The 143154-nt window shown below is 38.7% G+C and overlaps 9 protein-coding genes across 12 annotated transcripts; 6 read left to right on the top strand and 3 right to left on the bottom strand.

Moving 5' to 3' along the window:
- The first annotated feature begins 34438 nt into the window (after positions 1-34438).
- Positions 34439-38093, top strand: cdcp2 (CUB domain containing protein 2). Its single transcript, XM_026149976.2, has 6 exons — positions 34439-34645; positions 34855-35202; positions 35617-35958; positions 36946-37299; positions 37415-37593; positions 37724-38093. Exons 1-6 carry the CDS (start codon positions 34579-34581, stop codon positions 38027-38029), a joined length of 1596 nt encoding a protein of 531 aa, XP_026005761.1. The 5' UTR covers positions 34439-34578; the 3' UTR covers positions 38030-38093.
- A 50-nt stretch (positions 38094-38143) lies between these two features.
- On the bottom strand, positions 38144-40100 carry tceanc2 (transcription elongation factor A (SII) N-terminal and central domain containing 2). Its single transcript, XM_026149645.2, has 4 exons — positions 39667-40100; positions 39449-39590; positions 38986-39179; positions 38144-38670 (listed from the first exon to the last, which is right to left on the bottom strand). The coding sequence occupies exons 1-4, from the start codon at positions 39763-39765 to the stop codon at positions 38482-38484; spliced, it is 624 nt and encodes a 207-aa protein (XP_026005430.2). The 5' UTR covers positions 39766-40100; the 3' UTR covers positions 38144-38481.
- A 527-nt stretch (positions 40101-40627) lies between these two features.
- Positions 40628-44645, top strand: tmem59 (transmembrane protein 59). The gene is made up of 8 exons (XM_026150254.2): positions 40628-40850; positions 41073-41178; positions 41412-41506; positions 41798-41950; positions 42084-42156; positions 42295-42418; positions 42549-42666; positions 43898-44645. Exons 1-8 carry the CDS (start codon positions 40695-40697, stop codon positions 44048-44050), a joined length of 978 nt encoding a protein of 325 aa, XP_026006039.2. The 5' UTR covers positions 40628-40694; the 3' UTR covers positions 44051-44645.
- A 1205-nt stretch (positions 44646-45850) lies between these two features.
- Positions 45851-49085, bottom strand: lrrc42 (leucine rich repeat containing 42). The gene is made up of 7 exons (XM_026150253.2): positions 48420-49085; positions 48197-48328; positions 48002-48123; positions 47792-47877; positions 47598-47711; positions 46394-46478; positions 45851-46316 (listed from the first exon to the last, which is right to left on the bottom strand). Exons 1-7 carry the CDS (start codon positions 48806-48808, stop codon positions 46027-46029), a joined length of 1218 nt encoding a protein of 405 aa, XP_026006038.1. The 5' UTR covers positions 48809-49085; the 3' UTR covers positions 45851-46026.
- Positions 49086-49238: 153 nt separating this feature from the next.
- yipf1 (Yip1 domain family, member 1) lies at positions 49239-53530 on the top strand. Its single transcript, XM_026148725.2, has 10 exons — positions 49239-49377; positions 49556-49701; positions 49817-49971; positions 50055-50135; positions 50226-50313; positions 50473-50589; positions 51384-51550; positions 51729-51911; positions 52525-52604; positions 52901-53530. Exons 2-9 carry the CDS (start codon positions 49668-49670, stop codon positions 52582-52584), a joined length of 885 nt encoding a protein of 294 aa, XP_026004510.1. The 5' UTR covers positions 49239-49377; positions 49556-49667; the 3' UTR covers positions 52585-52604; positions 52901-53530.
- A 969-nt stretch (positions 53531-54499) lies between these two features.
- Positions 54500-55534, top strand: LOC113009989 (uncharacterized). The gene has a single exon (XM_026148726.2). It carries the CDS (start codon positions 54636-54638, stop codon positions 55392-55394), a length of 759 nt encoding a protein of 252 aa, XP_026004511.2. The 5' UTR covers positions 54500-54635; the 3' UTR covers positions 55395-55534.
- A 231-nt stretch (positions 55535-55765) lies between these two features.
- ndc1 (NDC1 transmembrane nucleoporin) lies at positions 55766-67245 on the top strand. The gene is made up of 18 exons (XM_026148722.2): positions 55766-55923; positions 58360-58480; positions 58564-58665; positions 59188-59362; positions 59452-59578; positions 60110-60218; positions 62264-62315; positions 62435-62567; positions 63136-63228; positions 63327-63408; positions 63693-63854; positions 63977-64228; positions 64480-64592; positions 64996-65046; positions 65632-65695; positions 65787-65887; positions 66119-66279; positions 66384-67245. The coding sequence occupies exons 1-18, from the start codon at positions 55885-55887 to the stop codon at positions 66445-66447; spliced, it is 2001 nt and encodes a 666-aa protein (XP_026004507.2). The 5' UTR covers positions 55766-55884; the 3' UTR covers positions 66448-67245.
- Positions 67246-70878: 3633 nt separating this feature from the next.
- dcaf8 (DDB1 and CUL4 associated factor 8) lies at positions 70879-79445 on the bottom strand. Of its 2 annotated transcripts, none has more exons than XM_026148723.2 (13): positions 79193-79445; positions 78619-78692; positions 78424-78519; positions 77605-78260; positions 76935-77075; positions 76747-76841; positions 75003-75113; positions 74728-74858; positions 74181-74288; positions 73925-74055; positions 73269-73388; positions 72378-72494; positions 70879-71396 (listed from the first exon to the last, which is right to left on the bottom strand). In XM_026148723.2, the coding sequence occupies exons 2-13, from the start codon at positions 78653-78655 to the stop codon at positions 71289-71291; spliced, it is 1851 nt and encodes a 616-aa protein (XP_026004508.1). In that variant the 5' UTR covers positions 78656-78692; positions 79193-79445; the 3' UTR covers positions 70879-71288. The 2 variants fall into 2 exon arrangements, with proteins under 2 accessions (XP_026004508.1, XP_080149355.1); XM_080293229.1 differs by having other exon boundaries at positions 71255-71396; positions 78610-78692; positions 79193-79416.
- A 1883-nt stretch (positions 79446-81328) lies between these two features.
- LOC113011120 (guanine nucleotide exchange factor VAV3-like) lies at positions 81329-131369 on the top strand. Of its 3 annotated transcripts, none has more exons than XM_080292432.1 (28): positions 81329-81678; positions 84929-85045; positions 93183-93241; positions 93856-93921; positions 94452-94569; positions 95547-95639; positions 96004-96072; positions 96162-96265; positions 96630-96729; positions 97018-97113; positions 101148-101216; positions 101691-101777; positions 103002-103087; positions 103574-103706; positions 107110-107219; positions 109095-109196; positions 109687-109778; positions 111161-111204; positions 112185-112209; positions 113591-113721; positions 117348-117413; positions 117644-117678; positions 117820-117936; positions 122847-122934; positions 123438-123567; positions 127929-127982; positions 129471-129619; positions 130234-131369. In XM_080292432.1, exons 1-28 carry the CDS (start codon positions 81475-81477, stop codon positions 130273-130275), a joined length of 2586 nt encoding a protein of 861 aa, XP_080148558.1. In that variant the 5' UTR covers positions 81329-81474; the 3' UTR covers positions 130276-131369. The 3 variants fall into 3 exon arrangements, with proteins under 3 accessions (XP_080148558.1, XP_080148557.1, XP_026006295.1); XM_080292431.1 differs by having other exon boundaries at positions 127929-127988; XM_026150510.2 differs by lacking the exon at positions 127929-127982.
- The last annotated feature ends 11785 nt before the right edge of the window (positions 131370-143154 follow it).

The following is a 143154-nucleotide window of genomic DNA, read 5'->3' as shown; positions in this document are numbered from 1 at the left end:
AGCGATGCTTTGTTCAATAATTGTATTTATTTCATCTTTACTTACCTACTTACCTGCATACTTTGAAACATTGAATTTACTCTTGGTCCATTGAATCTACAAATATTTATGCTTTATAAAATGAATGCATGGAATTGGACTAACAAAGTAAAAGTTTTACAGCATTACATTCATATCTGAAGAGCCTAAGCAACAACATTCTCACTGGACACTGTTGGAAACATCCTATGAAGAACATTCGTTATATTGTGATACTTCTCAGTATATCAGTAGACTGAACATGATATAGGGAACTGTGTGCAAGACTCTTACTTGATTCTGTTCCAGTGCTTTTCATAAATGCTGATCAGCCACAACATTAAAACCACTGAACGGTGAGCAACCTTGGTTATCATTATCATTGTGATACAATGTTCTGCCAGGAAACCTTGAGCCCTTGGATTTATGGGACATACCATCTACCCAAACACTGTTGCAAACCAAGCACACCACCAATGGGAAAAGTATTCCACAATCACACTTAGGAGATATCTGAGGACACTCGGAGATTACAGAGCACTCCCAGAGGTATCATGTTGATACTTTGCAGGGTTAGAGCTGCCTTGGCGTCATGAGAGGAACCTACCCAACAGTAAACAACTAGTTTTAATCTTGTAGGTTTCAATATATGTTAACACATTATTGCAGAAGACCAATGTCCATCCATCCATCCATTCGCTTGCACTTATCCTTTTCAGGGTCGCAGCTGTCATAGGGCGAGAGGCGGGGTACACCCTGGACAGGTCGCCAGTCTGTCGCAGGGCCAGACAACCATTTGCACTCACATTCACTCCCGCATCCACACCTATGGGCAATTTAGATTAATTCAATTAACCTATCCATACAAAGCGCATGTCTTTGGACTGGGAAGAGTACCACGCAAACACGGGGAGAACATGCAAACTCCACACAGAAAGACCCTGGCCTGATGGTGGAATTGAACTCAGTTGCTATGAGGTAACAGTGCTAACCACCGTGCCACCATGCTGCCCCATGCCCAATGTCATGTTTGTTTAACAAAACAAAACATGGGATGGCGAGAGAGCCTTACAACAGATCCTTTTTCTTACTTGCCAGGTTGATATAAAAACCCATCTTGTAAGGACATGTAGAACACAGTGAAAATTTTTAATATCCTCAAAGCCACAAAGGCACACACAATTATCTCTTTTTCAGTGCTTCTGAATAGGAAATTGCAGACAGCAAACTGATCCAGTGATGTCCACAGACCTACATGGCACAGGAGAATAGTGATTCATGGTGTTATATTTGTCTGAAGGGAGATGAGCCCATGGTAATGAATGAGCCTTAAGGAGGGCTTGGCCCCCATCATTAATCTTACAAGAGTGGGCCACAGAGAAATGCAGAGTCACTCTATTAACACAAAAGAAGACATTCTTTCTGTTACGCTTCGCTGAACTCACCTAAAAAATACGCAGACGGCTTTGGAGCAATTACACGATTCCAGTCTGCCATTATCTGGTCCTTTAGTAACAAATGAAAAAAAAACAACTCAAAGAATCTGAAAGATGAATAACAGGCTGGGGACACCTCCCAATGGGAAAAGTAGCCACAATCACAAGCACAATACTGCATTCAATTAGAATTCAAAGCATTTTCTGTTGTATCAGAAAACTAAAGGAAAACTCCTAGAAACTTGGATAAGAGTAAACGGTGTCACTACTGAAAATATTTGACTAGGCACCGAGTTGTTTCAGCTACTAAACAATGGTGCTTATGGTTTATATCCAGTGTTGGGGAGTAACGGAATACATGTACCGCCGTTACGTATTTAAAATACAAAATATGAGTAACTGTATTCCGTTAAAGTTACCGTTTAAAAAGGTGGTATTCAGAATACAGTTACTTTGTTGAAATAAATGGATTACACTGCGGTACTTTCCTGTTACATATTGTCGCGGGTCAGGACTGTTTGGGTTTTGTTTGACAGCTACGTTCTGTCATTGAGTAACGTAACGGAATACGTTACAATATACATTTTGGGGCATGTATTCTGCAATGGAATACATTTTAAAAGTAACCTTCCCAACACTGTTTATATCGCAAGGTGATGGATACCACCATCACTGCACACCTAAGGTTCTTGAGATAAAACAGCTATCTTGGAAAATGCGCCTTCAACCTCGCGCACTGTGCTGGCGTTTTTGTGGCACCCCACACTGAGGGTGATGAGAAAACACAGACAAGGCAGTGACTACTTTCTTAACACTATGAGACAAGTACATCAGTCGCATTTCCCCCCCGCATTCAGGTTTTTACAGAGAAACGCTTGAAAACTTTGAAAACTATCCAAGGGATTCCTGAGGTATTGCAGAGAAAGCTTCATTTTTCAGGAACGCCTGAATATTCTTCATAATTCCCAATCCTCTCCGCCAGCTGTTATCAGTTTTTCAATTCGTTCATTTCAATTTTTCTGTCTAGGCTGCAATCCCATGATAGGCCTCAGACTGTGAAGTGCTACAAACACTTTAAAAAGTCATCAAGTGTTGTGATTTAGACAAATCAGAGGGCAAAGTATTGTTGGATGTTTCTTTTCAAATTTAAAAATACAGTATATGAGTCTTTGATGTGCTACCTACAGACCTGATACAGCTCTCATTTTATTCAGTAGCAGCTCCTCTCAGTTAATCCATGCAAGCATGTTTGACTGAAAGGCTGCTTTTGCTATAAACCTTGGATGGTACATTTATTAGATAGATAGCATATCATTTGCTTGTATTGTACTGGAGCCATAGCACATAACACAAACATGTGTTCAAAACATAATTTTCTAGTAGAATTTGTTGATGTTGTGCTTTTGGCTGTAATTTTTTTCTGTTAAATCTTATCAATATGAAAACACATTCCACAAAACGCACAAAAGAAAATGCCATTTTAAATATATTCTTATTTTGTTTTTGCTAAATGAGTGCAAAACAACAATTGAAAAGTTTCACATTAGCTTAGACACAAAAATTCTAAAATACAAAAGTAAATATGATTCTGTGACCAGTGACCATCCAAAATGTTGCTTCATAAATTTCTCCTTAGTCTCTCAGTCCCAGTTTGTCGATTATAGCTTTCAGCTGCTCCCTTAGGTCATCACAGTAGACAGCTTCTAGCTTTGACTAACACAAGGGGGATTTTTGCCTCCTTCTAGGATAAAACCAGGGAAATTTCAGCTGTTAGGGGAACATGTAAACCACCACACTACGGAACAACTTATATTTTGTTTTAACTTGACCAGGCTGTCTTGAGCATGTCAACATAACTAAATGCACAGAGCTGCCGTCATGGGATTGGCTGATTATTTGGGTTAGTGAACAGTAATAACGTGGCAAGTGAGATTGAGCACTAGTAAATTTACTGAATTAGCCCTAATACTGTTATAAAAACAAAAACATAATTAAAAACAAGCTAAACACTGATACACAATCCACTGTACACACACCCAGATGTTGACCAAACTAATCCAAGTTTGTGTGAATGATGCTACTTGGTAAAGATCAGCAAAAAAAGACTTTGTATTCTGAAAGGCTTGCATTAATTATTTGTTACAAAGGAGTCCTTGATGCCTTGAGACATCAACAGCCAACATTTTGTTCAATAAATGCCCTGATCATTCTTGTCTGAAATTGCCATTTCAGGACTGTGGACTTGAGTTTAATACACTCAACAAAAATATAAACGCAACACCTTTGTTACTGCTCCCATTCCCCATGGGATGGACGTAGAGACCTAAAATTCATTCCAGATACACAATATAACCATCCCTCCCAAACAGTGGTCACAAATCAGTCCAAATGTGTGGTAGTGGGCACATCTGCTATATTGAGATAATCCATCCCACCTCACAGGTGTGCCACATCAGGATGCTGATCTGACATCATGAGTAGTGCACAGGTGTACCTCAGACTGCCCACAACAAAAGGCCACCCTGGAATGTGCAGTTTTTTGCGCTATTGGGGGTCTGGGGACCCAGAACCGGTCAGTATCTGGTGTGACCACCATTTGCCTCATGCAGTGCAACACATCGTCGCATGGAGTCTATCAGATTGTCAATTGTGGCCTGTGGAATGTTGGTCCACTCCACTTCAATGGCTGTGCGAGGTTGTTGGATATTTGTGGGAACTGGTACACGCTGTCGTATACGCCGGTCAAGCACATCCCGAACATGCTCAATGGGTGACATGTCCGGTGAGTATGCTGGCCATGCAAGAACTGGGACATTCTCAGCTGCCATCTGCCCTGAACAATGTGAACCATGATTCATCCGTGAAGCGCACACCTCTCCAACGTGCCAGACGCCATCGAATGTGAGCATTTGCCCACACAAGTCTGTTACGGCGACGAGCTGGAGTCAGGTCAAGACCCCGATGAGGACGACGGGCATGCAGTTGAGCGTCCCTGAGACGGTTTCTGACAGTTTGTGCAGAAATTGTTTGGTTGTGCAAACTAATTGTTCCAGCAGCTGTCTGGGTGGCTGGTCTCAGACAATCTTGGAGGTGAACCTGCTGGATGTGGAGGTCCTGGGCTGGTGTGCTTATACGAGGTCTGCGGTTGTGAGGCCGGTTGGATGTGCTGCCATATTCTCTGAAACGCCTGTGGAGACGGCTTATGGTTGAGAAATGAACATTCAATGCACGGGCGACAGATCTGGTTGACATTCCTGCTGTCAGCATGCCAATTGCACGCTCCCTCATTGCTTGTGGCATCTGTGGCATTTTGCTGTGAGACAAAACTGCACATTCCAGGGTGGCCTTTTGTTGTGGGCAGTCTGAGGTACACCTGTGCACTACTCATGATGTCAGATCAGCATCCTGATGTGGCACACCTGTGAGGTGGGATGGATTATCTCAATATAGCAGATGTGCCCACTACCACACATTTGGACTGATTTGTGACCACTGTTTGGGAGGGATGGTTATATTGTGTATCTGGAATGAATTTTAGGTCTCTACGTCCATCCCATGGGGAATGGGAGTGGTAACAAAGGTGTTGCGTTTATATTTTTGTTGAATGTACATTTTAAGAATTCTAACTTCAGCAACTCCAGCTTCCTTTTTCCGCTTAGCAGAGGTACAGTATTTCTGTCTCTAGCTTTGCGCAGTAATTCTGCACCAGGGACAGTGAATTGGGGTGGAGAGAGACAAGCTCAGGCTGGGAATTGTTACAATTACTTTCACTGTGAAAGGTGGTCCCTGTGGAATTAATCACCCCAGGGTTCCAGCATCTTACCTGTTTAATAACCAGTTTAATCCCTTCCTCCGACGGTTCACCACTCCTAAAAAGATACGAGCAGCTGATTTTTATTAACACACACTGGTTCCATTAAAGGCCAATTAGAAGCCATGAATCAGTTGTGTGTTTGTGTGCGTGAACGCATCTGTTGTAAATCATTTGTTTGTAAACAAGAGATAAGGCTATTGAGAGCGACTTAACATAAAATATTTGCATTAGCAGTATAATTTATTTAAAAGAAACAGACACAGTAGCGTGCAGCTCAATTATCATATGTTAGTTATGTATAATATCTGTCGTCTTGCATCTCTACATTTCTTCACTTGCTGTGTATGCTTCACAAACTATTTATCCTCAAGTGACTTGAAAGGCTTAACATTCAAACCAGGAACTATGCTTAAAAAAAGGGCCCTTCTCAAGGTCACTGGCACACTTACAACAAGACTAATTGAGAATTTGATCTAGTCGCTCCAGGGGGTGGACCGAGTGCTGCTGTGAATGTTAAAGATGAGCTATCAGCATTTGATCAGAAGTAATCAAATGCTGGCCTACTTTAGGTCACTACCTTCTTTACCAGCAAACTGTGCAGCAGACATGCATTTCTGTAACGTCTGTATTTAAGCACAGTAAAAATACAGATAGATTCTTGATCATCAACAAAGAAATAAATGAATAAATCACAAAATACACTCTTAGATGACTGGACAACAGAATAATTATGTAGCAACAATTTTCTAACAAAAGAAGATAGTTGATTACAGCTGCAGCGGGACGCCCCAGTGGGAACACTGTCATGTTATCATGATGTATACATGTGTGACTACAAATTCAGTTTGTGAACAATGATTTAGCAACAGTTAGCAAACAATACTTGTTTGCTAACTGTTGCTAAGTGAATATTTGGGGAGAGTGCTCACCTGAGCTTTGAGACGAGAATAATCATAACTGCAAAAGCCTGAGTGGCGGCGACCATCTGTTTGCTACACTAAATTTCATAATAATTCATCTAAATGTTGTTGTTCAGTCAAATATCGGTAATTTACTAACCAACTACAGACTGTCATTGCCAGGCCTAGAGCCACGGCATTAGCACAGTGAATTGCATGAAGCCTTATATAAGTTGAAGACCATTTACCTGTGTATAATTGTTTGAACTGATGATCTTGGAATCTACAGGTTTTTTTTTATTTTTTTAGCTCCAATAGATCTTCACGGTTTGTGTAAATCTCAGTCTTTTCCATTGTTCCGAGTATTGGTGGATCCATTGAGAGCTGTCACAGAGAAACTAGCAGTTCTAGTCAATCATGATCACTAATGACGAGTTAATAGGTCTTGGGTTTGTGAGATTAATTGACACCGTAGAACCATCAAGGCCACTAATTTGAGTGTATGTATACTGTTGAGCCTCTATGTATATTCTGACCTTGTGTGGATTAGAGAAAATCCTAATTAAATTCAAACTTGTGCACCCGGTTCATCAAAGATATATTCTGTGCAATCATTCCACCCAGGAAAAAGAAAAGTTTTTAAAAAAATCATCAAAAGCCCAAAATTACCATGACATTCATGCTCAAGATGAATCCATGTAAACCTCTGACCATACCTGTACATATTTAAGCATAAATATAGAATATAATGTTAATTCCTCCTAATATTACATTAGATAGAGGGCGTGTGCACAAACTCACATACATGAAAAAAAAAATCTATTAGCGAAATGCAGCTTGTTTTCAGGTAAACAAGCTATGCAGCAAAAAGTGCTGTTGTGCTCTGATTAAAGGGAGAGAGCATTGAATCTTTCATTGCAGCTTCAAAATGAACTTGAGCGGCTTTGATGTAAACTTGCTGTTTCAACCAGTGGTGGCTTGTTTGACAGGCAGCAGCCACACAGACAAAAACAGCCCAAAGTTGTGCAGAAGAAATGTGCCCCGCTTCTACAAGCTGGCAGAGTGGTAATGATTAGCTCTCTAGCAGTATTCTCCTAAGGCGAGTGATTACGACATGCTCTGCAAACTATGACACCTCTTACCTCGGAGCCCAAACAAAAAAGAGCATCCCGAAATATTTTAGAGCGCTGCTTAGAAGAGTTTGATCTGAATCGTTGTTTCTCGCCCTCTCCCTGCAAGAGTTTGTGTTTATTATTCATGTTGAGGACTTGAGGGGAAATTGGTTTTCTTAATGAAAATTACTTCCTGGGAAACAAATGAACTGTAAATGCCAGTGACAAAGAGCTGCATACCTGCCTTATGCCTTACAGCTGGGTGATCGAGTTGGATGAGAGCTGTTGAGTATGAATCATTTTTCTCAGTGTTTTCTCTCTTTTGCCCCTTACCCAGGTTACGAGCAGCTCTAAGCCTCCATGAGAGGAATAACCTGAAATGGAGGAACACTTCAATGTCGCCCTTTCCTCCTCTCGTCCACAAGTGATTATACAATTGATTTTTTTCTACCAGTGGTTCCTACTATAGGAGCAGTAATAACAATTTATCTTGGCTCCTTGTAGCATTACTGCAGAGCTGCAGTGAAACCAGAGGAAAAGTGCTGTATTTTATGATTTATGGAGGCTATTTGACCTGTGCTTATTAGAGGGATCTACTGAACGTGATTCAGACTTAGGAAATAGACTATAGGCTTTACCCTGTGATGGAAGTGTGAACAAGATGGAATAGAGGTCCCTGATGATTGAAAAAGAAACATGGTCCAGTATGAACAGTGATGTTTAAATATGTACCAGCTTTGGTTCAGCACTTTAGATGTTACAGTGACCGATTACATTCTTATTACAGGTCAATAAGAAGAAAATCTCTGATGTAATCTCTCCAGTGTAGGACGTCATTGACAAATCACACACTTACAGCCCGGTATAATTTGGCGTGGATGGAGGTAAATCTGTGACTGATACATATGATCATTAACTACTCATTATCCTGATTCCTGCTCGCTATTTTTTCCTCTTTTTTAAGTATTGCTCAGTGCCATGGTTCTTAGGAGCTACTGGCTAGCGCTCATTGATTGGCATTTATGAAGCATTTTAGCACAGCAGCTACCTCCCTGCCGTCCTTCACCAAATTCAGGCCTCTCTCCCATAGCTAGTGATAATATTTAACTGCTAACCTTATCTTCTCTCCCCTACATCTCCTCTCCACCACTAAAGGGGAACATGTTAATGTTTGACACAGCTTCTACATGTAGCATGCTAATCCAACTGTGGCCCAGCTGATTAAAGATGAATATCAGCGGGATTGTAAACAGAGGCATGCCCCAGGCATCTTCAGCAATGACTACATCTGTACAGAGCCATGTAAACGGTTACACCTCAGCCAGCTATATACTAATACAGATCTTGGGGCTAGATGAATAAATCAAAGGTTCCCAAACTGCAAAATGTATTTGAGTCTACTGAAATGTTTAAATAAAAATTATTTTGAGATAAATAGTGATTGATGTGACATATTTGACAGCACAAAAATTCTACTATATGTTGTTATTGGCAAAATTATCTATTAAATTTAAATGATTTAGATGAATTTTTTAATTTAACATCTATTATTTACAAAAATGAAGACATAAAAGTCTTAAAAGACAAAAAAGGGCAGGATATAATCATAAATGCTGGGGCTGAAGTTTTGACTTAAACCGATATAAAGTAAGTAAGTAAGAAACATGTATTCATATAATGCAAAAAAAGCAAGAAAACAGTCACAATCTGCTTTACAGAGGTAACAATAAAAATAATGACAATGTCTAAGGAATGAGACGTACACACAATATAGTAAAATTGCAAAGTATCAGTTAAACTAAAACTTTCTATGATAGTTTTTAAAACAACTCATAATATAAATACGCCATTATATTATAATTTATGTCACCACTAACTGCAGTGTTTCTTTTTTCTCCTTTTTCTGTGAAAGATGTAAAAATGTACAAATATGTGTATGTAGACAGTCTGTACAGCTGCAGTTCTGCACAGAAATGTTCCTATATTGCTTGTCTTGTGCATAAACATAATGCATGTTCAAAAGTCCTCTAGTTAATTATCTGAAGTAAATATCTGAAAGCTTGAGATACTGTTCTCACTTTCAGGAGATAAACGCCTGTGCTCAAACAACATAAACATATTAAGCTTAAGGAATTAAAACTAAAGCACTACAGTTTATGCGCTCTAGTTCACCCATAGGTTTCTCTACATGCTGTTACAAATGCCTGCTCCGACAAAGATAGAATATATGCCGCCTTCAGCTGATCGATCGTGGACCACCTGAGAGTTGTGCCCTTTCTTTGTAGGCAGAGCTGTCACCATTAGCTAGACAAGGAGCACAAAAGTAGGGAAAAAATGTTAATATTGTAGCCAAGTTGTATAAAACGCCTTTGAAATTTCTCGGTCTTTTTACTTTTTACTCTTGTTTTTTTACTGCAAATGATGGTTTGGTTTGTTAATATAATCAGAAGCAGTCATTATCTCTGTAACACCAGAAGGAAGAGCACAGTGCTCAGCATCATATCAGGTGTAGTTCTCTTCTCAAACAAGCCATGGGGTGGCTAGACAGGAGAACCACAGACTTACACAGGCAGACTACTAATGAATGTGAGGAGGTGTTTGCCATCACCAATGTGATCAGTTCTTACTCATGCCACCTTCTTCCAAAACTAAACATAATACTTTGCAGGAATGAGAAAGCAGTCACATGTTTAAGCATCAGAAAGATGCTAATCATGCTCTTACCTGGGGTTTGCAGTGACTGATATAATTGAATCTCCATTTCATTAGGATGAACATAGTGTGATGTATGTAGGCAAGCATGTAAATATGAGCTGGACCAGGGCATTTGTCTGCAAAAATTAAATTCCTGCCATGAGTTTGTACTTGAAATCAAATCCCCCTTTTCTATTCTCTGTTTGCAAATATTACCTTGAATTGAAGAGCAAAGCCTCTTGACTGACATCTGAAAGCATACACAGATGCTGCAGTTTGAGAATTCTCGCAAGTCAGTGTTTAAGTAGGTTTTTCACTGCGAGTTATGGTAAATTTCTCCAGCAGTGTTAGAACCTATACTAAAAGAAAATGGGTTTATTTGCAGAAAATGAATGAATGAATTATTCTGAACATGAGAAATTTGAAATACAAGAAAAACACACCTTATTTGTGTTTCAGTCATGCTTAGAGGGACTGAGGAGTACACGCACAGTTATTTACATTATCTCCCCTTTTTTATTGCCGATAAAATGTCTGCCTTGTGCACATCACAAGAAAATTTAAACTGAGTTTTGCAGCAGAGAGCATCATAATGTTCTGGTGCGTGGGAATATAAAATTCAGTTTGAAAAAATAAATTAAATCTGGGCATTATACATTGAAAATTGAACAAGGCAAAGCTAACCATATCAAATGGCCACTCTTTTGCGTTTAGTTGACACAACATGAAATGAACTGCTGTCATCAAAGTGGCTTTTACACTCCCACAGTGCAGCAGAGGTATTCAGTAGAGAATTAAGTTCAGTATTAACATACACAATTTACAGGAGATGTGAACTGAGCAAAGATGACTCATTCATTGAGGCTTTAATATTACTTCATCAGCAACATAACAGCTTTTCACAAAAAATAGCTGAAAAGGATGTAATCTATTTAATTTTACTTATATGTCATGGAAACTGCGCAGTAATCAACACTGAAATGTAAATGTGCCAGAGTTTACTAATACTCACTCATTTTAATCAGCCTTCATTTCAGAATGATAACTGGCCCTACCTGCAAAGATGAAGAGTCTCATATTGCGTGTTAATGAAACTGCATTGCCTGTCGCCAGGTATGAGTGCAGTTTCACTAAAGCTGTACCAAGTAAGCAACAGATCATTCTCTTTGTAATTAAACTAGCAACTGCAGTGTGATTTTTTTAATACTTCCCAATGGACACTTTTCTTTGGATTAGTCCTATCTTTAACTAAGTTCAGCTACTTCTACAAAGGGTGATGACAGTTCACTTTAGATTATTGTTTTACACAGGGAAGTTAGTTTTGGATGCTAGTTCAGATACAGTACTGTGTAAAAGTCTCGAGTTGCCCTTGATTTGTTTACATTTTGCTGGGAAAATTGGAAATAGGTGCAGTAATTTGTTAAAACAAGTACAAACTTGAAGTACATGAAGCAAAAATAGAGTCTGTACTATTCTAACAAGCTTGAAAGTCAGCATATAGTAGGGCCAACTTTATATTTCAATACAGCTTAACCCCTCTTAAACAAACTTTCTCGTTATTTCTTTAACGAGTCTTCAGAAAAAGTTCTTCTTGAAGGACATTAAAAGTATTTCTTTTGCATGTCGGCTGCCTTTTGCTGCATTCTGTGTCAAGATGATGCCACGCTGCTTCAGTGATGTTGAGGTGCAGGTTCTGGGAAGGCCAATGCATGACTGATAATTCAATTCAGTTTTATTCAATTCAAAGCGCCAAAGCACAACAACAGTTGCCTCAAGGCGCTTTATATTGTAAGGTAGACCCTACAATAACACACATAGAGAAAAACCCAACATCATATGACCCCCTATGAGCAAGCACTGTGGCGACAGTGGGAAGGAAAAACTCCCTTTTAACAGGAAGAAACCTCCAGCAGAGCCAGGCTCAGGGAGGGGCGGGGCCATCTGGAACGATCAGTTGGGTTGAGAGAAAAAAGACAGCCAGAGATTAATAACAAGTATGATTCAGTGAAGAGAGGTCTATTAACACATAGTGAGTGAGAAAGGTGACTGGAGAAGAAATACTCAATGCATCATGGGAATCCCCCCAGCAGCTTACACCTATTGCAGCATAACTAAGGGAGGATTCAGGGATGATAGTGTTCCATTGTCCGTGTATGCTTTTATTGTGTTGGCAGGGTGTTTGGAATCATTGTCATATGCAAAAATGAAGCTGTTATCAATCAGATGCTTTCCCAAGGTATTGCATGGTGGATCAAAACATGACAGGAGTTTTCTGTGTTCATAACAGCTATGGATCCATCAGTACAAGCTGAATGTAAAATACATCAAATGTAGATGTTGCACAGATAATTTCAACTTCAAAATAAAACGTTTGGAACATTATTATCTCCTTAAGTTGTATTTTTTTTTTCTTCTTAGTAAAATTGCTTATTACATGTAGACAGAGGGACAATAATGATAATAATTTGAAACACAGTTAATGTGTGCACAAAGCCTCGGTTTGAACACTGCTTTGATTTCACTGTAATTAATCTGTTTAAAATAAACTGTTTCTTAATGGAGGTGGTGTTGTGGTTGTCACCGAGCCCACAAAAATGTACCTTTAGCATCCCCTCTATGATGTGCTCTCCATTAATTTAAAAGCAGCCACCCTCTAGATACCAGCTGGCATCTGGAACATGACCTTCTGTTGGCGTTGTCAACCAAACGAGCCGGCTTTTGCTGTTAATTAGCCTCTCTACCATTAGGCCAACAAGGAGCATCCATGCCTCAGCGTTTATGCACTCAGCACAACAGATCACACTGCTTCATTTTCAGTTTATATTTCAGACCCTCACTTGTCACAGACTCACACACACACGTCAAAACCAACAGATGCCAATATCTTCAACCGCAGTTTAAGAAGGGGAACAGCATATTAGCATAAATAGAGATTACTATGCATGACTGTCACTTCAAAGATAATCAAACAAATTAGAAAACTGTTCAAGTGTTCACCAGTGTTGGAGTGAGTCACAATTACTACTCTTTTATTACACTTTTTGTTTTTTTGTTTTTTGTTTTTTTCCGTCAAGAGCATTTCATATGTTTATGTAACATAGACCCGGGTGTTTGTAAAGGGCAACAGCTGCAAGATGCATAAGGACACGCATAAAAGATGTGTCCTTAAAAGATATGGACACACACATATATATATATCCATAGGTCCCTCATCCTATTGATGTAGCCCCTTCCGCTGATACTGTAGCTAAGATACTGCGCAGGTCCCTCAAGCTCCCAGGTCTCTGGTAGAGGACCCGAGCTTGAAGGATAAACCGCCCGCAAGGGCGTGCTGGGTGTTGTTTTGTTTTGTTTTGTTTTGTTTTTTATATATAAAATTACACGTTCCAAAAATCCCAGCACTCCTACATTGTACAACAGAGTAAGCCGCTTCACTGTTGCAGCATAGTGCATATGTAGCTATTACCTAGAAATCACAATATGTTACATATGTTTATGTAACATAGATCATATATATATATATATATGGTCTATGTTACATAAACATATGAAATGCTCTTGACGGAAAAAAACAAAACAAAAAACAGTGTAATAAAAGCGTAATTGTGACTCACTCCAACAAGCAGAAAAGGCAAACACAGACAAAAGTCTAGACAAGGTAATAGATATGGGCAAAAGCCGATAATCAATGTACTTCCACTGCCAAGTGATCATTACAACCACAATCACAAGACAGACCTGAGACACAGAGCTGGATTTTTCAGGATACGGAAGGATGAGGATGATGAAAAAGGCAGCAGTGGCCAACATTTACTCCACGATCAACATTACCTCCTGATTTTTACAGTAGCTATTGATTGTCCCATCAACAGCATAAAAACTTTGTAAAAGATTTTGGTGACGTAAAAAACATTAATGCCACATGTTCATCTTTTCTACCTTAGAAAATATGAGAACTTGGTGTACTTTTATTAATATTATTCCATTTTATAATATTGCAGTGGAGTATTTGTGAGTATGGGGACAAAACAAGCTTTTGCTCTCTATTTTTTGTTAAACTTTTTGCCCTGTCTGACATTTTATGGACTAAACCATCAACCATTAAATCAAAACTAAATCTCAACCAACTCTGTATATTTTTTTATATATTTATTGTTTACTCTATTTAATTTGTAAAATATGTATACACACACACACACACACACGTAGAAAAACATATTTAGTACACATCCAGTAATGCATATAGTATTATATATTGTACATATATTTATTAGGCTCAGATTTAGCCATTCTTATATTTTGCTTGTTTTACGTTATTGTATTTTTGCACAACTCTGTTGCTTGTGAAGCTCGCACACAGGAATTTCACTCACATGTACTGTACCAGTGTACCTGCACATGTGATGTGACAATAAAAGTGATTTGATTTGATTTGAAAAGAGGGATCATAAACAAAATACACAAAATAAAACATACTGAGTATGACTAATGTCCAGGAAGGTTAAGTTAGTTCAGTTTCTATTGTGATTTCTAGGTAACAGCTACATATACACTATGCTGCAACAGTGAAGCGGCTTACTCTGTTGTACAATGCAGGTGTGCTGGGATTTTTGGAACGTGTAATTTTAATAGCTAAACTTTCCGCAACAACTTCCCCCAGGCTGATACTGTAGTCTTACTCGATTAAATGTTTACAATATATGAAAATGAAGAACTAAAACATCCCCCAACACTGTAAACTAATCACATTCATATCTGAGAGCCGTGGGCCTCATCAAACAAATATAAAGTTTAATAAAGCCCAATGAAATGTGATTTTCACATGGTGCCATTCATTTCCATAAGTCCTGTCTTTACTACCCTCCCGTGGCGCCTCGAGGTCTCAGTGGGGTTGTAGAAACTGGGGCTCACACAGGAGAGGAACACTTTCACAGCTCCATTTTCATTTAGTGTCATTAGAAATTCAATTCCCAGCAAATGACTTTTTAGAATTTCACAGCAGTCCCTTAAGATGTTCTTGCATGACCCACTTTGTCTCAAGGAGCCGCGGCTTTTCCTCGGTGCCACAGTTCAGAATGTGTACGTACATTCCTAAACACATCCTCTCAGGACTTGCGTTCTCGTTTACGCGTCGTGTTTTTGTTTTTGTTTTGGACTGCTTGCTGAGTCTGCTGGGCTCACTCCAGGGAAAACTGGTCATTTGATTTTAAATTTAAATGATAATTGAGGAATGCCGTAGCAACCAAATGCAAACGTTCAGTGTAAATGTAATACAACTGCTTTGTTTTAAAGTAAATCCTTCGACTGGAGGTCCCTTTTTATTTTTCTAAAAAAAAAGAAATATTACTACTAGTATTTCTAGTAATGCTATCACTACTACTATAATAATAATATGTTGCTAATATATTACTTTATCTAAGAGCAACTTTTAACTGGTAAATCCACATATATTTCTCTCTGGTTTTGCTGATTGCACATGTGCAAATACATTATACATCAACAGCTAAGCATGCTGGGATAATGTTCTGTGATGTGTCCCATCTGTTAAAACTCTCGTGACAAAAACAGCAGATCGATCTTGACTCCTCATTTCGAGATAAGTAGAAAGTGGGCACAGCTGACACTTTAAACTTTGAGCTTAAAATAAACACGCTCACTTTTCTGTCTGCAAACAAGGCTTAATAAAGACGATGGGCTATAAATCTGGTCCTCAACGTTTTTCAATTTCCTGCATCACTGAATATCCCGTGGTAGCGGGGGGCCACCTATCCTTGGGAAATTCCCATACATAGTGATACCATGAGTGTAATAATGTGACACATATAAGACACGCAGAAACAGTGATTTCACATTGGGGAATTTGGGACACTGACCTAAAGCAAATAAGAACCGTCAGCTAAAAAGAAAGTTGACTAGTAGGACCCAAGAGGAAAGACGGGAGACATGAGGACATTAAGTGAATGATGATTCCAACAGAAATCTCTCTATTCAGGTCAATTACATGCTTACCCTTTAAAAGTTTAGGGTTAATAGAGCTAATGAATGCACCACAATGGAGTTTATGGAGCATACAGGATATCCTTGAAGTGAAGTCTGCTGCCCTCAGCTTGATCTTAAGCATCATCAGTTGTGAGCCTGCTGGCTCTGACAGGTGGTCGTGTATAGGAAAGCAGGTGATGCCCCCTTGCTTCCCTCGATGCTGTCAGTCAGTGTGACAAAGGTGACATTAGGTGGAGATCCTGCCATGATGGAAAGGGCACTTGCACAGCATGTACATCTTTTAATAGCCTCCACCCAGATCAGACTTGCAATAGAGACACGCAAATTTACCCACTTTTGAGTGGCTACACACACGGTAAGATACAGATTTTCTTTCTGATCTAAGCACACACACACACACACACACACGCGAACACATAAATATGAACAAACACACACACAATACATGAATTTAAGAAGACAAGGTGCCCTTCCCAGAAAGGAGGACGGTTAATAATAAAAGTACAGTGTGTTCCAGAAAACAATGCGCACAAATAAGTCTTATGTCTAAGAGTTACAAGTCTATTTAAAACTATAACCTTCTTCTAAACTGTAATTTCTTTCACATTGCATTAAAAGATAAATAACTCTTTTCAAAGCCAACAAATTATTTTTTTTTAACATTTTTATGACTTTTTTTCAGCTAAATGATTAATCTGCCAACTCCAACATGTTAAGCAGTCCAGAGTCTGTTATGATATCTTTAAACTGCTACAAATGATTGTTAAGTTAGCCACAAGGTTCATAACATGCGCTGTGAGGGGTGCTCAGGTTATCATTTTTATATCCTCTGCCAGCTCTTATGTAAATATGTTCGGTGGTATGTTGTAATGGGAGGTTTACCTAAATATCCTGTTTTATTGTCTGACATCCTTTTTTGTTTTTATTTATTTTCTAATGAATTAAGGTAGCACAGAGTGGCGCTATTCCTGTTTCTACAGGAATTGTGCAGCAATAGCACACCAGAAAGAGGGTTCTCACTGGGAAAATTAACAGTATTCTTTGAAGAAATGTCAAATGCTGAAAGCTCAGAAAGAGACGCTATAGAAGTTTGCACTAAAGAACAAAATGGTTTGCTCAGAGTAACCACAGTAACCCCTTTATCTACTTCTTCTTCCCATCTAAAACTTCACTTTCACAATCAAAGACCTGCTATGGACTGTAATGTCTTTTGATCGCTGTCTCTGAGCTAATTGAAACAGAATCTGTGTGCAAAGTGGTCCGTTTGGTCAGGCTTGGCTTTTAACTGCAGCTAATGCATCGAGATTTTTGTCTGCGCATATGCTACAGTCAAAAGATAGTCAGTGACACAAGGGGAGTTAGGCAGTAATGGCTCTCCCTGGAAAGGAAAAATAGTAATAGCTATTTCACTTTCTTACAACATCCCCAAAGGAGATAATACATTTTGGAATAAGGATTTTACCCTTTTTTTTAATGGATGTCAGAGTTTGTTCTTTTTAACCTTTTTATTTTAGATTTTTTTTCTTTTTTATTCAAATCTGTAAGACATAGTCTGCAATATGATAACTGAAACCAGTAAGCAAGAGTTACGTTTTTCCTATCATGTACAAAAACACCAAAGGGAATAAGTAAAATATACTGTCATGCCTAACAGATTATTTGTGCATTACACTACATTAATAATTTATTCCAGAAGTGCAATGCTTTTAGCACAAATAAAAAATCCAGATCAATTTTAACAACATTTAAAAGTTGAGATGTGTCATTTATTCTTGTTTTGTAATGACATATTGGCATAAAAGCCTTGTCCGAGCATCCAGTCTTACTTACTGTAGAACCATTTTCCATGGAATTTATTATCAATCTTCTCTTTGGTTACTACCGAACAAAAAGCGGTGTGATAACTTCACTCTCAGAAATGGAGGAAGATGTAAGAAGGAGAGGATGGGGGAGATAGATGACAGGCTATTTTCAAATCTAAGGTCTGTGCAGCAAGTGAAATCTGGAAAATTGGAAACTTAGAGCTTAAATGAAATGTTCTTATTAATTGTAGATTTATTTAATCTGAAATTGGATCTGAACATTATGTCTTAAAGAAGAATATATTATATTTAATATTTAATATTATGAAGTCTTGTTTTATTCAACATTTGTATGAGAATACTTGATAGTTCAGTAGAGGCTGAACTGGTCTGTTTGCAATATTATGGTACAGTTTACAGTAACTGACTGTGTTGGACCGGTGTAGGCAGTCTGTGCAGTTCATTAGCAATGTGCAGATCTAGCTCGTTCCATTTAAGAGCCAAACCAATCCTTTGCTGTTCTGATCCAATGCTCACATGAAATAGACAGCCGATCAACCCTTTTGTCTCAGTATTGGTCATAAATTTTAATTTAAGATGATCATGTGATTTAGTTTGTAAACTGCACCTTCATTCTGTCTTTATACTGGATAGGGGCGGCAGGCAGATATGATACCTCAGCCTACATGCGGTTGGATAAATCTATAAAGACCAGTAAACCTCAGAGTAACACAGGTCAGCTGATCCCAACCTGTAGACAAAGAACAATCTACTGTTGCCATAACAGAATTATTGTGTAACTTATTTCTAAGTGAGTCTTTTCCACCTGCTGCACTGCTACACCAACACTTAAGGTTCCTACAGTGGACAAATCAGACTTTAAACCCTATTTTTAACCTTTCCATTCAATTTTCCATTACTGCTGCTTTTGGCAATTCTACAGGTTAAGTATGACTGCAGCTTCAGGGCTGCATGGAAGCGTACAAACAGCAGTTGATTGACATGTCTCTCACTGTCCAGTTAGTTTTATACCACCAGTTTTGAGTCATATGATTCTGACTGTTAAAAGCACTTACATCATTGTTGTGTATTTGTTTGTATCTCACTGCACAGTTTTGACAGACTGTATACTGACAGCTGTATAACATAGCAAAACATTGTGGAGTGGTCTCTGTTAAGCTGTAAAAACTGTATAAATGCAGCATTAGGTAATAATAACTATACAGTTTTTGCTACACAGAGTTTGGTGGCATCAAAAAGTCTTTTATACAATATGAACCTGATTAGTTGTCTGTTCAGGCAGAATTGAGAGCTGAGATCATCACCTAAACATTGACAGCTCAGCAGTCAAAATGTAATTTGATTGTGGCCACTGAAAACGATATAAAACAGGATTCACATTAGCAGTCATTAGCATTCACATTTGCAGTGAAGAGCTGAGAAAGATGATTTTCTGTAGTACAAGCACCAGCCAGTCAAATGTTCCAGAACAGGCACTGACCAATCAAATTGTGTATTATGAGAGATTTCAGGAAGTGCAGTTGCAGCTTGCAGTTAACACCAAAATGGAAAAGTTGATCATTTTAGAGTAATCACCCCATTTCATGTCATTATACTTAGTCACAGGCAGTTAGCAAAGCTTATGCTACTTGAGGCAATATTAGCCTGCCTGGTTAGTTTTCAAAATGTTACTGATTGCAATGATAATTGAGCCGGCAGAGATAACCCCCAAAAGTTCAGGAATGGTCTAGATCAAGCAATGATCCAACACGTATGCGTGAGTGTTAACTGATTCCATCACATGTGCCAATGTGTCCCTAAAACAGCTCTCAGCAACACTAAATATATGTGCAGAGGTTATTGTTTGAGAGCAGGAAGGCAGAGATGGGAAGGGCATAGAGCTTTCCTTTAATTTTCTAAATACAAAATACAACATCCTACGCAGACCAAATGCTACACTCTTGGAATACTCCTGGATCGCTATAGTGCTTCACACTAGCTGGACTTGGAGCTGAGAGTAACAAATCAGGATAGAAAGCTAAAAAAATATTGATAAACAAGATAAGGCTTTATTGAGTTAACTCTTTTTACTGGATTTGCTTTCATTTAAGAACAGAGAGAAATCCTAGAGATGTTATTTAAAGGATCTGCGTGCACAAACCCAAGCACATAAAACCCAAACAAACAGGACAAAAATCCTCTGGGATTATGTATATATGCACAATCTTATGCTAGGAAAAAAATACTGAGGTTCATGACATCCTTATTTTCTCTTTTCAATACTGTGGTGTTTGGCCCATTTCCCTCTTTGAGTCAGAATGCACACTTTTTGCCACAAAGGACTAGCTGAGAAAACACAGCCAAACCAAGGGAACTCACACAAGCTTTTCTAGTGGGAAGTTGATGAAATGGTTATACAGTAGTGAAACACATCCGCACAAAAGCTTAAACCTATTTCTATATTCCAATTCCTGGAGACAAAACTGATTTGAATGAGGAAGGGACATGTGGGGCATAAGATGTAGAGTAGGGAATGGAATAATCTAAACTCAGTGACCATACAACCTTTTGAAAATAATAAGGTGACTGGAGTTGTCGGTAGGCAGGCAGGGAGACTGGCAAGATTTTATCACATGAGAATAAAGGCATATTAATCATAGTCTAGGCAGATATGAGCACAACAGTAAGGAAAGAGCTTGGAAAAGGTTAATGTGTGGAAACGGATGTAATAACGTGCAGCATTGGAATACTAAAATGGTACGTTCAATATGCAGCAAAGCAATCATTGCACTTTGTCACATGTCATTGTACATAAGGCAATGGTATGCATAAACTGCTGGCAAAAAAAAAATGATGGAAAAAATGTACACCATCTGCCAAACAGCACGAATTTAACAATAAAAAAATAATTTGTGCGTGGGAAGCTCTGCTGGTTGAGGCTGTCAGTTTCAATCCGACTCAGCCTTTACTGCATGTCATCAGCTCTCCCTCATATTTCCTACATCTCTGTATAGAAAACTAATTTCAAAGATAATTTGAATCATCAACAACAACCTACACTTTAGGCAACTATTCCTTAAACACGAATTAAAAACTTTTCAGTTACATACGGAAAACAACAAGATAACTATTTTCATTTCCTACCAATGACTCATTTATGACCTTGATAATGACAACAGAGAGCCACTGTGGAAGGAAGAAAAGCAAAGTTAGCACAAATTAATCTAAACTTGAGTGATTCTGCTAGGCTTCATTTTGACAGTCCAGCGGGCTACAAGTACCACATCTCTGTTTCAAATGGAAAATCAAAGAGACTGTGTACTCATCAGCAGGCTACAGAGCCCCCCATCTCCCTCATTGTCTCGTGGCATGGATATTTTGGCAGCTGGCCCTTGTACTCATGGTGTCATTGCTTTCCACTAAAAAATGCAGACAAGAATTCAAAGGCCATGTTGAGACGTAGCGACATAACTGAAGCATTCACTTTTCTAGACATGCCGTTTTGCTGACACAGACAAGACTTGAGAGAGTGAAAACACCCAGAAGAGCAGGTGAAAGAAAACATGGAAAAAGTATGTTTTTATCAGTGAAACCTCATCAGCAATTGATCTCATAAACAAACCATTTTTGCCTTTCACGGCATTTCATTATAATAGCCAACTATGTCATCTTTATTTGATCAAGGATGTTAAACACAGCTGTTTGGTTCTGTCAGATCAGGAGGGTTTCAGGTTACTTGGTTTCATTTCATACGGGGAAAAAAGAAGAGAGAAGCTATCCAGTTTTATGATGTCTCAGACAGCTCATAAAATGATCCATCAGAGGGCTGGACTTTCTCTGACACAACCCCCAAAACAACTACTTAAATCCTTCCAAACAAGCAGATATTGACAGGTTGTAACCACTTGGCTGCTCTCACCTGAATCACCTGAATTAAGGGAGCTTGTACAGTTTACCAGACACAGTCCAGAGCCATTGTGCATGAAAGAAGTTGTTGTTTAATGAATTCCTAAAGTAGTCCAATATCTCTCTATATATTATATATAAAAGCAAGTCATTTGAGGCATTTGTCGATTTCACCATCATTTCAAATCTGAGCCTCACGACATCAGCATAGCAATTTCCATTTTCTGCGGTGGAAAGGTGTTGTAATAAGCATGTCGCTGGTTCAGAAAAACACTCCTAGCCTTCCGACACAGTACTGTGCAACATCAATCAGGACTGTGGGTACTAATGGAGCTTCAGTGGTCATCGGAGAAGGGCAGCCTACTGATAGATGAGGGAACATGGCACAAACAACCCCATGCACACGCAGAAATACACAAGCACACTCCCATCAGTCTGAATGCAAAGAATAATAATGTCTTATGAGAAGCACTGGCAATCAGCCCACAGCACAGATTCACAAACATGGACAACATAGGAGTAATAAAAATACGAGAAAGAACAAGTAATATCTACTTACAGTTTTATCACACTGAAAACATTACTGGCAATGGCTGGGAGAGAGGCGATTTAATTAGACCCCTATTAATCAAAGTAATTGGTCATTCTGCATCCCAGGAGTGTAACTGGCCAATAGCTGTTAACCTTCTGTCTCTATCACTGCTGTTGTCCCCCAAAACTATTAATATACTGTTGGGCCTCATTTCCAAATGACACCAGGGAAGAATTTTCCTTGGTTCCCAATAAAGAGTTGATCATTTCCAACTGTTCACGCAAGGCGTATTATTCCTTAAGAGCATGAATTGGTTTCTTAGATAAACACTCACAGTTTGTACTGCTATGTCGTACATTGCAATATTTTTGACCACATTGCTTATGCTGTACTGCAATGTTATGCAAACTGTTCAGGTGGAGCACTGCCAGCTTGGCCTTTGACAAGTACTATAACTGGTAAATTTGGTTTTCATATTGTTGACCAATGTAAGACTTGACATTATTTGCAAATAAATATGGTGTGAATGTTGAAAAAAAGGTACATTGAGGGTATTCTGCATGTGCTCAGTCTGTACATACAGCTGGTGCCCCCCACAGACTAGGACATGACTGGTAGCACTTGACCATCTGTCAGGAAGTAAAGAGTAGATTCAGGTCCAAAAAGCCACCAAGGCCAAAAAGGGTCAGCGGTGATATGGAGTAAAAATGTGGCCAAAGACAGGTCGTTATTCTGCTCAGAATAATAAATAACCTTATGCATGGGTTTGTGTGTGTGTGTGTGTGTGTGTGTGTGTGTGTGTGTGTGTGTGTGTGTGTGTGTGTTTGTAACAAACCTAAACTACTTGGTAAATAAGGCAAATCCCTCTGAAATTACTATCAAAATCATAATTATAGCACATTTTGAGCTACTAGTTCTAAAGACGGATCAGTGCATTTTGTTGTGCCTGGCCTCTCTGGAGGAATGGGAACTTAATCTTAAACTCCTTAAACAACAATTCTAGAGTCTTTCTGAAGGTCTTTCAAAGTTTTCCTTTGGACACTGGCTGCTTTTTCCACTCATCTTCACTCCTGTCATGTCTTATTTTTAGAGGAATGGTGTTTGTTTGTTACACCTCTTAACACTGACCTATGAATCATTCAAGAATGAAATGGATGAACTACCTTTTGGTCCTTTCTTATCAGCAGGTTGTCACAAAACACATAATTTATTCCAGCTTCTTGTCATATGCTGTGGGAGTGTCTGGTCGGGTGTGGTCCAGGTTCCTGTTGTCCATCCCCTGGGGTGGAGTTGGCCAGCCCATCACCTGCTTCCAATTTCGGGGGCTCCATCTAGAGGGTTTTTAAGCCAGCACTGCCTGCCACTCCTCGCCAGTTCGTCCTGCTACCACCCGTGGTAAACTTGGACTCCTCTGTGCTCGGACTCTGTGTGCCTGGATCGTGGGTTAATGTGTTCTCCATCTCCTGTGTTCTCCAGATTCATCACCCGTCGTACTCATCAGCAGCGCTGGTTCTGTTTCCATCCCGTTCTCCAGTCTGCCTAGAACCCTAGGACCATACACTCACCTTCTCCTCAGCCTGCCCTCCAGCCCGTACTTCAACTTCCCTGGACACCTTGGAACCTGGACCAGCTTCCCCACACTCTCAACCATCCCTGGGATGCTCCCACGGCAAGTAAAGAGTAGATTCAGGTCCAAAAAGCCACCAAGGCCAAAAAGGGTCAGCGGTGATATGGAGTAAAAATGTGGCCAAAGACAGGTCGTTATTCTGCTCAGAATAATAAATAACCTTATGCATGGGTTTGTGTGTGTGTGTGTGTGTGTGTGTGTGTGTGTGTGTGTGTGTGTGTGTGTGTGTGTGTGTGTTTGTAACAAACCTAAACTACTTGGTAAATAAGGCAAATCCCTCTGAAATTACTATCAAAATCATAATTATAGCACATTTTGAGCTACTAGTTCTAAAGACGGATCAGTGCATTTTGTTGTGCCTGGCCTCTCTGGAGGAATGGGAACTTAATCTTAAACTCCTTAAACAACAATTCTAGAGTCTTTCTGAAGGTCTTTCAAAGTTTTCCTTTGGACACTGGCTGCTTTTTCCACTCATCTTCACTCCTGTCATGTCTTATTTTTAGAGGAATGGTGTTTGTTTGTTACACCTCTTAACACTGACCTATGAATCATTCAAGAATGAAATGGATGAACTACCTTTTGGTCCTTTCTTATCAGCAGGTTGTCACAAAACACATAATTTATTCCAGCTTCTTGTCATATGCTGTGGGAGTGTCTGGTCGGGTGTGGTCCAGGTTCCTGTTGTCCATCCCCTGGGGTGGAGTTGGCCAGCCCATCACCTGCTTCCAATTTCGGGGGCTCCATCTAGAGGGTTTTTAAGCCAGCACTGCCTGCCACTCCTCGCCAGTTCGTCCTGCTACCACCCGTGGTAAACTTGGACTCCTCTGTGCTCGGACTCTGTGTGCCTGGATCGTGGGTTAATGTGTTCTCCATCTCCTGTGTTCTCCAGATTCATCACCCGTCGTACTCATCAGCAGCGCTGGTTCTGTTTCCATCCCGTTCTCCAGTCTGCCTAGAACCCTAGGACCATACACTCACCTTCTCCTCAGCCTGCCCTCCAGCCCGTACTTCAACTTCCCTGGACACCTTGGAACCTGGACCAGCTTCCCCACACTCTCAACCATCCCTGGGATGCTCCCACGGCAACCCCTTCCCCGCCTAAAAGCCGGTGTTTTCAAGTAAGCACAAGACTCTCCACTAGTACCACTCACCTCTGCCCTTTAATTGTTTCCCTTCTCCTGTGTTTGCAGAAGTTCCTGCCCATGTTCTTCTTGTGTTCAACGTCCGTTTCTCTGCCCTCGGGCCTCCCTCAGTTCCTGCGAATGATTTCTGTTAGACCCAGTCTTGTTTAAGTCCCTTTTCCTTTCAATAAATTGTACATAGTTCGAGCAATTGAGTCTGCTCTTGAGTCCACTGCATCCTTGTTTGTGACACTTCTTTTGTTGAATCAGTCTGACAGACAAAATAGCATTTATGTGGCAACAAAGTAATTCCCAAACAGCTATTGCTGAAAACTTGGTATATCTCAGGGAGTACAGTGTGTCCTTAAAAAAATCGGACATTAATGTATTTGGCGATTAGACTCTGATGACCCATAATGGCAGAACAAAATCCCAACATCCAGAGAAGCTTTGAATGTCCTTCAAGAAACCTGGAAAAATATTCCAGAAGACTACTTATAAAGAAATTGCAAGAAAGCTTGTCTAAGAGGGTTCAAATGATCTTACCAAATACTGACTTTCAAGCTCATTAGAATTGGTGGTCATGGTTTCAAATAACGACTGTTAGTAGAGACTTTGTGGTTTTTCTCTTTTGTTCCCTTTGCTCCTGTACCTTGGTATCGATTCCACATATCTCTGGGTGTATTTGGTATTTTGGTCACAGCAGTAGAGTTGTGGTTCACACAGCAGTCCAAAATCTCAGATAGGTGTTTAATAAGTACTTATGCGTTCATACTTATCAGACCATTCAGAGCGGCACAGTGGGCCTCTGATATCTTGAAAGGCACCACCCTGATCCGAATGGAGATGTTTAATCGAAAAATAAAGACAACCACGAAGAGCAATTTCGTGTTGATTTGCAGTTACCAAGCAAATGGACAAAAACCACATGCACAGTGGTTGCTACAACTACAAAAAATCTTCTCCTTGTACTCTTCTTTTGGTGTATGCCACATAGTTTTGGGTCACACAGCGGTAGATGATTGTCATGATCTAGTCATTGTTGTGGCCAGCCTATCAGAATTGTTATTTTGTGAGTCCCACCCCTGTTTGGATCTTTTCCTCTTCTTGTCTTGATACAAATTCAGCATGTCTATAAATAAAATTACTCAATAAAATTACTGGAAGTTGATTGCATAATGTTAATATTCAGTGCACCTCTGTGGAAGCATCTGCATTTGTTGTTTTCACTCATTTATTCAGGTTTTCAAGTATTTGTAATCACTATGAATACAACGGGTTTTGTAACTTGGCTTAGTCATTTCTGGACATTTTATGCTTGCGTTTTTAGGACAGCATCAATACAGTACGTACATCTGAATGAATCCAACATCATTCAACTCAAAAGATTAAAAATGTGTCCTAAGCGATTTAATAATTCACATAACGTCAATGCTCTTACATTTGTCATCAAGTATCTAAGCTTTTTGTATCATTTATTCCCTTGCACATCCACATCATCATTCCATTTGTTCGATTACTTTTTTAAATATCAATGCCAGATCGTAGCGAGAGCTGTTTTATCTTCTGATATAACTGATGCATTATGAGTCAGATATTTAGTACCCAGTGATTAAAGGGCACTAAAACAGCTTAATCAAGTGGTTTTGCTGAGGGCCAAGATTTAAGTCTGTTTGTGTGCCTGGGTGCTCCTCTCCTCCTATGAATTCCTGTTATCTGAAGCATTTACATGGCAGTATCACTATTTGAATGAATAAAAGGCTTTTGCCTTTTGCCCAAAACAACACAGCCGTCTAGAAAGCTCAGTTGGAACTGATACACAGAGCTCTGCTTTTGATGTCATACACTGATGTGTTTGCTGTGATATTTTTAAATACATTAAACAGAAATTTCACTTATTACTGATGGGAGTGCATCATAAATGGTGCCTTTCAAAATAATTTGTTTTTTTTTAGTAAAACTGATATTGAATGGTTTGTGTTTTAGGGGTTATTAATCAATTTAAAAGACTTCCAAACTTGCATTTTGGTAGAGACATTGCCATGCTGTTTACTGCAGACAGTGCTATAGGAGAATGTATTTTTGATTGATGTAAGAGCTTATTCCTTTGATTTATATTTATTTAAACATTTAAAAAGTGTTTTTTGGTATTTGGCACTGAAGATGTGACCTGTTTTACCCCAGCAAGCTTGGATCACAAATTTACTACAACAGAGATGATGAAATTGACTTAAAAACTGACAGAGCTAACTGAACAATACATTCTTCGAAACACGTCGTTAAGAGGGCAAATAGAAAATAGCAAAAAATGGCAGTATATTATAGGCACTGTATACAAATTGCAGATGTAGCCAATAAAATGTCATCCACTGGTTTGTGAACATAAATTTTGAAGCTTTTATTAGTAATATATTGACCATATTTGTTATTTTCATTTTTTGTTCTTTTTGAGATTTTTTTTGTGTCTTGGTGACTTCCAGTTAAAACCACAACAGAACAGATATCACAATTATAGACATTCCATACATTTAAAAAATAGACATCTTTTTATCAACAGTGAGTGAGAAACCTGATATCATCTACATATTGGTTTAACATTATACCTTGTACCTCTGATCTTACAGTAATAACATAATCACCATACAGAAAGTGGACAGCTGATGCTACAGAGCTTGGTTAACAAAGTGTATTCATATGTTGTATTGGTCCAATGTCTAAACACAGATATTATAGTTTCACTTGTACAATTAAGAGCACAACAAACAATTGTGTTGGTCAGAAAACAAAATTAAAACTACTTCAAAATGTACCAGCACCACATAAATGGTGAAGAGTTCAAGTTCAGTGTCTTCATTGTTAAGCCTAGAAGACAAGACTTCAGATACCTGCACTGGCACCACCTGCCAAAAGCTTCTTCTTTTTTTTTTTTTACACCATGCTATAAACATGTTTATTCCCACTCTAAAGTTGTACATTTTAATATGGCAGTCTGTGGACACTGAATTACTATTGATGCCAGCCTTGAGCTGTAATTCCAAAAACTAATCTTTCAGCACTTCTGCTCTGGCTTCAGTTTTCAGTCCAGAAGGTTAATGCTTGCTTGGATATGGACGGGTCTAGCAAACGACAGAGACACACAAAAACTTGAACTTGGCTCATTTGACAACTCACTGGCCATGCAAGAACAGTTTCCTGGCAGATTATTTTGAAGTGGGAATGAGATTTCAACTGATTACTAAAAGCCAAAAACCTTTTAGGGAAACACATAATTATGATTTCTCTGACAGATATTGTAGTATGGAATTCTATTTGTAACATAATGTCAAGAATAATTTCAATATTCACAAAAAATAGATTACTAGCACGTGAAATAGATACCATCATCATTACTCTATTGTAATGGAAGAATAAAAAACGTAAAGGATTGCTTTAAATTCTTCTTTCATTGCAGTTTTCCCCCATCGGCAGTGAATGTGACACAGATTTATTGTTCAGTCCTGCTCTTTGCTTTACATTCCGACAAAAAGAGAAAATGAAATGATTACTTTACATAGCACTATAAATCGTTCTGTGGTGTGACATCTGACATGACTTCAAATGAACATCTGTTGTCTTGAACACATCCATTATGTTGATGCTAAAAGCAATGTTTTTCTTCTCTTGAGGCACATACCACAGGGAAATAATTATGCGAAGAGGCTGCATGGATGAGAACAATCATCCTTACAATAACACAATCTTCATCTCTAATTGAGACCCAAGTGGACAATGACAGAATAAGCCAATGAGACCCACTAAGCATGGTAACGACCTAAAGGGGAACGCGGTATCCAATCCATTCTTCACCTTATGACCTTATAATTTACATGACAAATAAAAATAACACAAAATGAGGCAAAAATGACCAGTTACCAAGAACTTGCAAAGTGCAAACACAGTGACATTGCAAACAAGTGCATATGTGGGAGAGTAACAGTTAAAATCACAAGTGTTACACAGACTTTAGCTCAAGATGCAACTCGAGGCACTTTAGATGTTTATATTCACACAGTAACATTATAGCATGCCATCAACTCAAACAGAGCTCATACTCACCTCACTAGCCCTTAAGCAAAATTCTGGTAATGGGCCCTTCTGTCTGAGCCTCAAGCCATGTAAACCATTTGCCATTACCACCCAGTCACACCGGACACTCTAGGCTCTCAGTACAGTCCTGCCTCCTTTATTTTGCTTTGTGTGCCAGTCGAGGAATAAGAGAATATTCAGAACAAGAGATATACCCACGAGGCGGATGCTTAACCCTTTAATTGTTTGCTAGGCATCACCTCAGCTAATATGAGTCACTAAACTGGATTGTGCTTTTTGGTTTAATGCAACCATCTGCCAACCTTTATAGGAGATATGTGTTTATGTTTTAGGTGAGTGAAATTCTAGGATTTAACTGAAATGTTATTTACTCTTTGTAAGACGCACCCTTGGCCAGGGATACAGCTTATTAACCAAATTTGGTTTCACTGACTGCACCCATTCTACTCACAAGTAGAGGCTTCAAACCACCAATCACTGCATTCATTATTTTTGTGCAGTGTAATAATAAGGTCATTGTGAAAGATGAGATATGTTTTGTGCTTTAAGTACTTCTCACATTTCTGTCAGCACGTTCGCCAACATTCCTCTCTAAACATTTTCTTTAAATTCTTTTTGTTATTATCCTTTTTTTCAGCTGGCATAACATTTCATTTACTGTGACAGACTAATAGTATATCATTTCAGGGCTGTCATTTGGAGTGGAGGTTAAGGTAAATTTGAAATATGTAACTAATATTAATATGTAACTATTAACAATAAGTTTTACTTCTATTTGTTTAAAAACATCTTATCAGTGGTTTAGTGTTCTTATTCTAATCATACTGACATACAGTGGGGCAAAAAAGTATTTAGTCAGCCACCGATTGTGCAAGTTCCCCCACCTAAAATGATGACAGAGGTCAGTAATTTGCACCAGAGGTACACTTCAACTGTGAGAGACAGAATGTGAAAAAAAAAAATCCATGAATCCACATGGTAGGATTTGTAAAGAATTTATTCGTAAATCAGGGTGGAAAATAAGTATTTGGTCAATAACAAAAATACAACTCAATACTTTGTAACATAACCTTTGTTGGCAATAACAGAGGTCAAACGTTTACTATAGGTCTTTACCAGGTTTGCACACACAGTAGCTGGTATTTTGGCCCATTCCTCCATGCAGATCTTCTCGAGAGCAGTGATGTTTTGGGGCTGTCGCCGAGCAACACGGACTTTCAACTCCCGCCACAGATTTTCTATGGGGTTGAGGTCTGGAGACTGGCTAGGCCACTCCAGGACTTTCAAATGCTTCTTACGGAGCCACTCCTTTGTTGCCCGGGCGGTGTGTTTTGGATCATTGTCATGTTGGAAGACCCAGCCTCGTTTCATCTTCAAAGTTCTCACTGATGGAAGGAGGTTTTGGCTCAAAACCTCACGATACATGGCCCCATTCATTCTGTCCTTAACACGGATCAGTCGTCCTGTCCCCTTGGCAGAAAAACAGCCCCATAGCATGATGTTTCCACCCCCATGCTTCACAGTAGGTATGGTGTTCTTGGGATGCAACTCAGTATTCTTCTTCCTCCAAACACGACGAGTTGAGTTTATACCAAAAAGTTCTACTTTGGTTTCATCTGACCACATGACATTCTCCCAATCCTCTGCTGTATCATCCATGTGCTCTCTGGCAAACTTCAGACGGGCCTGGACATGCACTGGCTTCAGCAGCGGAACACGTCTGGCACTGCGGGATTTGATTCCCTGCCGTTGTAGTGTGTTACTGATGGTGACCTTTGTTACTTTGGTCCCAGCTCTCTGCAGGTCATTCACCAGGTCCCCCCGTGTGGTTCTGGGATCTTTGCTCACCGTTCTCATGATCATTTTGACCCCACGGGATGAGATCTTGCGTGGAGCCCCAGATCGAGGGAGATTATCAGTGGTCTTGTATGTCTTCCATTTTCTGATGATTGCTCCCACAGTTGATTTTTTCACACCAAGCTGCTTGCCTATTGTAGATTCACTCTTCCCAGTCTGGTGCAGGTCTACAATACTTTTCCTGGTGTCCTTCGAAAGCTCTTTGGTCTTGGCCATGGCGGAGTTTGGAGTCTGACTGTTTGAGGCTGTGGACAGGTGTCTTTTATACAGATGATGAGTTCAAACAGGTGCCATTCATACAGGTAACGAGTGGGGGACAGAAAAGCGTCTTACAGAAGACGTTACAGGTCTGTGAGAGCCAGAGATTTTCCTTGTTTGAGGTGACCAAATACTTATTTTCCACCCTAATTTACGAATAAATTCTTTACAAATCCTACCATGTGAATTCATGGATTTTTTTTTTCACATTCTGTCTCTCACAGTTGAAGTGTACCTCTGGTGCAAATTACTGACCTCTGTCATCATTTTAAGTGGGGGAACTTGCACAATCGGTGGCTGACTAAATACTTTATTGCCCCACTGTACAAGGTATATATATATATATATATATATATATATATATATATATATATATATATATATATATATATATATATACATATATATATATATATATTGGCTATATATATATATATGGCCAATTTCCATCATATATATCATATTTTCTGTGTAAATTCTCTGTGGTGCGTTTTTCCACTCTTTAATTTTATATCAAAAACTATCACTAGCAAGACAAATCTCATCTCATCTGGTGCAGTTAAGTAATGATAGTATAGCCACAATTGCCAGGAGAATGTTAATCCCTTCTCCTTTCTGTTTCATAACCCGAATAACGGATTTCATTGCCCTCATAACTATAGAGGGAGGCTTAGTTCATTATTGGCCATAATCCAGTCTGAGAGTTCTCCCAATTGGCGGCGCAATAACAAATCAGTATTGTCCTTGGTATAGAGAAGGTGGAGATGTTAACAAAATCATTGCAATGGAGAAAAAAAACAATTTCTGGCTGAAAGGTAACACTGCACAGGACTACAGGGTACAAGGCTGTAGTGGAGTGTCCCTGTTTAAGTCCCTGTTTAATTTTGCTTGATCACCACTGCTTTATCTAAAATATTCATTAAGTCAAGAGGTAAAGCTCTAAGATTTAAATATTATTAATGCACCTTGATCTCACTGTTTCACCAAAAGTTATCATTAGATCTTATCTCTACAAATATACCATGCATTAAATGACATTAAAAGACACATTACGGCAAGAAGTCACTGGATACAGTTGTACATATCATAAAACTGTGGTGATTAACTGTTTCATGTAGTGTCACATGCAGAAATTCAATTTTTCCACAACATAGTCTCTGCAATCTAACTCCTGTCAAGATCTCATACTGAGTACAGAGGTGATGACTTTAAAGGCCATAGCATATGGATTACATCATTTTTATACCCATCAATTATGGTGGCATTGCCATCCTGTAAGAGCCCACTTTAAGTAGGATAGAGATGTTTCATTATGCAATGATCACTTAGAATAACTTTGGAATTACTCTTCCCTTTAAAGAAAAGGCTGGACTCCAATCATCAAATGCCCCACCGCAGCATAACAGAAACACCTGATTCCCACAATGATTGTTAATTTTTCCATTTAACTTTTCACCTGCTTATATAAATTGGATTATGTAAACTATAAAAACCATTCATCACAAACAGCAGTTACCACCATAGTCTTACAGCTGAGTTTGACAGTCTTCATTTGGAAAAACATGTTTAGTAAACAGATTTTTGTAAAACACACACAAATATAGCATTTGCCATTGTGTGGTTTCAATTAAAAGATGCTAGACAGACTGTGGAGTGTGCCCATCAACAACAGCATCCACTCTTCACAACTGCCAAATGTCTAAATAACCACCCACTTCTGATATTTACTAAAATTGCTTCTTTTTTTAAATGTTCCTGAATATAATTTTAACACTCCTTTCATGCATTTCTGGAACTAAATCATTGAATTAAACTCTTCAGTCAAACGTCTGCTTTTGTGCGACTGAAGTTCATTTTTATTCTGCGGGAATTCAGTTTCAACCATTTTGTTTTTTATAGTATTTACTTGCTAATAGGTGATTTAATTGCTCTAAACACTCGGTATCTTTCAGAAACACATTTCACTACTGCCCAGCACCCACATCCTTGAACAATGACAAGCTTTCAGAGAGGACAGAATTAAAATTCAAAGGCAAGGCGGTTCATTTTAGTTCCAGGAACCCCTGTGCAAAAACACTTGACTGATTTTAATCACATTCTTATTTATTTCAGCTTAGAGCTTGACATGACTTTTTAAAACCCAGTGTTGATTTTCACTTTATTTTCACAGTGTAACAGCACCATCTAGCAGGTTTCTTTAGGAATTAGTGTTGCTCACTGAAGCTATTAGACACGCTCAATCTAAAAGCCTTGCCTTCACGGCACTGCTGGAATAGTAAACATTTATTTGAAGAATAGGCTTTTACTAAGAGTACTTTATCTCCCTGTCTGCTGTGCAATCACATTGACTCAGGATTACTGTCTACATGTGTCTCCACCGCTCGGCTATAAGGCTGCAAAAACAGAAGGAATGACTCATGGAATATGATTGGCGTTTGGCAAATACCACAAAATCTCTGTCTGAGAGTCGCCGCATTACTCTTCCCATAAACAGAAATTAGAGTATAAACAGAATTTGCATTAAAAAGGTTTGCATTTTCTGAGGAAAATTACCTTACTCATCAGATACAATGCAGTGGCACAGTCTGTGTTTGTTTGAATTTAAAACAAGCACATTATTACACAAAAAATGAGCCCTTTAACTTATATGAACAGAACTGCCACAAAGCAATTATGAAGCATTTGTTGAGAATAAAAGATTTGATATGATAAAGTTCTCGTCCTCCTGAAACCCATTGTTTTAAAAATTGTGCTTAGGTACAATGAGACTATTCAAACAGAAGCTGCAGGTGTGAACCTCAGTAGTAACAGAAACAATAAACACTATTTCTGCGCTTCACCTCATTATATATACTCAAGTGCATTAAAATGCAAATGCATGCTTAAGCTGCTTTAACAAACACAAAGCCTGCACAGTGCCCTTATTACTTTGTGACTGTGGGATCTTTTCTTTCACGTCACATTAATGAAGCCATTTATATTAGTGACAAATACGATCATCCTTCTCTCCTTCTTACCTCTTTATTAACTCCATTTGCAGCTGGTGTTTAGTGTACTGGGGTGTGTGTGTGTGTGTGTGTGTGTGTGTGTGTGTGTGTGTGTGTGTGTGTGTGTGTGTGTGTGTGTGTGTGTGTGTGTGTGTGACATTAAAAATGTATAACATCTCTCCAAACAGTGTCCTGACAAGCCACTCATGCTCATTGGATATCAGTCATTAAAATTTAGCGGAAAGGCAAAGCATGGCCTAGGCAGCTATCAGGTTACTCATTCAGGCTACGGATGAATTTTTCAAAGTCCTCTTACCTCTACAGGCACCGCTGCTGATGTCTCAAGGCTGTGCGCTCTGACATTGCCGTTGTGCGTTTCTGCCGTTATTGTAGCTGGGGTGTGACAAAAGCCAAATCAGCAATAACAACATGACTCTCAGGGTGACTATACTGATTCATTTAGTACTGCTCTTTGACAAGGCTGATTCTAAAAAAGGTGAGTTGCCATTCTTTATCTTGATGGAGCAATGCTTAAATTTCATGGGAGTGCTTTATCTTGCAGGTACTGTATATAGAGAGAATGGTGGGATCCAATTGTTCAATGTCAGCTTGTAATACACTTTCACGGTGAACCATGACTTCTTTCTCTGAACTGAAATGAAATGTTTTTTCTGTTTTGTTTTGTTTATTTTTTGTCATTATAAGGAGTCAAATGTGGAGGAATCCTCTCTGCTCCATCTGGCAATTTCTCCAGCCCAAACTTCCCAGGCCTATACCCCTACAACACACACTGTTCCTGGCTAATTGTGGTAGCAGAGGGCTCCTCTGTCCTCCTCACTTTCCACTACTTTGAGCTGGAGTACCACGCAAGCTGTGCTTATGATTACATTAAAATATACAATGGCATATCTGAGGATGAAGGGAACCTCCTCGGGACATTTTGTGGGGACATCTCTCCACCTCAATTCACCTCTTCTTGGAATGTCATGTCCATCATCTTTCATTCAGACCGCCATGTGGCCTACAGGGGCTTCACTGTTGGCTACAGAAAAGGTAGCTTGTTACACTTAATGCAATGTGACAGGGATAGTTGGCCAAAACTTGAGTTGATTTTGTCCGGCCATGTTTAGACAGTTTAAGTCGTGTCTTGTAAGTGAAATTTCTTGGTTTTGACCTCACTTAAATATTGTATATTATATTCAATTAGAGCTCATACGGATCCTAGTGGCTGCGTAGATGAGGCAAATTTCACAAAACCATAATGCTCACAGTGAACATATTATCGTGTTTACAATTTAGTTACTGTTTTCTTTTCTAAAAGTTGCAGAACTATTAGCATGACTAGAAATGCCTGAATTGTTGCCTAAACTTTGGACTAACAGTTAGCTATAAAAATGCAGCACACTGAATAGAAAGCGTGCATGTGATTTCCAATGCAAATCTAAATCTGCATTTTTTCTTCTCTAGATATGTGTGGTGGAGTCCTGACTGGACTATCTGGAGTAATTTCTAGCCCAGGCTACCCCCAGGAGTATAGCAACAATGCCGACTGCTCTTGGGCCATCCATGTGTCTAACACAAGTGTGGTCACCTTGGTGTTTTTGGACTTCCAGCTGGAAAACAATGAAGGATGTAACTTTGACTTTGTAGCCCTGTTTGACGGCCCAACAGTCACCCACCGGCATCTGGGTAAATACTGTGGGACAGATAAACCCCCCAACATCATCACTACTTCCAACCAACTTCTCGTAGTCTTCAAGTCTGACTTCAACATTGGGGGACGTGGGTTCAAGGCCTACTATTATTCAGGTAGGTGAATTTGATTTCGGCTTTCTCACATCAATATGCAAAGTCCTTTTGTATTTTTTCTCCTTGAGTGTTCATGTTTTTGGTGTAAATGCAGAAACCTAAAGGTAATTTTTTTTCAATTATCAACAATTTGACATTCGACCTAAAGCAAATTATGTTTAAAAACTTCTGTTCACTCACAGAACAGAAAATCTATCTTGAAACCCACAAAAAAATCTATTTCAAAAAGCTAAAGATCAACAGGGAACATTTTGTGAGAATGTTGGATTTTAAAAAACAGAGAACAATGGATTTTATTATTGGCTAAAGGTATTGCAGCTCGACTGAAACAAGCCACAGGAGATATCAAGAGCATGAAACAATATACCCTAACAATCTGATCAAATAGAAGCATTTCAGTTGCAAAGAAAAAAATCCTCTTTCATAGAAACTGGGTAAACACCACCATCATAAACACAAATGTGAAGGTCCTTGACTGGTCTAGGGACACTCGAGTTCAGTCGAAACTGCAGAGTAACTTTTAGAAAGCTGCTCACAGACTGTGCCCATTTGACCTTGTTGAGCATAAGCCAGCTGGCAAAAAGGATAAAAAAAAAAAAAAAACTTGAAGAGACACCTGTATAAATGCCGTTTATAACCCCCAGCCCATCACAGATCTAACACAGAGAGGCAGACAACCACACACTCTAATAGTCACACACGCAGCCAACTTACAGTCACTGATTAAATCAGTCATATAAACATGTCTTTGGTCTGTGGGAGTTAAACAGAACATCTGGAGGAGGCTCTGGTAATGTCATTTGCCCATTTAAAATTTATTTGCCAGACACAGTGACCAGGATCTTAAACATAAACTTTTAGTCCGAGACTTACATGAGGCTGCATGGAGAGGATGAAGTACAAAAAAAGCCAATCATAAAATGAACGCAGTGCAGCAAGCTAACATCTGCAATCCAAATGACTATCTGATTGGCTGTACTTTAATAGGTGAGTGCCAGCAGGTGCTGTCTCATGTGAGTGGCAACTTTAGCAGCCCAAATTTCCCCAACATCTACCCAAACAACATTAACTGCCACTGGAGCATCACTCTAGCCGCAGGCTACCGCATCAAACTCTTCTTCCCCTTAATGGACTTGGAGGACCGCAACAGTTTATCAGATGAGTGCGACTATGACTCTGTCGCAGTTTATGATGGGAATAGCCAGACGGACGCTCTGATGGGACGCTGGTGTGGCAGGGAGCATCCTTCTTCTCTCGTCTCAAAGGGCAACAAGTTGCTGGTCGTGCTCAGCACAGACAGAAATGAAGCACACAGAGGATTCACCGCTTCTTATCAGGGAGGTAAATATTCCTTGTACAGGCGTATGATTAACTTCTAAAATATCTTTTTGTTAACTTTTTCCATATCATTCTTATGCTGCTCTTAAAAAGTGTGATTTTTTTTCCTCAATCCAAGTGGTGCCTGTAAATGTTAGCTGCACAAGATCAGAATTCACCATTGTGATACCCCAGCAGTCCTTACCTCAGCTGGACCGTGAGAGCATCTACTTAGGAAACCCGACCTGTACAGCGCAGTTAACGACCACTTCATACAAGATAGTGGCTCAGTTTGTCGACTGTGGTACTGCCAGCCAGGTGACTAACATGTTCTCATTTACTGGCACACTATAATAGGCAGCAATTTGCCCTATTTAAACTGCTAAACAATTGTTGCAGACACTTGCGACTTGCTTCTATTAATACTGTATCTAATGATCCCTTACAGAAACATCGGAACATCACCATGCTTGTAAACAAACTCTACATTGATTTCTCTGATGGGAAGCAGGAAAATGTACAAGAATATAAATTGCAGTGCGATGCCCTGCGGAAAATAGCATCAGTGTCCATCATTTCTGCAGAGGAGCGTCGTCTGGAGGAGCAGGCCCAGCAAACTGACAATGGTAGCAGTGGCAGTGAAGGGGATCCAGAAGCTGAGCCTCATGATTTGAGCGATATTGTCTTTATTAGCATTTGTGTTCTGGCTGTTATTCTCATGGTTATAGCTATTGTTTGGCTAGTGCTTCTTTAGATATATATATATATATATATATATATATATATATATATATATATATATATATATATATATATATATATATGTGATTATATTAGCTCTTCTTCATCAAAGACAGGACTCCAGTGCTTAAGTTGTCATGCTTTAAATCATGTTTCGTATAAAAATGTTCATTTACAAGACAAAAAAACAATGCACCTGTTGAAAAAGAATGCCTACATTATTACATTACAAAAAGGAATAGCATTAATATCATCACCTACAGTATTCTTTACAATGATTCATGTGCAGTTGCAAAAAGTGCTAGGCTACTGATGTGCCACAAAAAGATTTTTTTTAAACTTCTTTACAGAAAATCAAGAAAACAATAAAAATAAAATGTAAAAAAATGTGTGCATAAAATCCTTCTCCAATTGTATTAAAACTATTTTCCATATACAGCTGGCTCTACATAGTTTATTATTCTGTTATTTTTTGTATTTAGAGACCAGCTTGTTGACTGCTATTGTGCTGTTCTTCACCTGAGCTCTGACCTCAGGGTTGTGTTTGAAGGCAAACACAAGTGCTCTAACAGTCCGTCTGTATGAAGTGCTGACCAGTCGGGAGCTCTGGTGAAACACTTCCCTCTCGATGTTGTCTATAAGACCAGAATCTTCCTGTAGGTGAAAGATGAACAGAAATATTTCAGGAATGAGTCAGACAGACAACAAGTAGCTGTAAGATGAACAAGCATTCAGATACTTCTTATAAAGAACATGCCAGTGCTGGGAATGGAATATTTTAAATTAATAAATGTGCATAAGTTAAAATACACTCGTAAACAGCGATCAATAAATCATATATGCTGATTTTCAGGCTTACATTCAACATGTAACATGATAAGGAAGGAAACGGGAAGAAACGAAAATAATAAAAAAAATAAATCTTTCTAAAGCCATGTTTCACGATTGCCCTGAGATTCTCCATCTTACCTTGACCTCTAGTGCTTCAGACATGAGCCTTCTAGCGTTGCTCCTGAGTCCTTCAGACTGTTTGTCCGAGCGCACTTCAATGGATGGCTTATTGGAATTCTCCTCGATGAACGTCCTCCAGTCCGTGTAAACCTTTGCTGCCATTGAACTTACTTCGGGATCCAGATGCTTTCGCATTTTGTTGACAGTGTGACCTTAGCAGAGAGATGTTTTGATTACGTATGTGAATATTGTGAATTTGACTGGCCTGGCATTTATGAGGAGAACACTGTTTTAATGAGTGGTTTGCTCTTCAGAGTTATAATTCTCATGTAATAAGAGAGTAAAAGCAAACTCAGCTCACATGTAAGCTGTTATTCATGTTATAAAGGTTGGTTGTGCAATCTTTGAACTAAAATGGAAACTTAAATGACTTTCTAACGACAGCCCATCTGTATAAAGAGTTATTAAAAATTGTGTTTACCTATTTTCGTGGACTTGAGCACCTCCTTGGAAGGGACCTTCTTACTCAGCTCTTTCAGGGCAGTCAGCAGGTTGTCTTTGCTCTGTTCTGGCAGCTCCAGCATTGACTTGTAACGCATGATGTCCTCAATAACAACCACTCGCTTTACGAAACACAAAAGGCAAGCAATTACTACATAAATGCGTTAACACACAATACATGCATGCCTAATGTCTTACCCGTAGAGATTCAATTGTAGTCTGTTTGTACACCTTTTCGTCTGTCTTCGATTTTTTAGGTGCGTCTCCCTTAGGAAACCGCACTACAAACTTGTCCATGTTCAAAGGCAAGCCAGGAAGCTTCTTTGTAGAAAGAATGAGATTGACAAATTTTAATACAACAGTTTGACTAAAAAGAAGCCGATTTCCTACGTGGTTCAGCTAACAGCTACTTTTTGCCTTTCGGGTAACGTTGTCTAACTCAAGCCAAATTTAACTGAATAAATGCTTTGCCAGTGTTAATTATGTAATTCCGCTATAGTCTACTAAAGGATAGCTCCATATTATCGCTACAACTGCGATAAATAATCTCTTTGATAGAGCTAACAGTAGCTGGATGGCTATGGTAAATAATGGCAGTGGCAATGTTGCCTTTACGTACACTCGGAAACAATGAATCTCTTCAGCAGATTAGAAAGATGTGGAAGCCCTCGTGTACAAAATTTCAGTAAATAAATGACCAACGTTTTTGTATAATATGAATATTAATTTTAAAGTAATATAATACTATTATTATATTAGTATCATCGCTGGTATTCTCAGTAAAATGTCTTTTGAATAATTTGGCCTTATCTTCCTCTCTGACTTTTCGGATATCAGTCTTTTTTTTATTTATTATTTTTGCTTCGGAAAACAATACAAATGAACACATTGATTTTTTTCCACTATTTATTGTTTGATTATTGTTACTGTTAGGATTTTAGGTTTTTTTTAGTCAAAATATTATTGTTGAGTATTTGTGGATATAGTTTACAAAGAAAAAAAAGAAGACGGAAAACACAAACTGTTTACATTGAATACAAAACAGAACTTCTCATGTTGGAACATTGTTTTCCAAACAAGATTTTAGGGTTTTTAAACTTAGCAAACCTTAAATTTAGCAAACTCTGAAAAAAGTCTCGCGCGAGATAAAGTTCCCGCGAGAACACAACCCGATAAGGAGAACGAGGAAGAGGATTGTGTTATTTGTTTAGGTTTTGGCAGGCGAAATGGGGTCTCTTTCCTCAATTGTCTGCACTTTGGGACTCGCCGTCCTTTTCGCAGGCACCTTAGTATCTTCAGATGTATTTGACAGCGTCTTGGGAAACACTGCGTCCTGCCATAAATCATGTGAAATGACATACAGTTTGCATACCTATCCTCGGGTAAGTTGTCATATTGAAAAGGAAAGCGACTGCTGCTACCATTAGCTAGCTTTTGCGTTTAATAAATGGACAAGCGTGTGTTTTTTCCTTTTTTGCAATGCATTTTTCTTCAGCGAATATTGTTTGTGAATGACAAGTTTTGAAAGTGCGTCATCTTTCAGCTGGATATCCTTGTTTGTCGAGTCATTCAACTGGTCCTCCCGTTTGTTTTTTATTGTACAGGAGGAAGAACTATATGCCTGTCAGAGAGGCTGCCGCCTGTTCTCCATTTGTCAGTTTGTCCGTGACAGCGAAGATTTAAATCAGACCAAATCCGAGTGTGAATCAAGTAAGCTATGCACTGACCCAGTTAATTCACAGCTGTGCTGTCGAAGAGGTTTGCTAACTAATTACGTGCTATGCTCGTAACAATAAAGTATTTCTTACAATCTGCTTCCGTTTTAATACATCCAGTTCCATGGTGTAAGCTTGCTCTAGAGACTCTTTGTTCTGTATCCACAATCCAGTTTGATCTGTTGGCTCTATCATCTATTATCGCTCACCTCTTTCAAACTTCTGCAGCCTGTCACGAAGCCTACACCCAGTCTGATGAGCAGTATGCATGCAACCTGGGCTGTCAGAATCAGCTCCCCTTCGCTGAGCAGCGAAATAAGCAGGTATGACTGTGTATAACGCATTCACGCAGTGGCTTCCACAGAACCATCTGCAGTATTAGTAGTTTTTTTCATAGTTAGTTCAGATTCAGTGAATGCATTTAACTAAAGTTTAAATGCAGAGACTTGAAATTGCTTTTGCAACTTTACTGTAGGGATGGCTTTGGTACTGGAGCATGCAGCTTTCATTTAGGTCAGCTGTTTGATCTCTCTTGATTCTGTATTTGTTGCACTTCAGCTCCCACTTTTAAAATAATCCTTTGTTCAATATGTTTGTTTGTTTTTTTCCCCCAGTTGGAGAGCATGATGCCTAAGATTCACCTTCTGTACCCATTGACTTTGGTCCGAGGTTTCTGGGATGATGTAATGAGTCAGGCCCACAGCTTCATCACTTCCACATGGACTTTTTACCTCCAGGCTGATGATGGCAAAGTCATCATTTGCCAGGTAAGTAAAAGAAAACCAACCCCCTAATCTACCAGATGCAAAACAATGCACTTCACCCTGGTAATGTGCAAATGTAATGGAGCAAAATGACTAGGAAAAATAAATGAATAAAAATCTGCCCTATATTTAACAGGCTGTACCTGAAATCAAGTTCTTCTCCCAGTTTGAACTGGAAAAATATGTTAAAGAGGAACCTCAGAAGAGCTGTAAGAGTTTCATTCATCCTCTTAAAAAATAAATAAAGTAATTAGTTAAGGACGAAAGTAGTTTTGATCTCAAAGAATGTGTTAGGTTAAGGCAGACATCACTGAATATCTTTCTGAGTTTGGTTTCTTGTTTTCAAGTTCCTGGACTGAGCAGCCCTGTATTTAAGGACTACGAACGCACTTTAATCCAGGAGAGGGACAGAGACATGGCTGGGGACCACACCTATAATGACGAATACAATCTTTTCAGCTCTCTCTCAAGGTTGGTTAGCACATTTCTGTCTACATTGTCCAAGAGGTGCTGTTACTTAACTTGAACAGGATATTAATGGTATTGAGGGTCTTGCCTTTGTGCAGCTACATAACCTTGATACTTATCCTTTACTCCTCAGGAATCCTTGGCTACCGGGGTGGATCCTTACCACAACTCTGGTCCTGTCTGTTTTTGTCCTGATCTGGATCTGCTGTGCCACTGTGGCAACTGCTGTGGATCAGTATGTACCTGCTGAGGTATGATATCTGTTCTTGTTTGTTTAAGTGGTTTACAGCAGTTTGTTTAGCACACAAGCTTAATCTGGGCGTATCTGCTATGTGTGAATTTAGTTGCTGTAGTTCTGTTTTTATACTCCGTATAAATTATTTTTAAATGGATAATTGCTTATTGTGCTGTTGCAAAGTTAAATAAGAAACTTGGTTCCACTTTCCCATCTGCATAGTAATTATGAAGCTACAGCTACGAGGTGACTAGCATATCTTGGCACAAAGGTTGGAAATGCCAGTCTTGTCCAAAATCACCCAACCAGTATTTCTAAAATGAGGATTCTCAAATTATGCCCTTTCCAGAGCCCTCTGCAGAGTAATTGCACAAATCTACATGTCATTCATATGTAATAAATCCCATTATAATGTGGCAGCACAGAATGATACCAAAGGACTATTTCTTTGTTTCCAACTCGTCTTTATGCTTTATATGTGTGCCAGTCCTTTGTGGAGTCTTCAAGGAGCTACGTGGACCTTTATCCTCATGTTATAGCAGTGTACTGTCACCAGGGGGCAGCATCAAAATATTTTGTCTCCAACGACAGCTGGTGGCAGAGCTGCAGAGAACACAGAAATCATAACAGACAAATGGCTTCTTTACAGTGAAGAGAAACACTGTTTAAAAACAAGAAAATATGATATCCACTTCTGCTTAATTCAGTTTCTTATGCATACTTTTTCATACAGTGTATATACACTTCTTCCATTTTGTGCCAAATGCCACTGTTGCTCCCTTCAAGCAGATGTTTCAGCCAGTCAGTATTCTGCCTGCGCGTACCATCATTGTGTGTTTTAGAGAAGTGCATGCAAGCATGTCTGCATTGGTCGCATACTCAAAATGCTTCACTCTGTATCACCAAAGACTGGTCTCAAGAAATGTAATAGCCACCTTACTAGACTAACACGGGCAAAAAAGTGACTGAATGAACAGAATACCAGCAAAAATACCAGACAAAGGGCACCTTACAAATAGCGGGTGGGCTTGGTGTGTGCATTTGGGCTGAAGTTATTTCCTGAACAGTCATTTTGACACTTCTGGTTTATATATAGACCAAACAATATGGAAGCTTTAGAGATCGTGGCTGGCAAAAATGTTTTTTAAAGAATTCCTTGAATAATGAGGTTTGTGTTGACAGAAAAAAAAGAATCATCAAAACGATGTTTAAAAAAAATTTCCTTTTTTTTTTTTTTTTTCTTTCAGAAATTAAGCATCTATGGAGACAGTGAATACATTAAAGAACAGAAACTGATTCCATATCCAGCATCCTCCCTGCTGATCATCACCTCCAATGGATCAGAAGAGGAGGCTGGACCACTCCCTTCCAAAGTGAACCTAGGGCAGTCTAACATCTAGAACCCAAAGGGGGTTATTCTCTTTTATGTATAATCTCAAGTTGATTTTTATCCTTTGGCTTAAGACCTGTCCTGATTGTAGTCTTAAGTCACTACTTTCAGAGTCTCACTACTTGCAGAACTTTTTTTTTCCACCCCTATTTTTTTATTTTTTCTCTTTTTGCCTCCTGTCAATCGTAGCTTTTAAAGTTGGAGTGATAGTTTTTCTGTATATTGGCATAATTGAGGCATTATAGCACAGTGACAGCAGTACAAGTCAACTAGGTTTTGGGGGGTTTATTGCAATTTTGGTGTGCATTAGCTCTCTATTCGTGTGCTTACTTTATTGAATGTTTAAATTAACTCTTTGTGACTTGAAGTGATGCAAGTTTCTTCCAAACCGTTAACTTTTGATAAAATAGGTTGTGGTGGTACTGCAGACTTACCCTGTTTGCTTTTATGTTTCTACTGGGGTGATAACCTAACGATATTGAATTTTACAGCAAAATTCTCTGCTCTTTATATAAATTGATAGTGATGGTACAAACAGTAAGTCCTTCCTGCTTAACTGTTGTCTCTTCTTATCATAAGTCAAATTAAATACAGAGTGAATCTAATGTCTGTTTTTTGTTCTTGAAGTTTAAAATGCCAACGTATGACTCCTATTGCAATAGATAATAGTTTGCAAAAGGAGTCGTAGAACTCTTGCTCAATGCCTTCACACAACTACACAGGTAGATTTTACTTTTTATTATACCACAGTAATTACATTTAACTGCAGTGGTCTAATTTGCATCTCTGACAGTACATTGTAGTGGGCACAATGTTGCCTTTTTATGTAGTGCAAGACATGCAAAACTTTCTTTTGATCGCTTATTGCTACACCTCACTGTTTTCTAGAATGGCTCTATAAAAACTCTGAGGCAAAACTGAGAGTAGCTAACACTTCCTGTGTTAGTGTTTATCTTCAATCTCTGCTATGAGGTTAAAAATTGTATGATGGGCCGCGTGTAAAGTAATGCGCCTTCACACAGCTTTACAACTGCAGAGGGGAAAAAAAAACAGATACCAAGTTTATTTGAACATTTGCTTGTATGACTACTTTACCATTGGCCTCCTAAAGCAATTTTCTAGCTACCTGATGTTATAAACATTATAGAAAGACCTGTCAATAAAATGTCCTAGAAGACATCTCAAGAGACAATTACGTGGTGAATATAAGGGGAAAAATCATGACCAAATTTATCTGCTGCTCCCTCTCTGTGGAACATGTACCATTTTTCTACATTGAAAAATGACCGTGCCTCCAGGTTTTCTGTGTGATAATTTGATTTTAGGGGGGGAACTGCACAGACTTGACACATCAAAGTCTGTTTACACGTCTGGGGCAGTATTTCTGCAGTTACATGAAAAAAGTTGGACAAAACCTTTTGTGGCATTAAAGAAATGTGTGCAACATCAATATAAATCGCCCGAAGTGATTTAAGTTGAATCAGCACCAGTCGCGCATGGACTTCCAAGTTTGAAAATGAAAGAAGAATCTAGGGTTGCTTAATTTGAAAGAAGTGGGTTTCCCAGACCGGTGAAGCCTTCTCATCATCTCTGCTTAAAGCCTGAAGTCATCACCCCCCACTGCCATAACAAACCAGAACCTTTGAGTTGAGTTGCACTGTGTAAAGTCCAGAAAAGTAAAGTTCTTGCTAGGACCCATGAGCAAAAATTTCTTCCAAACACATCCCCAAGATTAGGCCCAGGACAATAATCCACCTTGTCCTGTTTAAAGTTACTGTTGAACAATAAAATGGATAATAAAGAAGACGAATGCAAAAACAATACTTTATTGTTAAAAAATATACAAACCTTATCAATTTAATCCCAAAAGACATTTTTGTATTATAACCAGTGGAAACCATCTTCCTTCCCTTGAGTCTAAAGGCAACCTATTCATTGACATGTTCAAGTAGCTCTTCAACCTGCGTGCTAGTTTGGACGCATGCCTTAATAGCTGTTCAACAAGTCAATGTCCTCTGCAGTAAGAGTTGGTGAGGACGAACATTTTCCCGGAGGGCTTTCATTTGAAGTGTCACACGTTTCCGACTGAAGCCTCCTTTTTCTGGGATCATGGCAGGGATTCTCTAAGTCATTTGTCCTGGAGGGAACCTGTTTTTCTCTTACGTCATTGTTCGCCGGTCTGTAGAAATGGAGTCTCTCACTCTTATTCTCTTCCGTGCTCTTATGAGTCAGAGGTGTTGCATTCAGTACCGTTCTGACAAACTTCTGCCTGCCAACTACAGAAAAAACAAATTTTAAAAGTGTCCAATTATTTATTTAAAAATAGGCCATCGCTGTGTAAATATGAACTTACAAAAACGAAGTGCCGATGTTCTTGAGTCTTCAACTTTTTTCTGTTTTGGCATTTGTGAGCTATTCATTTCCCACTGGTTTACAACCTGAAAACATGCCAAACATTACTTCCTGACACTTGTTATTTAAAAAAACAAAAAAAAAAAACAAAAAACAGTTGTGATCAGAAGTTTAAATCCATTCATCATGGCATGAATTTCAGGTTATTCTGAGCTTTTAATTATTTATCTGAGCTGTAAAACAGAATATGTTTTTATAGCACTCATTGACTTGACCATCAGCAGAACAATGGGAAAGTCAATGAAGATATAAGAAGAATTGTGGATTTACAAAAGTTTCCAAGGTTTCTTGGAGCCATTTCTAAAGAACTGCAGATTCCAAGATCATCAGTTGAAACAATGGTGCTTTGATCAAACTGTCGCCCCCAGATGAAATTAAATTTGTTAAGATATTCAGGAACAACCCAGAAACTACCAATACCCAAGGCTGCCTTGAACTGGAAACGACTGTAACACCAGCATCACGGTCCACACTGAAGGAAGTTTTAAATGGCTATGGACCAAGACGGTGCTGACTAAGAAAGGAGGAGGACTGAATTTTGCTGCTCCCTACATGAACAAAACCAAATGCCATCTGGAGAATTTTTTTATGTTCAGACCACACAAAGATTGAACTATTTCGCCACAATGACAGGAGGTATGTTTGGAAAAATAAAGGTGAGGCTTTCAAACCCAAGAACACTGTATCAACTCTAAAGCATGGCAGTGGTAGCATTATGCTTTGAGTCTGTTTGCTGCCAGTGGTACTAGTACACTGCACAAAGTGGTTTAAATAATGAAGGAGCACTACCTCCAAAAGTCCACCTCAAATCAACAGCTAGACGGTTAAAGCTTGCAAACAACTGTGTTCCAACAGGACAATGTTCCCAAACACAAATCAAAATTGGTTTTGGTTGAGGTGCAACTTGCTAAGGGACATTTAACCAAATGTTGGTGAGGCTGTATGTATGAATGGAATACAGAAATTCCAGAATAAATTCAAACATGTACATGTTTTTTAAAGTTATTAAAGATGTGTACAATACAGTGATTCCACCTTGGGGGGGAAATATTTTACCATCATCATACCCATAATGAGTTTATGTAAACATCTGACCACTACTCTATTCTTCTATCAATGTCAAATCCGCATTTAAACATACTTACCTGTTCAGCCCAACCTTCTGTCTTGCATCTTGAGTGATCAAAGGCAGCCAGTGGTTTCTCAGAATAAATTAGTCCTAACAGGTTCGACATTGTTGCCTTCAATCCTGTGCCAAGCTAGAGGTATACATTACATTTAGATGTCAGTATAACAATGAGCCACAGATAAGTGTTACACACAACTATTGATGTTATACCTTCAAACTGGTTCCAGATACATCAAGATTTGCAAGTTTTGGGAGACATGTGAGGTATTCGAGAGCCCTCTCTGAGATATTGTTGTCTGGAAATGACAGATTATAGCTGATCAACAATTTTATAATGATGTGAGTTTTGAATACTTCAAATCTGGAGGGGATGGTATTTGTGCCATCACCATGAAATCAACTAATAGTTTGGTAACCAACAGGAAATATCCAGAAGCTGAAGACAGTCCAGTCCCTTGTGCATCATACGGATAGGTGCGGTCAGTCGTTGGAGGCCAGCATCTGACAGGCTGTTACTACCGATGAAAAGTTGAATCAGGCTCCTAGAGTGGGAAAAAAAATGTTAGCAACAGCTTTTATTAAATCTTTCATGTAATTTATTTAGGAATGCAATACCTTGCCAGTGAGGTGGATGTTAGATGTTGAAAAAGCTCATGATTGTCACCCAGTTTGCAGCCAAACAAATCCAGAGACTTCAAATTATGAAATGTTTTTATTTCATCCATTCGCTCGTGCAGAAGTGGAAACCTGCAGAAATAAAAGAGGAACAACAAATGCTAGCTGTCCGTGGTAAAGAAGAAAAGGAACCTCGCAGTTTTTTGGTGGCAGTCCGACTCACCTGTTTCGTAAACACAGTGATTCAAGTACCATGCTTCCATATGCATCACTGAATAACTGCAGGGCTTTTGAAGAAATTTCTGGGTTTAAGAATACACGATTTTCCTCAGCTGCTACAAAAAGTTTATCACCTATTTGCTCAGGGAAGCCAATCAGAGAGTCTACATGATGAATATTGTCAACTACAAACAACAAAGTGATGTCAAAGAGAGATTTTGTGGTATATCGCAGACTTCCCTCTTCATTGTAGGTGAATATAAAATGCTCTTTTCTGGGCACAAACGGATTTGTCCTTCTGCACGATAACGCTGGCTTTGGCTGTGCCAGGACTATGTCACTGACACGACGAAGACTTCCTCTTTCTCGGACATAAATGGTGCTATTGTCCATAGTAAGGTCGCACTATTAAGGGCTGCACGTTAAGTCAGCAAAAACTCGAAGTAGCTCACAAGCTAGCTATTAAATAGTATCATGTCCTTGGCTAAAATTAGTATAAAAGGACACCCAAACCCTGCAGTAAAACTCTTTTACTACTTTTTTGCTCCAAATATTTCACATTTTACGGCATTTGCTTTACTACTTGTATGCATTATGACAAATATTCCGGGTTTCCTACGGTAGCCGCGGTTCCTACAGTGCAAGCAAGTTACTGGCAGCTGTGCCTGCTCACTTCAAAGTAAAAGATGGTTAACAACGAATGCTTGTTTTTTTAGGAACTTCTTACCAAATTGCGTATTCTAAGTAACAAGAATGTAATATGAGAAAACGTGTACATACTTTATAATGAACCTCTCAGGATCTCACCAAGTAGTAGTTTAAATGAAAAAAAAATCCAAACCCTTATTTTGAAAATGTTTAGGAAGAAGTCTTGTTTACATCCTTGATCGAGCCTGCTCCCGGAAGTGCCAACGTATACGGCAGAAATTAAGTGATTTTTATGGGTTTGGAAGGATAATTTGGTAATTGATTTTCCAAAGATGATAGCTAAAACATATTTTAAAAAGACTGATACTTTTAATGGTTGTTTTTCTGTCTTAATCAGATTTTACATAGTTGTCAAAGTTGATGATCTGCTAAGTGAGAACTTGGTAGCTAACTCAGCTAACTCATAACGTCTTTTTCCTTTATTGGTTATAGTGTGCGAAGTCTTAAACATTCCCCATATCTTCCTGAGGTTAAGTTGTTGCCCTTGTGTGACAATTAATTTCCTGTGCGTTTGAGACGGACTTCGCTCTTCGAATCTTTATAAATGGCGTCGAAAAATGATCCGTTTCAATTTCAGGGTGAGTGTCAATCTTCCACTGTGTTATGGAAATGTAGTTGTTTATTTTTGTGAAAACTTTAAACTCACAAGAAGCGATCGTTGACATTTTGCATTAATCCATGTCAACTAACTAGAATTTGACGAAGCTGGCGATCTGTTGGAAGCCAACAGAGATGCAACTACCATCAGCATCGATGATGAAGATGTGAAGCCTAAGCAAAGCACTGCGACTGGTTTCTCCACTGAAGCTGATACTGAGGATCCACTTGCCAATGATGACCAGGCAGAGGTTAGGACAAGCCTTTGAATTTAATATATTTTATTAACTTTTAAGATTTAATTTAATTTTTCCACCAAATCCTTGAATTTAAGCTCCTCTCAGGGCAAAAGAAAAGTCCCTCTTTTTGGTCTTTTGAGTACTACCAAAGGTTCTTTGACATCGAGACCCATCATGTAAGTTTTTTTTTTCTAATGACTTTTTGGCACCATTTTTGCTAGGTCTCATCAGATTCCATATTTAGTGGTTTCTAATATTTCTTTCAGGTAAAGGAAAGGATAATTGGATCAATGATGCCATGGCCCAGAAAGAACTTTATTAATGTCTACCTCCGTAGAAATCCTGATCTCTATGGTTAGCTCTTCATAGTTTTAACAGATATGTCTCAATCAGATTTTTTTTGTATGACACTAGGTGTATTGTTCTTTGATGTTGTATTCTATTGGTAAATGCTATTTTCATGGAAACCCCCAATAAGGAAACAACTTACATGTGTGTAACAACTGCTTTTAGGACCGTTCTGGATTTGCACCACTCTTGTGTTTGCCACCGCCATAAGTGGAAACATATCCAACTTTTTGGCCCACCAAGGCGATCGGGACTACAAATATACCCCAGAGTTTCGAAAAGGTTTGCTCCTCTTCACTCTCATATAGGGCTTTTCAATATGACCAAAATCTCATATCCCGATATGAGACATTTATCGTCCCGATATAAATCACAAAAATTTTACATTTTCTGAAAATTCTGTGAATCTTGGGGAGCTTGACTTGCGTGAATTGTTTCCAGCTGGGCGTCCTTTACCTGGAGTCGAGTGTTTTAACCAATGCATGAAACGATACATTTTTAGACATAAGTTGTAACGGCCGCCGTTTTATTTGTGAGTATTTATTACACGGCGTCTTCTAACGTTTGAGTCTGTGGTTTATTTTTTTAGCGCCTGACTCCTCTTTTTTGCTTCTCATCCGTAAACACTCTGCATACTCGTTCACGTGATTCAGTTTATTTTAAAAAGTCTCAACAGGATCTTGAGCTTTACTGTGAAAGGTTTATGTGGAAAATAAAAGAGCGGACAAGCGATGGTTTTATCATCGTTGTTGCTAACGACAACGCATACAAACAGGCCAGTAGTGTGGTTATATTAAATATGAGAGAAAGAGAGAACTTTAAGAAATTAATATAGCCACTATAGTGACCATCAAAACCATCAATGATCAAAGCGATGAAAAAAAATTGCCGTAAACAGTTTATTTTGCGACACCACGAAACAAACGATAGCGTAAAATGAAACGATAGACGTTTTTTTATATCGTCACCCGATATATATCGTTATATCGAACAGCCCTACTCTCATACACGTTTACATTAAATATGGGAGGGAAACAGCCATTTCACACTGAGTTTTGATTCTTTATGTTTTCCAGTAACCATTGCTGCAACAATAATCTTCAGCTATGCTTGGTTAGTGCCTCTTGCCGTCTGGGGTTTTCTGCTATGGAGAAACAATAAAATGGTGAACTTGGTGTCATATGCCTTTATGGAGATTGTCTGTGTGTACGGCTATTCTCTTTCAATATATATACCTGCAGTGGTAAGAAATTTTGTTTTTTTGTTTTGTCTTGTGTTTTGTTTATTCATTTTAAAGTAGTAGTAACAAATGAAGCACTATACTAAATTTTAGGCATTTATATAACCCCCTAAAAGCAGATGCATATTTAATTACATGATTTGCTGGTTTCTAGTTTTTTAACTTTATTTTCTAAATCAAGGTTCTGTGGATTCTCCCCTTTAACTGGCTGAGTTGGTGCACCATTGTGGTGGCACTCTGCCTCTCTGGCTCAGTACTGGTTTTGACTTTCTGGCCTGCAGTCAGAGATGACCACCCCAGAGTTATGATAGCATTCCTGTCTGTGATTGTGTTGCTCAACATCCTGCTGGCTGTTGGTTGTAAGGTAAATATGGCTACTTTTGATATTTAATGACAAAATAGTATTTGTGCTAATCCATCTATTTCATAACGCTTATCCATCTGGATTTAGATAACAATGATTGACTCTTTCTAATTTATCCTCTGTGATGTCAGCATGGCCTAGTTTTGAACCCACCTCTCCATTCGCCATTCACAGATCCGATCACTTACACTGATATTTTGGCATTTGACTCCTTTGTGGGTTTTTGGGAAACAAATATACTTTATAGTGTCAAGTTGAATCCCTCTGGGGAGATGTGTTTCAGCGGAAACTATGACTACATTACTACATGGTGTGAGAAAGGGCTTCTAGTAAACTTCCTATCATGAATACTGTCCGGTCCTCAGGGATATCATATGTCCCACCACATTGAAGTAATTAGTCTTCAAACTAAGCCATGTCTGAACGCTTAACAAGATGAATGGCTTCCAGAAATCCTGTATTCTTTTCTCTACCCCTGAACATTTGCTTCACACCTACTCACAGTTTGGATTTCGTGCTTACCAGTTTCTCATAACATGTCTTTGCCCTGCCAGTACTCCTTTGCACAAGTTCTTTGACACTTTTTTTTACTCATTTGGGTTTTCTTTTGCAGACCTACTTTTTTACTATTCCAGGGAACAAGACGGTAAAGCCAACAAATTCGACGACATGAAAGACTTGCATTGTCTCAAGGTACCAATAGTGACACAGAAGCTTTTTAAGCTTTTACATATACACTGAAAATCTGATATGTATTTATAATATGTATCTACATTGTGTTTATTTCATTTGTTGTTTGCATATTTACACTCAGTAGTGTCACAAAGGAGGACTTTAATACATTATTGACCCATTTTTGGAGCCTTGGCTCACATGTGTGTCATTTTGACCTACTAAATCTGACACAGGACTTCCTGTACATGATTTTGCCATGCCAAGGCAAGTGTTATCCCCTTTTTGTCTTTTTCTTTTTTTCTTTGAAATTGCAGGCTCTCGTGTTGCCTTATTAGAGAGAATCAAGTTGCTGTGCTGATGAAGTCATGCAACGTCTGAATTTCACCTGAACTCGTACATCCGGTCTTAACACCTTAACCCCTGTATCCTGAGTGCGTGTTTGGATCAGCTGTGTGACATCTGAAAATGCACAATAATAGCAAGCGTGTGGGTTTTGTTTTCTTTTTACGGGTGCTGGATTCTAAACTTTATGCATATAAATGGAGTATGGTTTAAAATAACAAAAAAGGTATATTTTAGTATGACCTTTATACTTAAGTTACATTTTTAAATATTTCTATAACAACACATTTCATAACTGGTGACAGCATCGATGGCATGTATTTTTATATTCCTATAATGGGAAATGAATCATTTGTAAACAGAATTTTCTGTGTAAACAATTATAGATATGGTGTGTTAACCAACGACTAGCGTTATTACACTTGGAGCTGTTGTACGTTACTCTTAAGTTTCTACAAGTCCACCCAACTAATGCCAAAGACCTGTGCTAAACTTTTAAATGGTCATGTAAGTGTTTCTGGAATTAATTTGGTAATGTTTTTGATCGGAAGTGTGGAATTTATTGATTCATGGAGAAAATAAAACATGGTTATTGTGGGAAATGCTGTATTTGAATGTCATTGTTTTATATTTCTAGTTCATTGCAGATCTTTAACACAAACTGAGACAGGTTTCCTTATATTATATAACATAAGTAGTTGCCTAATTGTTTCTTGTCATGCCTGCAGAAAATTTATATCCATCTCAGGTGTCATAGGTCAAAAGTTAATATTAATTAAATACTAAATCTTATATAGTGCTTTTCTACTCAACTTGAGCACTCAGAGCACTTTATGCAACATATCTAATTCACCCATTCACACATTCATACAAGCACTTTTTTGTATGTCTAAGTGCTTTCTATCTAACAGTCATACTCTGAACTCTGGGTGGTTGCATTGGATGAGTGCTTAAAATACTTCATGTGATTCTTCATTTTAGGCAGCCTTGAGTCACCCCGGCTTTCACGTCCATGTGCAACGTGACTCATTTCTTTGGGTTTCTAACTACTTTGTTTTCCAATACATGTCAACAATTGGAAATTTTAAATATTTAAAGAAGAGATTGTAACTAATAGGTATAAGATGAACATTTCAAAGAGATTAACTTTAAAAGTGAGCTGCTGCTACCGTTTTCCAGCTCAACCATCTAAACTGTCACGTGGTCGAGCAAACCGATAGAATCTATTGTATCACCGTTTGGATTCGCAGATCACCCGCAGTGGAAAATCTCACAGTATATATCCAAAGCTGACCACATGCAGGCACACGGTGTGTGGTCAGCACTTTACATTCAGTGAACCTACGTAAAGACTATGCTTAATATTTCCACTAATTAAGTAGAGCTACTTTTTTTTTTTGATTAATTAACAAAACAGAAAAAAGTGTCACTTGAACCTTTGTCAAAGGGATGGTGGCGTCCTAATTAATGGTCATTCTAGCCCCAGCTTTGAGTTACACAGGAGCTGCCTGTCAAACAGGTAACCCTATTGGAGGAATGTCACCTGCCTCAGTCTCAGAAGTCTAGACAGCTGCACATACTTGTAGATTTATCAGCACAACACAGGAGGACTTGATTTGCTATTTGTTCTCATTTTTGGGGAATGCCTTTTAATTATTTTTTATAGCTATAGACATATATATTGTGACTTGAAGACCTTTCCATAGGATGGCCACTTCAAATGGCAAAGGTGAAAAAGTGTCCAAATTTGAGATGCTGAAACTTTTGGAGAAATGCAGGAAAGAAAGGGACGATGCCATGCACAAAGAAAGCGTTCTCAGAGAGAAGCTCAGGCAGTATGAGTCAAGGATGCGTTCAACAGAGGCTATGAAACAGAAACTGAAGACTCTGGCTCTGGACAACAGGGAGCTGAGGAAACAGGTGAAGGCTCTTCGTACTGAAATTGGACTTGAGTGCAGCCCTAAGTTCAATGGAAAGACCACCAAGGACATAATCAATGACTTGCATGAAAAAGAACGTGAGTGCAACTCCCTGGTGGAAAAGGCTGGAAAACTGAGTCTGACCATTGATGGCTTGACCTCAGAGTTGGCAAATACAGTCACCTCTAAAACACTTTTAGAGGATCAAGTACAGTCATTGCAGCAAAATCTCAAGGATATGACAAATAACCAGCGTCGTCTGCTTAAGTTGTGGGAAGACAAGAAGTCCCAGAGGGAACAGCTTGCCCTCCCTGCAATAATACAGAAACCTGGACTGAAGCCACCCGTCCATAAAGCAGTTCAAACCGACATGTCCATCAGTTCCACTCAAAAGCTTCCAGCCAATGCTTTTGAGATAAAGCCATTTTCACGGGACAGTGACAAAAATACTGTTTTGGATAAACACAGTTTCCCAGCTTACGGAAACGGCTATAGTCACGGAAAGAAAGCTTTCGTGCATGATGAAGCTAAAGGAATACAGAACTGACTTCACTGACAGCTACTGACTCTGCACTTGAGATGGCAACTAATTACTGGACTAATGTTACATAATGACAGAGTAAAATGAGACACAACTTTAAAGCTGATTTATGTTCTTGTGTAATTCCATCTTGTGACAATGTTGTTTTAATAGCATTTGCATAATTTAAACGTAACCTGATTTTTAGGATCGGTGAAAGTCGACCTTTCAGGAAAACATTTGTAAGCTGAGCTTAATGTAATGATGAAATTTAACGTAGTGTACGTGTGCCAGTCAGTGAGAATTTATATGTACAATCTTTAGTTCAAGACCCAACGTTAAATCCATATACTGAATGAATATGAAACGCTGGCAGCAGGCAGGAAGATGGACAGCTTTTAATCGGGGTCCTTCAGAGGTCCTTTGAATGCATGTGGCGCGATATGGGAAACTGAGGCGTAAATAGTTTTGATTGTCGTTTTCTTCTCAAAGAGAGGCATAAATTTATCTAAACAACATGTTTTCTGCAGAGCAGAGTTGCTGGTTTATCCGCAAGGTGAGTGTTTTTCTTCTGACACCAGATGACTATTTAGAAAGTGATTTTTCGTGTCTCCTAGCTTGCTAAACTTAGATCTGTTTATGCTAGCTTCTTTGAATGCAGCTAATGAACGTCTTCAGATTTTATTTATTTACAATTATCTTTAAAAGTGTTTACAGAAAGTTGAGAAACCGAGGTGCGAATGGAGGCTATTCAAATAAAAGAAAGAAACGCGAGCAAATTAAAAGGGGAAAAAAGTGTTTTTACAAATATGAAGTTAGTAACAACTATGCAGATATGTAAGTTTCACACGTTAAACCCGATCGATAAATAGCAACTTGAGTATAGCGTGTTTTCTGGTAGCAAAAACAATAAGGAAAATTAACTTAGTGATTATTTGTATTATTTGACTGAAATATGAAAATATTTGATTCACGCATGTTGTAAACATTAACGATAGGCATCTGGGGGCTCACACTGAAAGTATATAGGCCTCCGTAGTTTCTACCAAACAATGACAGAAAAAGAATTGCTGATGTTGAATTGAAATGTTTTCACTTATTTTAAATTTATGTTACATTGAATGAAGTGAAGATGTCGTGCCAAAAATTGACTCATGTTTCTCTTTCTTTTTTCTTTTAAATTTATTTATTTATTGTAATGTCTGATATTTTGTTTTTATTGGAAAATAGGCTGTACTCAATAGGATTTATGAAGTCGTTATATATATGATAGAGAAATGACCTGTTTTTCATGTATCCTAATGACTCTGACTTATTGTACCTACAATGTGTTCTAGATTATAATCAATCCATTTTTTTTTTGCCACCTAAATATATTTATAGAGCTGTTATGTTACGTTTGTTGCATTTATCCGTCCCCCTCTTGACCGGATCTGGCTTGAAAAGGAAAAGTTTAATGTCAGTAATTTTTTATTTTTTATTTTAGCTGGGGAAAATAAAGAATATATAAAGTGACTTTGACCAAAAATGATTTCAGCTTCTATCTTGTGGTAGGAATATTGTTTCCTATTCAAACTGATTTGATGTCTTTCATGTAAGATATGTCTGACAGATTATTGGACAATAAGTCATCTACTACAGTTTAAAGCGCTTTGGATGCCTTGTTTATAATGGAGCACTGTAACGAAAAATAATTTCCCCTAGGGATCAGTAAAGTATTCTGATTCTGATTGAAAAGCGCTATATAAATGCAATCCATTATTAAATATGAGTAACCTTTTTTTTTGGAAGTTACCAGTAATCACTTTTACCCCTAATGTAACAGTCATTTAAAACCACATTTAAGTTCATACCTACCTTTTCCTATAAAACAAGCCTAAAGGGAAAAACAAACAAACAAAAACAAACCAGCTACCTATATTCAACAGAAGCCACTTCATTGCATTATTATCAAGACAAAAAACTAAATTTTGAACATAACCCCTTTAACGAGGCATTAACAGTTCCACATGGGTATCACTCTTTGAGAAAATTGAATTGCAATGCAATATTGGGAATGTTTGCATCTTGGTTTCAGAATTTTACACCCCAGAAGATATTGTTTTAAATTACATGCTCTCTGGAGATTTCCTTTACAACCTGATTAGCACAGAACACGTTCTGTACATGAATGTGAAATTTAAGTAAGACAATTTAAAAAAAGAAAAAAAAGACCTTTTCATATGGATTCAAATTTCTTTTTTTTTTTTTATAGCGTTGAATCAAGTGGTTATTCTTTCCCAATACTTGGTGATCAATAATAATGATGATAATAATAATAATAATAATAATAGTAATAATACATTTTATTTGAGGCCACCTTTCAGAAACCCAAGGTCACCTTACCAAAGAGAAAAATTATTAGAAGGAGTAATAGTCATAAAATAAGTAAAAATTGCAAAACAGAACTTGACAACAGATAAAATCAGCACTAAAGCGAATAAGCCAGTTTGAACAGATGTGTTTTGAGCTGTGACTTAAATGCGGGAAGAGAGTCTATATTTCTTATGGTTGGAGGAAGAGAGTCCCAGAGCCAAGGAACAAAGCCACCACTAAAGGCTCTGTTCTCCATAAGACATGCGGGCGGAACAGTAAGATGAATAGCAGATGAGGATCTGAGAGGGCAGGAAAGTGGTGATGTGAAGCGGGTCACACAAATAGGAAGGAGCAGATTTATGGATACACTTGTATGTGAGAAGTAAGATTTTAAAGTTTATCCTGGCTTCTATGGCTAACCAGTGAAGCTGCTGAAGAACTGGGGTAATATGAGCTCTTGACGGAATACGAGTTATGACCCGAGCTGCAGAATTTTGAAGAAGTTGGAGTTGATGAAGGGACCTTTTAGGGAGACCAAATAAGAGGGAATTGCAGTAATCAATATGAGACGTAATAAGACTATGGACAAGGATGGGCTATATAATGTCTATAATGTAATAATGACTGCTCTGTTCAGGTAATTTGTTGGAGAGCTGCAGCCAGTATTGCTTGGGCTGTACTGTTGTTGCCACCCAGCACAGCAATTTTTGTGTTCCTCAGCAAGTTCAGTGTTCTCCACCCCATCCAGACCATATCAGGTGAGTCACCACGCTGCATTTTAAGATTACTCAGAGCTGAGTATGAAGCTTACCGTACACTTTTTTTTTTTTTTAAATTCCAGAATGCTTCTCCATGCTAACAAGTGCAACTGCCATCTTCTCTTTCATCCTGCTGTGTGGAGTGATCATCATGGTTGGTTTCTTGAACTTTGAGTATTACACAGGTGAGTCACAGAGCACTGCAAAACTTCCCTAAAGATTTTCTTTACTACTAACATGTTACGTGGATAGATCATATGTAAATTTTCATTAGTGAAGCTGGAATTAATGTCACCAGTTCAGTGTTATGGTAGAGCTTATAATAAATAAAATGCTATCATTAGTTTAACAGAATTAAGTAATTTGATTGTGGACTAATGTTGTCTGTTAAATAGGGAATAGTTTGTTGAATGACACCACAACATGAAAAACACACGATCCTTCTCCCTTGGATAAAAAGATTAGTGTTATGTTTTTCTTTAAATTGTTTAATAAAACAAAATGAAAGTAAAATGAGTTAAGTTTTACTTTCTTTTCAGGACAACTAAAATACCTGATTGTTTAGTACTGGTTCAACACATCCATGGGGCCAGCTATTACTTTAATAAGCTTTACTCAGGTTTTAAATGATAAGATAATATAATGGGTACTCCACTAAAAAATTGTCTATTATGTAACTTCTTTGTTGTTACTGTTTTTTCTTTCAGTCATTCCAACTATTGCATGCTCGAAAATCGCGCTCTTTGGTCAGCTTCTCCACCCTCGACAGCTTGTCAACTCCCTGGTCCACTGTATCATGGGAATGATTGTAGCTTGGTGTTCTGCCGTTACCATTGGATTTAGATACGAAACTCTTGGCCACCCGTGTGCGCAGACCGATGGGTAAGTGACTACCACACTAAGCTTTGGTGGTGAGCTTTAAACGTTTCTTCCACAGTTTAACTGCCTTCATTTATTTGCAACCCTGACAGTTATCATCAGATGTGTCTGAATGAATATCATCTCATCCTTCTGCTGGGTGGAGCTTTTGTTGGATTCTCTCACAGTCTGCTGGGTGTGATCCACAACATGAACTATGTCTCCTTCCATACTGTTCAGGTAAACAGTGGACTTTAAAATGTTCTTTGTTTATCTGTGATTCTGCCTCACATGTGACAGTGAATCAAAATTAGTATCCTGACTGCGAATAGCTCCAACATATTTTTCTGAGACAAAACAAGTAAATGAGGTGGCTGTAGCTCAGGAGGTAGAGCTGGTCACCTACTGATCCGAACGTTGGAGGTTCGATCCCTGGCTCCTCCAGTCTGCATGCCAAGCATCCTTGGGCAAGATACTAACCCCAAGTTGCTCTCCGATGCATCCATCGGAGTATGAATGTGTGTGAATGTGATTAGATGGCGCTCAGTTTGGGGTCAGTGCTTGTGAGAATGGGTGTGACTGGGTGAATGTGGCATGTTGTATAGAGCGCTTTGAGTACTCCTGGAGAGTAGAAAAGCGCTATACGAGAATCAGTCCATTTACCATTAAATCTCCCCCCCCAAAAAAATAAAATAAATAAATTTAAAAAAAGTTGCAGCTGTCTAGTGTGAGTTAATATTTGTTGTTCATGTTCACTTATTATTTCCCCAGCAATACAAATACCTTCGCTTCAAGGGATGTCTTCCTTTGGTGGTTAGGTGCAGTGCCACTCAGGCACTTTACTCTGTCAGGAACTTCATCGTTGTTTATTACTTTTTGGGTAAGTAACTTTCTTATTAATTAAAATGCTATTAATGAAGCTTCACCCGCTCTATCTCTCTATCTATCTCTATATACAGTGGCTTGCAAAAGTATTCGGCCCCCTTGAACTTTTCCACATTTTGTCACATTACAGCCACAAACATGAATCAATTTTATTGGAATTCCACGTGAAAGACCAACACAAAGTGGTGTACACGTGAGAAGTGGAACAAAAAATCATACATGATTCCAAACATTTTTTTACAAATAAATAACTGAAAAGTGGTGTGTGTGTGTAATTATTCAGCCCCCTGAGTCAATACTTTGTAGAACCACCTTTTGCTGCAATTACAGCTGCCAGTCTTTTAGGGTCTGTCTCTACCAGCTTTGCACGTCTAGAGACTGAAATCTTTGCCCATTCTTCTTTGCAAAACAGCTCCAGCTCAGTCAGATTAGATGGACAGTGTTTGTGAACAGCAGTTTTCAGATCTTGCCACAGATTCTCGATTGGATTTAGATCTGGACTTTGACTGGGCCAGTCTAACACATGGATATGTTTTGTTTTAAACCATTCCATTGTTGCCCTGGCTTCATGTTTAGGGTCGTTGTCCTGCTGGAAGGTGAACCTCCGCCCCAGTCTCAAGTCTTTTGCAGACTCCAAGAGGTTTCCTTCCAAGATTGCTCTGTATTTGGCTCCATCCATCTTCCCATCAACTCTGACCAGCTTCCCTGTCCCTGCTGAAGAGAAGAACCCCCAGAGCATGATGCTGCCACCACCATATTTGACAGTGGGGATGGTGTGTTCAGAGTGATGTGCCGTGTTAGTTTTACGCCACACATAGCGTTTTGCATTTTGGCCAAAAAGTTCCATTTTGGTCTCATCTGACCAGAGCAGCTTCTTCCACATGTTTGCTGTGTCCCCCACATGGCTCGTGGCAAACTGCAAACGGGACTTCTTATGGTTTTCTGTTACCAATGGCTTTCTTCTTGCCACTCTTCCATAAAGGCCAACTTTGTGCAGTGCACGACTAATAGTTGTCCTATGGACAGATTCCCCCACCTGAGCTGTAGATCTCTGCAGCTCGTCCAGAGTCACCATGGGCCTCTTGGCTGCATTTCTGATCAGCGCTCTCCTTGTTTGGCCTGTGAGTTTAGGTGGACGGCCTTGTCTTGGTCGGTTTACAGTTGTGCCATACTGCTTCTATTTCTCTGAGTGATCGCTTGAACAGTGCTCTGTGGGATGGTCAAGGCTTGGGAAATCTTTTTGTAGCCTAAACCTGCTTTAAATTTCTCAATAACTTTATCCCTGACCTGTCTGGTGTCTAAATCCAATCGAGAATCTGTGGCAATATCTGAAAACTGCTGGTCACAAACACTGTCCATCTAATCTGACTGAGCTGGAGCTGTTTTGCAAAGAAGAATGGGCAAGGATTTCAGCCTCTAGATGTGCAAAGCTGGTAGACACATACCCTAAAAGACTGGCAGCTGTAATTGCAGCAAAAGGTGGTTCTACAAAGTATTGACTCAGGGGGCTGAATAATTACACACACACCACTATAGATAGTGTTGTGGAAATTTTAATTACCAAAGCCTGCAGACCAGATGAGTTGAAACAACACCTTTATTTCAGCTATCTCATGCATAAGGAGGGCCGTCAGTCAGGGGGCACTGAAAGTCGTCTCTGACAATGAACAGTTCAGGTCTTTTTTTTAATACACGGTCACAGAACAAAAGGCTTTTACAGTTGCAGTTCACACCTTGGCTCTAAACAGACAGACTCTCTATCACCTGTGTGAATCTCCCCCACTCTGGGGTCAAGCCTTCCTGTGTGAGCTTCCGCATCCTGGGAGACATTCACCAGTTTCTCACCGCCTGTCCCAGCGTGAATGAGGTGTGAACCAGACATACTAAACTAAGTAACATGAAAGCAAGACAATAAATTACAGGACAATGCACTAAAGAGAAATCCCACAACAATAGATACATAGATATAGATTGTCTGGATTTTGGCTTTCTCTGCACAGCATACTGGAAGTGTTCATTATTTAAATTTAATATCAACAGGGCACATTCCAAGAACATGGATCTGTAAAACACTGAATCTTCACTTGGGCAGGTTAGTGTTAGATCATATATGATTTATTGAAAATACTTAGCAATGCTTTTTGCCTGATCAGTAGCTCGCCTCGTGCAAAACACTGCATTATCATAGTTATGTGTGATCTACCCTTCCAGCTCTGCCCACCCTCTTGACAGCATAGCTGGATTGCTGGACCTCTCCCTCCTCTACCACCTCTGGATCAGTGCCACCTTTCTCCTCTTCACTTGGTACATCATGCTGCTGCTCTTTAGGATTTTTCTCACTGAGGTATGTATCCGTTAAAGGCAAAATTTAGATCTGTAAATATTTTAAAACCAATTGTGCTGTTCAGTATATTAAGTATCCTTAACAAGTCATCGAGGGAAGGTTGTTTCTTCCTGTTTTAATACTGTGATAATTACATTTCCTAAATAAAATAAATCCTATCTTGAGTCCAGTTCCTCTAGGAACTATTGACCTATTTCAAAATTGCCATTTATTTACAAACTGTTTTTTTTTTGTTTTTTGTTTTTTGTTTTTAAGTTGTCAATTTAGGTGTGTGTGTGTCAATTTAGGTGTGTGTGTGTGTGTCGTGTTATATATCCTTCTGTCATACAGAGGTTCTGCTGACAATTTCAAAATGATTTTGGTCAGTGGAAAACAGTACATAGTAACCACAATAACATCCATAATCAAGACTACACAACTTCTATTTATATTTTTAATAACTTGGAAACACTAGGGGGCAGCAGTGTCAAGGCAATGGGTTTCTAAGGACTGAAAAGCATCTTGACTACAGTTTCTAATGAAAGATAGTTAATAAAATGAAATTAAACATAATACATTTCTTCTGTAGGGGTACAGTTTTCCTGTGCAGTCATCTTTTACTGAGGATGCAGACCATTGCCTTCCTAAAGTACTGACTGAAAAGCAGCCAATGCTATTAAAAGTAGGTACAAAACACATTTATATTCTTGCAAACATATCCATTTTAGGTTAAACCCCACTGATCACCAAATTCTGGTGCTCTCTTTTCCCAAATTTCAGTTCCTAGCTTTGCAGGACTTGGCTCTGTTGTCTCAGCATTCTCCATTACGACGGTGTGAAGTCTTCAGTCTGAGTCAACCAGGTCTGATCATAGTTTCTTTGCGCAAAAGAAGTTTTTATTATTTCTATTGCTGTATAGCCCATTCTTCTGATTGTGACATCAGGCATATAATATGTAGATTTTGGTAGTCAACTGTCAAGCTCCTTCTGACCTCACGTCAAACCTCAAGTTAAATCAATCACAAACATCAAACATGCAAGGCAGGAGCCACAGTTCTTTTGTAAGAATTAATCTTGACGCATGTCAGATATTCAGATTGTGCTTTTATCTAGCTCAGAATGTATTTCTTATTTATTTATTCCCAGGTGGACATCCTCATAACTGGAATGCTATCAGTAAAGAGTGCCTCTCTCTGCTGGCTGATCTTACCCAGAGACTTGTAGCCTATCATGACACTGTAGCAACCAATGGCAGGGCCAAATCACTGTCAAGTGGGAGTGAAAGGAAGACCTCTTCTGAAACATCAGGTACATTAGTATCACAGAAGTGGCTGTCCATGTCAGCCAACTGTATAACAGTATATTAACATAGTGTGAGTGTGTTTATGGCATGTATGTATATTTTAATTTTTTTGTAATCCTAACCTCAGGTACAGAAGATTTCATGAGTCCAAGGCCTACCGCTTTTATGAAAACTCCAGCTTCAGTCTTCGCTCGGTCCATTGCTGGAGGCCAGCAGAGCCCACTAACAGCCCCATTCACCCCTGATCTGGACAGCCCCTTTATGTCTCCTGCACTGCGGCGTCTTGCTGCTCCTGTGGAGCAAGGCTCACCTTGGTATGGCACAGTGCAGAGCCCCCACATCATGAGGCGAGTGCCCAAACTCTGGTCCACATCCACAGGTGAGTAGGGAATAATGGGAGCCGTCAGGTCATTCAGATCGTACAACTGCAATAAAATGCAATGTTAGACAAAAGAGAGAATGTGTTGACTGGTACAGTTCCCCCCTTTTTTTTTTTTCTTTTCTTTCTTTTTTTTTTTTAATGATGGCATATTTGGTGGCAATGAAGTGATACTTTTTTTTACTTTGGTTGGTCTGATAAGTTGATCCATTTTTGGGTACATTATAAGCTTTATGCTTCTGTTGATACAGATTCCCAGGTTAATGGCAGTCCCCCGCCATCACCAGCTTCAGTTCCCAGTGACAAGCAGGAACCCTCCAAACCAAGTTTTCTGGCTCAGTTCCTCCAGAACAGAAGAGAACAGGTACTAAAACCTTGTCTCAAAGCCAAATGATAATGTGTTTTTGGTCCTGCACTGTGCTTCTGACGTAAGGCTTTTCACACTTATTAATTCAGGAATAATATAACAGGAGTCAAGTGCTGTGGTCTACTTCATCCAGCTTTTCTAGTTTTCCAAAAACCTACAGTCAGGGGTGGACAGATGTGAAAATTAACAGGGATATCACAAATTCAGATGTAAGGTTCTGGGAAATGTGCCAAATCGGGAGCTTGTTTATGGTTATTGTTAGAAGTACTGCTTTTACTACAGGGTCTCGACCCAGGGTTAAGTGTGAAAAGCTAGTATTTGTGTTAGTCTGTCTTTTTTTTTTTCTTCTCTTTTTAAACTTTATCACCAAAACACTTCTACATTTAATTGTCTCATTTAGGTTAAAAATTTCTTGGCAAAGCGAGTGCTGATAGTGTATTTGTTTAACAAGGTAAGAACGTGTGGCATGTGCATGCTGTCTCCCTTAAACTTCTCCACACTGGGGGGCTCTGGCATGCTCTTATCTGGCTTGGTAGATTTTTGTCTTTTTTTTTTTTTCTTTTTTTTTTTTAATTTTTTAACAAATCTAGCGTTCTCGTGTAGTAGCCATTACTAATTTATCTCCTGGTTCTGGACCTAATGGTGGAGGCATTACTAATGCATCTCTTTTCTATCCAACCTGCTCTTCCAGTGAGCATACTAATTACCTTTAGAGCTTGAATTAAGGGGTCATGTGACAATCAGTTTAGTGCTTGGAGTATATGCTTAGAGATTTCCTTTTTCTGATCACACAGTGAGATTATGAGAGAAAAATCTCACTACTTGCATTTCCTTGCTTCCTCTGTGTAGAAACTAATGTGGTTAGTCTACTTTCTGAGGTTTATGTATATTTCTTTTAACCACACTTGCATGCTGTAGTGCTGTAGTGTAGTCACACTAAGTGTGCCCCACTAACAACTTCCTAATTTAGCATTGTGAGTCTGCATCTGTTAATTTAAAGGGAAAAAATCCTGCTAGCTAACATTGTGTGTTGCAGCTCCCAGAAGCCTCGAGTCAGGCTCTCTTTGCTGACAGTCAGGCCCACATCTGGGCTTTGGAAGGTAGGAAGAAACTGTGAATACTTACATTTGATTTGAATTCAATTTCCATCCCGCATATTAATTTATTTTCTTTGATTTCCTTCCATTACAGGGCTCTCTTACCTTGTTCAAGCCTCATTCTCTGAAGATCAGTTTGGGGTTGTGCAGACTACATTACCCAGCATTCTCAGCTGCATGCTGGTCTTACAAGAGGTAAATTACAGTATATTATTTTACCTATTCTGGATATACTTGCTGGAGATTTTCTTGTGCTCCCTTAAAGTAGAAACAGAAGAACAGTAGAAACAACTGTCCTAATGGCTTTTCCATTAGGATAAGGAGACCATTTTTAATAGGGCCCAGTTCACTATAACGCAGGTTGATTAAGCACAATGACCATTTTAAGTAGAACATGTACAGGACAGTTGTACTTCTCGTCTGCAGGCTGTCGATCGACACTTCAAGCTGCCCCATGCCTCCAGTAAGCCTGTCAGGTCGACCAGCAGCATGGGAGACTCAACATACAAAACTCTGCGCTTTGCTCTCAGGGCCACACTAAAGACTGCCATCTACAGGATAACAACCACATTTGGTGATCACTTAAAGTAAGGCTGCTTACAATTTAAAATCTGAGTAGTATTTTGTGTGATTAAGAAAGAAAACTGCATGCTGAGTATTATAACCCTTGGTGTTTTTGTTTGATCCTCAGTGCTGTTCAGCTGTCTGCAGAGCATCAGAAAAGATTGCAGCAGTTTCTGGAGTACAAGGAGTAATGTATTTGACGCTGGCCGTGCCTTGAGATTCTTATCGATGCATAAAGATGTCAACAAATGAAAGGCCATGATAGTGCCTCTTTTAATATTTATGTCTGCACTATACCGTGGGATTATATTTGATGGTTGAGATCACATCTCTCACATGCAGGAAGGAGCAGGAAGCCAAACAGACTGAAACGGGTTGAAGGACTGTTATCTCTTGTGTTTAGGAGATATTAATCTACCCTACAGTAAAAGAGGCTCAAAATAAATAAATAAAATTTTTTCCTCACAAGGAAATGTGAGAAATTCATATATGACGTTTGTTGATTGGGATGAGTTACAAAGGGCTCTCTGTGCATCATCATCTTTGGATTTCATATTTCAGCTGCTGTCCTCTTGAGTAATATTTTTGGTGTTGAAAAGAGATGGCACGAGGGCTAACGAAGAAGCTGTCTTTGTTTTGTAATGAGCTTTTTTTTTTTTTTTTTTGGCTTCACGGGTGTCTGAAATGGATCTTAAAAATGCATTTTCATAGATCTGGTTTTGAGTCTAATCACCTGCCTAGAAGAACTGATCATCTGTCTGCATCAGCTCAGCAAAATACATTTTCAAATTAGACACCAGCTTTTGTACATGTTACCAGTTTGTATGATTTTTTTTAATTTATTTTTTTTATTTTCATGATAAATGACGTTATCATATGAGAGGAACAGGTTTGGTGCAGCAGGTTTTAAGCCTGGATAAATGTTGTCACTGCCAGAATTTAAGTTTCTGCTCAAAAAACAGTTTGAATAAAAACACGTGAAGATCCTTTCTCTGGTTTGGAGAAATGCGTGCTTGTCACAGGCGTAAGATGGAGGAGGCAATTGAAAGGAAAGACCATGCCAAAGTTGTCAGATATATGATGAACAAAAAGTGTAGGAGTGGAGACTTCAATCAATGCTTTCTGCTCAGGGCTACTTACCTCAGTACTGAACCCTCACACCAGAATCCCAAATTATACATTAGACAGCAGAGGGCTTTGATTGTTGTGCAAACTGGCTACATATGGAAGAAAAATGCAATTCCATTAATTAAACTGGAGGAATTGTGATTCTCTTTGTAGGAGAAACCTATAAACAATAACTGAGCTCTATTAGAATACAGCCTAAACAGCATGAAACCTGAGACTGCAGCAGCTAAATGGAATTCAGCAATTATAATAACATATAATAATAATAACAGATTACAATTACAGATGGAAATCAGCAGTCTCGCAAGCAACTATATATACACTCACCTACCACTGCCTCAGTTTTTCATGGCATAGATTAAACGAGGTGCTGGAAACATTCCTTAGTTGCTGCAAATCTCCGGCTAAATGACAGGCACTGACCACCCCCCTAAAATTTGCTAGCTCCCCCCACCCTCCTCTGGCAACACTGTCTATGTTGGTACTAATTTTAATAAACTTGAGTACAAAAGAGAGGAAGACACGCTACAATCAATCTATGAAAACAGGTTTTTATGGATTAAAAATTATATTTGGTTTTCATATGTATGTATTTTCAGTGATATCAACTTTAATAACAGGAAATTAAGTAGACAGAATTATTTTCTTTCTCTTTTTTTGCTATCTGTTTTAAGTATATTTGACAACAGCATAAGAAAACTGGAAATTCTGTTATTGCTGTGCTACCCCAATATTTTTAGTGGCCACCCCTATGAAAAAGTTCTGGAGGCAGCCCTGGTCCGTAGCTGGGAATCTCATCAATGTAGAAAAAAAATCATGAAGAAAAGAGGATATCTTAGGAGTCTGAAAGATCTTCGAGTCAGCAAATATGGTCTAGGTCCTCACTTTGTCTTCCTACAACAAAAAAAAACACATCTAGTATGTTTGGAAAAGTTGTGTTTAAAAGAAATTCTCTGTTTAACATAAATTTTTCAAAGGCAGGCTTATAATTCTGTCCTCTGTGCATCTTATTTTTTGCAAACTGTTTAAGATTCATTATCAGTTACAATTTTTCATATTTTAGCAACATTAATGGCAATTTAAAAATCAATCTGTTAATAAACAGCATGATATTCATGATTGTACTGCAATCATGTTTTATGCCCTTCTAAAATCTATGGAGCCATGGACCAATTTACCTGAATATGAGAGTCAAAGTGATGATATTTTAGATTGTCTGTGTTATTTTCATATTTGACCGAGCATCAATGAAGTGGATGAGTACATCATTAGAAATTAGTAAACCTTAGCAGTGAACATTTAAATGAGACAGTTTAAAAAAAGAGCAATAGTGATTGAAACATTCAAAACCTAAACAGGTCTCTGTGTGTCTTTGCTGGGTTCACAAAGCTGGTGTACAGCCCCACTGTTTTTTTTAATCACCCTCCTTTACAACCACCAGTTTGCTACCACAAGACACACAAGAAAGGTCTCTGCAAATCCAATGACAACATTTTAAACACACACAATAGGGCAAGCAAGTGTTTTAACAAATGCAAAAGAATGAGACCATAAAATGACAACATCAAGAGCACTGTTTTTGTTTATTGCACGAATCGTACTTATTTCCAACTGAACTGGTAGAACGCAATATTAGGCAGTGGTGGGGAAAAAACTGTTCATCAAAAGCTGTAATATGTATACAAGATACCCAAAATAGCCAGTGGGAACATCTGGATAGAACTGTCTCAAATCATGGATTGATATCTAGAAAGGAAACACTGCTTTTTGTTTCTCTGGGAAGAAAAAAAGAAAAAGTCAATACTTGAAATGATAGCAGTTCTGTTTATAACAGATGTCATAAGAAGAGGAAAAAAAACAGAAAATGGTCATGTCAAGACATGTTTTTCTCTGGATTTAAAAGTATTTTGTCCTCATATAGAATATAAACCTCTGGATCATTACCAATCAAATGTTCTGACATTTTTTTCTGAAGTCGAACAGCATTTGCTAAAGTCTTTTTTTTTTCTTTTTTCTTTTTTTACAGTTTTAATATATATTTATATATATACATATAAATTCAACTAACTACAGTTCTCATAGAAAATGAGAAAAGCTGGACTTTTATCGCTCTCACACAACAAATGACTGGCAAGCATATTGACTCTGCTCCTCCCCCCCATCCTCATCTTTGAGCTGCTGTCAACACAGCACAGAGACAGGAGTGATGTGCTGGCTGCTAACACCTGACCTGGCTCAGGTGGAATTCATTTTAAACCTTTTCTTTTGTTGTTGTTCTTGCCATAAGCTAGATGATACATTGGTCAGGCTTATTAAATATACTAAATGTGAAGCTAACACCATCAGGTACTTAGCATTGTTTTATACAAAGGGGATGCAACCCAGGGATGTGGCTAGGCTGGGTCTGTCCAGATAACCAAACCAACTAATAAGCACTAAGTTATAACACTGTATGTCAATTTTTTAAGCCAAATCTCAAAGCCTAGAAAACTTCCTTTCTGGTTACTCTCCACCATCCTCAGTGACAATTAAGATTGTCATACAGCTTAAACAAACATAAAATGTGATAAGTGGAGAGATTCAAATGTGCTGCTATGTGGACTGAACCAGGCTAGCCATTTCTCCCTTGTTCAAGATTCATGGCAAGAAAATGAAAGTTAATGTCCAAATTTCTTTAAGGAACCACATAAACATCTGCAGCCCTTTATCACTCCCATCTCTATTGGCTCTTAGGCAGTGTTTCAACTGCAATTAATCCAGGTCGTTTCTGGCTCTTTAAAATGACAAATTCCCCAACAGAGCCCCAAATCAGTCCTTAATTCCTACACATATGCTGAACACCTTCTACCTCTCAATTTCTGTGATCACTGAGAGGCGAACTAAATAGAGACTGAGGGAGGAAGAGGAAGAAAGAGGTGAGGAAAGGCTGGTCAAAACAAAGGAAACCACCTCTTCTCAAGTCATGAAACACTTAAGTGCAAAACACCCCCGTCTCAGAAAAAAAAAAAACATTAAAAAAAAAAAAAACCTAAACTGGATTTTCCTATCACACACTCAGTGCACATTTTGTCTGTCTCTCAAACTAAAGCATCCCTGATTCAAAGTGCACTCAGTAGTGATGGGGGCAGATGATGGAAGGAGGAGAGGAGGGAGTGGCTGAGGGCAGCATGTAGGATAATGCAGCACGTAGAGAGTTAGTACTTCTCTGGGAGCAAACAAGTGATAGATGCAATCAGCTGTTTGAGCTAACAGCCTAAGAATCAGTATGATACTGGGAGCGGGGGCCGCTGGGCTCTCCCTCAAAGTTCAAATCTTAAAGGAAGTCACATTTAGGGGATGGCTTGAATGTATAAACCCCTCCTCAACACAGAAAAGTCAAAAGCAAGAGGTGTGTTACTAAGAGAAAGGGGATTGTGTGCTGGTGATGTATAGCTTACTACAGGTTGCCTAAAGCTGGATGTATATGTTGCCATATACACACAGTACATCATTCTGGGCCTAGACAGAGCATTTAATTGATGTATGGACAGCCAAGGACCTCCAAATGGTTCATAGGGGTGTAAAAGCAGTTACTAACCTCACCTCTTTGAAAAAGTCTCAAAAAAACAAAACTAGAAAGGGATTCTGGAAGTGTGTCTGTAGTTGCCATATGCACACTCGTAACTGCTGAGAAACCTGGTGCTAAGCATCTCTGTCACTATCACTCTGCTTCAACAGTATGTTTAAGTAAATGTGTGTTTATCTGTGTTTGTGTGTTAAAAAAGTCTGTGGCTCGTCAGTGTTTGAATGTGCCAGTGTGTCAATAGTGCTTGCCTATGTGCATCAATTCAAGGGCAATAAAGTGTGTTTATGTATGTGTGTGTGTTTATGTATGTGTGTGTGTGTGTTTATGTATGTGTGTGGCTCATGATGACATGCACTGGACGTGATCTGGACCTCCGTCCTCTTCATCTGAGGAATCTGGAGAACTCCAAGAATCATCTGTGTCTGCATCTGCACCCTCACGGCGGGCCTGGATTTGAGCCAGAGAAAAGTGACAATGAGCAAGTTAAATGAGTCACATGCAAACATCCTAGGGCTGTGCGATATGACCAAAATCTCATATCCCGATATAAGAATTCCATCGTCCCGATAACAATATAAATCACAAAAATTTAACATTTCCTGTAAATTCTGTGAATCTCAGGCAACTCGACTTGCGTGAAGTGTTTCCAGCTGCGCGTCCTTCACCCGGAGTCGAGTGTTTTAACCGATGCATGAAACTATACATTTTTAGACATAAGTTGTATTTATTACACGGCGTGCTGCGGGTTGCCTGTTCTAACGTTTGAGTCTAAGGTTTATTTTTTAGCACCTGGCGGCTCTTTTTTACTTCTCATCCGTAAATAATCTGCTCTTTCACGTGATTCAGTTCATTTTGAAAAGTCTCAACAGGATCTTGAGCTTTATTGTGAAAGGTTTATGTGGAACATAAACAAGCGGACACGCGATGCTGTTACCATCGTTGTTGCTAACTACAACGCATAAAAACAGGCGCTTGTCCGTCCGTAGCGTGGTTATATTACATATAAGAGAAAGAGAGAACTTTAAGAAATTATTATAGCCACTACAGTGACCATCAAAACGATGAAAAAAATATTGCCGTAAACAGTTTATTTTGCGACACCACGAAACAAACGATAGCGTAAAATGAAACGATAGATGTTTTTATATCGTCAAACGATATATATCGTTATATCGAACAGCCCTAAAACATCCCATCTGTTCTTTTCAGAAAACTGAAACATTTTCAACATATTGGATTGTTACTTTTTCAGATTTTCTTCCAACATAAATTATTTTTGCAGAGACATTACATAGATGTATTAGAAAATTGCTTCCCTAAAGACACTTTTCATAACTTTTTTCAAAAATATTAACTCTTCCCTGTCAATCCCTGTCCAACCCCTACCCCCCAAAAAAGAAAGTAATTTTGGACTTGTTGAGATCTCACCCTTGCAGGTCTCCTGTTTCTCATGTGTCTCATCAGGAACCACAACAGCTGGGTGTCGTACTGATCGCCGTGGCGCACACTGTCCTCGTCACGCTCCCGTTTGTTTTTCTTCATTACCTTCTCAAACAAAACAAAATGAGTGTGAATATGGAGGACAGAGAGGGTGTAATATTAGCTAACATGTCCATGTCCTTGATGCAAAGAGAGTATATGTTATAAAGTAAGATTTAATACAATTATATTACCACTGAAATTAATTTAAGACCAAGAGTAGCTGTTTTGTTACTGGTTGTTTAGCCAACATTCATCTACCCATTACAGTAGGTTAAATCCTTCATTACCATTTGTGAACCAAGTAAATGTCATTTGCTGATCTCTTTCTAAAGAATTGGTGTAATGCCTCTTCCAGACCAAACAAAAAAACGCAGCGGCCTAACAATGCAGTCAGATTTCCCGGAAGGAAGGTCTAAAGGTACTGTATGATGAAAATTTTCAATTATCACAGTGACTAATAAATAAATAAATAAAACAGTTATAACATATCTGTTTCATTCTGGGTGTGAGGCTTCCATGTTTCAACGTTGGTCCTCTAATGCTAAACAATGGGGACTTTTTACCCACAGAGTGGACAAAGTGGAGTTACACAACACACAAGCGGTCGGCTTCTCACATAAATAGCAACTGTACAGATGAAATTAGGTCTGTACACATTAGGTTTTACAGTCAAACAGGCAAATGTGTTGGGGCACATTTACTTCCGTTTTCACTTTCAGTAGTTTAGATAAAATCTTAAACTGGATTCATTAAAAATCTGTGTGAGTATCTGCAATATCACAATCATTGTAAAGCATTCATTTGTCTGAATTCACACAATAAAACAGGATACAATACCTCTTTGAGACCCTTGAGTCCTGTGGGGGTTTCAGCTGTGGGGGCCCACAGTTTGATGTCATGATCCAGCCCACTGGTAGCCATACCTGGCAGATGTGGATGTGGCTCCAAACAGTTCACCTGTGGTTTTCAAAGGTCAAACGTACAGCAGATAACACATTGATGTTCTAATTTATATATAAAAATGAAAACTTAAAAGTATAAATACATAAGTCTGATGCTGCAAATTGCTACTAAAAACAAGTTATTGGAGTGAAACCTTCAACATCTAAAGCAGCGGTCCCCAACCTTTTTTGCACCACGGACCGGTTTATGCCCGACAATATTTTCACGGACCGGCCTTTAAGGTGTCGCGGATAAATACAACAAAATAAAACTAGTATCGGTACCAAAAAAAAAGAAGATTTATTCATAACACACGCGAAAAGACTCAGGAACACCGAGTTAACGATAAAAACAATAACAAAATAACGCTGAAAAATGATAAAAACCCTGAAAACCATACATTTCAGACCTGAGCCTCAACTATCGCGGCCCGGTACCAAACGACTCACGGACCGGTACCGGTCCGAGGCCCGGGGGTTGGGGACCGCTGATCTAAAGGGTCTTACAAAGTTGTCTCATTCAAAAAAAATCTGTGGTACTTTCCCACTCACCACTCCTCCTCGGTCTCCCTCCATAAACTGGACAATACGAGCAGAGTATTTGTCCCATAGATAGATGTGCCCACAGTCGCTGCCACTGACCACAAACTCACTGCATGGCCCATAGAAATTCACCCCCTTCACTGTGAGCAAGAGGACGGTATTATATCAATGCCAGAAACTCAAAAATGACCTGCTGACAGCTTTATTTTGTAGGAGTTGTCTATACCTTATACAGCTTATTTAAAATAATTTTAAAAAGTAGTACCTGTGGCATTATTGCGGTGACCCTTATATCTCCTGAGATAGTCTGCCCCATCACTGTGGTCGGAGTCAAACAAGTAGATGTCTTCATCATTGTAACTAGCCAGGAGCTCTGGACATACAGAAAATGTCAAACAGCCATTTGCTTAATTTCCTTTAATGCAATAAAGGCAGAAGTTAGTCATGACTTTCATAACTTTTGACTATGCACACATCATTTATATATGCCAAGCCAAAAGTTGATAAATTGGTGTCATTGGCACTTTATCTGACCTTATTGGTTTTCTACAAAAGATACACATTTCAGAAGAAGAAAAATCCTAGAATTTTAGTCAGTGAGCTAACTCCTAGTTCTATTTCAATGTCACTGAGATTGCACAGTGGTTGCATCACATCACACAAGAAGGGAAGAGGTTTGAACTAAAAAAAAAAAGGAAAGAAAAAAAAAGACTAGATCGAGGAATTATCAAGGGTCTGTGTCCTTATTTTTAAGAAATATTTCTAAAAATGTTCATAATAGAATAAGAAAAGAATGAGAAAACTTATTTTACCTGTGCCATCGTGACTGTACACAAGGCAGGTTATGTTGGTTTTAGACTCACTGGATACCAGATGTGAGGGACAAAACTTTTTCAGTACACCATTGTTATCATTTTCATTAATCTTCCTCTGGTCATAGATCCTAAAGAAAGTGAAAACAAAATACTGTCAGAAGAGAAAAAGAGTCAAAGAATAACATTTAAGTGACAAAATTGTATCATACCACAATGATAATGGATTCTTTAGAGTGGGGAAAAAAGCATTTTTACTATTCCCTGGTTCATACCTCACATACTGATCTCTCCCGCCAACAGCAAAGTGGTGTGTCTTTGCTGGGTTCACAAAGATGGTGTACAGCCCCACTTTTTTATCACCCTCCTTTACAACCACCAGTTTACTACCACAAAGATACAAGGAGACACAAAAGAACACCAGTATTACCACTGATCAACCTAAAAAAATTTTTAATCTGTTTATGTGTTTTGCTCACATGGTGCGCAAGACAGTTTTGTCAATCCACAGTAGAGCTGGGCGATTTTTTCATATCACGATATGTTTTTTTCATTTCAGGCGATAACGATATCTATCACGATATAAGCCAAATAACTATATTTGTAAGATTTAAATGTGCCGTTGCTCACAAGTAAAATGTGAAATAATCAGCAGCTTGTTTTTATTTAAATATTTATTTCCCATAATAAGTTCAACAGGGTAGATGTACTTAAGGAACATGAGACTTTTTCAGATAAATAAAGGAAAATATTGCAAACTACACCAAAGGCAGCCGCTAAAGCGTTTAAGTTTCAAAATAGAACAAACGAAACAGACTAAATTGTCAATTCCACTTAGAAACAAAATATTAATTCTAAAAATAAATCTTAGTTTGTTTTACAGAAGAACAGACAAAACTGACTAACTTTTGTCAATATCAAATAAACTGAGAACTAAAAGGAAATTCTCAATCTCTCCTTGTTGTATAGCTGAGCTTTTCAAACAGTTTTAACAGTTACTTTAGTCTGACAAAAGCCGAATGACGAATTAGCGCTTCCAGTCAGAGACTGAGGCTACGTCCACACGTACACGGGTATTTTTGAAAACGGAGATTTTCCGTTTTCGTTTTAAAAAAATAATCCCGTCCACACATAAAGGCAGAAATGAAGGAAAACGCTGCTATGAACATGCCAAAGCAGCAGGTGGCGCTAGATTCCTAACCGTGCAGAAATGTTGGCCAATCAGAAGTCTAGAAGCCTCGGTGGGAAAAAGTAAACAAAGCTGGGGCATAGAAGCAGAACCGAGTCGTATGTGTGGAGGGACAGTAACTGTGTGTATATGTAAGCATTTAAACACTGCAGAGAGTAGAATTAACAGTATTGTAGAAATTCATTTCACCGAAACAATAACGTGGCGCACAGTGTGACGCATGCACCAGTTTATTGTATTTCCAGACTTGCTTTCGGCACAATTTACAGTGCACGCTACTCTGTTTTTTGTCAGACTTGAAATAGCCGAAATACCTTCACACTACGGAACTTCTATGGCTCTTCCGTTCGACAATCTCTCCGGCATTGGAACCATCATCTGTTTTCTCTTCGGTCACGCTCGGTTGATTTTTCTAGTCGGCACACTCATTTCCTCCATTACCCGCTGGCTGCTTCCCAAACAAACACACGTGCGGCTTGGCACTTGTGCTGTACGTAACAAGTCACGCGACGTGACGCTGCGGCTGTGATTGGTTCGGCTCTGCGCTACTTAATTTGGATTGGCTGACCTTTTTTTTTTTTTTTTTTTTTTTTGAGGACAAGAGCGGCGAGGTCTATCGCGATAGCTTAATTTCTCTATCGAGTAAAAGTTATATCGCGATACATATCGTTATCGTTCTATCGCCCAGCTCTAATCCACAGCAAGTCTCACTCTACACTCACTGTGACAAAACTAGCTGAATGTGAAACTTAATAGTACTTAGCTGAGAGCCATTGCACAGAATTCAGTTATGTGAATACATAATGATAATAAAAAATCTTGACTCTTACTTGGCAGGGCGGTCTAGACGCAAGTCAATACCAAATACAACAGCATCCTCTCCAGCTGACAGAAAGGAGCAAGGTGAATCTGGCTCAAGGGCCAGCTAAAAAATACAAAACAAAAAATTGATATGATACCAATTCAGCTGTCTCTAAGAGTCTTAAACACCACTGGACAAAGATTTCCTCTCACAGACCTTGTGTGCAGCGCCTTTATGCTGTGCAACCCGTTTCGTGTTCTTGCAGCGCTGTGTGGCAGAAAGCTCAGCCACTCTGATCTGACCATCACGAGCACACATGGCCAAGGTGGAGTCCCCACTGTGAGGCAGGAACTTTGCCTAAATTAAAGCCAAGGGTAGCCCAATCATGCATTTTATAACCACAATTTAACTTGATTAAATTATGCTCATGAATTAGTCACTTCAATCTGTCTTGTAAGTTTGTTTTTTTTTAATAATGGATTATTATAAAATAATAAAAACAATAAATAAATCATCAAATAGCAATTTACTGCTTGTCTCTAACTTAGTCTTGTTTCCACATTCTACTTTTTTATCACTGTTTCTGTGGTATAATGATTATAGCTTCTTATAAGAAAAAGTCCCAGAAAGCTACTTATTTTGTCTCAACAACAAACAATCAAATAAGAGAAGAAGAGAATATTAAAAAACTACTCAATAATTTAAACATCATCTTATTAACTCTTGAAGGAAACTGAAGTTTTTAGAACATTAAAAACCCCCCACAGATTTTTCCTTCTGCTGTATCGAACACTAACACATTACTATTACTAACATTTATTTGGAAAAATAACTAAAGGACTAACTAATAATGAACCTCTACCGTAGTCCTATTTTTGTGTTTTACCTGAAAGACATTGCTCTTGTGTCCACTGTCAAACTCCAGTTCAGCACGACGGATGGCCCAGTCCCAGATCACCACACGCAGGTCATCGCTGCCTGATGCCAGGCGTGTGCCTGATGGATTGAAATGCAATGTGTTGACACAACCTGTATGCCTCTCTAATCGGCCTTGGAGCTCCAGCCTTTGCACGAGGCCACGAGCCCCACACACGCGCCTCACAAACTGGTGTGAGTCCCTGCCGATCTCTCTGGAGCGCAGCGAGGGTACCGCCCGCCACACAGGACCACGCATGTCACGGAGCTCTGCCCCAAGCCATGCCTCCATAGCTTCATCATCATCGTCGTCGTCATCATCATCTTTCTGTTCTTCTTCATCATCATCATCGTCGTCGTCATCATCATCTGAACTTGAGGAGTGGTTAGTGCCGCCGCCAGGTCTGTTTCTCTTTCTAGCTGCCCTTTTCCCACCATCTTTTTCTTTGGCCTTCTCTCGCCTTCCTCCCTCGCTCTCCCTTTCACCATCCTCAGTTAAAGAGTAGAGGCCGCTGCCGTCCATGCTGTCTGTATCTTCATCCTCTTCTCCCTCCCTGGTTGTGCCCGTCTCTCCTTCTACATCTGGCATAGATTTGTCTCCAGATGCTTCGGCTGTTTCTTTGGGAGCTATGGAAATAGAAACGCCCAATATAAGGTTAAAGCAACACTGTCACATAGGGAGATTCATAAAATACATAAAGAAAAAGACAAATATGTAGATGGTTAGTCATATATAGTAGGAAAAACTCATTATGAAATTTTTCCACCATACTAAAACTATAAGAGTTACCATTTAGAGAGGAAGACTGTGTTTGCCCCTCTTTGCTTCCAGAGGCATCCCCCTCTTTGTGTCGGTCTTCTCCAGGCTCCTTTTCTTCAGAGCCACCTATTGAAGCCAAACATTTTCTCTGATGAACTCTGATGACTGCTGCGGAGTATGACACCATGCACTGCTGTCATTAGTATATAAACTGACTTGTTTTACCGTTAAGCACCGTGGATTTGCCGTCAGCCTCAGCCATTGTATCTGTGAAGTCCTGCGTCGACCCGAGGTACAACCTCGTGTTGGACACAAAAACAAAATTAATGGTGCATTGACAACTACTCAAAATCAGACTGGACAGTTTGTGTGCTATAAACGAGGCGACGCCACGGCTTTCATTTGATAAGCTCTTGCCAAATAGCGACTTGACACTATTTGCAATAGAGTACAAGTTACCTGTTAGCCCCGTAGCTTCCAAACTAACAGTCTGGCTAATTTTACAAGCTATACACCGCTGCATGTAAAGATATAAACAAACGAAGTCGTTTGTTAGCCGAATCACGGGCCTGTTTTGCTTTGTGATATTTAACTATGTATTGTCCTGTATAAAAGAACTGCTTGACTGCCTGACAGTTATTACCATAAGCTAATGCTACCTAGCAAACTCGAGGCTAACAAATGTCGAAACTAAAACACAGTTTTCTAAGTTGTGCTGCACAACTAACCAGCTACTGGTCAAAATGCAAACAAGCGGCTAGCATTGCTTATACTCGCTAACTAGCACAGCTAGCGTTACCTGTAGTCGAAGGCCCGACGAGGCGTACTTCTTAGTTTAGTCTTAATCTTTATTGCAGATTTATTTGCTCCACCTCGCTACTCAGCAAATGAGCTAAGTGCCTTGACTAGGAACTCTATGACGAAAATCACACGACATGAGGAATGCGTGCATAAAGCTTTTTTGAAAAGTCAGACTATATTGCGAGCTAGCTGCGTTCACATAAGATTGCCTGCTCTGTTTATGTTTTGACGGTTCAGCTTTTTCTTTTTTTCTTTTTTTTTCTAGTTACATTTCCGGTTTCGTGCTCGCATGTTTTTTTTTCTACCGGAAGTTTGGTACGCAGAGATTAACCATCGGCATCAACAACGACAATAATAATAATAATAATAATAATAATAATAATAATAATAATAATAATAATAATAATAATAATAATAATAGTATGAACAAGACGATATGCGCAAAAACCTTTGTCCTGTAGTTGCTGAGACCACTGGGATGGGTCATATTGACTAATTACAGTACAAGAAACAGGCAGAATCTCTTCTACAGCACACAAAGTGAGATTATCTTTAAAAAAGCCAGCAATACAATACAAGCTAGTGGATGAGAACAAGTTATATTTCATATCAACGCTTCTTTTCCTCCGCAACAGTAATAATAATAATAATAATAATAATAATAATAATAATAATAATAATAATAATAATAATAATAATAATAACATTGATGATGATAATAAAAATAAGAACACATTAATAATACTTAAAATTAGTTTATATTTAATTCAAGTGAACATTTAATTTATTGAACATCAGCAAAACGCAGAATTTGCAAAACACTGAAAAGAAATTGCAAATGTTTAATTATTTCATTTAAATGTTTTTCTATTGAACAAAATGTAAAGGTTATTAAGGTCAAGACCAATTGCAAACAGCAAGAATAACACCGGAGGCTACAAGGTCATATTAATAGCCTAACAAACCACTGAACCCCCCCCAAACACTCATTCACACACTTACTTACATGTGATTCTTTAGAGCACAGAACAAAGACTGCAATGATCCAAGTTCAGTCTAACGATGATACTACTAGCACAAGCGTATTCATTCATTTATACAGTTCACCGAGATGCCTGTTGTGAGGCGACTGTTGAGTGTATCCATATTAAATTTTCCACATAATGTAAATTAGACTCAATCCATCATGGTAGCCTTAAATTTCCAAGTCTTCTGGGTAGGGGAACTTCAGTGCCTGTGGCTGATTGGGACTTTTTAATTTTGGGACCTTTTTGGTTTTCACCTATAAGGCCAAGGGATATGTGTCCACAAAGCCCGGGCTTACAAATAACACAACTGTCATAAAATGACAATTATGTCGAGTAGGCTGTAATCCACAATGATTTTGAAGAAAGCTTGTACGTTTCTGGCGCCCCCTACAGGTTGTTGTAAAATGCTCTGGCGTTATCACGGCATAAAAATCGCGATCCTTGATAACTGCACGCATGCTTATTGAGTTCTGACAAATTTCCTACCAATACTTTTGATGCACAATGGAAGCCACGTCTTTTTATATTGTTCCCTATATCAGTGCATAGCCGTCTGGCCAGTATAGGGCACTGACTGCGGTCGTCTGACTTTTCAAGTGGTGTTTATGGTGGCAGAAGAACTAAATCTGTTTCAAGTGATTTGCCCCTTGCTCTAATTGAAACATGCGAATGATCACTGACAGTTCCTCAAATACAAAGAAACCAGCAAATCTATGAGTAAATAAGAATATTTTTATCCGTTGCCTGCAACTTTAGTAGAGAAATTAAAGTTTTAAAAAAAGGTGAATCAATGTTCTTTCACAAAGATGTGGCGAACAGGAGAACATTTCTGCACAGACGTATGATTAAACAATTGCTCATGTGTTAAAAGCACAGACGCCTTACAAAGACCTGATTTTCCACAGCTTTTTTTCGTAAAATTCTGCACATGACTCTTTTCATAAATAAGGGGACATAACTAAGAAAACAAACAAACAAACAAGCAAAATAAGACGCTTAGGAACGGAAAGATTACAAAATAAGGAAGAGGAAGTTCACTCAAACACAGGGGGTTTCAGAACAGCCACCCCCATCTGTGCAGCTTTCATAAGTTGTAGCGGCTCGTCTGTCCTCCAGAGGCGATGCTGGAGTTTGAAGAGACATGAGGATGGCTCAGGACGCAGCTTCTTCCCCATGCCGTGCACAGACTTCATAAGCGGACAAAGTTTTTAAATTTAACATTGGCCTGCGGTTTATTCCGCTCTTCGCCAACATGGAGTATTGGAGGCAATGTGCGATGTGGCTGATCAGCTGCAACGTGCTGCCTGCGAACCACCGGGTAACTGCGGACACGGCGCAGGTGTTCGACCTGGCGCAAACCCTGCGGGACGGGGTGCTGCTGTGCCAGCTACTCAACAACCTAAGACCCCACACTATCAACCTAAAGGAGATCAATCTCAGGCCACAAATGTCACAGGTACATCCATCATTTTATGCGCTACTTTACGAATTACTTGTAAAAAATATTGTGAAATCAAATTCATGCGTTCACTAACATGCCATAAGCTAAACCTATAGTGGTGTCCAGGAAAAGTCAGTTTATTAGCCCAATAACCACTGGTAAAGAACCAAAGTAGTTCCGCTGGTGAAAGAGGACGCCTAATCAAAAATTTGTGAAAGTGGACAAAGACATATTTGCAGCTCCTTATTAAGAAGATCAAGCTGTAGCAATTTTAAATAAGGTTCCTAAATACATGGAAGAGAAATGGTGGAAGCTATATTAGAGCGTTTTATATTTTGTTGTTCTGCCTGCAAGGAGCTACAGTAATTAGGGTACAGAAGCCTGTTCCAGTTTTATTAAAGGTTAGACTTAGGTGAGATTTTCCCTATAAGTTATTCCATATTTTCAAAATAAAACCGCAAATTCTAAGGATTTGCAGCTTAAGGCGAGCTTTAGATTATTTCCATCTGTTACACACCGTTTTATTTGTGTCCTGTCTTATTTGGCTTTGGGTCCAACAGATAAGTTTCACTAAAGCCGTGGAGTGGCCTCTGACAGATATCTTCACCCTTTTCTTTTATTGTGAAGATGATGTTTCACTTTCCGTGTGCTGTTCTGGTGTCTTGATCTTTGTTTTTTTCTGGATAGGAGAGAAAGTTCTTTAGCTTGTGTGAAACTTGTCTGGTTTGGGAAACACTAAGAAATCGTCCAAATAGACTTCTCCTTGCTCATGCAGTAACCCTTCAGGAGCTGAAGGCTCTGGAGACATCTGATAAAATCCTGCCTTTGATCCACCCATTAGTTGGGAAACTACATTTTGTGCAGTGGCTTGCCGTTTGGTTTGATGGCATATGACATGTGTAATAAGCCAATTTTAAGCACATTTTTATTTAAATCTCTTGCATTACTGTCTTGGCCAGTTAAATAAAATAAAACAAAACATAACAATTTAATGTTTTAAATTAAAAGCATCTTCCTTGGTGTAATATATGTATTTGCAGGTGTGCCTACAAACATAAATAAAGCCTGCCGTGGTTACCAATATATTTATACGTTTTCTGTGCTCCTACGTTACTGTAACAGCAGCACTTCCTGTTCAGCAGCAGACTCAGGCAGGTGATTAGATCTTTCTGCATCTAGTTGAAAGAGTAATGAACGATTAAAGTCAAAGAAACCGTTAATAATACACCATAAAAGGACAGTGACTTGATGCACACACACACACACACACAGACACACACACACACACACACACACACACACACACACACACACACACACACACACACACACACACACAAGAACATAAATACATTTTATGATTTGTTAGCTGACATCAAATAGTTAGGCACTAAAAGCAAATTATATACAGTTTGGTTGAAATGAGCTGTCACCATGATATGATCATCATGATGATATTTTTTTTGTAGTGATAGATCTGCATGAGTGATTGGGCTCTGTCTCACAAACTGTACTATGCACATGTGCTATGCTTTGCACTATCTGCTTCACCAGTGCCTATGTGCTTTTCTTTAATATTTTTTAAAAGAGAGTTAAAGCAAACCCAGGGCATAACAGGCCAAACAATGGATGGACATAGCCTGTAGCTGTAGGCCACTTGGCAATGGTTGCAAAAGGCATGTGTGTCAGTGGGCTCCATATTTTAAATGGCTCTTTCATTCTCATCTACTGATGGGCTATCTTCGAAAAAAGAAACAAGGGCACTGGTGAACACGACTAAAGTGTACACTGATGAAAGGTTACACCCAAGACCCGTGTTGTATGCTGAGTTTTGGTACAAATTCAAATAACAATTCACATAACCATTTTGACTATGTCAGTCATGAACAAATATGAACAAATACGCATCGGATACGCAAATACCCACTGCCTCTCTTATTTGCTTCCAAAGTTATACAAAGTAAAAGCTTTTTAAAGTAGTCTAGTTTAAATATAACAGGAAGTAAACTTAGCTAAACAAATCACAAACAGGCCACTATTAACTGAAAATGAAAAATGAAAAATAATAAACTTAAAAGGTGTTTAAAAAAGTATTTTTATTATCGTGGAGCCAGAGATTCTGGGTGTTACTCTAAATGTGAATAAAAGAATGTGCACCAGGGCTGTGACTGTGTTCAAAAGCATGAGGCTGTTGGTGGTGCAAAGCCATCATGTTCTTGCACTTCCTCCGTAGACAAACAGGGCCCCTGGGGGCGGCGGAGTGATTACAGGCGTCTCCATGATGAGCTGATGTGATAAAAAGAAGCCTATCTGTTCTCAAGAATTCCCTTACTTACTGCTTAAGTTATTAAATATTCAGTTTCTAAATCAGCCATTTCTCAGCAATGTGTTTGACAGGAAAAATGAACTGAGGCGATCTAACAGTGCTGTATACGTTTTCTTTTTAACTGAAGTGGCTCAAACTAGACAAAGACGAGTATCTTGAATTCTAAACCATAACTTTATGTCCAATGTTCCTGTTGGCTGCTGTCTTCCCACTAACACAAAGATCCTAATAGGAAGTGACACCAACAGAGAACATAGTTGGCGGTTTCATTTCACAGTATAAAACTTTCATTTTTCATTTTCAGTTTGTAGGGGCTGTAGTTTACTTTTATGTTTAGAAAAGGGACTTTAAATTCTTGGTGCTTTAAATTATGCTGTAAATTAAACTTGATTTACATTACAAAGGAGGTTAAAGACTTTGTTTTTATTTTCCAAACAACGGAAAGTACACTTTTAATGTTACTGTGGTATCTACTCATGTTGGTAGTTTAGTTTTTATTTGACTTAATTTTTGTCTGCTAGCTCTAGATTAAATGAGATCCCACGTAACTAATTCAACAGCGACAGGTATTTTCAGAAACAGCACGACTGTTATTCTAGGAAAAAACGCAAACAGTGCTGTCAGCAGTTTCGGAACATAAGATCCGTTTCTTCAAAATAATTCCAAGTAAAATTGTTTATTTAAAAAAAAGTCAGATTACTGTACTTTGGAGTTAGTTTTTCGCTATGATGAGTGTTAAAAATCTTGTGGAGATAAAACCCTCTTGAAACCTGTAATTTGTACTGAGTTCGGGTTGAGATAACCTTAAAAACAACTTTTTATGTTTTCACATATGTATTTAAACAAAAACTAGTTACAAAAAATGTAAACAATGTAAAATGAAATCTATCTACATACAACTTTTTATGTTATATAACAGTCTGTTTCTGCCCTTTGCAGTTCCTGTGCTTGAAAAACATCCGGACATTTCTGGCCTCTTGCTGTGATGTGTTTGGGATGAAGAAGAGTGACTTATTTGAAGCCTTTGATCTCTTCGATGTCCGAGACTTTGGAAAGGTAGCACCCATTTCTGTCATTATGATTTTCTAACATTGCACTATGAAACAGCCCAGTAATTTCATGTATCATGACATTCTTCTCGCCTTTCATACAGTTATTAGAATCATTTATAAAAGTCTGTAAATTAGTTTGAGTGAATACATTACATGTCACAGCACTATTACATTTGAACTGGTAATAATAACTGTGCAGATTGTCTGTCTCAGTTAACCAGTTTACAGTTTTTCTCCATTGCTCAGATATTAGACATAAGTAATAGTTCAGAGTAAGTGTTATGATAGATTTTGTCCAAACTTAGACATTATCCATCTAAAAAAAGAAAATCATTATGTAAAAAGTCTAAAAAGAGAATTTTCTGTAACGGATCTCTTTTTTTAAAGAAAGAGTCAAAGAACAATTAATTGACAAAATAATTTTTCCAGTGTTTTACAAAACAGCTTGAACAGATGATAACGTTTTCAAAACAAGCAATACGCTTGTGATGTTTCACTGCATTATTGTCTTCGTAGCTGACTTTTGGTGTAAGTGATGCCACACCTGCTCTGTTTTTCTGTCCTAATTGATCTATAAATCCTGCCAACTCTTTAAAATACAAGTCTGAGGTATGATGGAAGCATAGTGTACGTGTGCTTCTTCTCTGTGTGTGAGTCTGAAAGCGTTCGCTGTTTGCCTACCCTAGCTTTTTGAAGGGATTGGCTGACTTCTTTTTATTGCTGTGTTATTGTGGGACCTGTTTTCAGTGTGTGTACACAGCGTTACCAGGTCAGTGGGTTTGTAGTGCGCTCTGTGCAGCCACTCAGCGGACTGTCGCTTAAAGCACAGGAGCCTAATTTAACTTCGCCACGGAAAGCACACTTACTCTGAGGAGCCTTACTCCCACATTTCCCTATTTAAGTACACCATTTTACCTGGGGGCATTATGAGTTGTCTAAGCACTGAGAGGCTTGAAGAAAATTATAGTTGTTTTTTTTAAAATAAAACTATTGGAGCATATGTATTAATCTATGCTGAATGTATTTTATCTGAGTTTTTTTTTTTTTACCTCTGAAGTACATAAGATTGTGCTATCCATCCATGCGTTTTCTTAACTCATTATCCATTTCACTGTTCCAGAAAGGCCGGAGCCTATTTGACATGACATGGGGCAAGAGGCAGGGCAGACCTGGGCCAGTTCGCCAGTCTATTGAAGCTTAAATAGGCTTGTTTGTCTCTTTTTACATTTCTTTTACATTTAGTTGTTTTGCCTGAATGCTTATTGTGTCTAAATAATGTATACGGTATCTCATGAGTTTAGTTTGGTAAAGTAATACCATATATCTTATATACATCATAACTTAGGCATACTATATATGATTGCAATAGTGAATTCACCTCCCTCTGTAGAATGGAAGTGGTTATACGTGAACTATGAGAGTGCATACCAAGCTGTGTGTGTAATTTCTCATTCAGGCTCTCTTTTCTTTCAGTTCAGTGTTTTGTGCTCTAAAGAAGCTTCTAGTTAATCTGGCTGCTGATAATCCCACAGGGGAGGTAGGGCTTGCAAATATGTACACTACATCCAAGCCGGGCTGCATAATCTCAGCCATGTTCAAGGGTTGTCCATCAAACAAACAAGCCTCTGGAGGATAAAGATTGCACCAGATCATTGCTTTTTTTTATTGGCAGTTAGAAATACGGGTGACTGTAGGTTAAGCAGTTGGGTTGGATTGGCTCCATGAAGGGCTGTATGTCTAAAGAAGAAATGCTCAATCTCTTCTTTTTTTTACAGAAAAATCCAAAAAAGGAACATCTCAAATCTCAACCAGTGTAATCCACTTGGGGTCGAGTTGTGCCAGCTCTGCCTGTGGACTGAGTATTAGTCCACTGAATATCTAATGAGAGCTCTGTAACCTACATTTCTCAGCTGAGTTACTACAGGCTTCACTGCAGGGAGTCAAACTGACTGCACGTAGAAGGCTGAAGGCTAGAGAGATAAAGCAGAGGGGCAAGAATTGTGTTTATTTCTTCCTTCAGTATAAACTACTATTAATATTTTCACAAAACAACATTATTTTTGTGCGAAGTTCATGCAGTTTTTCTTTTTGGGAAATAACTTCACACTTTCTTCCTGAGAGTAAGATAAGAACATTGATAACACATGTCAGCACATAAAATATAATCATATTATTAGCAACCTGTTAGTTTGGCTTAAGCTAAAAACATCGAAAGACGTCAGTAAAATTCCCTACCACTATAAATAATTATCATGTTACGTATTTATGCATGGTGTATTCCTTACCTGCCTACCCCAGAACTGCTGTATCTATACATTATTATACATTCTAAACATTATTATTTGAGCTTTTTGACAGATATATTTTACATTCAAATCTTTGTAGAAATGAAAATAAAGTGTTAACAGTCTCATTTCTGGCCAGTGTCAGTGTTGTTGAGTGGTATCGGCATATCGGCGAACAGGATCGTATTCAGCGATATCAGTTTTCAGTGTTTATCTGTTGCAAAACATCAATTTTGCAATTGCAAATTTTTTGAAAATTGTGTGATAAAAATGTGAAAAACACAAAACGATTTAAACCATTCAGGTTTTTGTTATGAAAGAAATACGCTGATAGCATATGGATAACTGGAATTCTTGTCGGGGAATTGTTGTTTTAAACTTAAATGTCCATATCTGCCCATCATTTAATAAAAAACAAATAAAACATTTATTAATTTAATTAATTAAGTGTAGGTAGGTGGACGTTACATCAAGCGATCTGTTTCACTGTTCTGCGCTAAGCTAATATTTAGCGTTTAGAAATATGAGCGCTGTCGGTCTTCTTACCTTAACTTGCGAAATGCAACCTTCATGCACAGATTATCACTGTGTGATCAGTTGGTACCATCACACACTGAAGAATGCGAAAATACCGTTTTAAATGTGTGCTTTGATGCTTAACTCTGCAAAGCTCACATTAGTGTTGGTAAAAACTAAAGTAGCCCCTTCTGAAATGTTACATTTGCATAACCCATAAAGTCTGACAATTACCAAAAGCCTCAAAAAACTCTCAACAATAATGTGTTCCTGATTATAATTTGTGTTAACGACACTACATTCTCTTTCTGGCTGTATCTTCGTAGAATCATCCTTGGGGTGGCTAAATAAATATCAGAGCATTCTCAGAAAGTTGATGGACTTTAATTTTGTTTTGGGAAGCTAATAAAAAAAATGTATATTTTGTACAGTGTGATAGACGGGAACAGCTTGATTATTATTTAAACAACTGAATATATTTACAAATTGACCATTAAAGTGACCATTAGTAATTAATTAATTAATTAAGTAACACGTTAATTCTGCACAGAATAATCTGCAAATATACCAAAAAATGTATTTGTTTCTCTGCTGTTAAATATTGAACAAATAACTTGGAAAATAAAAGAAAGAAGTAGAAAGAAATATCAGAATCTCCGTCTGCTACCAGGAAAATTATCATTTTAAACTTCGGTGTCTGTCTCAGCACAGAATTTCACAAAACAAAAGAAATATGAATTTCATATATATATTGCCAAAACGATGAAATTAACATGTCTTTTAACATGCTTTTCCTTTGGATAGAGCTACACGGTCACACTGCCTGTTCCTATTTCTGGGTCATGCTAATATTTAGCATTCAAACTAGACAGTGGTATCAATCTTCTTGCCCAACCTTGATTATTGCAAATATATGTATTTCCTGAAATGTCAATCTATTCCTTTAACCAAACTGAAAATCTGTCATGTAGAGATTATCACTGTATGGTCCATTAGTACCATCACACCATGTAAAGTTTCACCTTTATATTTAGTGCCGTTATTTCTGTGTTAATAATAATGAAAAATGATCATTGTCAGCTGCACTAGTCAAGTAAAGTCAAAGTTTATTCTCTCTCTCTCCCCCCCCCTCTCTCTCTCTCTCTCTCTCCATATATATGTGTGTGTGTGTGTGTGTGTGTGTGTGTGTGTGTGTGTGTGTGTGCGTGTGTGTAAAGGAGTTTTTAAATGATTTAAGAGTTTCAAACTGGGCAGATCTTATGTGAAAACAGGTTGTTCCAAAGATTAGAGGGCCCTGCTGAAAAGGCTCTGTTACTTCTGCTTTCAAGCCTGGATCTAGGAAGATATCAAGAGCATTTGGCTCATAGATCTCTGGTATGTGGATTTTCAAAAGATCTATAATAGAAGGTGGTGCTAATCCATCGAAAGTCTTAAAAACAAGAAATAGACTTTTTAAATGGATCCTGAAATGGACTGAAACCCAGTGTAAGGAGGCAAATAATCACCTCACTGCTAAGTTGCTTCTCCTTTATGAAGTTTCAATCTTTTTACTTTTGTGCAGTTGCATAAACAAGAGAGCATTTACAGAAGTTTGATGGACCGTCTATTTTATTTCGGGGACTCAAAAACAACACAGGGCAGAATGTGTGATGAATTTATTTGTACTTGCTAAAATTAGAACAAGTTTCACAGAGAAGTGACTGCATTGCACCTGCAGAGTGGCAAACATGAACATTTGATTTCTTATCCGATGCTACAGCTCTCTGTCTTTTTCACAGTGCTCCGGGGATTTACGATAGACATCGTAAATAGGCCACACTAACCAAGGCGGTTGGTCTTCAGCTTAGCTTGTGGCTTTGCTTCTCAACTCACATGTAGCTTCAGCCAAATGGCTTTCAGACATGTCAGGTGTGAGAACAACTTGTTTTTTAAAAAAGACAGCCTAGAAGGATTTACACTTCACTAAATGAATGTGATTTAAACCAGTGTTAGATTGTTCATTTCATGTATTCACAAGAGAGCTTTCTCCTTTCTTGTGCAAGTTACACTGAATCCATCTAAAAACAGTTTGGCTTTAATATGTTTCTTTAGATTTTCAATCTTGTATTCAGTAGCTATCACTATCACTAGAAGTAAACCAGCTATGATGTGGACAAAGTGTGCAGGAGCAGGGTTACATTTACATCAGTGGTCTTAGATTTTCGAAGAAATTTCACAGAGATCAATATAATTGTTTGCATTGTGGAACGTTATGCTGCACTATGGCATCTAATTTTTTTAAGTGCAAACAGTGATGCAGGGGAAACAAACAAACAAACAAAACATTTCCAGTGCTGCAAACATCACAATGTTGCACTTTTAAAGCTGGGTACACTTTACAAACAGGCCTCTTTTCAAGTCATAAGCACACCTGGGTTTAGCCAAAGCCACAGGACTTATTCACACAGGAAGGGGAGATAAACTCAAGATTCAAAGGGTGCTATATCTAACCCAAATAACTATCTTAGCTGCAAATCCAAAAATGTAACTTTGCGAACTTTGCAGCTTTGTCACTGGATAATTTATCATAGAGAGAAACTATGATGTGAATGAGATAACTGGTATTTATTTTACTTTTCTGTCGTAATTGGGACATTGCATTACATTGCAATGTTTCACTTGTAGAGACTTCTGACAGCACTGTAAGCTTTGGCAAGACTATATATTGACACTAACTACAGCAAGTTTAAGAAATTAATCATCTCATAATGATCAAGTACCTCAGCGGAAAGAAATAATGATCAGTGTCCATGAACTGATCTTTACAGGTCCTCTTAAAAAAATATAATTACACAGTTTTAAGTGATTTTTTTAAAGTGATGTTTCCAATCCTTTTTCTGAGTAAATATGACAAATACTTTTCTGATAACAATGTTGCACATGCATTAATATTATTAGGAGTTTACATTTTTATGTTAAGGATGAAAAGCTGCGAATTACCTGTATTTATGTCCTTGTCATGTGCAGGGTGATCATGTATTTCTGTAGTTAACACATAACTCAAAAGTGATTTAATGCAATTCTGCACACACCCTTACAGATACGCACTGTTTGAGGTGTCAGTGTAACAACATTTGTACTAATTTGACACACATTTGACTATTTTATGGAACATTACAAAGTGTAACACATGGTGTGAGTTTAACGTTCCTTCCAGAGAATTCATCTCCCTGTCACTGTCAGCCTTTCCCTCTTTGCATTCATAATTTGAATTTTATTCACGATACACATTAAAACACATAAAGTAAATAAATAAATACAAAATTTTTTAAATATAGGCAAAGAATAACTTGTAGTTTGCGCAATGCTTCTGTGCACAGAGACTGCTATTAGAGAGTAAACTGTTACAAAAAATTCTCACTTTATGATGTGAGATAATTTAACAACCACAGAAGATGGAATTGAGAAAGAAATGAAAATCAAAGAAACAGTGAATCTGACAGCTCGGAACAGCTGCGTCTGTGTCGTGTGTATCTGTCATGTGTCATGCGCTGACACATTTGCTACTATCATGTGGTGTTTAACTAGTAGGGACCCGTTTCTTAACTTTTGCGGGTTTGTTCTCCTTTCAGCCATATAGAAGAGTCTAATAGTTGATAATTTTACTGATTCCTATCACAAGGCAGCTTTTTCCACCTGTTCTCACCAAGTGCTTTTTCACTCTGGGTTTTCTTTCTTAATATTGACTAACAGGGACCTTTAATGAAGTTTCCCGACATAATTGTGTGAATTGAAATAAAAAAATCTAATTGAATGAAGCTAACTTTTATTTTGGTGAAGGAAACTGTTGTAACTGCCACGTATACGTTAACGACTGCCTTGCTAGTACGTGGTGGGGTCTGACTTTATCTTAAGAACTGCCTTAATTCTTGATGACATGTTCAACATTCGTCATAAATTTTGGAAAGCCTTGGCGTGATAGCATCACAGAGTTGCTGCACGTTTGTCAGCTGCACATCCATAATGTGAATTTTCTGTTTCACCGCAGTTCCCAAAGATGCGCTATTGCACTGAGAGCTGGTAACTGTAGGCTATTTGAGTGCAGACAACTCACTGTCGCGTTCAAGAAACACATAAAGCGATGGACAGATGTGGCGTTTAAATGATGCTCAGTGCTTCACACCATTACATCATTAAAAGTGGTCAGTGAGTTTGGCTTACAGCTATTTACTGGTGGTTTTAGTGTAAACTTTTACTTGTGGGCAAGTGAGGTTTGTTCACATGGTCATAACATGATCTATTGTGCAATTCCATGTGGCCTCTTTTTTTATGTTTGTGCGTTGGTCTTTGCTGCGTTCATGTCAAAAGATAGATTTTAGGGATGGGATAGATTTGTATGCGTATTAATTGCAAGTGGAAAACTCATCAAAAATGCTCCTTCATTAAAGATTGTGATTAATGACACACCCAAGACATTGACTGAGTAAGCTCCAGGGCGACATAACCTAAACTCATAGTTCACTAGGTTTGTACTATAAATATAATCAGCTATTAAAATTGTGCTCCAAGTGTTGTAACAGGTTAGTAGTATTACCTTTGTGGTATTGCTGTCCTGCTTTGTTCATAAATAAATAAATGGTGGAATTACCTTCGATAGCAGAAACCATTTTTTGTTGTCTTCCTTTTGTTTGTTTTCTTTACTAAAGCCAAAAATGTTTCCAAACAGTGGCAATTTTTTTTTCTTTGGGACAAACCCCTCAAGTTGTGCATTCAGCTTAGTGTGTGAGTCTTCCTTCACAGAATAACCCGGCAACTGCCCATTCGTCCTTAATATTTGTTATATAAGAAATGCATGGGCTCAGTGTTTTCTTAAAAGCTACATTTTGCCCCTTTATGTTGCTATGGGAACACATCCATACATAATTTAGTAAAAGAAGGCTAGTTATTTAATTGTATGTTTTTGTGACAGCTCCTCTGTCTTGGTTGAAGTACACAGTGTTGCTTGCGATTAGACCCTGATACATCTTGTTTCCACGCTGGAACATTTGGATAAAAGTAATTAATTATGTGAAGCACCCATATTTGTTTCGATTTGGCTTGTTAACCCTGCAAGCTGGTATTGTTATTAAGCAGGAAATCTATCAGAGCTTTAAATCTGACTTTCATATGATAATTAAAGCTTAAATTGAAAGCTTAACTCAGTGAATCCGATTTAATTCTGAAACTGGGAATCACAATAAGTGTCATATATTTGCATTATTAAACATGTATATATATATATATATATCTCTTCAGTCAGTCCTCTCTTTCTGTCTCTCTATACCAAACCAACAAATGTAATTTCACATTTTGTTTCTCCAGGTTATGGACACTCTGTCCAAGCTTTCTCACACGACAGTTGCTCAGCAAGCAGGATTCAAGTAAGTCATCAAGTTTTCAGTAAATTGCTTCTAAGTGTTATTTCTAGGAAAAAAAGGTCATCTAACCATGTGAACTTTCCTTTCACTTATATCTTATCTCCTCCTCCTTCTCACCTTACCCACACTGCAGGCACATTTATAGCTATGTCTAATTTCCATCTTTAACAGCTGTTTTAGTTAATGATTAAAAATGTTTCTATTTATACTTGACTGTGCAAACAGCAGTGGTATTAATAAAAGACAAGATATAATTGTTGAGTAAGTATACAAAATCAATATGTCAAAAACAGAAATGAAGCACAGGCTGCAAAGTAGTTAAGAATAGATACTGTTGATCTCAACGATCAGTTCAGCAGTTCTAACAAGTGATCATTAATCATTTTTTAGTGTAAAATATATTTTAAACAATTGCAAGTCTTCCTCTTTTGAACAAAGTACGCTTGGTTTTATAAGTTTCCATCTTTTTCTATTAGACTGCTCTTGATATCTAAATACATGCTGATTTATCAAAAGTTATTTTCTTGTCCTAAGTTACTCAGCAGTGCTTTTCCCCCCGACTGGAGCATTTATTCTGTTAAATACTGAAGCTTATACTACTTTACTGTCACTTCCAGGCCATTTCCAACGGACGAGAGCCTACAAAACGAGGACATTTACAACAATCTGGAAGACATGATTGAGTATGTATGAAGCTTCTCTCTGTGGGCCCATTACTAGTGTTGATAGAACGTGATTATTTCACTCAGTAGCAGAACCAGCTCTGCTCATCATCCATGCTCTCCTGGGGTCTGGACACCCACATGTTTTGTTAACTGGCTTGGCTCCGTTTCGATGTTACTGTCAGAGGAAATGAATGAGTAATTCTACATGTTTTTGCTGAGTGCTTGCACACCCACATCAGGGATCTGGATGGGTGCTGCTGACAATGTGATTGATCGACAGAGAAGAGTAATCACAGGTGTATAGAGCAATTTTTGCATTACGCTCGTAGCAAATAAGGCTTTTAATAATCTCCAGAATTTTCGTTTCTGTGAATCATTCCTTTTGGAAATACATAATTCCTGAATGTTAAACGCAGTGATTGTTATTTAATGCTGAGTTACTCAACCGGTGTAACAAAGGTTACTTCTTGCATCTCTTGTGAATGCAAAAATTAACTGATAATCAGCAGATTTCAGTGGTGTTTATTTTTTTTTTGTGTATGTCATAGTGAGAATGTTCCTGAGGACGAAGATGACTTGTATGCAGCGGTCTATGGCCTAGAAGACGATTATGCTGGTGGCGAGATCTATGAAGACCTCATGAGAACGGAGCAGCTTCCCCCACTGGTACCACAATTAGTCAGCGCTCACACACACACCCCTCAAACACCACACAAAACACTGAATACCTTTAACTCACATGTCGAATAGTTGGTGGGCGTTGTTGGAAACAAAATCCACAAAATCCTAATTACTAAAAGTTTAGTGCAGCTTCTTACCCGGTGCAGGATAATCCTCTAAAACTCAGGATTGCAACATCTTTACTGAGCAAGACTCATAATTTAAATAACTTACACTTCCACAGTGTAAAAAAATGTTCCAGTCATATACTAATATATAATGAGTTAAGAGACATATATGTTATAGTAGTCCCTCTGCAGCCCCTAATCTCTATAGAGTCACGTAGAAAAATTTCATGGGATTGTAAGTCCTGTGAAAAAAAGTACTAACCTGCTAACCATAAGTACTAACCACAACCTAATTGTAACCCTGACACTGAAACCACATTTTGAGCCTCAAAAATGCCTTCGAACTCGTGAGGACGGGCATTTTGTCCCTATAAGTGAGTGTGGGGCCCCACAAGTAAAGAAGCATGACAATTTTCTGTCCTCACAAAGATGTCTAAACATGTACACACACATGAATGACTAAATTACATTATAAAATAAGGTGAGATACCTTACTAGTCTGTTATTTAAATCCTACTATTTAGAATAAAGAATAGAATAAATCTAACTATTGAAACATTTTATATGGGTTATACTTGCAAATTGAAAAATCCTCCTAATTAATCCTAAAATTTAAAGCATATCAAAGGCAGATTCTTCCGATTTCTTGATAGTTTTAAAAGTATTTTAGTAAATTTTGGTTTGAAGGGACCTAATTCTGTTCTCTTCATCTATTCACTTGCCACCTGCTGCACCTTACTCTGTGTTTGGTGGCTGTTAAAACATTGCTTTCCTGTCTGCAGATAGAAATAACAAAAAGATTTTCTTTTCTTTTAAACATTCAAGCAACAGTTTCTAAGATATCTGTCTTTCTAGAAGCAAGCAGAGGTTGATATCCGAAGCTGCTGCCTTACAGAGATTAAACAGACAGAGGAGAAATACACGGAAACCCTCGAGTCAATTGAGAAGGTACTGAACTCTTGTTTTTCCTCTTTTGAACTAACAAATGATGGATTTACTGCATCATAATGCTAAATCTAATCTCAGTGACAGTAAATGCTGTAATTGTTATAATTTTATACAACACACGGAGCACAATATTGGGGTTTTTATGGGGAATTTTGGGGAAATCCCCAGTTGCCAATTCCCTAATTTGTTTGCTGTCAAACATCCTATGTGACGTGTGTAAATGGTTTCAGTATGAGTTATAAATTATTTACAAATTCACTTTCACGCTGTTTGTAGTTTCCAGCTGTACAGTAAATAAGTAAAATGGCCTAAGAAGAGGAGCTGAATTCAGTTTCATTTAGGTTTTCAATGCTTCTGTCTCCAGTATTTCCTGAACCCACTGAAGAAATTCTTCTCTACTTCTGAAATAGACAAAGTTTTTGTAAACATTCCAGTAAGTCACGCTAGTTCTCACTCTTGCCACACACAATTGAAAGATACACTTTTCTGTTCAGATACTGACGGCTTCTTTCTCTGATGCAGGACTTGGTTAGACTTCACAAGAGCCTGATGGCTGAAGTGCAGGATTCCATCTTAAACAAAAATGCCTTAAATCTCTACCAGATTTTTATCAGCTACAAAGAGAGGTATGTGAGGAATTATGAACATGTTGCATGTAACAAAAAAGAAAAGTCTCAGTTATTTGAGTTGAACTTTCGCTTGTGGAAATATGCAACTACAGAAGTGCTGATTTTTGTAGTAATTTAATTTTCATTGATTGCTATCTGCAAAATTTATATTAAAGCTGTCAGTGTTGTGTAAAAATCATTCTTTAAGCCCACACATTTTAAGTCCTTAAACTTTGTACAGGTGTGTTTCAGAAAGGTTCAGAGTATATACAGCTGTTTGAGAAATGATCCTTAACAACATGTGTGGCCCTCCGTGCACACCCAATGTCCCTTCCTGCTAGTCACCACTCATCATGACCTCATTTCCATTGAATTTTTATAGATTGCTCATTTATGGAATATACTGCAGTCGAGTGGAAATTGCCATCGCCGTTTTAGACCTCATTTGCAAAGAGAAGGAGGATGTCCGTCTGAAGCTGGAGGTGAGACATTAGAAGAAGCGGGCCTGTCTATAACATGCAATGACCACCGATATACAGATCAAGCTTTCAGTGACCTCTAGTGTATACTGTTTTCACTACACTTACACGTCTTTAGATAATGCATTATGCGCTTCCTTTGCTTCAGCTTTAACAACAATGATACTAGAATTTAAAATATATATGTTGTCATTCTTACTGCCAGTCAGAGTTACATCAACAGGACACTTAAAGTGAATGTATTTGATGCATTCTAGGTCGTACTGTTCAGTTACTACATTTTTGTTCCAGGAGTGCTCCAAAAGGGCCAACAATGGGAAGTTTACACTGAGGGACCTGCTGGTTGTCCCAATGCAGAGAGTCCTAAAGTATCATCTCCTTTTGCAGGTAGAGATGTTTGACTCACGCAGTAGCATAAAAATAACATGTGACAGAAAAGTCTTTGTGGCTTTGTCACTTTTTCTTTGGGTTAACAAGTATTTGGTATTATTTTAATATCTATGACTCACTTATCACTTTATATACATCTACATTTATACTGAGCAATTTCAGTGGAATAATTTATGTTTATGTGTAGCGAAAAATTAGTTGATTGATCCCAGAAAAGAAAGCAAAAATGTCAAATTGAAAAAAATAGGGTTGTTCCAATTTTCTCATCATTTGCAAATATTTTAAATACTAAAGCATTCATCAACTGGTCATAAAAATAGTTGTCAGTTGCAACCCAGCTTCTTGCTGGGGTGCTTGCACGGTTACTTGTTGCTATGGGAGGAACGAACATCCAGAATTTCCAGATGTTGTTTGGTTTTTCTATGTGTGCCCTAGAAAAATCCATAAAAAGTTTGATGTTTATTTAATACTAAAAATATTTTTTTACATTTGGTGCAAGTTTTAATCACTTCAGAGCGAAAAGGGTTTTTGTCAACTTTATGTTAGTTGCTCCAACTACCTTGTAGCATGTCAGTGACCACTTGAGGGCGACATCCTCCACAAATTTGATTCATTGTTCTCTCCCTTTGATATCCCAGAAGATCCACACTCAAAAAAAGTCTAGGTTATTATTTAGTTCATTATGTTAGTGCATTTTGATATATTCTCCTTTTTCCTCCAAAATTAACTGAACCAAGATTGTTTTAAATCATTCTCAGAATTTATGTAGATTTGTTACACATTTTGCAGGACGGTTGTACATAAAGTATTCATTCACATACTGGATTCCAGACTTCAAGCTTGTTAGATTCCCACAGATTTCACTGCATACTGATTTACTGTATGACACCATCTCCCCAGCTCAGTATGAATCAGAGGTCAGACTACAGCTGGCAGGATAGATGAGGGCTTTGCCTAGAGAGCTTTTAAAAAAAATTGTTGTGGAAGGTAAAGCCCTCCATGGTGAATGGTGTTGATCCTGGGAGTTCACAGACACCCCTGAGGAGAAACTGTGTGATGGAGGGACAAAAAAGAATGAAAGGGGAAAAGAAGTGGCGAGGTGGAAATTAAGTGAAAGAGGTTACAGCACAGTTAGGAAAGAGCATTGTGCCATACACGGCGCAGACACACCAGTTTGAACAATAGTCAATCTCTTATTGTGTAACGTTACCACAGAGCTAGTCACACCGAAAGTCATTCTACCACTTTTAATATTAAGCACATATAATATACATAATGCTGTAATAATGATTAAATCTTGCTAACGCAGTTTTTCTGCCACGAACATCAAACACACACAGCAAACAGAGTATCGGCGGCATGTATTTTTAACTAGCAGCATCTGTCTAGAATTAAAAATAAAATGTCAGCAGAAAATGAAGCACAATGCTAGCAAACACGTTTTCTGTTCAAGTACGTAGTCTTATTTGCTGTGGAAACAATTCACTGTGGTCTAGAATTGTTGCATGTTTTCTTTATTGCTTAACAGTTGTTTTGATGGTAATGAACCCAACGTCTTCCATGGGAGATTGTGGACAGGTTTCATCAACAGATTGATTCCCCTGTGCAGGTTGCGCTCACAACAGTAACTTCCATGTGATTAAAGAAATAGATGTTTCTGTGTGTGTGTGTGTGTGTGTGTGTGTGTGTGTGTGTGTGTGTGTGTGTGTGTGTGTGACATCTTTTTCTTCCTGCACTTTAACTGCTGACATTCAATAGTATTTGAATGTCAGCAGTGCCGTGTATTCATATGAGTTTTGTTTATTGCATCTAGGAAGAGAAAAACCATGCGTGTATTCATCTTTATACTTCAAGCTTGAAGAACAGAAGAACTTTAAAATTTAAAACTGTTTTATGAGTGAGTGCGAAGAGTTGTCTGTGTCTATGTGCTAGACTTGCGACCTGTGACAGACTTGTGACCTGTCCAGGGTGTACCCTGCCTCTCGCCCTAAGACAGCTGGGATAGGCTCCCCCTCCCCCGCGACACTGAAAGAGGACAAGTGGAAGCGAATGAATGGATGGATGGATGTACACTTTCAAATTTACCTATATAATGGATTTTATGAATATATTATGGAATTAATTATCTTTATCTTTACATTACTGATATTTAGATAGTGTGCAAAAGTCTTGAGCCACTCCTCAAGTCTTTATATTTTCCTTCCTCATTTATCTTTGGACATTGGCTGCTTTTTCACTCATTTTGCATCCAGTCCTTGTACCTGACCATTTTAAAAATTTATTTATTTATTTTTCTTGGCCAACTCATCAGATGAGTCAATGTTGTGTCTACACATAACAGGCAACTTAGCAAAGAACCTATTTTAAACAGTGTATTTAGGCACTTTGTTACTTGCAGCTTGTTGCAGAAGCACGCGATTTCTTGTCTGTGTAGGATCCCAGACACCTTAACACCCACTCACATCCTGGGCCTTCTGACCTCAGGAAATCACATGATAGCATGGGGCTAGGTTTCACAATGAGTTCACCCGAAACCTTGGCTGATTGTGACCTACACCTGTTTTCACACCTTGGTTCGTGTGATTAGGTTAGAGGATCACTAGGGGGCCATTGTCCCTCTTGGGGGAACACTCCCACAGGGCTTAAGTCTGGGACTCTCCAAAATTTGACCTTAGAACTGAAGAAGCTTCTTGGAAGTCTAGACGCTTTTCTTTCCAAACGCCTTAGACCACATAATTTCTTCCCGAATTTCCCCAAAATGCCAAGGTTTAGGCATAAAAAGTATTTTTAGTCGTTGAAAAGTATCTGACAGTCAACAAAGACCTGACAGAACACCTGAGAGATGCCGCTGACTCTTCAGTTCATCCATCTACTGCTCACTGAAGCCTCATCAAAAATGGTCTCGGTGGAAGAGTGTCTGTCACGGAAGGTTTTTTGAGGATGTGAAACCGCACAAAAAAACTGAGATCAATTATGCGCCATACTGAAACTGGACTGACAGTAAGTGGCAGCAGGTCTTATTGAGTCACGAATCCAAAATTGAAAATTTTGGTTCAAATCTCCACTAAGGAGGACGCTGGGACAGCAACAGTGAGTGTTTACAGCCATCTTTAAAACTTGGTGGAGGCAAATGCGATGGATGGTGTTGGGGTCTTGTCAAACTGATGAAAGTATAAACAGAGAAAAGTACCATCAGAATTTGCTCTCCTACGCAATACCATTTGAAAAGCAACTGCAACAGCATAAAAATGATCCCAAACACACTACCAATGCAGTAAAAGCATACCTGGATTCGAAAACACACAAACATTGTCAGTTATAGGCTTCCTCAGAGCCCAAACCTCAACATTAGTGAAGCAGTGTGGACTCAACTTCATATACAATGGAACAAAAGGCAGCAGCAGCCGAAGCTTGCCCACAAGATTTTAGGCTGTGTTGAAAAATAAAGTTGATCTTACCAAATATAAAATTTCATGTTCATTAGAACTGTTTTGCTTTGTATACTTTCCATGAATATTTGCACATTTCAGCGAATCACTGCACTATCCCACTTTCCATGTAAAATATAAAGTAATGAGGAACGACTCAAGACATTTGCACAGTATTGTATTTCTAATTGTTCATTCTGAAAGATCATGGACGAGAATTAAACTTACTTCATTTGCTTCAAATGATATTTATACTTTGATAAATCCCATAACCAGCCTTTGCCGAGAAGCTTTTTTTTTCATATACTCTGAAAATGAAACAAAGCAGAAGAAAGAAACCCTCCCTTTCTTTCTTCATTCATTTAATTTTGATTTCAGAGTATAATTATCTAATTACCTGATGCTATCCTGATGTTTTAACAGCTGTCCTCTGAATATGAAGGGACCCATTTGGTATAGGATGAATCTTGTCTTTCATACAATTTAAAAGTGATCCTTAATATAAAATCAATCCATGTAGTGATGCTAAATGTGCTTGCCTATGCAATTGTAGTTCTGTTAGTGGATGTAGTCTGCCACTTATTTTCTTTTCCTCTCTAACAGGAGCTAGTCAAACACACTCAGGATGCTGCTGACAAGAGCAACCTGAAGATCGCTCTTGATGCCATGAAAGTAAGTGCAGTGCTTATGGTAAATGGTACGTAATCATAGTGATTTTAGACTGTTAGCAAAAGCAGGCTGATTCAGCAGATTATTCCAAACGGTCTGTGCCATTCAGCTATCAATACCTATTAAATAAAAATAGGAAGCAAACTCAAACACACACACACACACACACACACAACATGACATGATGGCTTTTCTGACTGAAGAAACAAACAAGAAAAAGAAACTACAATACAAACACGCATTTATCCATTTAAAGTAAAGGTGTGGAGAATATTGTCATTCACTTTGTCTCCCCATCTAATTCTCAGCACTGAAACATGCAGATATTTTAAATGGGCGATTTCCCCCAAAATGTAGCACAAAAGACATGATACTATCTTTACAAAACGATTTGTTTTACATGTTTAAATTCCTTCAGACTGAACTTACAAAGCATAATATGTGTGTTTTTGTGTCTGTGTGGGTCTGTATTGTCAGGACCTGGCTCAGTACGTCAACGAGGTGAAGAGAGATAATGAGACTCTAAGGGAGATCGACCAGTACCAGAGGTCTATTGAAAACCTGGTAAAATAAAGATTTTTTCAACAATTAGCAGCAGCTGTTAGGATTGACCACATAAGAGTGTAAAATATCACTGCAACATGTTTTTTCTTTTAGAAGACATTCAGTTTTCGCAAGTGCTTAAAAAGTCCAGTCTTTGTCTAAATTTAATGTAGTCTAAGGGAATCCACCACGAAACAGAATTCAGCTCAAACATGCACAATGATAAAAGATGCCACTATATACGGCTAATAATAGAGGCAAAAAGTGTATTTTATGTATCTTTGAGGTCTTAAAAATCCCGCCTTAAACCATATCAGAGATTTAGAGAAAGATAATACCATTTAGAGCTGCAGTGATGACTATCCACAGAAAATGTATTGGGTAATAGCTTACTAAATATTTCAGTCATTCTTCTTAGGTGCGAGATGTGAAGAACTTTTCTTTTTTTTTGTAGATTTTTCAACTGTGATTAAAAACAGAATCATAATAAATGTCTGATGGGATAATAAAACATTTTAGATAAGAATGATTTAAAAGTAATCTGCATAATTATGGATAATTAATGCAATTTAGCTGCATCCACTGAAATATATTTATATTATTGTTCAGCATTACCGCTGACATTAAAATGTAAATTATGTTTTTACATTTCTGAAGGTTTCAGTAGTTGAGAGAAGCTGGTCAAAGAAAAAACAGGGAGGTTACAGAGAGTCGTGAAACCCAGCAGCAGAGACAAGAGAGCTTGTCAGATTACAAAGACCCTCATCCTTGTCTTGACCTGATTGCACATGAATGAACTTTAATCAGTGAATCAGGTGGCAGGAATCAACTGATCTAATCAATTGAATGTCCAAAAACCTACCTGATGTCTTATTGTGAATATTATGTGAAAATTTATTTGCAGAAGTTAATATTTTATGGGGATTTGATTCATATTAGTATACTTTTAGGTACTTTTATGAATATATATTGCATTCCTGAAGTAGCTGTTAGGTGTGATTAAAACCTTTTGCTTTCTCAAACTATCTTCATTTATTTTTCTCTTCTTTTTAACTCTTTAAATTCAACTTTCGCTTGGATTCCAGTTGGTAGGTGCCAGTTCTGCATCAAAATGTTGAATTAATCAGATATGATCCTTGTATGTTTTTCAAGCCTTGAGAAAGATGAACCTTGACATTTTAAGAGTTGCTTGATCTCCAGAGTGTATAGTCTAGCGTTTTTACCTCCTTCGTGTTTTGTTTGCAGAACACGCCGCTAGTCACCTACGGCCGGCCAAAGGGAGATGGAGAGGTGCGCATAGTCTCCAGTGTTGACAAGAAGAAACAGGACAGGTTGTTGTACCTCCAAGTTCATTGTTTGGGAAGGAAAATTAGGATTGCAGACAGGAAACACATGCATGTTAAATTAATTTTAATGAAATGGTTTTCAAATTTTCAGAAAAATGTGGAATTTGGAGTGAAAATAAGTTGGTTTCATTTTTGTAAATAAAAAAAAGAAAGAAAGAATCAGCAATATTGAGTTTACTGACTTGGGGTCATAGGGTTCTTGTTTTGTTGGCAACAAAAAAGAACCCTACCCTACAACAAAAGTTGTGGGATACAAACACTTTCAGGCATCCAAGAAAACGTCAGACTAAAACTGTGGTATCTGATATATTTACCTTCAGAGTTAAGCCAAATACTGGTGTCAGCTTTCTTAACCTCTAAGGCAAGAAAGTAACAACAATAAAAACAAACCTACTTTGCAACAACTGTACGTGACATATATACTCATGTTAATAATGAAGCAATGTAACACTCTGTCTTCTTATTTCATAGGCACATCTTTTTATTTGATGTGGCCGTCATTGTTTGCAAGCGAAGAGGAGACAACTATGAGATGAAAGACATACTCGACCTCAACTACTTCAAGATCACAAACAACCCCACACCTGACAGAGAGGGTAAAAAGGTCAGACACGGTGTACTATATTAGTATTTTTATTGTGTCATCTTTTATTGTGAAATGGATCTTTATCTGTCTGTAAATTACGCTAATGAATACACTAAGGAATGTTGTCATTCAGTTTGGCTGTAGCGTTTATTTGTTTTTTGGCAAACACGGATGTAGAAGCCCGTAAGGTGCATACAGTTTACACACGATGCTATCTTTCGGCTTGTGGGAACATTTGCAGGCCGTATTGTAGTGGAGTGGACTTGTTGATGTCTTGTTGATGTATGCCCACAGATGGTGTCTTCTCACTCTGCTGCTGATTGCTAATGTGAAAGTGACAGCTTGCCAGAATGAAATGGCTCTGTGGTTTTTCTCAAAGAGACTCTATTATCATCCTCATTTACTCTATTGTCTATTTTCCGTTTGACAGTGATTGGTATATTTTAGATAGGATTATTCAATATTTCTGAATTAAAAATCTCATCTGAAACATGCAGTGACATAAACCCCTTAATGATTCTTAACACGGTCGGATACATTTCTACCCGTCATTTTTATCCCGCTTTCAACCTAAAGCTCCATCAATCACATACGACCTTTATTTAATGCTGCACAAAATGACACAGACACATGTGTAAGAATTTCTTTGTCGCAAGACTTGCACCCAAAAGCTAATAGTCAGAGAAAGAGATACTCTGTACCTACCCCCATGAACACACAAGACAGCGATATTAATATCAGGTGAAGGATGTGCGCAATCCTCCGAGGCCATTTAAAGCTACAGCCCATTTTTTGGTAGATTTCATTGAGCACTGTGACCACCGAGCACCCTCACGGTTATCAATGATTTAACACTCAGAAACTCTCAGGACTTTTCAGAGCCAGTCACAGACAGGTAAAGCCCAACCACTTTTCCTGTTATTAAATATGATACAATCAGCTGAAGCAGATTAGACTTGAAAAAGCCAAGAGGTTTGGGAAATGATTTAAAAAGTCCCTTAATGGACCCATGGGCAAGGCACTTAAACTGAAAGTGCTGCTGTGGAGCTATTTAGTAGCTAGTGGTTGAAAAAAAAATGCATTTGAGGATAGCTGATTAATTGAATATGCTTCTGAAGACAACAAGCAAACAGTTGTCAGTTTAAAATTCAGAAGATGTGGTCAAGATCTGGTATAGCTGGCTGGTTTCTGGCCTAGAAGTTATGTTCTGAAATTTAGGACTTTCCGAAGCTTTCTAGTTTCTCTAAGAACGCTCTGTCTCAATGTTAACACAGCTTAAGTCATTCAGTACTCTCTGTGCAGAGCACGTGTTAAAATCTTATTGCTGCTGCTCTCTTGATGCACTGATCTGTGAGGCTGGTGGCAGCCATCTTGGCACAAAGACGTCAGTGGAGACTGATAAAAGCGTTATGGCTTTATGTTAGAAGGGTGGTGTCTGCATTTCTTTTTGCCTTGTCATTCTTTGTCTTTTTCTTCTCCACCTTCATCATCTTCTTCTCTTCTGTCACACCAACAATCTGCTTGTCCTCTTGTCACTGCTTCTCTAAACCTTTCTCTGTGGTCTTCCTCTTTTTGTCTATCTTGTCATGTCATTGTTTGAACTAAAAGAAATGTGTGATTGGCAAGATTACAAATTACAAGGTGATTCAAAATGATGCTAAATAAAATTAAACCCAGACTGTATTTTAGATATTTTGAGATTACCATGATTCAGTAAGCCCTTAGTTGTCTTGGTCAGATACAAGGCATAAATGCTGGTGACGAGGAATAGCACCCATTTCTTAATGTGCTTATTTTCTTTAGACATGGCTCGTGTGTGATGGAACAATAAAGGAAGAATTTGGCATTTTGGTGAATGGGTTTATTTCCCCTATACTGCAGTACAGGCACCACTCTTATGTCTGTATGGCAGATATGAAGCTAATCCTGATCGACTTATCACATACACTAGAAGCACTGTGTCTGTAGCACTTCTGGTTGCAGTGGTTAGCACTGTCACTTCACAGCAGGAGGTTTCCTTGCATGTGCAAGCTTGGCAACAGACCACATGAACTGGACAGGCAACTTTGACAGGGGGGGGCATTTGGCTCAAGTGACTTTGCTTTTTCATGAAAACAAAAAAATTGCACTTGTACTTGCACTGGCACATACATGCAGTACAATCATAGATAAATGTAGCTATAGTTATAACAGTGCAAACATGGTTGTCTTTGATTGCAGAGGCAAAATAGAAAAAAGAAAAGAGAGACATTTTCTGTAGGTGCAGAAATGGATCAGGGAAATCACCAACGACTGTGAGCACACAGTGTCCTCAACACATTTCCAACGTATTTGTAGTTTTTGAGTGAAACAGCTTCACAAGCTAGTTTTAAAGCGAGATAAGGGGTAGTTCTCAAAGTCTGACCTGCCCATCGTCCTCACTTAGAAGCAACTACTGGGAGCTGAATCGATTGAACTCACACTGCAGCTTATCAGCAATATGAGTCTTTAGTTTTTCATTGCCACTTTGTATGGGTTTGTGTAACTTACAACTCAAGTGTCACTGGTCTCACTAGAGGGGCCCCAAGGACTTTATTGGGCAGGTTTGGACCCCCGAGGTCTGTCAATGTGCAGACGGTGTCACTGTGCCTGCATTGGTTTCTAAAGTACTGTATGAATGTATAGTCAGAACTATAGTTGCAGCAGATGGCATATAAGTAAATTGAATTGAATTATAGTCTAAATTAAAAAATGAGTGTAGACTAACTGAAGCTAAGGTGACTGTCTCTCGACTTGAGTTTCATATTTAATAATGTAAAAATTGTCCTGTTTTTTTCATAAAAAAGAAAAAAAGGCCTATAAACATGTTTTCCAAAAATGAAGCGCTATTTTATTATTATCGTATGGTAAACAATAATTTCAGCTTGACAAAAGACCGTGTGGGCATCTGCATTCCTAACTTGAATACAAACTCACAAACTGGAATATATGATAACCAGTAAAACAACAGCATCGGATGGAGTCACTCAGAGTTTACTTGGGTGTATTTTATTTTCCCTGAAGGTTTTTATTCAGCTGTTTTAACAGCCAGTAGCTCAGTAGTCATTCTCTGGTATTTCAGACAATGCATCCATCCCAATTACAGAGCACGATGCACTATTTACAGTTAAACGGATAACTACATTGCAACAACCTGTCATGGTATTGGGGATTTATGACATAGATGAAAAGTTTGTTCTTGCTGTGAAGAAAGATTTTCACCAACCAAACTACTGTGTCCCCCGCCACGAAAGTGTTGATTCTGTGAGGTAATTATTCCTGTATACATTTAGTCAGTTTAGCCCCACACATAAATGCTTCTGCACCCAAAATGCATCAGAAAGAAAAAGAAAACAAAACACACCAGTGAATTTGATTATTTCCTTCTTCTTGAACCCCACAGTGGTGCTACGGGTTCTATGTGACACACCAGCAGGGGCACACGGGCTTTGAACTCTTTTTTAAGACCAGAGAGCTGAAGAAGAAGTGGCTGGATCAGTTTGAAATGGCCATGTAAGTATACAGAGACATGAACACCACAGCGGTGACAGTTTGGTAGCCGTGCTGCAGACACGTAATCACACTGGTCTTATGCGTGGGTGTGTACGCTGTTTATTTGTCTTTGTTTGCATGTGTGTTATTCCAAGGCCAAAAGAGGTGTTGACTCTTTCATGTGCACTGTTTGATCAGGTCTTAGCTGTTACCAAGCACACACTGCTGACAACAGTAAGATAACACACTCACACACACATATACAGCTGCACATAAACTGTTCCAGAGAGCTGCAGAACTACAAAGAAGTCACTCTGCCTCGATGGTTTTTCAAATCAGTGCTTTATGGAGATATATCTTTCATATTATTTTGTAACAGTAGGAAGCTTTTGCGGGCAGATATCCCATCCACATCCTATTTTATGTTGATTTGGAAGAATACTGTCTTGTTTTGACATCACACTCTGACTGAACAAATGTTTTTTTGTTGGGGTTGTATATATATGTGAAACCCAACTGTATGCTGTGGCCTTTCTAAATAAACTTCTCGGTGAAAGTATTCTTGATATGTTTACTGTACCAGCAATGCAAATTGTACAGTACACAATGTGCAGTTTTAGTACTTCTCTGTCTTTCCTTGAACTTAAACTTTATGCAGTGACGTATGAATTTCTACACTTCCATTACCATTAAGCCCCTGGCACTAAAAACTGAATGTGTAATTTCCAAAATTTAAAAGAAAAGGCTGTATCCATTTTCACCCCAGGTTTAAAACTGTTTTGCCGCACGGGCAGGGTTTGCACCTGAAAACAGCGACTTGTGCCTCTGTGCATTGAGTAATGACACCAGAAGGGGCCAATTCAAAAAGTGAAAATTGTACCTACCTAAGAGGATGTGGGCTTTTGATGAAGGACTCACTTATGGGAGCACTCAGTCTAAGTGGCTTCTGGATGGCGTGTTTAATACAAAAATGTTTTGTGTGTTTATTCACGTTCCAGAAAGGCTGCCTATTCCTGCTATTCACGTTTCCACCTCTCATGGTGCAGATACACACATGCAGATCAAAATTAGATTTGCCTGGGCTCATTCAAGTCCTCTTCATTTATTCGGATGCGTGCACTGTAGGTAAAATTGCTTTTATTTCAATCAGCTGAAGGAATAAACTAAAGATTGTTCTTCCCCAACAAAGTTGCTCTGTTTAGTTGATGAAGAAATTATTAAGAATGAATTGTATTTGAGTAAACAGGAAGAAAATTGTTCCCACTACTGAGACGCCCACTCATACAAACGTAGTTCTTACATGTTTTTAGCCATATGAGCAGCATGATCCTGGGGCTGTAGTTTGTGTTTAGAGACAATTAGCAAATATTAGCATCCTCACACGTTTAACTAAAGCTGTTTGTGCATATTCAATGCAGCTCTGGATTTTTTTTAAGCCTACCTGAAAAAGGTGCATGGGAACCATTTTAGGTGGTTTAACCTGTCGACTTCTTCAAACAAAGTATGTCAGGTGTTCAATTTCACAGTAGAGCAGGCAATGTTGTGGTCACAGCATTCAAGTACTGGCCAGTACTTGGCTAAAAAAACAGAATATTTCAGTAATAATGTGGCTGACATGTGCTAGCTTCTACTGTGTGCTACATGTGAGGAAGGACAACTTTGGACAAGCTCTAACCTGATTGTTTCAGCATTTTCAGAACACTCATATGTGAAACAGCTTACAATAGAGGTTGTGGTAAACATGAAAGCCGCAAAGCATATGGTAGCATTGTGATCGTAACCATATTCACATGCATGCTTGTTAGCATTAACGCGCTCTGGTTAAGCACAACCATGCAGAGCTGCTAGTTCATTTTAGTGTTTAAGCAACGTTTTGCTCATTTTTCTTTGTCTTAGATCAAATATCCGACCGGAGAAGGCCACCCACAACTCCCACCATTTTAAGATGCACACGTTTGAAAGGATCACTTCCTGCAGCTTCTGTCATCTTTTGCTTAGGTAAGATTAATTGTCAGTGAGCTCTTTTTGTTTTTTTTTAGATGATTATGTTTTTGGGATGAAGTTCAAACACTCGTGTACCTGAAACAGGGTTGCCATGAACTCGAACTACACGAATAGCTCAAAGATAGCAAACCATCATGTGTTATTTCACTGATAGCTCTCTTAAGATAACTTTCAAATCTTTTTTCCATTGAATGCATGAAGGAACATAATGACCCATTATATATTTTGGCTTTCAGTCACTTTTTCTGGGGAAAAGAAGGTTATTTTGAAATGAGCTTAGTTTAATTGTTAGTAGTATTATTTTATCAAGAACATGATACTGAATTGAATCTCAGTGTTTGACAGAAATCATCAGTTTTAAAGCTGAATGGTACGTGCTGTACCATTCCTCTTATCTTGAGGGTGTTCAGAGCAAATTCTAAATGTCAGTGTGTTTCTTATAAGGGCGCTGTTGTACATGAAATATATTCTGTGTTGTCTCCAGGGGCATCTTTAACCAGGGTTATCTCTGTCTAAAATGTGGCCTGGGGGCTCATAAAGAGTGTCTGGGTCGACTGGGAGTCTGTGGGAGAACAGGTGAGAGAAAAACCTCTCAAACCAATTGTTTTGCTCAATCCCACATTTTGGGTGACCCTTGTCATCACCATCATGCCACAGTTTTGATTAAAAACACACAAAATATAAACATCTAAAAGGCAAAAAAACCCATGAAGTCGACTGAGCACATTTGTGCTCCTTAGAGAAAGTCCTTTTAACAGTTTGGTCACTCTTTTGAGTTTTTTTCTGGTATAAAACACTCGTACCAGATTTGCAACTGTATAGAAAATTTACAGCCATGTGGATTTTCACAGTCATGTGAAAAATCTAAGTACACCTAAACTGCTGCTATAAGAATTAAGAGAGAAAGTAGAAGCCAGTTGCTGCTAATCAAAGGAACTTAATTAACTCATCATCTTTGTCTTAACACAATGCCACAATCTTCTCAGGAGTGGCAAATTCAAGGTCAAGATCAGACCGTTTAATACCCAAGAGAAATTTTGAAAAAACAAACCCAACCCAAAACAGAACCCCAAGAGACACATCTCAGAGACACATCAGCTTTTTACGATTGGAAAAGACTAAATGAGTATGGCTCCTTTGGGAGAGTTGACAAGAAAAAGCACCTTTTCTCTAAAAAGAACATGGCAGCATGGCTTAGGTTTGTAACTTCTGGAGCGGTATCCTTTGGACAGACAAGATGGAGATGTTTGGCCATAATGCTGATGAAAATGATGAAATGACCAAAACTGGGTCATCTAAGAGGACAATGATCCCCAGAACATGAGCAGATTTCCAATAGAATGGCTGAATAAGAAATGAAGTTGGCCCAGTCAAAGTGCAGACCTCAACCTGACTGAAATGCACAATCTCAGTGAACTGAAATAATGCTGTGAACAACAGGGAGCCAAAAATCCTCCACAATGATGTGAGATAAACCAGTCATTTAAAGTTGTTGCTGCTAAAGGTAGCTCTAAAGGCTACCGATTAATTCGATGTACTTAGTTTTTCACACACTGTTACTCCTCTGAAAAGGTACAGATTATTTCTCCCTGAAGGAAAATCTAAATTCTGTATTAGTAGCAAAGTAGCAAACAAAGTAGCAAATTACAAATATTTATATTACATATAATTATATATATTACATATATAATTGTTTGCTTCATTTAGTACTTGCTGAATCTTATTCCTATGTCTAGTTGTGGGCCTGTGTCACCATTCTGGTGCTGTAGTTTGAGTTCTTTACTCTCCTTGAATGCACAGGCTGGCTAAAGCTAGCTGAGGCCTTTGACAAGCCTTCTTAACAGAAGTGCTGTGGTCTTTATGCATTCAGAGGCATGATGAGGGCTAGCAGAGGTTGACAGCTGAGGTTGCATGTCAGAAAGCCACCACGCACTCATATTGTATTCCTCTCACTGTAGCTGTTCTTCACCTCACTGCAGAGCCTGTCAAGTTGAGACCCAAGGTAAGACCCGGTCTGTTTCTCTTCTGTGACTTAGACACTTAAGCTAACATAATTATGGAGACAGATGAACTGTAGCGCCGAGCACAAAAGCACTCTCATCTATGGACACATATAAGTGAGGAATGATTTTGTGCCCATGTAAACTGATATTCCAGTGAGTTGGTCATACTAGTGAACAGTTTACACTTGTTAAGTTGATAAAAGATGTTGGTATACAAATGTCAACTCCCTTTTGAAAACTTTGCTTAAGTGGTAATTTTATTGTTCCTCGTCTTGCAGCAACATTACACTGATTTAAAGACTCTCCTTAATTGAAAGACTTGTACAGAGTGTAGCGCCTACAATTTGAATGAAATACAAGGCAGAGCACTAGCATGTAACAGCTGTCCAATCACAGCAGCTGGTGTATCTCGCCAGTTTAGTCTTTATTGACTATTTAGATGGCAGTCTTTATGTGTCAACTTTGAAACAGAGCCTCAATTAAGAAGTATAGGAGTCCATAGCTAAATCTGTGGCACGTAACAGCCAACTGTTTATGCAGAAAATCCTCAAAAATATCCTTAAATGGCCAAGTTTCATTCTCCTTCTTCAACTGCAATTGCAGAATAAAGACATTGTGTCCACATAATTTGCAGACAATCTATTGTAGTCATAACAAGGATAAAATAATACAATATTTATGTCTTTTACAGTTTTTATTTGGTTATTATACTAAAAAGATGAAACCTTGACAATTTACTCTTGATTTCCGTCTTTAACTTTTCATATTGTTTAACTAACCACCTTAAAAATAGAACACTCACAGAATGATGTATTAAGAATGTGACTCACTGTGCAGGTCAGGCTGATCCTACACAGGGAGTAAGAAACCTCTACCTCTATATTTATCAATCTTTTCCTTCCTCCATATTTCTTTCTTCCTTTCTTGGTTTCATGCTCTTTTCTCTCTCTTGCATCTTGCTTTCTCTTTCCATTCACAGGACAACACAACACCAGCGGACCCAGGTCAGTATGGCTTGACCACTTTTGTGAACCTGCTAAGGGCTTTACGTGGTACCTCTTAAGCTTCTTTCATCTCACTTCTGTAGCAAAACAGAAACGCAGACAGGATGAAAAGGAGATGGTTAGTCACAGGCCAGAGTGAGTTTTGTAACAGATAGAGGGTGGTTTAAAGCTAACCCTTCAATGCTGTGATTCGCTTTTGATCACATATTACTCAACTGAAATGCTTCTTTTTTTGGCCACAAAAAATCCTCAAGATTCTTCCTTAGAAATGCACTTCTGCACAAATACTCAAATCTCTTTTGCTCACATGCATGCAGTGTTTAAAGGGAGGTAATGAACAGCAACAGTTTCCTCTTGACAAATATACTTAAGCAAGAATAACCAATGAATAATAGAATGCAGAAGAAATCCTTAACCAGACCACAGAAACCTCTTTCTCACTTCATGCCGTGATGCTTAAACTCTAGACAGCACCGAGATGAATTGGTGTGGGTGGAATCATTATGAGAACCATGGCAGGAGAAATGTCGGCAGAAAAACACTTCCAGCAGTCTATATGCCTCAGCCTCAACTGCTGAGCTGTGCCTTTGTGATAAATCAATTTCCATAAGGGCCTTTATGAGAAAGACATCTGTGCTTATTGTTCTTATTAAAAACATGAATGTGAGATATTCCATTCATCTGAGGTCAGAGCCAGCTAATAGTTTCCCCAGGCTGGTTTGCAAGGCAGTTGTGGCTGGAAGGGAGATGCGACTGAGAAGTCTAGATGTGTGAGTCAGGAGAGAGTAAGTGGCTGTGTCTTTTAAGTTGGCAGGGGTATTTAGTCTTAGCCTTAGCCCCGTGCTCATGGCTGTATTTGTCTGCCATGCCGTGGAAAGATTGGTACTGAGCCATTCAGGAATCAAAGAGATGAATTTCCTGCAATGGCAAATTGTTGCTTTTGAGAATAGTGACAGTATGATGGTTTAGGCTGTTATCAAAATTGACAGAATCCACTGTCATCAATTGTGTAGTTATGTACCTGTTACACATCAGGTTAGAGAATGTGCTTAAACCTTCAGGGTAAGAAGAATACAGGAAATTTATTTTGGGCATTTTAGTGGTGAAAGTGGATAAAATGATGGAATGGGTGGTTCACTTGAATTTCCCAAAAAAAAGGTGTATTTTCTCATATCTTTCACTGCATAGCCCAGGTCTGCTTGTTGAGCAATCAACCAAAAGCACCTTTTTCATGACATTTCTCGGTCATGTAGCTGCACTATTTATATCCCTTAAATAAAATGAATGATCACAATGTATTAGTTCTCTATGTTGCTCAAAAAAGTCACACAAAATGTTTCTAATTTTGAGTGTTAATGTCTTTACGCTCCCTGTCTGCTAGGTTTGCCCAGGATGGTTGTGATCAGAGACTACAGTGGCATCCCCTCTTCTCAGTGTGCGCCCCCACTGAGCATTCACGTGGGGGATATCATTGAACTGATGTTTGCCGACTTGCACAGCTCTTGGTGGCAGGTGCGTGTCACTCAGCTCAACCTTGTTTTATCTCAACATCTGTGACTCTATGAAAAAGTAACATGTTATGGCTGACTAGGTTTGGTGTGGTGCACGCAATGTCTTTGCACTGTCATGACTTTGAATCTGTGCTGTATGTTACATCTTCCTTTAATGCTGGATGATGCCGTTAGGTGACAGAAAAGCTTTCAAAAATGTAGATTAATGTGGTGACTTCAACAATTTATCTCCCTTTGGCCGCCGTTTGCTATAAATCACTAATTGCATTGTTGTTGTTCATCACATCGGGTGTCCTATCAGGTGAGCCGCAAATGTGACAGTATGATGAGGTCAGCTCCAATTAAAAATATCAGCTGAAGATTTGTATGAGCTTCACTGGACCCCTGTTACATTACAAACGGGTTATTTGGCTGTTCTTTCACTCTTTAGATTGAATTAGAGGCTACATCAGATGATCTAACCAATTAGTGGCTCCACTTGATTAATTGACTGCCACGGCGAAACAATAAAACGGCATACAGCTCAGGCTCTGGAGGACGTTCTAATGGTGGTGTGCAACCTCGGGGACCGGCACATTAACAACCATCTCACGAGGTCAGCCAGCGGTTGAGAGCATTTGACCTTTTCTATTTTTGAAGGGATGGCGATTTATCTGGGGTCTTCCGGCAGCCTCCTTAGCTTTTTCTCACTCTGCTTTATTTTGGTGCTAAAGCCTCATCCTTCTCCTCTGGTACAGGTCCAATCGTACTGCAGTCTTTGCCAACAGCGCAGCTGGAAGTAGGCAGTTAGCCCGATTTCCTGTGCTTCATGTTTCTCTCTGTTGTGACAGAGCACATAGTGGAGGGTGAGGACATGAATGCCATGAGACTTCATGTAAGCTGATAGAGCAGCGACCAGAATGTCATGCCACAGACCTGATGGCACTGCATTGTTTGCTACCATGGTAACCCTGCATGTTGGAAGGGGATAATCACAGGAATTATCTGATAAAACACATTTGTGTATTCCTGAGCTCTGCATAATGATAATGTAAATAGCTTAACTAAAAGCTGTCCTGTTGACTTTATAACCAACAGTGGAGCAGTATTTGATAAGCGGATTCCTGTTATGTTTGTATCATTTTTTTTCCATTGGTTTAAATATGAAGCTGGTTTCCACACATGCACTGACACAGAATTTTTAAAGCACTCTATGAAAGCAGGGAGAAGTGGCTACACAAGCAGTTTCCAGGTTTATCAACACCCGCCTTATTGTAATCAACCTTATTGTAATATGACTGTACAAGTTTTCAAGTGGTGTGAATGCATGTTTCAAGAAATTCTTTTACGGAAGTTTATCATCTATCAGGACTGTGTAGATTCATTGGCATCCTGGTATTGGCAGCCTTCAGAAATTGAAAAGAAAGAAACTTCTTTAGGGTTTTTTTTGCCTCTTATCCAAGAGGGGTTGGAGGAGGTTCTGAGGTGTGTTCTGTGAGCCAAAGTGTGAAAAAAGGCATGAGTCATTCCTGTCACCGGGGCTGACAGGTGAAACCACTGTAAGACATTGTCCCACTCCAGCATCACATGAGCTATTGAGGTCACCTTAGGCATAGTGTGAATAGGGGTTGACGTACTTGGGAAGGGATCTCAGAATTGGATTGCAGGTGGCTGATAGTTGGTGTCGTAAGCCATCACCTGTGTTCAATGCTGATCATTCACAGTGGATGTAGATGGCCTTTTTTACTGTTCTTTCAACCCATCTGCCATCTTTGTCCATCTTTGTCCATCTTTACTCTGAGGTCACCTCTCTGCCACCTGAACTACGGCCACCCTAGCTGAAGTTTGTCCTGTTAAGGTGGCTTTCTTATGTTGTGCCATGCATTTGTGCAGTCCCTGTTTGGTTTCTGCTATGTAGACGTCCAAACACTCCTCACTGCACTCAGCTCATAAACTGTTTTTTACCCTGTGTTTGGGCGTTCTGTCCTTGGGATGAACCAGTTTATGTCTGAGGCTGTTACTCGGTCATAAAAATGCACCATATTGTCACACTTGGAGAACGTTTTTCTCTGACAAGCCTGCTACATAAGGGAGAGCAGATGAAATGAATGCTTGAACAAAATCAACACTGTAAAGAAGAATGGACCAAAATTCTTTCACAACAATGTGAGAAACTGATCAGTCACACAGAAATGATTATTTTGAGTTACTGTAGCTAAAGGTGGTTGTTTTGAATAATGATGTGGGCCTAGTTTTCCATGGGATAAATTCCTCTGGTTATCTGGCATTCTGCATGCAGCAAGGATCAGTTAACCACGCTCATTCATTTCAACACTATGTCGATCAGCCTTTTATTCTGTTCTTCTTCTTCTTCTTCTTGTTATTATTAACTATATAGCCTCAAAATGTTTATTTTTGCCTCTGTTACTTTTTACATTTGAAGAAGAGGTCTGTGATACCTATAATAAAAGAAGGAATAGAAGGTTTTGTTTTCAGTAAGTTTGTGAGGTCTTACAGTCACACACTACATTTTGGAAAGAAACCCTGAATCCTAACAAAGTCATGTTTGCTTACAATGAAAACTCCACAGGGTATCTTTAATCTCCAATGTCCCCAGTGGCGCCAGAGGATGGAATTACAGAACATTGAGAATTCATATCCCCTGTTACCCAGAAGGCAATTATCCCCCATCCCACTGGCAGAACAATACAATCAATCACTGTAATTTCATTTGATCCCTTGGCTCCTGCCTGTTTATGCCAACAGAGTAATAAGTTTAATCTTTATCATACGCTTATCGAAAGCATAACAAATAGAGAAGGGCTCTCAAAAAACCTTTGATGAAATGTTATTACACAGAATGAATCATAGAGATGGGTAAAGATTTGCTTTCCAATCTAGTTACTTTCGGGGCTTGCACGGTCCCAAAAAGCATTTTATACTCTAATAAGGAGGAGTGAGTAGGAAAGCATAAATGGGGCAGGAAGGCGAATGAAGAGCTCCACATGCCTTCACCACTCAACGTCTTCTCAGATTGGCTCAATGGACTTCAAATTGACCTCTAACTTGGAACTGGAAACTCAGATTATCTTCAGCTTAATGCTGATGCATATTCTTATTACTGTCTGCCAGACAATGTACATAATAGAGAAACAAGGTTATACAATAAACTAAACAATCCAAGTAGAGACAAGTCTATGTAAAAAAAAACAACAACAAGTAATTTGTTTGACCAAATTGGTTTATTTAACTGGAGAACAAAAGTCTGTTACTCCATGTTTGCTGGAGGAATTAATGATTTCACATAAAGCCTGTTGCTTCAGGCGGGTTAGCTAAAATGCAATTGTGAGTCTTTAGCACCAACCCAAGAGATCACGCTGTTTGGATATTCAAAGACCAGAATAAGATCCATTATTTAGTGTTAAACGAGGCTCTTGTTTTGATGCAGTACAAATCTAACTGCCGGCAGAGTTTGAACCATAATTAACTCGGGCTACAAATTAGATGCAGTGCTTGTTGTGTGCTAATTGCTGAGGATTTATTGAGGCAAGAGTGGGAGGGGAAGAGAAAAGGAAGAGAAGGAGAGAGAGAGAGGTGCAGTTGCTCCCAGACAAATATAATGCGATTAACAAGCGGTTGCCTTTGCAGGGCAAAAATCTGGCTACAAGCAAGATTGGCTTCTTTCCAAGCGATGCTGTGAGGCCTTGCCCGTGTGTAAGTGTGCATGTTTATTGTGATCAATAAGACAAATTTAGTATCATTACAATGCATTCAGTGTATTGATGTTTTGGCAGAAGAATGTAGTGCTTTTATATTGCAGTTTTCTCACTGTAGAAGATGGATTTTAGCTATTAGATATGCCTTGAATATCACATAAATGACCTCTACCTTCTGATCTGACTCAATCAAAACTCAAAATAACCACAATTATTTTTCTATGCCAGGTTCCAAAACCTGTCGATTACTCTGCCCAGCTCTGGTAAGTGGCAAAAATAAATGTCTAAGGATGGCCACAGTTCATTCTTACTCCAGATTATAGATAATGTTGGCTATACATTGACTATGACAATGCATTGTGAGTGGATCAGTGCAATTACAGTAGCTGTTTATGGATGTTGAGGTTTGCAGGGCCTATGGAAAGATGCCAAGCTGAGGTCGCCCTCTTGGACCGGGAAAACAGCACGTATCTGATTCGGCACAGGAGTAAAGAGTGCACTGAATATGCAATCAGCATAAAGTAAGTGACATCTTGCTTTCTATTTATTTTCTCCGACATTTTTCACTCTTTTACCAAAAAAATAAAAATGAAATTAACACAACACATGCAGTCAGCACCAGTCTTGTGGGCAAAAACACCTTCTTGCGAGAGACGGATGGTGGGAATAATTCAAGAAAACAAAATGCCCACATGCAAATAACTCAGAAAACAAACAATTCATCAAATGTTGAAGTGGATGGGCTGCAGCAGAAGGAGATCATGCTATGTTCCAGTCGTCACTGCAAAATAAGTTGTAGTGACAGCAGCATCTAGTAACTGAAGATTGACAAAAAAAAATCATGTCTGGTGTAATGAGTCACAGTTTATACTGAAGTGCAAACGTTTGGAAAAGCAGTGTCGCTTCTAAAGGTCTAAAATGAGAAAAGAAACATTTCTTAGGGTTTGTTCTAGCAATATAAACCTATTTGGTCCAAGTTTTGAAGTGTCTGCTTTCACCCTAATTTTCTAACAAGCTTCTAAATGTTGACAAAATAGTTGGGAGAAAACATACTGTTCCCAGCCCTCCTAGTATGTAAATGCATCAGTGCTGACTGTTGAGGTAGCTAATTTCCTAAGAGACCATCTTATCAACGAAAAAATTTCACTATTCTTGACACAAGCATCCAACAAATTAAAAATTCATTTTCACAGTGAAAAAAAATCCTTCACCCAGCAAAAAGTGCCGCCGTTTGCTCTACAGGCGTGAAGAAATAAAACTGAATTCATTAAATCCTGTTGTTGCTTTGTTGGTTAAAATCGGAAGAGTTTCGTCCTGGGGGATTTTTCTATAACGCTGTCTCTCGCTGAAATGGATCCAGGGATGCATCTTGTTATGGTTTTACACAGTTACTTAATTTTGCACTTTAGTGCGTTTGTGGGTTAAATTTCATCAGTTTATTTCATGCAACAGTTATTATTCAAGGTTACGCTAAACTGCATTTGCCATTGTTGTGGTTTATTTTACAACTTTTCTATAAGGACAACAATTAATTAAACTTGGCCCTTCTCTAGTTATATAATTATAAATTGATATAATAAAATAAGGTCAAGTTAGAGCTTACTGGTCTCTTAATTAGAAATATAGTACTTGCAGTACTTAGAAATATAGTACTGGAGATAGATAAATGAGTAAATACAAAATAAAGCTTTCAAAATGATGATTTCATGTTGTAACAGAATAAAGCCATCCAAATCTATCTGCCCCTATGTGAAAAAGTAATTATCCACTAAATTTGCAGAGGGTGGCACAATCTGGAATCAAGTGTTTGCGATATCTGGCAATGAGTCTTTCACATCACTGTGGAGGAATTTTGGCCCACTCTTCTCGGCACATTCGTTTTAATTCAGTCACACTGCAGAGTTTTTGAACATGAACGGCCTGTTTAACATCAAAACAAAGCCTTTCAATCTGATTTAAGTCTGGCCACTCCAAAACCTCAATTCTTTTATTTTTGCCATTCAAAGGTCAACTTGCTGGTGTGTTTTGAATCATTGTCCTGCTGCATAACTCAAGTGCGCCAGAGCTTCAAGCCACAAACTGATGGCCGGACATTGTCATTCAGGATTTTGTGTTAGAGAGCGGAATTTATGGTTTAAGTAATTAAAGCAAGTCGTGTCAGTCCTAAAGCAGCAAAGCAGCCATAGACCATCACATAACCACCATGTTAGACTATGGGTATAACATTGTTTTTAATAAATGCTGTATTAGTGTTATACCAGATGTAATGGGACCCAAACTTTCCAAAGTTAAACTTTTGTCTCATCAGTCCATAGAATATTTTCCCAAAAGTCTTGTAGCTCATCAAGATGTTTTTCAGCAAATTTGAGTCGAACCTTAGTGTTTATATTGGTTCGTGGTGGAGTGGTTTTACCTTGAATCTCTCCCATGAATGCTGTTTTCCCCAGCGTCTTCCTTATTGTTGAATCACAAAAACTTTAACTGAGCCAAGCGAGGCTTGCAGTTATTGAGACGCTGTTCTATTTAAGTGAATCAGCAGGTGTGGGAGTAACCAGGCCTGGGTGTGGCTAATGAAATTGAACTCAGATTTCCAAACAACCAAGTTAATCACAGTTATTTCATTATTTAACAAGGGGAGCAATTACTTTTTTGCATTTTTAACCAGGTAGGTTTGTATGGCTTTTTCCCCTTAATGAATGAAATCATCATTGAATAGCTGCATTTTGTATTTGTACTCTGATTCTCAAACGCCTGTAATTGTGACAATATAGAGTTAGATTAACAATGTTCCTTGAAAGACACATTTTTCAATTGTCACTGCTAAAGTACAAAATTCTCAAAACTTTTCTAGTTTTAGTTAAAAACATTTTTTGGTGAAGGAGACCTTGTCCGGCATTTGCACATCATGCCTAAAGTTTGTAGAAGTTCATTTTTGTTATTGTATGACAGTTATTCAACTGAATATAGCATGGGAAAGAGGGGGAATCGAATAGTCTATTTCACCATCTGTCTCAGACGTATATTCAACGAAAACTTGATAGCGTTGCATCAGACTGTTTGATGCTCTTCAGTTATCAGTCTGTGTATTTCAAAAGATGGCTAGAAACACACTTGAGTTGTAGATAAAACATACTTCCCTTAAGGCCTCAACAAATGACTGCTTTATCTACAAGATGAGTGCCTGCGTACTCCTCTTTTCAAATACAGCCCTGCCCATTTAACTAGTGAATACGTTTCAGGGCACATCAAAGCTTGTTCACTCTGTTAAAAAAGAAAGGACTATCGAGTCCCTCTGACCTGCCATGATGGCTCCAAGAGATTATAACAAGTGAGGGTGCACTCTGAAATAGTGTTTGGATGTTAAGACTATTCAGACTGTGACACACCATTCCAGCCCATTTGGTTTGGTGGACTCATACCGTTCCTCATTCAAAGCTTTGATGTACAGGGCCAGTTTCTGAACACTCCAATCCTAATTGCCTGTCTCAATGCTTAAGATCATTATCAGGATGGCCATTTGAGATAATGGAGCTTTACACAGAGAGCTGCTACTAATCAACTGGAACTGTCTGGTGTCAAACACTACAAGCGGTCAGTTTGTGTGTGCTGAATGCTGTTTGCATGTGTGTAACACCTTGGGAGCCTTTACGAGGGAAGGAAACATCTTGCCTTCACCCTATGACTGCAAATCAGTAACATGTTACTTACAGTACAGTCATACATTTAGTACATCCATACAGTCGTACATGCAACTTGAAAATATTCTTTTCATTGGTTATACACTGCACTGAGAGATTTTCAGTCTGCCTTCGTTTAATATTAAGGACATGTTAGATACAGCACACTACAGGAAATGGCTCAAACTCCCAACTTACGTTCACTACCACTTCAAACACTCCTACATTAAAACATAGAACTATATATAGTATTATAATCTCAAATAGATGCAGTGTTTTATTGAAACGTTTGCAAACATACATGGGAATACAGTCTACAAGGCAAAAAAAAGGTTTGTCCAATTTTAACAAGCTAGAGACCACACTTATTCTTCAACAAAGCCTGAACTATCATACGCAGGCTTTCTTGTATATTCTTTAAGTAGTCTCCAGGAATAGTTGTCCATGCCTCTTGAAGGACATTTAAAGCTCTTCTTCTTCTTTTTACATCACATTAATGTTGAGGTCCTAGCCCCGGGGAGCCCAATCCATGGTAGATCACATTCAATTGTTTGTTTTTTCTATCCAGGTCTTCTTTTGCTGCATTGGCAGTGTGTTCGGGGTTATTGTCATGCTAGAAGTTTATCAATCAGATACTTTCCAGATGGTATTACACACCGAATCAAAATCTGACAATAGTTTCTACATTTATAATTTCATCACTTTTGTCAAGATCATCAAAATTTGACTTAAGTGCAACTCCAAGCCATGACTGTAGCATTTGTCCTCTGTCGTACTCTTTTCAGTACATACTGTATGATAACTATGCAGCAAAAATGTAAAGTTTTGATTCATCAGTCCATAAGACCTGGCCAGTGATTTTTCAGTCCAGTTCTGTGTAATTTGCCATACTTCAGCCTGTTTCCTTTAATTAGGAAACGCTTCTTAACAGCTGCTCTTTGACTAAGATTCAATGTTATATGACGTAGTAAAAAATATACAAACAAAAAGCATTCCTCTGAAAGCGGTCAGGTTCAAAGACTGCACTGAAAATGAATGAATAAATGAACCTTGGACAGCTGTTGAAAAATATAAAGAAATGAGAGATGGCTCAAGACTTTTGCACAGCACTGAGTGATGATTTAGTCGTTTAATCCACAATATCACTCAATTGCAACTGTTATGTTTTACATTTGGTTGTGATGCAATTGTACTAACTTTCAGTGTGGCAAACACACCAAGTCCATACAATCAGCAGCAGTAATTAGGCAACTCTATTGCAGAATTCACATTCCTTAGTAAAAAGAGGGCACGCTGTACTTTGGTATTATGGTGGCTGTCAAAAGCTGACACTCTTGTTATTCTGTCTATTTGTGACTGGCTGATTAGAAACTGTTACGGAGTATAATTTATGAGTAAAATAATTACTGTTGTCTAACCCTGAGCACAGTTGTGACACTGTTGTGTCAGCTAATGTATTTAAAGCTGGGGTAGGCAACATATTTTTGGCAGCACTGAACAAAGCCAGCACCGAACAAAGCCCCTGGCTTCATTTTTTAGTTTTTCTACATTTTTTGTGAATTATAATAAAAGGATCAGTCTAATTCTGGCATAATTTTGACTATACGGTGCTTTGGTAAGAGATAGAAATTGGCTCAGCATAGTAACCAACTCTCAGCACAGACAGACCTTAGTGACAGTTCATCATAGAGACTGGACTGATGCAGAAGCATGTCTACTTGATTAACAACCCATGTCTTATTCATCCTCCACAGGTTCAATGATAAAGTCAAGCACATTAAGATTCTGACCAAGGATGGAGGCTTTTACATTGCCGAGAGTCGGGTTTTCAAAACTGTGCTGGTAATGGCTTTATCTTTCTATGGATTTTTGCAGCCTACAATCTGCTATAGCATTAATAAGCATAATCATTTTTACTTTCCACTATTTTTGCAGACCTCTCTTGAGAAAAATGCAATTTCCATACAAGTAAAAATGTACTTTTTAAAATTAAAATTATATAACTACCACTGGTTTATTCTGACATGTTTGTACCCACTTAGAAAGCCACAGGGACATGCTTTAAAGCTGTGGCTTTGTATCGCAGCAGCTGATATTCAAATGTATTCAGTGCTTGCACTTGACATTGGTGTAAAAAAAAAAAACATTGTGGTACGCTGGCCCATGGACACTTTCTCTGTAATACTCTCTGTATTTGCATTGCTTGTACTGTCAAGAATAATGAGCAGCTAACCTTTCAACTTGTCCTTGCATTCACTTCTATAGACTTGTGCACTATACAGTCTGTATTTTTATGGCTTAGCGGTGCTTTGGGTACATTTCTTTTTCTTGTGTGGTTGACACAGGACTTGGTGGAATACTACCAACAGCACTCTCTAAAGGAGGGTTTCAGCAGTCTCGACACCACTCTACAGCACCCCTACAGGGAACAGCCCAATGGAAACGTGCCCACGGCCATTACCAAGGTCGGGAGTGGTAAGTCTGCTTTGCAAACATTCAGGTTCCTTTCCTGATGGTATCTGTATGACAGGCTGAAAAGCTCCAAGTTCAGATCAGAGCTTTATCCAGTTGTAGCTGAAAGATATTCTGAGCGTTTGTTTTGACCTGTTTGGAGGACCAGAGGGTCAGACTTTTGCTACAACAGACCAGGTCAGATAAAGCAAGGCGAGTAGTATTTTTTTTTTCCCTGGGAAGTTTAGACCTGTCTTTATGATGGATATAGTCAGTGGTCTATATTTCCCATGCCATCTCATAGACACAATAAAACACTCTAAACCCCAAAACCATTTGCTGTAATCAGTTTCTCACCTACTACACAGTTTCTTACATTACAGTCAAGTCAGTGTACTATACACTCTTGCTTTATATATATATATAAACATGCTGACAAAGCAGTTGTTTCATTATTAGACACTTAAGTGTCTAATACCTCTGTCTTGATACCCAAGGCTGTCATATTCCTAACATTTGAGACATGTTAGAAACACTTAGTTCAGCATAATGAGCTAACATGATTCCCCTTGGAATAGCATAGCATAGACAGCAGCAGATTTATCTTCGAACCTCTTTTTTTTTTTTTGCTTGGTTGGTCTTCTCATGTCATTTAAGATTTAACTGCCTGATCGGTATATTTAATAGGCATGCCATTATGACCATCTGCCTAATATTGTATTGGTCCACCTTTTGCTGCCAAAACAGCCCTGACCCATTGACGTATGGACTTCACTAGACCCCTGAAGGTGTGTTGTTGTATGTAGCACCAAGAAGCTGCATTGCACACAACAAACTGCATTGCACTTTGTATTCTGACACCTTTCTATAAAAACCAGCATGAACTTTTTCGATTGTATGTTCAGTAAGCCTGTTAGGGTCCGCTTGGGTCCCATTGACGTAAATTTCGTCATCAGACAGCAAGCACGAGGGTCCATGTGACCGTCGGTGTGCCTGCCTGCTTTTTGTGACTGCACAGACTACTCCGTAGAGAATTTACATTATAGTACAACAACTACACATGTGCCCCAGGTGGCGGACTTCAAAGAAGTAGTCAGCAGTTGGCTCTCCAGCTGTCCTTGTCTGTATCAGCGGTGGTGTATAATCTAGGTTTTAAATGAAGAATATAAAAAACATGACTTCATTAATTGATTCTGTGCTAATTATTTGTTCAGTTTGTCTTCAGTGAAGAAGGAAGCATACACTAGAAGTAGAAAGTAGAAAATCGAAGTAGAAAATGTGGATAGACATTTGGAGGAAGCCCGGAGACGGAGAATAACAGCAGCAGAAGGCGAGAACAGGCGAGACAGAGAATGCAGTGCAAAAGATGATACGTTGTATTAACATGCATCCGGATACGTAATCTGGATAATGATGATGATTTACGCTGGCTATTAATAGCTGTTCTTGTTATGTTGATTTTACCCTCATTGTAAATGACTCACAGTTATAGATGACTAATTTGGAAAAAAAAACATTAAAATCCATTGATTTTGTGACATTCATGGCCACCTATATGTGATCTACTTCTATTCTAATTGTTATTTATTCTGTGTGCATTTGTGCGTCAAGTTAATCTGTGTATGTTTTCATCCTATACATCTTACTGCATCTTAATAGATGCAAAGAGAGGCAAAGAGTACAAAGGGATGTGGAGTCAGAGAGATAGGAGAGGAAAACACAAAAGAGAGTCAGAGACAGCGAGTGAGAGAAATATAAAAGAGCCTCTGTAGCTCACCAGGCTTGGGAAAGCGAGGTCCCAGTTAGAGCCCAGTGCCCGAGGCAAGCACCAGGAGCCTGCTACTCCAAACGTCACACTCCGCACTCTGCTCAGCTCTGAGATGGCTTCACAATTTTCCTGACAGGACATGACATTTTACTTGGGCTTGCCGTGGAAAAAAAACCTGTGACAGCCGCCTGCTGACACACACCTGGGGGATACCCCTGGTCCAACCGAGAGACCGTGACTGTTTCCGCAAAAGTGGGAAAAGTTTGCAAATATGATCTGATGTAAAAGAGCAGGAAGCAGCTGGAGGTAAACTGTCTTAACTTAAAGAAAGGTGTATGTGTAAACAACCATAGCTGCCGCAAGAGTGGCAGAGGCAAGCAACTGAACACAGGAACAAAGTCAAAGTTAGCCCTTTGTGTCTTTTCGGATGTAAAATTCTGCTACATCCTTGTCCCTCTCACTCCTTTGTCAGCATCGGTCTCCTAGCGCATCAAGCTTCAAAGCAGCTCTGCAAGAGCCGTGTTTGTGCATTGCTGCCATTCACCGCGCCGCTGTCTCTGAAAAACTCTTGACAGACCTGCCGCTGCCTCATTGCATTCTGGGATAGATTATTATTGCCTTAAGTCGTCCACCCCCATAGACAGACTTAGAGTGGGCACCGTATTCTCTGTCTGGTAAACAGCCTCTGTGGAAAGACAGATGTCATGCCAAAACAACAACAATCTCAAAACAGACACCTCATAGCAAAGAAAATAGAATGCAAGGCTGAGTAAACAATCACAAGATGCAGAACTACTGTAAAGCCATCAAAACTCTGGAGTAATTTGCTTGGAAAAACCCCAGCTAGAATTTTTAATTAAGTCTGACTGAGTGCATTTCCCTGTGTGTGTGAAAGCTGGAGTTGGGAACTAATTAGCAATGCAATGATCTTGTGTTGTCTGTCAGGGTAATCATTTTGTCTAACTTTTACTGGGACACCGGAGTCTGTTATCTTATATCAATATCATTAAATTTGATGTATAATGTCCTGAAAATATTTATGACAGAATTATTGAAAGAATTTTAAGATACTCAACTTGTGCATTCACCTGAAAACATCGAATACATCAGGCCTGCAATACATTTTCACAAGGTTTCTAGTATTCAGTTGCTGTAGCTTTGTGGTCATTTCTCTGGCCCACATTGATATAAATAGCATATTTTAAATAATAGAAACTCATGTCACCCTGTGCACGGTCCATGCACATATGTTCTTGTCTAAAAGAATCAAAAATATTTTCATGTAAAGTATAAATACTCATGCTATATTAGTATGTTAATAGTTGTGCGAACTCTGGTCAGACATTTGACGCATGTTGGTCTCTGCCTGTACGGTACAAAGAGAAGGCATGAAACCATACTGCTGTGCTGACGGGAGTTGTTTTCTGAGCATGAGGGTCTGCTGGCTCAGGTGAGATTTCATATGGGAGCAGGAGCTCTTAGCTTTGCAGTGTGGAATCCCAGACGCTGCCTTGTCACAGCACCGTGCTTCTGCTCAGACGTATACTTACACACAAGCTGCCGCTGCTTTTTTAGTTGAAGCTGAAAATTTTGCTATTGCTGATTTTTATGCAGTGTAACCAGCACAAAGTTGAAGAAAGCCACATTATGTAGCCAAAAGTTTACATCCGAGACTTATTATTCAGCATAGTAAACCAAAAATGATGGACGTTAATAGGCAAAGGGATTCTTTACAGAAATTCCTACAACAAGTAGATCCATCTGTATACCAAAATAGTCTTTAGTATTCAGACCAGCAGTCCTGCTCATACCATCTCCAAATTAAGTGTCTCCCATCAATTTTTCATTTTCACTGGGTTAGGTCCTTTGGTGAAAAACACATTATCATTCATTTTATCCTGCTATATTAGTATGCCAAAGCAAACTAAATTATTTATTCAGATTATTTTTGTTGAAGTTTTTCTCTTTTAGGATTGGACCACAATTAGAGAAGAAGTGGTAACCAAATAAAGGACTTTATACAGCATTTTGTGAAATATCTTGTAATGTCTTGATATGGCTGTGGCAGTTTTGGCAGTTCTGCGTAGGACTGCCACACTGTAGTGCTCCTGTCTCCACATTTTTATCCTGAATTAGGAATGATACTTTCTCAGACTTGTTTTTGCTACGTCAAAAGCACACAATTGTCTTAAATATTGGTCCATTGCCTACCACTGACATTTTGCTGAATTGGTACTGAGGCATAAAAAGCAACATATAAGTGTTAAAAAAAGTCATACCTATACTGACTTTCAGGCATCAAAATGCATTATAGGCTCACTCACTTAACCCACCTTACTGCGGTTTGTGCTGTGTAAGATTTTGTGCATGTGCCCGGGGCAGTAACAATTTGTCTGATGGTTTCACTGTTTTGCCCTCCTCTCTCACTGCGTATCCCCAACCTTATTTGCTTTTTTGCTTGTACTTTGACTTTGACAACTTTTACTCTTTCTCTCTCCTTTACTCTCACACAAACACGCTCTCTTTCTGTCAAACTTGTGTTTACTTTGCTTATGTTCTCTCTTTGCTCCCACTACGGCCTGAACCCCCTCCCATCACTCGCTTCGTTTCTCTGTAGTTTCTCCTGGCGGCTGCAGCTTTGTTCCTCCCTCCTCCTCGCCTTTCTGGTCAGGTACAGGTACAGCTTTTCTACTCTCTTTGAATTCCCCCCGCTGTATGTCCACATTTCCACGTTTCTAAAGATGAGCTGTCTTGTTTTCTTGTCTCTTTTAAATAATGCATTTTTTTCCTTGGTAATTACACAGAGTGTATAAGTCACCCCGTTGGGGAAAAACCCTCGCATCAGTCTTCTGGAAATTAAATATCACAGATGTTATGAATTTCTGCCGGCTATGATATCTCCCATTTGGTCAAGATAACTGCAGAAATGTCAGCAAACCACTGGCAAAGAGCTGCAAAGCCACCATTGCTGGCATTTACATTTTACTACATCCAACAATAACACTATCAATTCAGCTAATTAAAAAGATGACATGCGCTTTTGTTTGTATGGTTTCACTTAATGAACTGTGACAAATATGTTACACAATAAAACAGTTAATTGAGCTTTAGTATCCATTAAAAGTTGTGACTTTAAGGCCAACAGTGGTGGTTACCCTCTTGAAATAATGAGTAAGGGCTCCCGAGTCAGAATAACTGGAGGTTTTTCACATTTTCGTGTTTCCAGCAAGACACGAATGCAAAAATTTTAGTTTATTAAGAATATTTAAGAATGAAATGATCTCTCTCTGTGCTTACTTTAAGCATGCGTGTGTGGAACTGAGCACCTGAGTTGTTGTGATGTGGGTTAACTTTGGATGTCTGTGTGCATGAGAGGATAGATGTATTCCTTTCGTCCAGCATATCTGCACAGTCGTGTCATCTGTGTTTTCACAGATAAGGTAAACAAACCTATGCACAGCCGTGTTCACGTGTGATATGAGCCCTGACCTGCATGCGTAGGAACAAACTTGGATAACCTGATAAGTGCTGGATGCATCGCTTGAATTCACCTTTAACTTTTAATAAGATGAACACATGACCATGATAACCCAAGTTCTCTCATCCTGGCTGCGTGCTTGGACCCACCAAGCTGAGCTGTCGGATACATTTCTCCTCTCTCACCCGTGAACCTTAAGCATTATCTCATTTCTGCCTCTGCGGTTTTGCTTTTACATGAATCAAACCCATGAGTCAAGGCTTTTTAGAATCGCTGCCCTATCATTCTCACAAAATGACATAGTCAGTTTACTACGATTAATACCTGTGAGGAATATGTTTTGTACTAAAAAAAAAAAGAAAAAAATCAATGAACCATAATAATTTTATATAGATGAACTGAATTTAGTTTGGCTCAAGTTCTCTCTTGATCCTTGTTAGTTAGTTTTCTTACAGTAAGTGAGCATGAAAGTTTAATCTCACCCTGAAAACAGCAGTACATCTGTAAACTTTGTCTTTAAATATTAAATTCAGCTTACATTTTTGTGAGGAGTGTAACTCTGATCTGTAAGTGTGATATTTCTTGCTGGATCAGTGTCAGCAGATGTTTTCACAGAGTCTAAGATAAGGTGAAATTTTGTAAATGGGTCCAAAAGTAATATAAGATCTCTCTCTGTTTCAGTCTTTTCTCCTAGAGTGGTGGGTTATGCAATTGCACGCTACGACTTCTGCTCCAGAGACACGCGGGAGCTTTCTCTGCAACAGGGAGACGTTATCACTATCTACACCAAGATGCCCAATGGGTGGTGGAAGGGAGTAGTCGGTGGCAGGGTATGTCTTTGACAAACTTGCTCTTTGCAGCTGGCAGGATTTTTTTTACTTGTTTCAAAGTGGGACAACAAATAAATATTTCACAAATATTTTGTATTAAAAATGAAATTAAAAAGGGTGAATCAGTAAATGGCTGTGTTTGGCAGGGAGCTTGTGAGTGTGCATGTCATGAAGGGTGAACCACTTCATCCATAGTTAAATGGAAAAAAGCTCCTTAGTTTTAATGGGACATGTCACATTGGCACAACAAAACGTCCGTCAGTTAATTTATTATTTTTTTTACCAGGTTTGTTTAGCCAAAGTATCAGTTGTTATGCAATTCGATGCACAACGACTCGCCACTAAATTTGCTCACATCTGAGTATGGCACTGCTTGTGAACACACTTCTCCAACCCTGCCATGCAGGCACAGTATCACAGTTACCACTCATCCTAGAGTTAACAATGAATTATCTCTTGTACTCACCTCCAAATTGTCAGAATTATTGACCCATCCTGATCAAGACTACATATAACAGTCTGTACATTGTGACAGGAGAAGAATTCTTCACAAGATCAGCGGAGGTCTGGTTGAATTTGAAATGCTGATCTAGATGCTACTTTTCTCTTCTTAGGTGGGATGGTTTCCCTCTACTTATGTGGAAGAGGAGGACTGACTTCGCTTGTTGGAACGTGTATTCAGCACCCATTCAGGCTGAAACCCTCCAGTGAACGCCATGCTGCTCTGCCACTGTCTGGGCCCACAGTCATATCTCTCTTTGATAAAAATCCAGAGACTTGGACACAAGAGGAGGTGGCAGTGCCCTTAAAAACCTTCTCCTGTCCTCTGACAGACTCTCACACAGAAATGTCAAATCACAGATTCCAGGAGCGTCATGCCATATCTTACCTCTACGCAGTCCTGTCTGCCCCTGCGGCCCACTGGGAAGTACATGTGCTGTGCCTAGATAACCCTCCCCCTTCCCTTCCTCTCCCACTCAACTTCTCTTATTATTGATGACTCCATCATCTGGTATGAGTCTTGCCTTTCGTTGTTGTCATGTATCGAGGTCAGCAAGGCTCAATCATCTAGCTGGACCACAGATTCTGCTTATAGTGCCCTGCTCAAGTACCAAATTAAAGTGAAAGTGTTGAGAAGTTTTTGACTCTTCCTGGAACACTATAGCCCTCATGGCTGTGTCGATATTTGCGTTCAGTTCTCTTTAATCTTGTTTTTTGCATTCCAAACTGCGTGGACACAAACCTTTGATAAAACTGTAACTGCCAAACTTTGAATTTGACCCTAATTTTAAAAAGGGGTGGAACATGGAGAAAAAGGATGGAACCATGATGGACTGATCTGTCAGTCAGTGGACCTGTGGACGCTGAAGTGATGCACATCTGCAGAGAAACAGCTGATTATGTGGCCATAGGACGCCACTGATAAAGCTACATCTCCCAAATTAGATTCCTGTCCTTTTAAATACTGTTTTATTTAAATAATCACCTCAACTTTAAGTGCAGCCTTCAATAAACATTGAGTTGATGAAAATCATTAAAAATCTGTTTAGCCTGAAAAGCTATAGTTTGACATTTTGAGAAATGTACTTATTTGCTCCTTTGGCAAAATTAGATGAGAAGGTTAATACCAGTCTGAATTTAGTCTGTTTAATATAAAGTATGAAACAGTCATTGGCATAAAGGCTCACTTATTGAGAGGTTAGAATTCATTTGTTCAATTTGTAATAAAGCAAAACTGTAAAACATTCAATGTGCGGTTTTACTTGTATATGTGTTGGACTTTCTTGTCAGTGGGGACTTTTTTATGTCTCTGTGGGTTGTCTGGCAAACCCATAGTGATGACGAGTGATGTTAGAGAACTTAAGAGGGGCTGGTAGGTGGGTATTGAAATCTCCATAGCAAGTTGGGTTATTGAAGCCAGTCTTTATGCTAAGCTAAGCTAACCTCCTTGTGGCTGCAGGTTCATATTTAGTGGAAAGACACAAGAGTTATCAGTCCTCTGTTACACTCACCAAGGAACTCTATAAGCATTTCCCAAAATATCAACCTATTCCAGCCGTGGTTATTCCTGGCCTACAAGACTACAAATGAATATGGCAACTTGTCACAGTGAAAAAGGTGGTTTCACAGTGTTCCCATTTGATGACACTAGAGCAAATATAATGCCCAGTACTCATACATTTTTAGACATCAAAGAGAAAAAGTGTATGCATAAAAGGAATTATAAAGCCAAATACATTTTAAAAGTACATGTGTGGTGTGGATAGGTCTACACTTCACTATGAGCTCCTTGATCTTTTGATCATTTACTGTGGAAACCAGAGAGCCCTTTTGCATTCCACGGATTTTGTGTTTACCTCAACTCTCTCTCTCTTTTTTTTTTTGGTTTCAGTATGAATGATTCAAGGGTGATGTAACTGCTGTTCACTGTAGAGCAAGGTAGCACAAGGGCGTTAAGTGATGCTGTTTTCCTTCAAACATTAATACCCCACTAACCATGTGTTTGACATAAATATTTAATAAAAGCACGCTCTTTGAATTGCACTTTTAAAATGGGATAGGCTATTATTCCCTCTTCGGACAAATGTTACATTGCAGGAACAAAGGCTCTGCGAGGTTGCATCACAAATCACAGCTGTGTCTGATATTGTTTTTGGAGGCGCAGTGGAGAACAGGCAGTGCTCAAATAATGTCCAAACAAACAGAACAGGGAAGACGACTGAAAACCGTTATGATGTAGGAACATGTAGATGTAGAACAGTATTTTTTTTTCTTTGCCACACTGAAATTTGGCACAAAATTGTACCCCCTTCAGCAAATTTGCATTGTACAGGCTAAAATTTGCAACATATTTCCTCTCTTGGAAATTATATTTGTTGATCCTTTGTCCTAAATTATTTATAACTTGAGCGCAATGGCTCAATTAAAGTAAAAGAATGTGACTGCAGGATTTCCAGTATTTGCAAATGCAAGGATTTTTTTGTACACTCGTCACATGCATGTATTTGTCATAACCATATAGTATATGTAAAAAAAAAAAAGATATAGGCAGTATGATGTCGCACAGTGTTTTTGACCCTGCATTTTGAAGTCTTTTTAGCATTTTGTCTTGCTAAAGTTATTAAACATGGGAGTCTGCCAGGATTGATGGGCTTCTGCAGGCTGTAGCTCAGGTGGTAGAGCAGGTCATCTACTGATCGGAAGGTTGGTGGTTCAATTCCCGGCTTCCCCTAGTCTGCATGCCAAATATCCTTGGGCAAGATACTAACCCGAAATTGCTCTCCGATGCATCCATCGGAGTATGAATGTGTGTGAATGTCAGTTGTGCTTGTGCGAATGGGTGTGAATGGGTGAATGCACAAGTTGTGTAAAGCGCTTTGAGTGCTCAGAAGAGTGGAAAAGCGCTATATAAGAACTAGTCCATTTACCATTTAGTCCATTTACCACCCCAAAGTGGGCATTAGAATAATTGCATAGGAGGTGGATTATAGATTAATTATTATAGAGAAAACAGTCATAGGACTGTGGGGCTGATAGGTCAGCATTACAGAAAAATGTCCTACTGAGTAAATAATGATGGAAAACCAAAACCTAAATAAATGAAATAAGAAAGTCTTTGTTAGCATTACCAAAAACAGGGGTGCCTATAATAGCATTTCACTGCTGAACTTGTGTCTAAGCTGTAGACACTACACACTACTATACTTCGCAGCTCTTATGTGTCATGTTAGTAAGAGATGGTAACAACTGCATCAAAATACCATCTAAAAGAAACAGTTTCACAACATCAACGGAAAGGTCTTTATTGATGTGCAGATGGCCACATCAGGCAGTCTCGAGGGACTGCTGGTACAGAGATGACATGGTTCACATTATTGTTTCCACCTTGTATTCACTGACTTCAAAAGTCAGAATTTGCTACATTTAGCTAAATTTATGTATTTTAAGCAAACAAATTAAGCAAATGCTCCAGTTAATCCCTTGTGATCCTGATGACCCTGCATCTAGTGAGATGCTGCTCTTTTATCTATAGGTGTGTTCATTTTACTGGTTTCGGTTTATTTTAATGCCGTGATGCAGTAAGCTAGTTCTCTTAATTACTGAATGTGCATTTCCTGCTGTTTTATACAGTCTGATCATATATTACCATAGATGAAATTCTCTATCAAATATAACAATGGATTGATTTACACACTGGAGCCTCACAGTATCAGTATTCTTGTAATGTAAACACTCCCTCAGGCTTTCTTTCCCCCCACTGCTCTGAAGCCACTCTAATGACCAAACCCAGCAGAGGGAGGGTGCTGCTCAGCTAACAGTAACCCTCCCATCACGAAAGAGGTAGAAAAAATGGCTCCCCTAATACTCTTCCTCTCCTTAATCTGTCTGTTCTTGTCTTAGCCAAGGAGATGAAAGGCGACAACAGAGAAGTTGGACACCAGCCAGAGAGAGAGAGAGAGAAATGGATGTACAAAGCTGCATGGAGTATGGTGAGATAAAGAACAGGTAGAAACACGATAGTGTGTATGGATATGAGAGAGGGACAAAGGCAGAAAGAGAAAGCAAAGGAGGCCCTGCATCATCTTCATCTGTTGGGATGATCTTCTTAACCCCAGTCTTCACCTGTCAGTCCCTCTGGATCTCTATATGGGGCTAAAAGGGAGTTTAGCAAAAGCTGAAACTGCAAATACAGTGAGCTCTCACGTCCCCTCAAAGGGGCTCGGCTCTGATGACTTCTGACCATGAAACCTCTTACAAACTAAAACTGCAGCTAATGTTTTTCTTCACTGAGGGAAGGTGCATATAAAATGTCTCACAAGAAAAAAGGGAATGATTGAAAAAGTTATCAGATCTTATGAGAAAACCCAAACCTGACCCTGAATTGGATAAGTGAACAGAAATGGATGGGTAGGGGTGCAGCATGATGGCACAGTGGTTAGCGCTGTTGCGTCATAGCAAGAAGGGTTTAAATCTGCCGGCTGGGGTCGTACAGCTGCGGCCTTTGTATGTAGAGCTTGTGTGAGTTCACTCTGTGTACTCTGGCTTCGGTCCAAAGACATGCAATGGGTTCAGTTAACTGCCAGTTCTAAACTGGCTGTAGATATGAATGTGAGAGTGAATCTCTCCCTGTGTTAGCCCTTCACCCCATAGCAGCTGGAACAGGCTCCAGCAACCTCCCACGACCCTGAATTGGAAAAGCGGAAGAAAATGGGTGGATGAATTGAATTGTTATAACATGACATATATGATCTGATGGCAGCTCCACCTCATACATGCAAAACATTCTGATTAAAATCTGAAAATAATGTGTTATTCTTCTTTTTAGTGCTCTTACTGGGATTTTATGGGGAAGTTGCCCTCATAAGAAAAAACAAAAAACTGTATTGATTGTTCATTTAGAAACATGAGCAAACATGAACGGTAGTTTTGCTTAATTCATTAATTTATATGCTAGAAAATAACTCAATCTGACCACAGTGCTTTTGTTTTTTGGAAGTCCTTAGTTACTTGGCCCACTAGGAGAAAGGCTCTGAGTCACATGACCTATTTGAAAACCCTAGGGAAATGATCAATTCTGTGCCTACAAGAGAATAGAAGAAGTATGAGCGGTTGACTTTAACGCTTCAAAAATGTCATTATGAGGAAAGGTATCGAGGAAAGAAGAAATTGTACAGAAAACTTAGTGAGTATCAGTGACAAAGTTGAAAATGCTCATTAATTCTTTTTGCTGTAGTCACATGCAGTGATTGCTAAGTATGCCATAGGCCACCATTGCTGAATGGTCTGTCGAACTGAGACGAGTTAATCAGTAAAACAAGAGAAGAAGAGAAGGTAAGAACACAGCCACCCTCCTCCCTGCTCGCCTGTATGGTGTTGCTAAGTCTCCATGAGGACTCTATCAGTGCTACCCAGCAATTAAGATCTCACAGATCAAAGCAGTCTAAATGAGCTAATCCTCAGAGAACGGCTGCTCTCTGTCTGTCTCTCTCTCCGTGTCTCCCTCACCCCAGTTACTTCCTCTTGACTCATGGGCTCCATGTGCTGACTGCGCTTTGATGCTTGACAGCGGTGGGTCTTCTAAATGTAAAATGGTGAATAAATGTGTATTAATGGGTAATGCTTTCATATCCTTAATGTCAATTTGCACAGGTTGGGGAGCATGTTTTCAAAGCTCTTAAGACATAATTGACGATCACGAATCTGTAGCCGCTGTATCTGATGTCCACATGCAGTGCACAAAACCTCTGAGGACCCCATCGGCAGGAAGAGATTTAATACAACGTTTGATAACAGGCAGTATTAAAATGTCCAGGCCTGCATTAAAACGAATGATGCAACAAGCCCCTTCTGAGTGTGGCGAGTTGGAAGCAGCAGTGGCGTGAAAGCGAGTGACAGCTTTGAGGTCAATAGTTGTTCACAGGAGCGTGACGCTGGTAGCTGCTTAGCAGGTCGGTCATTATCATAGGAAAAGCAGAGCATCTGCCTGTGACTCCCGGGGACAGGTTTAACGAGGTGGTGGTGCTTGTCATGGGGGCTTGCTTTGGCAGGGTCTGTCTGTCTCTAACCCCACCTGCTCATCCCCCACCCCCCTTCATGTCTACCTCTTCTCCTCCAACCCTTTCCTTCAGGTCTGCCAAATGGGGGTGTTCATGTTTACAGCTGCCTCCTCCATCAGGGAACCATTGTTTCATGGCAGCCTTTTGTGATGAAGGTTTCTGTCTTCCCGCTATTATTTCTTCCCACTTGATTCCTTTTTTGTTTTTTTGTCCCCCTTGTAAGCTGTCTATCTTCATGTTACTTCGGTCTTTGTCACTCTGTTTTTGTCATTCTCTGTTTATATTCTTCTGCTTGTTTGACCCCATTATTTGTGCCACTACCTCCAGCTTTCTTTTAATACATGTAATAGCAATCCTTTGATTCACTAATTGCCAAAGTCAATACTGCTTTGTAATAAATCACGAATAAATGCTTAATAAAATAACGTTAAGTCTGTGTGAGGGCAGTAGACAGAAACAGAGGAAAAAGTATTCTGGCTTTTCACAATCCTCCCTGTTTATCCAGGCTTGGACCGGCACTAGATGTACACCAGCATTTGACCCCCTTGTGGCTGGATCAGAGAAGTATGTAAGTGTGGCAATGGTGATGTATGAGGCTGACAGATGAGGACAGGCAGGAGTCTCTGTGGACTGTGATGTTTGCAGATAATATTGTGATCTGTAGTGAGAGTAGCGAGCCGGTGGAAGAGAGCCTGGAGAGACGAAGGTATGCTCTGGAGAGAAGTGGAGGTGTGTAGAAGCACAGCAGAATACATGTGTTTGAATTGTGAATGTCTAAGGAGTAGAGATAGTGCGGGTAGATGAGTTTAAATAACTTGGGTCAGCTATCTAAAGCAAAGGACACTGCACGAGAGAGAGGAAAAAGAGAGTGCAGGCAGGGTGAAGTGGGTGGAGAGGAGTGTCAGGGGTGATTTGTTACAGAAGGACACCAAGCAAGAGTGAAAGGGAAGATTTACAAGATGGTAGTGAGATCCACTATAATGTATGGTTTGGAGATGATGGCACGGACAAAAAGACATGGTGCTGACGTGGAAGTGGCAGAGTTGAAGATCTCATCATTTTAATTGAGATTGAGCAGGATGGAAGTTTAAAAATGAGTATATCAGAGGGGGGTAAAAGACACAAAGTTAGAGGTGAGGCTGTTGTGGCTTGGACACGTGCAAAGGAAGGATAGTGAATATATTAGACAAAGTATGTTGGAGAAGGAGCTGCCAGGGAGGAGGACAAGGGAAAGACCACAGAGAGATTCATGGATCTAGTGAAGGAGGAAATGCAGATGGTTGATGTGACAAAAGAGGATGCTACTATTTCATGTCAAGATTATGGCTGTGAAAAATGTCTGCTGCAGAACATGAATTACAGGTGTAAAGAACAGATTAATAAGGTCCAAATATGCTTTAATTGGAGGGAAATGATAAAGAAGGTAGCTAATTCCTGCCAAAAGCAAAACATTCCAGCAGTCAGTGTATTCACATTATGCAACTGTGTGAAAAAAGTGATATGTAGCAGTCTTGAGTCACAGCTCACTTTTTTACATGTTGCTAGAAAAATGAAAATAGGTGCACTGATTTATTGAAACATGCACATATACAATGAAATAGAGTTGTAAAAAAACATCAATCCATACTAAACATTAAAATTGAATTAAGATGCTGTTGCAAATGAATATTGTAATTAGTAGTTAAGTAGTTTCATATCACTTTAGGAGGAATTTCAAAGGTCAGTAAAGCTCCTGTTTCAGCAATATCAAGTATTAACTAAATAAAATGTTAACTTGGTCTGTGCACAAGGTAATGTTAGCTGTTTATTAGCAATCACCCACATTAGCCATCCATTATCATCAACATAGCACCTAGCTCACTGAGGGTCATGGATGGAATATTGAGCTGTGGCATAGCGGATTGTGGACACATGGAGAACCAGGGGAACCAATCCGAGTAAATAAAGATTTAAATCTGGAGCAGAGCAGAAGAATCAGATGGTTTCAAGCCTGAAAAGTAGAGCTGAGAATGTAAAAGCTGCAAAAATGAGGCAGAGCGGTGCGAATGGTGCTGAGAGGCAGGCATGGGAAGCTGCAGGCAGATGTGAAAAAGGTGATAAACTTTAACCTTTCTACAGTAATTTATTAAAACATATTTTTGTTTTATTGTAGCCAGCTGTGTGGTCAGTTTTAAAATACAGGCAGTGATCGGTTCAAATATTTCACAGTGAGCGCTCTGTTATTTATATCTCCTTATTTTAGCATAACTAATACCACACTCTATCCAAAGTTCATTTTTAATTTTTCTCTAGGGCTCTTTTTCTACAGCAATTAAATGATTTAGATGTATTGAGGAATTGTGCTGTTGTGCCCTTTGCTTATTAGTCGGTCATAAAAATATATTTTACCTTTGGGATCTGTAATGAAAAAATGATGATGTGTAAAATGAGCTTAACTTAATCGTAACATACTTATTTTGTTAAATCTAATTTACAATTGGGAAAATTAGTTGAAAATTAAAGTAAAAAGTTAATTAAGTTACCTTGCATGTCTTTTTTGTGTCATGTATGGCTGGGGCAGGCAGGAAGTGGACCCAAATGCAGACACTCGTGCATGAAAAATAAACTTTATATTATTTTCAGCTTTATTTTTTGCTGGAGGAACATCCTTCATAGCATAAACTCATAATATATATTCATCACTTCACAAGTATATTTCTTGTGTAATTTGGAGCACCTCAGCCTTTTTTCTCCCTGTCTCTGTTCTTAAGATTGGGTTCTTGACAGCCACCTTTCCACTGAAATCAGGTTTCAGGGAACAGTCGATGGATCTGCTGAAGGGCTGGATGGATCTCTCAGGTATTAAGTATGTAGGTATTTCCACAATGGTAAACTGACTGGTACTTAAATAGCCTCTTTCTACTCAGTTGAGCACTCAAAGTGTGTTCTCGTAGAAGTCTCATTCACCCGGTCCCACAATCATCAGTTTTATATGTGTCTAAGCACGTTCTAATATTCACTATATTCTAATACTCCAATGAATGCATCGGGAGGTACTGGAACAGTGGGTTACTTGGACTGGAGAAGTCAGAGACTGATTGACTTGGTAGTCGGCCTGCTACAGCTGCAATTTAGGACTAAAAGGATCAATGCAACTTCAATTTTAAGTTTCAATCATTTGAATCTCTCATTTGGAAAAATATTTTTCCCATACCCAGAAAACAACTCAGATTTTCTTAATATACATGTAGCCTGTAACTGCAGCTCAGTTTATATATCACAGTCTGAGTGTAGACTGTACTTAATAACAGGTGGCAATCTTTCACACATTCTCCAGGTGCGTTATTTTTATTTTTCCAGTCAGACGTGTTTGTAATGCAACCTAGAGGTTCAACACAAAAAAACACTTTCTTACCAGCATGCAAAAAAATGAGGATAAACCATTTCTTCCGAGCTCCAGGAACCCAGGAACAGACTGTGAAAGGTATCTTTTATTTATGGACAGTGTTGGTGTGATACATAAATAATTTCTTTGACAGGGTGTTGGGGTGCTCGTGGTGCCAATCCCAGACGGGGCTGATTTGCAATTTAGGTGTGGCACTGAAGGCCAGAAGTGCTGGATCTGGCTCTGAAGAAAACAGTAGAAGACAAGTGCTGTGATCATGTTTGACACTGAAAAAGATTGCAATCTGTAGCAAAGATTGTATCGAAGTGAGGGGGGACTTCAGATTGATTTAAGCAAAATTTTCTGTAAGGTTTCTTTTAATCTCTACAACATGACGCTGCTCTGCTTAAATCTGTCTATGCTTTTCAAGCAAATAAGAAATATTTTGTAATTATTTCCCCTTAGTGAGACAACTATTATAGCACAAGTGTCCAACAACACAAGGACTGCTATCAAAACATTTTGAACAATAATATTAATCCCATGTTCCACAAAATAGTTAAAGAGTAAAAGGACTTCCATATTTAAAAACAGAGTAAATGGGTATTTCGAGGTTTCTTCAGCAGGGGCAGCTTAACTTCCTCTTTGTTTTGTCTATTGATTCCAGCGTACTCTGGCTCTCTGTGCCAAGCCAGCAAACCACCCACCAGCTGTCCTTGCAATGTCAGGAATGTGAATAGCAGTTTGATAAAGCCACATATGGCATGCTGCTCCAACCTCTCCATAAGTGCCATTCCTGATGTGGTGTCACATAAATGAAGTCGATAAACATTGATCAGGATGGAGGGGGTGGAAAGTCCTATAGATGCTGGTGAGTCAGTGTACACATAAGCGCACAGGTGATGCAGGTTTGCAAGTATGCTTCTTTCAGGCTGTCACATAAGGTGTTAAACCTCTTTATGCTGGCTCAAAAAGTAAATATCTAAAAGTGCTAAATTACGCTGCTCAATTCTGGCACCAAAACAACATTACTGCCATTTATCTGTTTAATAAATGCTCTTATTTTTTATTCAAAACACCTGACTTGTGCTCTGCTAATATGTGAATACAGTAGCTGTGTTAAAACAGCAGATATCTCCTTGCAGAGGTTTTCTGCACCTACATGGTCTTTTTATTATTATTATTTTTTATTACATGGTCTTATTCCTCATGGTGGCATTTAGACGAACCCAATTTTGAAGTAAAATCATTTTAAACAGGACTGTTGTAATGAAAAGATTTACTTGAAAGGATCAAGACTGTCCGCTCACTGGTTCCTCTAAAGAGTCCACAATGAAAATTTTATGCTACTGAACTACAGAAGGAATTATTTTAAGACAGTTATGAGAGATGTGGTGTCCCTTATTTACTAGGCTCACTAACTGATGGTTAAACCTGACTACTTGACACTTAATATTACTGTACTTAAGTTCAAATCAAAAGTTTATCCTAAAAATGATTAAAGTTTAAAGTTTATTAAGATAATGTACAAAAAATGCCTTTAATTTGATGTGTCTAAAGAAGAGTCGCTTTAACTTTTTTCTTTTCAAATGGCATTTGCAAAACAAACAAATAAAACTATGAACAACGCAATTGTAAGTAAGTCAGTAAGCGTAACTCAATAAATGAAACGATAAGTTAGTAAGTGAATAAATAAAACAACTTTCACCGCAATGGATAAAGTTGCTTTAGTGCTGCATGAACAAGACATCCTCTCATCCTTTCTTTTGTTACAGCGACAGCTGAACCAGCAGTTGAAGCTTGCTAAGCGACAGGGTCAAGGACGAGTTCATGTTGCAAACAGAATGGAGTTTATCAATATTCAAATATTTAGACAAATTTGATAGGTTTATGGATAACAAAGTGCAGATCATTAATACGATCTGTAATGCCGACTGACAGAAAAGTGGAGATTTCTGGTGGAACAGCACCAGTTCTATTGCTGGGTATTTTAGAGCTGAATATGGATATTGGTTTGCTCAGTGCTCCAGTCATGTTGCTGAGCCTCTTCTTTCCTCGATATTGAATACCCCTTGTCTTACGTTATGTAACCTTCTGTTGGTGCCACCAGTGCTGACAGTGGCAGAACACAAGGACTGTACATGTCTAAAAATGTCCTCCTAATACCCCCTCCTGAGTCTTAGATGTGAAAGTAAAAAGGACAAGGCGTTGCTGTGACATAAAACAGTAGGGAGCAGAGCTAGTGGAGGAAAAAAAAACTTTCTTTCTCTCTGTGGTCTAAATTCTGGTGACCGAAAAATCCTCATACTTTACAAAATCATCCCAGTTATTCAACTTCCACTGTTGCCACCAATAAGTTAGTAAAAATTCTTGAATAAAAATATCTACCTTCCACCTTTATTTTTGTTCTCTCCAAAGACAGATAAACTAGTGAGAAAAACATATTGATATTACCATTAAAATATGTCAGTGCTAAGCAGACTGTTTCCTTGTGAATCTCATTGCAAGAGTGTTGGAGCAGCTTTTGAGTTGGAGCAATGCTCCCTATCCAGTCATTCATCAGTATTTAAGGGCAAGAGACTTGGATTTAACCTTAAAACATTTTAGTGGCAATAGCTAAATACAGCCCAAAGCTAAGAGAAAGGGTCATAAAGCACTAGTTTTATTGCACTAACATGTCATAAAGGTAATTTTCTTTTCTACACACACACTGCTCTAAAAACTTCTTTTCCTTGAACTATAACCACAGCCTCAAGTGGACCACTTCACATTCTCCAAAGTCAGTTCGGAGACAGGAACCTTGAAGCAAAGTATTAAATCACTGAAGGCGATATAATGCTGGACAGATGAAGTTGCTGTGTATTTAGGATAACAGTGTAGTTATTTGCCAATTTACTCATACATCCTAAAGAGCTGAGCACAATCCCCTTACTGCAGAGACACATATGAAGTCTTCTGTTCTCACATGGTGAATATAACAATGGAGCCAACTTTACCATTAAATGTATTAGTCATTCCGGATGAAAAATGGATAGTCATTTCTAGCTAATTATAATAGCACCTTTTACCAAATAGATTTTATTAGCTAGTGCTGTTTCTGGCTCACTTCTTTCTGCTTTAGATCAGGTCATTTAAAAAAAAAAAAGGATGAAAGTTTCCATTAATCTGATGCCTGCAATATAATGTGAAATAATTGAAGCTAAAGCTGTATGTCCCAGGGAAAAGTCTGCATCACCAGCTAATGATTTTAGACATTCAAATAAAAAAGCTATTTTTTTTTAAGATAAAACAAGTATAATAAATCACAGGCCTAATTATAGCTGAGCAGCTTCGCTTACGCACTTGCTTGCTACATAGGATACCTGAATAAACAAGATAGAAAACGTGGCTTTTACGTTTTTTGTCTGTCCACCTGTATGTTTCTTTTTTATTATTATTACAGCCCTTTTAGTGAAAACTGTAATAAACTCAGAGCTGGATATTTGGTAGTGTGTGAACCTTCATGAATCCATCACAGAACTGCAAGTAGTCTATAAACTACAAGTCGGACAAAATTTGTGGCAGAAATCTGGCACCTACAGACATTAGACAAATACACCACAGTATATGCACTA

Source organism: Astatotilapia calliptera, chromosome 18 (assembly GCF_964374335.1).
Source record: "Astatotilapia calliptera chromosome 18, fAstCal68.1, whole genome shotgun sequence".
Taxonomy (NCBI): domain Eukaryota; kingdom Metazoa; phylum Chordata; class Actinopteri; order Cichliformes; family Cichlidae; genus Astatotilapia; species Astatotilapia calliptera.
The sequence above is the reverse complement of the archived record's forward strand: the minus strand, read 5'-3'. Positions and strand labels throughout refer to the sequence as shown.

What these genes read in the sequence shown, in the direction of transcription:
- lrrc42 (XM_026150253.2), bottom strand. Translation starts at nt 48,808, where the DNA reads ATGGACAATAGCACCATTTATGTCCGAGAAAGAGGAAGTCTTCGTCGT. An exon ending in CAGAAGGTTGGGCTGAACAG is followed by an intron (nt 46,479 to 47,597) that starts GTAAGTATGTTT and finishes GCATGTTTTCAG; the next exon opens with GTTGTAAACCAGTGGGAAAT. An exon ending in AACATCGGCACTTCGTTTTT is followed by an intron (nt 46,317 to 46,393) that starts GTAAGTTCATAT and finishes TTTTTTCTGTAG; the next exon opens with TTGGCAGGCAGAAGTTTGTC.
- cdcp2 (XM_026149976.2), top strand. Translation starts at nt 34,579, where the DNA reads ATGACTCTCAGGGTGACTATACTGATTCATTTAGTACTGCTCTTTGAC. An exon ending in CAAGGCCTACTATTATTCAG is followed by an intron (nt 35,959 to 36,945) that starts GTAGGTGAATTT and finishes GTACTTTAATAG; the next exon opens with GTGAGTGCCAGCAGGTGCTG. An exon ending in ACTGTGGTACTGCCAGCCAG is followed by an intron (nt 37,594 to 37,723) that starts GTGACTAACATG and finishes GATCCCTTACAG; the next exon opens with AAACATCGGAACATCACCAT.
- LOC113009989 (XM_026148726.2), top strand. Translation starts at nt 54,636, where the DNA reads ATGGCCACTTCAAATGGCAAAGGTGAAAAAGTGTCCAAATTTGAGATG.
- LOC113011120 (XM_080292431.1), top strand. Translation starts at nt 81,475, where the DNA reads ATGGAGTATTGGAGGCAATGTGCGATGTGGCTGATCAGCTGCAACGTG. An exon ending in CCCTCGAGTCAATTGAGAAG is followed by an intron (nt 95,640 to 96,003) that starts GTACTGAACTCT and finishes TTCTGTCTCCAG; the next exon opens with TATTTCCTGAACCCACTGAA. An exon ending in GGGAGTCTGTGGGAGAACAG is followed by an intron (nt 109,779 to 111,160) that starts GTGAGAGAAAAA and finishes CTCTCACTGTAG; the next exon opens with CTGTTCTTCACCTCACTGCA.
- yipf1 (XM_026148725.2), top strand. Translation starts at nt 49,668, where the DNA reads ATGGCGTCGAAAAATGATCCGTTTCAATTTCAGG. An exon ending in CAATATATATACCTGCAGTG is followed by an intron (nt 51,551 to 51,728) that starts GTAAGAAATTTT and finishes TTCTAAATCAAG; the next exon opens with GTTCTGTGGATTCTCCCCTT. An exon ending in TGCTGGCTGTTGGTTGTAAG is followed by an intron (nt 51,912 to 52,524) that starts GTAAATATGGCT and finishes TTTCTTTTGCAG; the next exon opens with ACCTACTTTTTTACTATTCC.
- tmem59 (XM_026150254.2), top strand. Translation starts at nt 40,695, where the DNA reads ATGGGGTCTCTTTCCTCAATTGTCTGCACTTTGGGACTCGCCGTCCTT. An exon ending in CAAATCCGAGTGTGAATCAA is followed by an intron (nt 41,179 to 41,411) that starts GTAAGCTATGCA and finishes AAACTTCTGCAG; the next exon opens with CCTGTCACGAAGCCTACACC. An exon ending in AGAGGAACCTCAGAAGAGCT is followed by an intron (nt 42,157 to 42,294) that starts GTAAGAGTTTCA and finishes CTTGTTTTCAAG; the next exon opens with TTCCTGGACTGAGCAGCCCT.
- tceanc2 (XM_026149645.2), bottom strand. Translation starts at nt 39,765, where the DNA reads ATGGACAAGTTTGTAGTGCGGTTTCCTAAGGGAGACGCACCTAAAAAA. An exon ending in CTACAATTGAATCTCTACGG is followed by an intron (nt 39,591 to 39,666) that starts GTAAGACATTAG and finishes TGTTTCGTAAAG; the next exon opens with CGAGTGGTTGTTATTGAGGA. An exon ending in GCTCAAGTCCACGAAAATAG is followed by an intron (nt 39,180 to 39,448) that starts GTAAACACAATT and finishes CTCTCTGCTAAG; the next exon opens with GTCACACTGTCAACAAAATG.
- ndc1 (XM_026148722.2), top strand. Translation starts at nt 55,885, where the DNA reads ATGTTTTCTGCAGAGCAGAGTTGCTGGTTTATCCGCAAG. An exon ending in CCGTGTGCGCAGACCGATGG is followed by an intron (nt 59,363 to 59,451) that starts GTAAGTGACTAC and finishes CAACCCTGACAG; the next exon opens with TTATCATCAGATGTGTCTGA. An exon ending in CCACATCTGGGCTTTGGAAG is followed by an intron (nt 65,696 to 65,786) that starts GTAGGAAGAAAC and finishes CTTCCATTACAG; the next exon opens with GGCTCTCTTACCTTGTTCAA.
- dcaf8 (XM_080293229.1), bottom strand. Translation starts at nt 78,655, where the DNA reads ATGGCTGAGGCTGACGGCAAATCCACGGTGCTTAACGGTAAAACAA. An exon ending in ACAGTCTTCCTCTCTAAATG is followed by an intron (nt 78,261 to 78,423) that starts GTAACTCTTATA and finishes CTATTTCCATAG; the next exon opens with CTCCCAAAGAAACAGCCGAA. An exon ending in GGGAGAGATCAGTATGTGAG is followed by an intron (nt 74,859 to 75,002) that starts GTATGAACCAGG and finishes CACTTTCTTTAG; the next exon opens with GATCTATGACCAGAGGAAGA.